General features: G+C 48.9%; 4 protein-coding genes and 2 pseudogenes across 6 annotated transcripts; 2 read left to right on the top strand and 4 right to left on the bottom strand.

The window, feature by feature from the left end:
• Window positions 1-115: 115 nt before the first annotated feature.
• On the bottom strand, window positions 116-4,289 carry LOC147598685 (uncharacterized; annotated as a pseudogene).
• Window positions 4,290-16,184: 11,895 nt separating this feature from the next.
• LOC147598684 (uncharacterized) lies at window positions 16,185-18,578 on the bottom strand. Its single transcript, XM_086760787.1, has 4 exons — window positions 18,453-18,578; window positions 17,639-17,800; window positions 17,366-17,455; window positions 16,185-17,018 (listed from the first exon to the last, which is right to left on the bottom strand). The coding sequence occupies exons 1-4, from the start codon at window positions 18,546-18,548 to the stop codon at window positions 16,227-16,229; spliced, it is 1,140 nt and encodes a 379-aa protein (XP_086616913.1). The 5' UTR covers window positions 18,549-18,578; the 3' UTR covers window positions 16,185-16,226.
• Window positions 18,579-25,278: 6,700 nt separating this feature from the next.
• LOC147598683 (endogenous retrovirus group V member 2 Env polyprotein-like) lies at window positions 25,279-26,273 on the top strand (annotated as a pseudogene).
• Window positions 26,274-27,679: 1,406 nt separating this feature from the next.
• On the top strand, window positions 27,680-77,712 carry MMP24 (matrix metallopeptidase 24). Of its 3 annotated transcripts, XM_086760508.1 has the most exons (9): window positions 27,680-27,795; window positions 29,837-29,985; window positions 37,285-37,401; window positions 41,510-41,814; window positions 60,227-60,388; window positions 71,698-71,912; window positions 73,086-73,224; window positions 74,127-74,393; window positions 75,680-77,712. In XM_086760508.1, exons 1-9 carry the CDS (start codon window positions 27,697-27,699, stop codon window positions 76,015-76,017), a joined length of 1,791 nt encoding a protein of 596 aa, XP_086616634.1. In that variant the 5' UTR covers window positions 27,680-27,696; the 3' UTR covers window positions 76,018-77,712. The 3 variants fall into 3 exon arrangements, with proteins under 3 accessions (XP_086616634.1, XP_086616635.1, XP_086616636.1); XM_086760509.1 differs by lacking the exon at window positions 29,837-29,985 and having other exon boundaries at window positions 27,681-27,795; XM_086760510.1 differs by lacking the exon at window positions 27,680-27,795 and having other exon boundaries at window positions 29,877-29,996.
• Window positions 77,713-80,278: 2,566 nt separating this feature from the next.
• On the bottom strand, window positions 80,279-87,984 carry EIF6 (eukaryotic translation initiation factor 6). The gene is made up of 6 exons (XM_086760983.1): window positions 87,798-87,984; window positions 87,632-87,717; window positions 86,494-86,669; window positions 84,372-84,548; window positions 83,579-83,760; window positions 80,279-82,400 (listed from the first exon to the last, which is right to left on the bottom strand). The coding sequence occupies exons 1-6, from the start codon at window positions 87,902-87,904 to the stop codon at window positions 82,391-82,393; spliced, it is 738 nt and encodes a 245-aa protein (XP_086617109.1). The 5' UTR covers window positions 87,905-87,984; the 3' UTR covers window positions 80,279-82,390.
• Window positions 87,985-89,566: 1,582 nt separating this feature from the next.
• SACK1C (scaffolding CK1 anchoring protein C) lies at window positions 89,567-116,220 on the bottom strand. The gene is made up of 4 exons (XM_086760785.1): window positions 115,666-116,220; window positions 108,801-108,968; window positions 104,311-104,435; window positions 89,567-90,933 (listed from the first exon to the last, which is right to left on the bottom strand). The coding sequence occupies exons 1-4, from the start codon at window positions 116,218-116,220 to the stop codon at window positions 90,000-90,002; spliced, it is 1,782 nt and encodes a 593-aa protein (XP_086616911.1). The 3' UTR covers window positions 89,567-89,999.
• Window positions 116,221-118,571: the final 2,351 nt, after the last annotated feature.

Here is a 118,571-nt window from a genome sequence, read left to right as displayed (position 1 = left end):
CTATGGCCCGGCTTGAAGGAAGGCAGGCCCAAGCAAGACTTGCGAGTAAACTCTTTATTGCGGGAACAAGGGTCTCAAGTCTGTGTTTGCTGCCCGGAGGAGCTGCCCGGGGGCTCTACACATCTCTTGCCGCACAGCTCCCCAGGACACGGTCCACAAGCCTGCCAACTAAGGCCCTCCGGCCGCGGCTGCTGGGGCTTTCCTCGGACAAGCTCTGTGCGCCATACTCCTGTCTGGATGGGGGCCTTTGTATCTGCCGGAGGGAGGGGCTGCCTGGAAATCTGTGGGCGTCCTCAGCAGGAGTCCCTGCTGCGTGGCGCTGCTGAACACCGGAGACGGCCTTTGGGATGCTCTCCCTCCGAACCGTGCGCCTCCCTCGCGAGACAGCAGCAGCGGTCGTATGTCGCAGTGGTTCTAGCACAGGCAGCTTGGCTCCCTTCCTTACTTCCAGGCCCCGCTGTTCAGATGCTCTGGGCAATCCTTGTCCGTCTTCCACTCCCTGACTCGACAAAGACGTCTGGGATGGCTGCGGCTGTCTCCTGGAGACATGTCCCCTGGGAAGCTCCAGGATTTCAGAATATTGGCAGCCAGAGTCTCGTTCAAACTCAGAAGCTACAAAGGATTCCAAGGTGCAGCAAACACTGTCCACAACTTCTCTGGCCAGCTGGTCAAGGGCAGCCTGTGAAGATGCTGTTTTCAGCTTGCCCCGATTTCTCTTCCTTGCATTTGCCCACTCAGCTGCCTCCTCTGGCACCAGGCTTCTCCTTCCGCCTGGTTGCCAGCCCTGGCTCAGGTGCTTTGGATGTGCGGGACGCCAAACGCTTCCCCAGGCTCTCCAACACGGTCGCCACGAGCTCTTTGGCCACCAGTCCAATATGCTGACGATGATCAGGAGGAGAACTCTCGAAAGGCTCTGCTCTTGCGGCGCTGCCCCACAATTTTCCTTTGATATCCAGGGCAGCCTTCCTAAGATGCAGACGCACTCATCCCCAGGGGCCTTCAGCCTCTCCAACACTGCCTGCACCACACTCTGAGCCACCTCTTCAAGCTTCTGATCTTACATTGCAGTGAGTTGTTCAAAGGCAGCTTTGAACACGCTGCCTGCACCAATGTCTTCCTTCCTCTTGGAGTCAGCATCACTCCTGGGCAGCTGGGCGCCTTCCTGTCCCAGCTGCTCAGGCTGGGAGTAGCTTTGGCCATTGCCCAAAGCTGCTTTCACTCTTCTGCACCGCCCCGATTTCAGGGCGGTATTTCTGCTCGCAGGTGCAGGTAGGCGAGGGGGATTTTCAGGATGCAGCAGCCGCTCTGCCAGGCGAGAAGTGTCAATCGGTCCCGGCAGTTTGGGGGCATCCTCTACTTTGGCCAGCCGTTGCCAAAGCCTTTCCTGAAAGGTGACACCAGGTTGTGGTCTGCAGAAGCATTCACAGCCCTGCGTTCTGAGGCTTCCCACGGGCCCGGCTCCGCACTCTGCCTCAGCCACGCGACGAGGGCAGAAGACAAGGGCTTCCCTCAGGACTCCGCGTGCTCGCACACGGCCTTCCTGCCCGTGCCCACCCCAGCACTCTGCGCCAGCTCAGCTGCAAGCCTGCCAGTCCTTTCCCCGCCACAACGCCCGGCCGCCAGCACAGCCCTCCCCTCTTCTGCACCGACCACCTCCCCGAGATGCACCAAGTAAAGCCCCAGCCCTCGGCACCCTGCCGCTCTACACGTATCTGCGAATGCTCTGCTTTGCCTACCTCTTCTCGCCTGATCGTTTTCTCTGTCTCCTGCTTGAGCCTGGTCAGATACTGCCTGTAGTCATTGAACTCCTTCACAGTGCAAACCACCTACGGAGAGGCGAGGGCAGAAATCACCCAAGCACTGTCAAAGCCAGCTACGCAGGCTGCCTTCCCCAAAACAGCCCGACCCCAGCGGGAGGGGAGCTGCTACTCTGCACACGCTCCCTCTGCGCCCAGGGAACCCCGCTCGCAGGGAATCGTTTTTATCAGCCCAACGACGTCCAAACCTACTTTGCCATCACTGGTCACCCCATACAAGAACAGAGCTTTTCAACCCCTTTCTACTTCTTTTACCTTTTCCCCCAGCTTTGCTCTGCTGAAGACAGGCTTAGAGACCAGCAGCACTGCAGTCTTGACCCTGATGTTGGACAAAGCACCTATAATTTCCTCGTGCCATCATCCATCATCTTCTTTCTTGATCTAAACTTCCATGGAATCAGTCTTGCTGCACTTTCTTACCCAGGATGCCGGGTAACGGGGCTGTTTCACAGAGGAGCTGGAGGAGATGGAATGCTGACATCATCTCAGTACTCCAGGGGAATCCTGTGGAGATGGCATTAATGCACACAGAATAAATTTTTCAGCTCAGGTTGTGGGTAAATACTCAAATACCCTTTCTCTACCTATCCAATAGAGCCCTGGTAGTTGTGTAAACAGAGCACCACAATCTTCAGCTGAAAGTGAGCCGTGCAAACCATGTCCTGCAAAATGGTTCGCATGTGCCACGTTTGGTTGTGTAATTAAGTCAGGAAGGTTTGGACCCAGATTAGATGACTCAGAGCAATCAGGATCCTATGGGCCCATAGTGGAAACCAAAATTTTACAATTCTCTTTAGTTTGATTATGGCTTTCTACAGACTATTCCGCCACAGGCCTATAAGAAAGGGTAATGGTTTAGCCCCCCTCAGCAGCTAAACCCCCACATAGTCACTCACTCCCCCCTCACCACCCCTCCAGTGGTATGGGGAGCAGACTCAGGAAAGAAAAGGAGGCAGAACTCCTGGGTTGACATAAAAACAGTTTAAGAAAACAACACAGGAAAACAAAACAGAGATGGAAGCCAAAACCAGTAACAGAATATACTCAAACACGTCATTTCCAGTACTGGAGCTCACAGGGGATCCTGGTGCCCGTCCCCCTCCTGAGCACCAGCACCCTCCCCCCAGCACCCTCCCCACTGGATACCCTGAGCAGACGGCCCATGGGATGGAGCAGCCCTTGGGCCAGTTTGGGTAACCTGGCCCAGCTGTGGGCTCATTTGTGACCTACCCCAGCTGCGTCCCCAGCCACAGGGGCCACCAGCTCCAGCTCCTCTCCCAGCTCCGGTGAAAGTTAACTCTGTCCCAGCCAGAACGGCTCTCACATCAAAACGTAGGCTTCCAAATCACTGTTAACAGGAAACACACACACACACACAAATATCAAAATGATTACACCTTGGCTGCACTCTAATTGTAAGGAAGGGTATGGTTCAGTCCATGTGCCCTTCATAAGTACCAGATCACCTTCCACTTTCCTGCTGTGGAATTCTTACACAACATCCGTGGTTTCACAGCCAATCTGCTGGCTCTGCGTAAGCTCCCAGCTGTGGCTGAACCAGTCTCTGCGGTGGGGGATGTTCCCTCAGTAGCAGGGGAGTTTCCTGGTTCCACTTCCAGACTGGTTACAGCTTTTAGGTGGGAGAGATGGATTCAAGTCGATTTTTGCTGCGCCCTCCCTGCTGAGAAAGGTTAGAGACAACAAAAATGGTCCCTCCCACCAAGGAGATAAGTCATCTTTGCTTTTGTGTACTTTTGCCCAAATATTAACTCCCTAGATGGACGGGGTGCAGAGCCCCTTCTAGAGGTACAGGTTGTGTTAGCTGCGCCTGGCCCTGATTGTACTTCAATAATTTCTGAACCTGTAAAATATACTGGGTCACATTTGCTTTTCCTGATAATAAAACTGTATGAGTGAGTGCATGGTTCTGGGGATTTGTATCAGTCTTTCAAATGGTATTTCATAGCGAGAGAGTTCTGTTGTTTGTTAAGGTCTTTGTTCAGCAGCCTCCCAGTGCCTCAAGGCAGCTACAGGAAAGACGGGGAGAGACTCTTCAGCAGGGCCTGCTGTGACAGGATGAGGTGTAATGGATTCAAAATAGAGGGAGAGTGATTTAGATTGGATATTAGGAAGAAATTTTTTACCCTCAGGGTGGTGGAGAACTGACCCGGCTTGCCCAGAGAGGCCGTGGATGCCCCATCCCTGGAAATGTTCCAGGCCAGGTTGGCCGGGGCTCTGAGCAACCTGATCTGGTTGGAGATGGCCCTGCTCCTGGCAGGGGAGTTGGACTGGATGACCCTTGAGGGTCCCTTCCAACCCAAACCATTCTATGATTCTATGATTCATTCAGGCTAAAGGTAGTGCCTGCAAGACAGTTACCCATTTGGCTGCAGCATCAATTCCTGGCCCGAACCGATTCTTAGCACTGTCTGGGCTAGCGCAGGAGTCCCACAGTGCCAAATGGTGATGCATTTGTGCTATGGAAAGCAGGTACTGCTTAGGTAAAATAGGAAGGTTTTTCCCTGCCTGCTTTCCATATTCCCTGGGTATCTTTGGCCACCTCCTCCTTTTTCCTAGAGTCAATTTCTTCAGCAGGAACGCTTAAAACATATCTTTTCAGGAGCAGAAAACACCAGATCGGCCCGCTGACTAGAGTGTAAGCCCAGGGGTCCATACAGCCGTTGTGTTGCGGCTTTACTGGTAACGTCAGTTAGAGCATTTCTTATCTCTTTGTTCCTCCTTCTGCCGGTACGGACTGGCAATTGCGCGCTGCTGCATGGCCGCATTGCCGCCGCACAGCAGCTGCCTGCCTGCCCGTGGCAGGGGCCCGTCGGGAGGCCAGTTTGGACAGGCCTGTGCACCATCCCCTCTTGCTGAGCCAGCTTTGAGCAGGGGGCCTAGCCTAGCTCACATCCACAGGCCCCCTCCCACCTCAGCTCTTCTGTGCGTTGCACTGCATTGGGTTTCTCGCCCACTGCTCTCAACATCTAATTCCCAACTGGCACCTGCAGAAACACAGAGGATAAATGAAGGACGCAGGAAACCCCTTTCCTCACGCTCCCCTTCAGCCCAGACACCTCTCTGCCCCCTTCCCCATCACCTCTGCCCCTCGTTTCTGCTGCGCGTCACCCTCGACCCTCCCAGGGCCTCCGCAGTCCCTCACAGCAGCCCTCGCCGCCGCCACGGAGCGCACCCGGCCCCGGCCCAATCCACTGGCCACGGCCCAGTCCACTGGCCACGGCCACGGCCACGGCCCCGGCTCTCGGGCGCGGCCTCTTCCAGCTGCCTCCTCCCGCCTCCGCCCCCGTGGCCCCTCCCCTGCCTGTCTTCCCGCGCGTGCGCCCCACAGCCCGCCTCCCGGCCCAGCAGCGGGCCGCCGTGCGCTCCTCTGAGTGGTCGCAGCTCCGCCGTCACGGGCTCCTCCGATTGGTCGCAGCTCTGGCGCGAAGGCGCTGCAGCGGCCGTTGCTGAGCCGGCTGCAACCGGCTGTGAGTGGCCCGGGGCGCCTCGCAGCCGACCCTGGCAGACGGCGGCCCCCCCACACCCGCAGCCGTTCCTGCTCCCTGTGCCCCGGCTGGGCCGCCGCCTGCCGCTGCGCTGCTCGCGGCTGTGCTCGCACCCCACCGCTTTCTCCGATTTTACTGCCTTGGCAGCCCCTCTTGCTTTCGGCCAACTGTTCCCCTGGCTGTTTCCTGCAGAAGGTGGGTAGGGGCCTGTCATGACACAGACCTATAAAAGTACAGATGCGTTGCAACCCAAGCAAGAGGGGGATTGCTCCTCCAAAAGCATGCACACCAACAGCACTTTTTACCAAAAATTTATACGGTGCAGGTATACATGGTCATAGGATTGCACAATACAGACAATACATATGCATAAGCGAGGTGGGGTTATTAAAAAAACTCTTGCGTTAGCATTTCAGATCTGTCTCTGGTGGTCGTTTACTTCTTCAGGGGTCTGATCTTCCTCTGGATGAACTTCAGTCATTCACTCGTGCTCTCCTTTCGCTTGGAGATTTCAGGAGTTTCCCGACTTCTGACTGAATTTGCGGTGGAACTAACATTCTATTCTTTGCTAGACGTATTAGTCCTTGACAAATACCAGTGTCTTGACAAATCCCAGTCCCTGATAAGCTTAAGTGAGTTTCAAGGCAAACAGGATTGTTAGGCATTCTCTAGCAGACAGTTGGTCTCCTAAATCAAGCAAAATCTAGCAGACCATTAATTCCCTGTATCAATTCCCCCCTTTTCTTTCCCCTAAGCAAATTCTTCTGCTGTTAAAAGTGGTTCATTATATTTCATTACCATTTTTAAGGCCCATATTTGTTCAGCAAGCTTCTTCAGTTTATACCAAAAGATAAGATTTACTGCCCTTCATGTTGCCGTGACTGTCAGTAGTGTCAATATCGGGTGGGTCAGGGTGTTTAAGATCTTGGCAGCAGCTGGGGAATAACCCATGAACACGTCCCACCAGCAGTGCTCTCCGTCTGACTTCACTCGTTCCGTTATTTGGTGTGTTCTTTCTGCATCATGTTGGACAGTAATTAAAGTCTTTTGGCCACTTTCGTGGACTTGCTTTATCAACCTCTTTAAATTCTCATGGTGCAGAAGTTCCCTCACCAGAGCCAGAGTCATTCCAATAGGGATGGGCTGCCAATCTTGAATCAATTCATGACTAGGTCATATCAACTGATAGGTGATGACAGGAGCAGTATCATTAAAGTCACATCCTGTGAGACTAACAAATTACAGATGCAAATATTTGAGTGGTTACTTGTGTCCACTATTAGGTCATCAACTTGTACAGAATCACACAGATTTCTCAAGCAAACACATCCTATACCCCTCTAAGTCACAGTGGTTTCTGGGGTCTCGTTGGGGTGTATCTCAAAGTGACAAACATTTTGTTCCATATCCAGACAAATATCCTGCGCTTTTATGGTATTACCTTCACAAATAAATCCCTGCTGGTCTCACACAGCACAGCCCTTGACACCAATAACATCAATAGTTTGCCATTTTTTCCCATTTGTCATAGCCCACGCCCTGTGTTCTATGGCATAAAGTACAGTTCCCTGGTGATTTAATCCTAAGGCAACAATCGGATATATATTGTACACCAAGGCTTTCGATACAGTTACAACAAAGGCTGTGGCTGTGTCACTAGTAGGGTCAAAGTAAAATTAACTCAGTGCCACCACGATTGGAATTTCCTTTCAAATTCAGTTGCATTATCCCAAATTACCTTAGCCTGAAAAGGTGTCCGTCAGAACTAACAGATACTGGATACCGGACCCTCCCTTTTCTTGGGAGTTCTGAGAAATCCATTGCTGCCCTGGAGAGTTTCCTTTCCCTATTTGTCCGAGTTGGGCTTTAGGGCTTGTCTTAGGATTGTTCTGCAAACAGGGTTCACACTGCTGTGTCACTTGTGTAACGGTAGTGCAGAGGTTCCGGGCAGCCGTACGCTGACTCAAGTATTTATACAATGCTTCAGCTCCCCGATGGGATTTTCTGTGCTCTGCCAGAACCACGGCCCACAATAATGCAAATGGAATTATTATTCTGCCTCGCGGAGTTTTGCCCACCCACCTTTCTCTGTTCCTCCACCTAAATCTTCAACTGACTTTTGATACTCTTTGGAATACCTGGGTTCACAATTTGTATTTTACCGTCTGGGACCAAAGACCACGCCTCTAATTCGCCCCTCTCAGCCGCTCTTTTGGCTTCCGATCCATAGCATTGTCCTGTTCCTGAGCGGTATTTCCTTTCTGATGAGCCTGGCAATGCATGATAGCCACTTTTTCGGGTAGCTGCACTGCTGCCAGGAGCCTGAGAATTTCTTCAGCATGTTTTATATGTTTCCCTTGGGTGGACAGGAGTCCCCTTTCTTTCCATATCACCCCATGGGCATGGACTACCCCAAAAGTGTATTTGGAGTCCGTCCAGATGTTAATCTTCTTGTCTTTACCTAGTTCCAATTCTTGGGTTAAAGCTATTATTTCTGCCTTTTGTGTCGAGGTATTTGGTTCTGGACTTCCTCAGGTATTCCTGAGTTAACAGGAGTATCTATATCTATGAAGGCCAGACTCAAAAGTTCAATTAGCTGGTCATCTCCCACTGGGAGTTCCACTTTTCCCTTTTCAAATTTTATTTCCGCCCCAGTGTAATGGTTTAGCCCAAATTACCACACAGTTTCTCGCTCACCCTCCCCTCCCCAGCAGCATGGGGAAGAGAATTGGGAAGGAAGGGGGTTGATATGAAGACAATTTTCTAAAATAACAAGGGAAAACTACAATAACAACAGAATATAAGGATATTAAAATACACAAAATGAGCGATGTATGTTTGCTCACCACCCGATGTCCCAATGACCAACACAGCCCGTCCCGAGCAGCGATCACAGAAACAAAACCGAGTGGCAAGCAAAGGAGCAAAAGGGAGCCAGCGAGGGAGAGGGAACGATGCCGGCAAACAAGGGAGAAAGATGGATGCCAGGAAGGCAGACACCCACCCTGGCCAGCCCCCACTTCTATACTGAGCATGACGTTCATGGCATGGAACACTCTCTTTGGCCAGTTTGGGTCAATTATTCTGTCTGTCTTTCTCCCAGCTTCCTGCATCTGCAAATTAACGAGACTTGGAAAGCAGGACGGTGTCCTTGGTCTCATCCACAACAACTGGTATCACCGGGGTGTTTTATCAACATTCTTCACACACAAAATCCAAAACAAACCAGCTACTGAGAGGGAAATTAACTCTGTCCCTGCCAAAACCAGGACACCCGGTATCAACTAGAAATTCTGTATTCTGATGTTGTTTCCCTAGCTTCAATATAACGAGGGGATCTGCTAGGGTAGATTCCCCAGGTCCCCGTCAATCTTCTTTGACGTGGGCCTGCATCCTTCCTCTCCCTTTTCTCTTTGGACATTCACTTTTCCAATGTCCCCTTTGTTTGCACCACTGGTCCTTTTCCAAAGGTCTCCCGGGTCCCACACCTCTAGATCCCTGACTCTCTTGTAGTGCCTTGACCAGCATCCGTTTATCCTTCCTCTGATCTTCCTCTTCTCTATTGCTAAACACTCCCCAAGCTTCATCTAATAGAGTCTCCCAATTTCTGCTCTCTGTCGGTCTTAAGTTATGCAACTTCCTCCGAATATCACTTGCTGACTGTCCTACAAACAGAGACACTGACTGCTGTACTCCTGTTCCCACCCTGGGTGCAGAGGAGTGTGTCGCGTAAAAGGGGACGTGTATTAAAACAGGGCCTCCCTCTGGCCCCAGCCCCTTCCTCAGGGGTGCCGGCACCACGATCTGTTCTTTCTTACTGCGGGTGCGAGAGGATACTGGACTATCTGGAGGGGCTTCCGAATCAGAACCTTATCGTCCCTGATAAGCTTAAGTGAGTTTCAAGGCAAACAGGGTTGTTAGGCATTGTCTAGCAGACAGTTGATCTCCTAAATCAAGCAAAATGCTACAAGACAACGCCCAGGCTCTTCGTTATCTCATCACGCAGGGAAACTGCGCTCCCTTGTGCAGGGAGTCCTTCTGTCTCTGGCATCCCTGCCTCCAGCCACCTGAACCCCTTCTTGCAGCGGGGCCTGCTTGCCCTCCCTGCCACATCCTTCCTCGCTCACCAGTCACCGCTGCTGGGCGGGTACAGTTTGAATTTCCCCTTCACGGTCAGCTGTCTTGACTTGTCTCCTTCGGAGCCTGAGGGCCTCCCTTGCCCAGAGGATGCTGCACGGGAGACCATCAAAGGCCCGGCCCGTGGCCCGGCCGGGGAGTGAGTTCCCGTTAGAGAGAGGGGCTTGCTCCCACCCTTTGGCCGAGCCCTGGCACGGGCCGCTTGACCCTGCTCCAGTGCACGATGCTGGGCCTCCACAATGCACCTGCCTCCCCGCTCCGGACACACAAGACCCAAACGACGCGTGACAGAGCGGTCCCCAGGTGGAGATGCCACTGTCCACGCCAGGCGCAGGGACAGCAAGTATTGGTGCAGAGCTGCTGGGGCAGCTCGGTCTGAGGAGAAAGGGCCCTGGAAAAAGGATCTCAAGGCAAAGACCAACGCTGTCCTTCACAGAAAGGGAAAAAGAGGCTTCCTGGAACCGCACGCGTCCCTCCACCAGACCGGCAGCAACGCTTGCCTAACCAGAGGAAAACACTGGCTCCCTGTCGCCTCCCCAGATTGGATTCCCTGTCAGATGGGGTCTTAGCGTGACAGAGGCCGTAGGAGGGAAGAGGAGGAGACAGATGAGTGCAGGGAAGATGCCCACACACACTATGGCCCGGCTTGAAGGAAGGCAGGCCCAAGCAAGACTTGCGAGTAAACTCTTTATTGCGGGAACAAGGGTCTCAAGTCTGTGTTTGCTGCCCGGAGGAGCTGCCCGGGGGCTCTACACATCTCTTGCCGCACAGCTCCCCAGGACACGGTCCACAAGCCTGCCAACTAAGGCCCTCCGGCCGCGGCTGCTGGGGCTTTCCTCGGACAAGCTCTGTGCGCCATACTCCTGTCTGGATGGGGGCCTTTGTATCTGCCGGAGGGAGGGGCTGCCTGGAAATCTGTGGGCGTCCTCAGCAGGAGTCCCTGCTGCGTGGCGCTGCTGAACACCGGAGACGGCCTTTGGGATGCTCTCCCTCCGAACCGTGCGCCTCCCTCGCGAGACAGCAGCAGCGGTCGTATGTCGCAGTGGTTCTAGCACAGGCAGCTTGGCTCCCTTCCTTACTTCCAGGCCCCGCTGTTCAGATGCTCTGGGCAATCCTTGTCCGTCTTTCACACCCCGCCTTGGCAAAGATGTCTGGGATGGCTGCGGCTGTCTCCTGGAGACATGTCCCCTGGGAAGCTCCAGGATTTCAGAATACTGGCAGCCAGAGTCTTCTTCAAACGCAGCTTTGAACACGCTGCCTGCACCGATGCCTGCCTTCCTCTTGGAATCAGCATCACTCCTGGGCAGCTGGGTACCTTCCTGTCCCAGCTGCTGTGGGCGAGGTGATTTTTCAGGGTGCAGCAGCCGCTCTGCCAGGCGAGAACTGTACATCGGTCCCAGCAGTTTGGGGGCATCCTCTACTTTGGCCAGCCGTTGCCGAAGCCTTTCCTGAAAGGTGACACCAGGTTGTGGTCTGCAGAAGCATTCACAGCCCTGCGACCTGAGGCTTCCCACGGGCCCGGCTCCGCACTCTGCCTCAGCCACGCGACGAGGGCAGAAGACAAGGGCTTCCCTCAGGACTCCGCGTGCTCGCACACGGCCTTCCTGCCCGTGCCCACCCCAGCACCCTGCGCCAGCTCAGCTGCGAGCCTGCCAGTCCTTTCCCTGCCACAACGCCCGGCCACCAGCACAGCCCTCCCCTCTTCTGCACCGACCGCCTCCCCGAGATGCACCAAGTAAAGCCCCAGCCCTCGGCACCCTGCCGCTCTACACGTATCTGCGAACGCTCTGCTTTGCCTACCTCTTCTCGCCTGATCGTTTTCTCTGTCTCCTGCTTGAGCCTGGTCAGATACTGCCTGTAGTCATTGAACTCCTTCACAGTGCAAACCACCTACGGAGAGGCGAGGGCAGAAATCACCCAAGCACTGTCAAAGCCAGCTACGCAGGCTGCCTTCCCCAAAACAGCCCGACCCCAGCGGGAGGGGAGCTGCTACTCTGCACACGCTCCCTCTGCGCTCAGGGAACCCCGCTCGCAGGGAATCGTTTTTATCAGCCCAACGACGTCCAAACCTACTTTGCCATCGCTGGTGACGTAATACTCTCTCTTCAGCCGCCGGATGTTGTCTTTGCGATTGTGGTACGCCCGCAGATGTGGGTCATGCAGGGAGTTGTACTCTGTGGGCATTAGGTGACAGTAGGGATCTCCCAGGTCAAAATAGCACGAGGGCCGGTAAAGCTGCAAGAAAGATGCTCCAGACGATGAACGGGCCAGGACAGAGTGCCACAGACCAATGCACCTCCGAGCTCTGAGCTTCACACGTGCACAGGGTGGCATTTCCAAACCTTTGAGGTATAGACTAATTCCTGCCTTACTTCCCAGCCAGAGGAAAGAGCTCTCCACGTCAGAGACTCTCCAGCCAGGCACAAGAAATCCTCTGCCTACTTCCTTTGTCTGCTGGCTGTCTGCTGTTGCTGCAGGCATACAGGGAGCTGTTCACTGCGGGGCTGAGAGGGTTGCACCCAGCGCTGCACGTGTGAGGAGCTAAGCTGAAATGTTGCCTGCGGCCACATCTTTTCCTCTGGCAGTTCACTCTGATTGCAAATTGGGATTGTGCTCCCCTCAGGTGCCAAGCTGTGCTTGTGGAAAGGTAGAGGCACTTTCAAGACCTGACACCAGCACTCTCCTCCATGCAGCTCTGGCCAGCCTGCGGCACTGCTATGGGCAAGGCCTCCTTTCTCTCGGTACCACGGAGCCAGGAGCTTGCCTCGACGGCCCAGCCCTCTCCGACTGAAGGGCTGCGGCTCCCGCTGTAGAGCAGGTGACCGCAATAACAGGGACCTCGTAAAAGAAGAGAGCTTTTCTACCCCTTTTCCTTTACCTTTTCCCCCAGCTTTCCCCTGCTGAAGACTGGCTTTGGGCTGCCAGGTGGCACAGGGACCTTGGCCCAGAGTGGGAGGTCCAGCAGCCGAGGATCCATCAGCCCAGTAGCTCCTTCTCCCACGTGCTGTCTTCTCTGCCCGAGCTAGGAAGACAGAGACACTCAGGCGCTAGCTCCAGAAGCCTCCTGCACGGCACTTGCAAGAACGGGCACGGCCCGAGGCACCAGCGCAACCCCCTGTCCCAGGCTCCTCGGCTGAGCCCTCTCCACGGGCCCGCTGCTCACCTCTCTCCTCTTGCCCAGTGCACTCAGCACTGCCTCTGCTTCTCGGGCGCCAGCAGCGAGACGGTGCTCCACGGCTCCTTCCAAGAGCTCTCCCAGAGCTGCCACCCCTGTGCTCACTCCTCTTGCTCCAGAGGCGCACAACTGTGGCCACTGCAGCTGCGCTCCCAGGAAGCGGCTCTGTAGAGGAATTGCGCATTGTCACATCATCGCATTGTGACATCGCTGCATTGTCACCTCACTGCGTTGCCGTAACGCCACCCAACTGCTGTCCAGCGGCTGGTGTCGGGGGGCCCGCCTGGAGGCCAGTTTGGATACGCCTGTGGGAGACCCACTCTTGCTGAGCCACCTTGGAGAGGTCATCGGCACAGGCCGGCCCCTTCCCACCTCAACTCTTCTGTGCCCCACCTTCCCTCTCCTGCACGGACTCCTCAGCCACAACAGCCGTGGCCCTTGCACCCCAGGCTACCTGCAGCTGGGGTTACTCTCTCTGCTGATGGGCAGAGCGTCAAACCAAAGACCAGAGAGGGTTTCTGGGCAGGCCAGCCTCTCTTTCCCGCTCTTGGGGAATTTTTGTGGTACCCTGTGAGGCAAATTAAACACACCTTTGTGCTGTCACCGATATAAAAACAAACTAACTAACAACGCACTGGGCGGAGTGCTACCGCAACCAGCGGTTCTACGTGGAGCGTGCAACGGCGCCGCACAAGCAGATTCCTTCTGTCCGCTTGCGCCAGCACCCATCCCGTGAGCGGCTGGCATGGGGCACCTCAGCCGGGCAGTGGGGCCGTCTCCCAGAGCAGCTCTGCTGCCCAGAGCTGACCCCCGCTGTCTCCCATTCCAGGATGGCTACAAGACAACGCCCAGGCTCTTCCTTATCTCATCACGCAGGGAAACTGCGCTCCCTTGTGCAGGGAGTCCTTCCGTCTCTGGTGTGAGAGAAGGGCAGAGAGTTTTGCTTAAGCCAATGTTTTGTGACTTTGTAGAGATAGTACATAAAGCTTTGTTTAAGTTATGAAAATGTATTTGGCAAGATTCACTCTTGTCTTAGTGATTTGACAGGACTGAGGTTTTACCCGCACGACAGGGCTGCAAGGTTAGAAGAAGGACATCTGGCAGTTGAGCCAGCAAAAGGCAGGAAACTGGGTTGGGGCAAGAATGTCAACAACCCCAAACCTGGGAGCGACCCCTTATATGCTTTTAGCCAATTAACGCCTGTACAACGACGCGTGATATGCTCCTAGCCAATCAGCACCTGTCACGAACGGCGTAGGTAACCAATAGAATGTAGATTGTGAGCTCCCAAAAAGGGAGCCAGGCAAAGTGGGGGGGGGCAGGAGAGGTTATAGATATTGTAACTGTGAACTGAGGGGCTGTGCCTCTGCCATGAGATGCACCCGGCTCAGCTGGCCCGTCAATAAAGCTTTGCTCCGGCGACTTTGTCCTCTGCAAATTTTTCATGGTGACTGGCTATTTCTCACAATCTGGGGGTCATCCGCAAGCTATATTCACTTCTGACTCCGCGGGGCGGGGCGACGGGAACGGAGAAGGTGCGCCCTGCCGATTTCGGCGCTCTCTGGTCTCTTTGCCTCGTTCCGTGGAAGTGGCAGGCGATACCCGGACGGAGGACTCCCGGAGCAAAAAAGGGCGATACAGAAACTGAACAGATTAACGCGCGGCAGGCGACAATTTCTGTGCGCGGAACCCGGGTAAGAAAATTGAGGTTAAGTAACACTGGGGCGGCTGGGATAGCGGGACTGAGAGTGTGAGTGAGACGCGGTATTGGCTGCGAAGCGAGTCCTTCTAACCACAGTTCCGTTTCTCCGCGAGGAGACCGGCCGGTGAAGGGATGAAGCGAGAGGGTTCTGGTTGAAAGGTGTCCCGCGGGAATATGGGGAATAAGTCTGGATGGGAAAGGGGGAGAGTGACCAAGGAGTCGAGTAAGGAGTCCTCCTCGAGCATACCTCCCAACAGTCCTTTGGGGAGAATGCTCAGTGAATGGGGCAGGAGGGTCTGTCCTGCACGCGGGGAAAAGAGAAAGAGAGGATGATCTAATACTGTATGTTTGAATGGACTAAAGAACCCATCAAATGTGACCCCTTCTATTGGCCTAAATATGGATCATCCGAAGACTGGATCTGCCAGGCTTAAATATTTACGTAAAATAATACATAAAACCCTGCAGCCAGGAGGAGAGTGGTTATGCCTCCTGCTGGATGGGAACTCGGTCCCTTCTTATGTCTAAAAAGACACGTAAAACTGAAAAGGAAAAGGAAAAATGGGACCCTGCGAATCATTCACGCCCTCCATATATTCTAGAACCCCAACCTAATGCCCCACCTTTAGAAGAAGAAAACAATGAGGAAGATATTAGCCAAAAAGGAGGGGGGCATACTACTAATCCTCATACCCCGTTAATTCAAGAAACATGAAGGATCCGGACCACTGAATTAGAACAGTTAAAGAAAGATGTCCAAAATTATCCTTTACCCACAGTAAAAAGGGCACAAAAACTTAACGCGGAAGAAATGGCTTCCGTTACGGGAAGTACCCATGCAAGGGGTCCCGGGAGGGGTAGGATATGTAAAGGTGCCCCTAACCAGTACGGAGGTCCGAGAGGTTAAAAAGGAGATGAAGAAAATGCTGGAGGACGCTCTGGGTTTATCAGAACAATTCGACCAGGTTTTGGATCCTAGTATTTACACTTGGGATGAAATGCAGTCCGTTATGGGAACCTTATTTACACCAGAAGAAAGACAAATGATACGGACTGCGGGAATAAGAATCTGGGAAAGGGACAATCCTGCAGATGCTCAGGGAGGGGTCCAGGTGATCAAAAGTTTCCTGTGGCAAGACCAAAAATTGGGACCAGAATAATATTGAAGGTAGAAACCATATGTCAGACTATAGAAAATTAGTAATTAAAGGAATAAAGGATATAGAGGATGCTGCACGGGAGACCATCAAAGGCCCGGCCCGTGGCCCGGCCCGGGGAGTGAGTTCCCGTTAGAGAGAGGGGCTTGCTCCCACCCTTTGGCTGAGCCCTGGCACGGGCCGCTTGACCCTGCTCCAGTGCACGATGCTGGGCCTCCACAATGCACCTGCCTCCCCGCTCCGGACACACAAGACCCAAACGACGCGTGACAGAGCGGTCCCCAGGCGGAGACGCCACTCTCCACGCCAGGTGCAGGGACAGCAAGTATTGGTGCAGAGCTGCTGGGGCAGCTCGGTCTGAGGAGAAAGGGCCCTGGAAAAAGGATCTCAAGGCAAAGACCAACGCTGTCCTTCACAGAAAGGGAAAAAGAGGCTTCCTGGAACCGCACGCATGCCTCCACCAGACCGGCAGCAACGCTTGCCTAACCAGAGGAAAACACTGGCTCCCTGTCGCCTCCCCAGATTGGATTCCCTGTCAGATGGGGTCTTAGCATGACAGAGGCCGTAGGAGGGAAGAGGAGGAGACAGATGAGTGCAGGGAAGATGCCCACACACACTATGGCCCGGCTTGAAGGAAGGCAGGCCTGAGCAAGCACTTGCGAGTAAACTCTTTATTGCGGGAACAAGGGTCTCAAGTCTGTGTTTGCTGCCCGGAGGAGCTGCCCGGGGGCTCTACACATCTCTTGCCGCACAGCTCCCCAGGACACGGTCCACAAGCCTGCCAACTAAGGCCCTCCGGCCGCGGCTGCTGGGGCTTTCCTCGGACAAGCTCTGTGCGCCATACTCCTGTCTGGATGGGGGCCTTTGTATCTGCCGGAGGGAGGGGCTGCCTGGAAATCTGTGGGCGTCCTCAGCAGGAGTCCCTGCTGCGTGGCGCTGCTGAACACCGGAGACGGCCTTTGGGATGCTCTCCCTCCGAACCGTGCGCCTCCCTCGCGAGACAGCAGCAGCGGTCGTATGTCGCAGTGGTTCTAGCACAGGCAGCTTGGCTCCCTTCCTTGCTTCCAGGCCCCGCTGTTCAGATGCTCTGGGCAATCCTTGTCCGTCTTCCACTCCCTGACTCGACAAAGACGTCTGGGATGGCTGCGGCTGTCTCCTGGAGACATGTCCCCTGGGAAGCTCCAGGATTTCAGAATACTGGCAGCCAGAGTCTTCTTCAAACGCAGCTTTGAACACGCTGCCTGCACCAATGTCTTCCTTCCTCTTGGAGTCAGCATCACTCCTGGGCAGCTGGGCGCCTTCCTGTCCCAGCTGCTCAGGCTGGGAGTAGCTTTGGCCATTGCCCAAAGCTGCTTTCACTCTTCTGCACCGCCCCGATTTCAGGGCGGTATTTCTGCTTGCAGGTGCAGGTGGGCGAGGGGGATTTTCAGGATGCAGCAGCCACTCTGCCAGGCGAGAAGTGTCGATTGGTCCCAGAAGTTTGGGGGCATCCTCTACTTTGGCCAGCCGTTGCCGAAGCCTTTCCTGAAAGGTGACACCAGGTTGTGGTCTGCAGAAGCGTTCACAGCCCTGCGTTCTGAGGCTTCCCACGGGCCCGGCTCCGCACTCTGCCTCAGCCACGCGACGAGGGCAGAAGACAAGGGCAGAAGACTCCGCGTGCTCGCACACGGCCTTCCTGCCTGTGCCCACCCCAGCACCCTGCGCCAGCTCAGCTGCGAGCTTGCCAGTCCTTTCCCCGCCAGAACGCCTGGCCACCAGCACAGCCCTCCCCTCTTCTGCACCGACCGCCTCCCCGAGATGCACCAAGTAAAGCCCCAGCCCTCGGCACCCTGCCGCTCTACACGTATCTGCGAACGCTCTGCTTTGCCTACCTCTTCTCGCCTGATCGTTTTCTCTGTCTCCTGCTTGAGCCTGGTCAGATACTGCCTGTAGTCATTGAACTCCTTCACAGTGCAAACCACCTACGGAGAGGCGAGGGCAGAAATCACCCAAGCACTGTCAAAGCCAGCTACGCAGGCTGCCTTCCCCAAAACAGCCCGACCCCAGCGGGAGGGGAGCTGCTACTCTGCACACGCTCCCTCTGCGCTCAGGGAACCCCGCTCGCAGGGAATCGTTTTTATCAGCCCAACGACGTCCAAACCTACTTTGCCATCGCTGGTGACGAAACCCTCTCTCTTCAGCTGCCGGATGTTGTCTTTGCGATTGTGGTACGCCCGCAGATGCGGGTCATGCAGGGAGTTGTACTCTGTGGGCATTTGGCGACAGTAGGGATCTCCCAGGTCAAAATAGCACGAGGACCGCTGAAGCTGTAAGAGAAATGCTCCAGAGGATGAACGGGCCAGGAGAGCAGCAGAGATGAACGCACCTCCAAGCTTCTCACGTGCACAGGGTGGCATTTCCAAACCTTTGAGGTATAGACTAATTCCTGCCTTACTTCCCAGCCAGAGGAAAGAGCTCTCCACGTCAGAGACTCTCCAGCCAGGCACAAGAAACCCTCTGCCTACTTCCTTTGTCTGCTGGCTGTCTGCTGTTGCTGCAGGCATACAGGGAGCTGTTCACTGCGGGGCTGAGAGGGTTGCACCCAGCGCTGCACGTGTGAGGAGCTAAGCTGAAATGTTGCCTGCGGCCACATCTTTTCCTCTGGCAGTTCACTCTGATTGCAAATTGGGATTGTGCTCCCCTCAGGTGCCAAGCTGTGCTTGTGGAAAGGTAGAGGCACTTTCAAGACCTGACACCAGCACTCTCCTCCATGCAGCTCTGGCCAGCCTGCGGCACTGCTATGGGCAAGGCCTCCTTTCTCTCGGTACCACGGAGCCAGGAGCTTGCCTCGACGGCCCAGCCCTCTCCGACTGAAGGGCTGCGGCTCCCGCTGTAGAGCAGGTGGCCATAGCGACTTCTCTGCCTGATGGGGACCCTGTGAAAGGAGAGAGCTTTTCTACTCCTTTCTACTTCCTTTACCTTTTCCCCCAGCTTTGCCCTGCTGAACACAGGCTTGGAGCCGGGAATCACAGGGATCTTCACCCCGAGAGGGAGGTCCAGCAGCCGAGGATCCATCAGCCCAGTAGCTCCTTCTCCCACGTGCTGTCTTCTCTGCCCGAGCTAGGAAGACAGAGACACTCAGGCGCTAGCTCCAGAAGCCTCCTGCACGGCACTTGCAAGAACGGGCACGGCCCGAGGCACCAGCGCAACCCCCTGTCCCAGGCTCCTCGGCTGAGCCCTCTCCACGGGCCCGCTGCTCACCTCTCTCCTCTTGCCCAGTGCACTCAGCACTGCCTCTGCTTCTCGGGCGCCAGCAGCGAGACGGTGCTCCACGGCTCCTTCCAAGAGCTCTCCCAGAGCTGCCACCCCTGTGCTCACTCCTCTTGCTCCAGAGGCGCACAACTGTGGCCACTGCAGCTGCGCTCCCAGGAAGCGGCTCTGTAGAGGAATTGCGCATTGTCACATCATCGCATTGTGACATCGCTGCATTGTCACCTCACTGCGTTGCCGTAACGCCACCCAACTGCTGTCCAGCGGCTGGTGTCGGGGGGCCCGCCTGGAGGCCAGTTTGGATACGCCTGTGGGAGACCCACTCTTGCTGAGCCACCTTGGAGAGGTCATCGGCACAGGCCGGCCCCTTCCCACCTCAACTCTTCTGTGCCCCACCTTCCCTCTCCTGCACGGACTCCTCAGCCACAACAGCCGTGGCCCTTGCACCCCAGGCTACCTGCAGCTGGGGTTACTCTCTCTGCTGATGGGCAGAGCGTCAAACCAAAGACCAGAGAGGGTTTCTGGGCAGGCCAGCCTCTCTTTCCCGCTCTTGGGGAATTTTTGTGGTACCCTGTGAGGCAAATTAAACACACCTTTGTGCTGTCACCGATATAAAAACAAACTAACTAACAACGCACTGGGTGGAGTGCTACCGCAACCAGCGGTTCTACGTGGAGCGTGCAACGGCGCCGCACAAGCAGATTCCTTCTGTCCGCTTGCGCCAGCACCCATCCCGTGAGCGGCTGGCATGGGGCACCTCAGCCGGGCAGTGGGGCCGTCTCCCAGAGCAGCTCTGCTGCCCAGAGCTGACCCCCGCTGTCTCCCATTCCAGGATGGCTACAAGACAACGCCCAGGCTCTTCCTTATCTCATCACGCAGGGAAACTGCACTCCCTGCACGGAAGGGAGTCCTTCCGTCTCTGGCATCCCTGCCTCCAGCCACCTGAACCCCTTCTTGCAGCGGGGCCTGCTTGCCCTCCCTGCCACATCCTTCCTCGCTCACCAGTCACCACTGCTGGGTGGGTACAGTTTGAATTTCCCCTTCACGGTCAGCTGTCTTGACTTGTCTCCTTCGGAGCCTGAGGGCCTCCCTTGCCCAGAGGATGCTGCACGGTGAGTGAAGGGGTTAAAGAAATTTTAGTGGATATGGCCTTGATTAATTATTGCTGTGAATACTATGGTGATAAATAGTGCTTGAACCACTTGCTTAATGATTTGCGAAACCTTTCGTGGGGAGTTTTGCAATTCTTCTTGAAAAGACAGTTCCTGATATGGACCGCGGGGACTCCTTCAAGAACCAGCTAAAACCCACCCTACAGCTTGAATAAAAGCCAAGGTATCACTGTGCCTCCGCGAGAACAAAAGGTTACTAGTGGTGACAAAGGAGTCACCTACCTTCATCCCCATGACCCCTGACAACCACCACCACAAGGCACTGCACAAGCACAGATGCAAGGATTTTATGAAAATGACCCCTTGGGACTAATTTTAATACAAAGCGAGGAAAGGTCATGCATGTGCATAGGTGTACAGCATAGTCCCCGTTGGGTGGGTACCCAGGTTGGTTCGGGGTGCCAAGGGAGACTCGCTGACCGATAGAGCGGCCGCTAGCAATCTTGGGAGGAGATTGAGTGGGTCCAAGGTGACCGCTGCATCCCATTGTCGGGAGCCAGGACGGACCTGCTGATGACCGGTATATGAGAAGGAGGAGAAGGGTAAGCGGGCCTCTTACAGTTTTAAAAGATACTTGCAGCTGCTGGAAGGTTGTCAACTGGAGTGATAATTGTATGATTTGAATATTTTGGTGTGTGTGTGATCTTCTGTGTTGCGCGGTGGAAATTTTAAAGTGTGAGTGAGTCCCAGGACTCCAAGCAAAACTGCTACTGTGTGTGTGACGTGAGGTCTGTCCAGCTGCCCCTAGCCACCCAGATTCTTCTGAGGTGGGCTAGAAAGCAAGGGGACTTTCCTCTGTCTTGTGTGATTGTGTGGCCACTGTGAGTGTGTGGACGTCCATGAAAGTGTGAACACTGTGAGTACCTTTGTATGTCGACACGAAGAGAAATTATAGAGAAGTGTAAGAGATGATTTGCGCGGAAGGTCATTAAGAGAGGCAGCCAAATCAAAATTAAGAATCATTGGCAGAGATTGTAAAATGGGAAACAACCATGGAGGAATATTAAAGAAGAGTCCTCTGGGGTGTGTACTTGCCCACTGGATATTGTTGGGACTGGAGATACGGAAAGCAAAAGACCATTATCAAATATTGCAATCAGTGGTGGCTGTTGTGTAAGTTAGAAGCCGAGGCTAAGTGGCCGCTCAATGAGTCGATAGATTATGAGGTGGTATATGCTGATGTGTTTTTCACTTTAAGAAATCATCCTGAGTGGCAAAAGGAATGTGGTATAAATTTGGCCCCTCAGGATCCCCTTGTTTTGGCATTAGGAAAGGATAAAAAGAAGGAACAAGGAAAGTTGAAGGTTTAGAGGACGTGGAAGGGGAATGTATGCTGGGCGGATTTGGTGTTCAAGGGGGACAAGGCAGAAGGATGCTGGGAAGGAACTAATGTGCATGTTGTTGGGAGCAAGGGCATTGGAAAAATGAGTGCCCCAAGCGCAGAAATACCCCAACAGAAATGGAGACATCAGACTGACCGGAACCTGGGGCATCTACCCGAGCGGAACCACTGGTTGTAATTAAGCTGGGGGAAAAACCACAAGAAATAGAATTCTTAGTAGATACAGGGGCAACGTACTCGGTTTTAAATCAGGCCTTGATGCCCCTGGGAAATGATTATGTCATGGTAAAAGGAGCGACTGGCCAAAGTGAAAAGGCATATTTTTGTAAGCCTCTAGAATACAAATTGGGAAAACAATGGGGTATTCATAAATTTTTATATATGCCCAACTCCCTGAAAGCACTTTTGGGAAGAGATTTGTTGGAACAACTGGGAGCAAAGATTATTATATTTGAAAAAGGAGAGATTACTCTGGAGGTAAAAGATCAGCAATATGTTCAGATATTGTCTCTAACCTTAACCAGTCTCCCCTCAGAAGGAAAAATTAATGAGGAAATCCTAAACCAAGTGTACCCGGGGGTATGGGCTACTGATGTACCTGGAGGAGCGAAAAGTGCTCCACCTGTCAAAGTTAAAGTTAAGGAAGGCCGACGACCGGCAAGAATTAAACAATATCCCCTAAAGAAGGAAGACAGAGAAGGAATCCGGCCGGTGATAGAAAAATTTCTGCAGTTAGGATTATTAAAGGAGTGTGAGTCAGAATTCAATACCCTTATATTACCTGTTTGGAAACCCGATGGGTCATATAGGGTGGTCCAAGACTTACGGGCGGTGAATAAGATAACTGAAGACCTCTACCCAGTAGTGGCAAATCCATATACCCTGCTGACTGTGTTGACACCTGAACTAAGTTGGTTTACTGTTGTAGATTTGAAGGATGCTTTCTTTTGCCTCCCTCTCCACAAAGCCAGTCAAAAATTGTTTGCGTTCGAATGGGAAAACCCTAAAAGTGGTTGGAAGACCCAGCTCACTTGAACGGTGTTGCCGCAAGGATTTAAGAATAGTCTTACCATTTTCGGCAATCAGCTTGCGAAAGACCTGGAATCCTGGGAAACCTCGTCTGAGAAAGGAAAATTGTTGCAGTATGTGGATGATATCCTGATCGCCACCAAAACAGAGGAAGACTGTATGACATGGACGGTGAGTCTGTTGAATTTCTTGGGACTCCAAGGATACCAGGTGTCCAAGAAGAAGGCCCAGGTAGTGCAGCGTAAAGTGAATTATTTGGGCTATGAAATTAGTGCAGGACAAAGAACTTTGGGACAGGCCTGCAAAGAGGCAATATGCCAAACTCAAAGACCTCAGACAGTAAAGGAGTTACAGACTTTTCTGGGAATGACGGGGTGGTGCCAATTGTGGATCTATAATTATGGAACACGTGTTAAACCACTGTATCATAGAATCATAGAATCATAGAATCATAGAATGGTTAGGGTTGGAAGGGACCTTCAAAGGTCATCCAGTCCAACCCCCCTGCAAGGAGCAGGGACATCCCCGACTAGATCAGGTTGCTCAGAGCCTCATCCAGCCTGGCCTTGAACGTTTCCAGGGACGGGGATTCCACCACCTCTCTGGGCAACCTGGGCCACTGCTCTACAACTCACGTTGTAAAAAAATTTTTTCCTAATATCATTTTCCTAAATGTACCTCCCTCTATTTTAAAACCATTACTCCTTGTCCTATCGCAACAGGCCCTGCTGAACAGCCTCTCCCCATCTTTCTTGTAGCCACCTTGAGGTACTGGAAGGCCGCTCTAAGGTCTCCCCGGAGCCTTCTCTTCTCCAGGCTGAACAGCCCCAACTCTCTCAGCCTGTCCTCATAAGAGAGGTGCTCCAGCCCTTTTATCATCTTCGTGGCCTCCTCTGCACCTGTATGCGCTGACAGCCACTGAGCAGAAGCACCTTGAGTGGAACAAGGAGACTGATCGAGCCTTTCAGCTACTGAAAAAGGCTTTGATGTCGGCCCCGACTCCCAGATCTTCTTTTCCCAGCGGCAACACAGGAGAACCAGTGCGTCATGACTGTTTGGAAACCATCGAAGCAACATACACAAGCTGCCCAGACCTGAGGGACAGCCCCATGGAGAACGGGGAAAACTGGTTCACAGACGGGAGCAGTTATGTCTTAAATGGCAATCAACATGCGGGATACGCCATCACCACCAGTCAAGAGGTAATAGAATCAGGGCCTTTGCCCATGAACACCTCCGCACAGAAGGCAGAAATAATTGCCCTAACCCGAGCCCTAGAATTGGCCCAGGGCAAAGTTGTGAACATTGACACGGACTCAAAATATGCCTTCGGAGTTGTGCACGCACATGGAGCAATCTGGAAAGAAAGAGGACTATTGAACTCCCAGGGAAAAAATATCAAATATGCAGAAGAAATTCTGAAGCTACTAGAAGCTGTCCAGCTCCCTGAGAAAGTGGCAATTATGCATATTAAGGCACACCAGAAAGTGAGCTCAGATTTGGAAAAAGGGAATGAGCTGGCGGACGGAGAGGCAAAACAAGTGGCCAAAACAAAGGTAAAAATAGAAGGGGCTCTAATTCCTGATAGGCAAATCTCCCTAGAAGGTAAGCCAGAATATACCAAGGAAGATCAGAAACTTATTACAGACTTAGAAGGGTCATATAACGAAGAGGGCTGGGCTTATACCCCACAGGGAAGACTAATTATTCCCTCTTGTTTACTGTGGCACTTGATACGGGAGGAACATGGAGAAAGGCATTGGGGAACAGAAGCTTTGTACAAACATTTAATAAGAGAAATTGTGGCCAGAAACTTATATACCACAGTGAGACAGGTGACTCAACAGTGTGTCTTTTGCCTCCAGACTAATCCTAAAAATACTCCCAAACCAGAAATGGGCCAGATTGGAAAGGGCAATGGGCCTGGACAACAATGGCAGGTTGATTTTACAGAACTTCCAAGAAAAGGGGGGTAGCGGTATTTACTGGTATTAACCGATACCTTTTCAGGTTGGCCAGAAGCATTCCCAACCAGAACAGCTAGGTAACTAAAGTATTGGTACAAGAGATAATACCACATTTTGGGGTTCCAGCAACCATATCCTCTGACAGAGGACCACACTTTGTCTCAAAAATAGTACAACAAATTAGCCACCATTTGGAAATAGATTGGCAACTTCATACCCCATATCTCCGTCAGTCGAGTAGCCAAGTGGAGAAAATGAACCATTTAATCAAAAAGCAAATTGTGAAACTGGGACAAGAAGTGAACTTGAAATGGCCTCAGTCTCTCCCTTTAGCCCTTTTGCGTATACGAACAAGACCAAGGGCGAAGGAAGGACTGAGCCCCTTTGAAATTTTGTATGGACGACCCTATGGAATACAGAGGGGGATATCTATGCAAATTGGAGATGAAATTATGACTTCCTACATGGTGGTATCGAGCAAACAGCTCATTAGAATTTGAAAGTGTGTAATTGGAACCCGGGGAAGAGGTCTAGATGAACCTGTGCATGATATACAACCTGGAGATTACGTACATGTAAAGTCTCTTGCAGAAAAACCTTGAAGCCACAGTGGTGGCACCGTTTCAGGTGCTCCTTACTTCATTCCCTGTAGTCAGAATTAAGGAACAACCTGCTTGGATCCACCACATGAGAACGAAGCCCATGGACACTTGAGGTTGAAAAGGCAACATGTATAAATTATGGGATTAACTAGAGCATGGAGAGAAAACTCATATGTTAACATAACTGAGAAGGTAGCTCAATCCTTTAATCTATCTAACTGCTGGATTTGTACCATGCTCCCAAGGGGCAACATGGAAATACCGTTATATGGGATACCCTCGAATAACTGGACAAATACATTGTATAATAACGGTACCTGGTCCAATGAACGCTGGGGAATGGAGCAAGTAAATTATACTCTACCGACAGGCCCGAGATTTACCTTACAAGCATGGGAAAACATTACTATTAGAAGTCGGTGCATGGGAGATGATAGTAGTGAACAAGCCGTTAAATGGAAATTGGGGTTCAGCTTTGGCCAACAACCAGATTGCTCAGAAACTATGGATGTGGGAGGATATGATTTAACAAGATTAGGGAAATTTTGTAATGTGATTGTCCAGCTGGCATATGACCTGGAGAGAGAATCAGGGGTAAGCGGGTCTCCAGAAAGTGGTTGCAAATTAGGGTTAGGATATTGGTGGTTATGTGGGGATGGGAGGGCAAGAAAGAACTTGCCACCGAATTGGAGGGGACATTGTGCTGGTGGGTATTTAGGTCCTCCTAACTCCTTCTATAATGGATTGGTACCGCCAGTGGGAATTCTGAGAACCCCTTGGAGGCGTACAACTCGATGAATCCCGTTGAACCCGCTAGTAGAAAGACCTACAGGATATCACAGTTTTGCTCGATGGTTAATCCCTGGCCTAGGAATAAGCAAATTGGAAAAGGCAATAGTAAGTATTTTGGCTGAATTGGAGCGGCTTGAGAACTCTACAATGGATGCAATCAAAGCATTACAAACAGAAATCTCATCCCTTAGTAAAGTGGTTTGGCAAAACCAAATGGCATTGGATTTACTAACTGCTAAAGAGGGAGGAGTTGGTATGGTGATAAACCAAAGCTGTTGCACATATATTGGTCAATACAGAGAGCAGAGACGGATTTAGAGGAAATATGGAAACATACCCGTTTGATACATGAGGTTTCGCTGGACGATACCTCTTTTGGGTTTATGGAGTTATGGGACAAATTGACTAGTTGGTTACCAAGTTTAACATGGCTGAAGCAATTATTTGTCGCAGCAATTATAATCATACTTCTGTCCATAATGCTTTGTATGACAGTTCGATGTGGCTTATGGTGTTTTCAGAGCACAGGAAATTCCTACAGTGAATGGAAGAGGAACCAATTACGACGGAAACTTGAGTCTAACAAATATTTTGAGAATATGCTAGATAGGGCAACATTGTACTAGAATTAGGTATAGTAAAGGAATTTACTAATCTTCTAGAAAAGGGGGGACTGAGAGAAGGGGTTAAAGAAATTTTAGTGGATATGGCCTTGATTAATTACTGCTGTGAATACTATGGTGATAAATAGTGCTTGAACCACGCTTAACGATTTGCTAAACCTTTCGTGGGGAGTTTTGCAATTCTTCATGAAAAGACAGTTCCTGATACGGACCACGGGGACTCCTTCAAGAACCAGCTAAAACCCACCCTACAGCTTGAATAAAAGCCAAGATATGCCTGCACGAGAACAAAAGGTTACTAGCGGTGACGAAGAGGCGTCACCTACCTTCATCCCCGCGACCCCCGACAACCACCACCACAAGGCACTGCGCAAGTGCAGATGGGGGGATTTTATGAAAATAACCCCTTGGGACTAATTTTAACACGAGCGGGAATAGCTCATGCATATGTATAGGGGCATTGTGAAGCTTCATGTGTATGTAACACCTGGATGTATAAATTCAAAGTGAGGTGCTGCGTCAGGCGCACACGGCTTTGGCGGGGCTGCCCCCCGTGCTGCCTGGCGCTGAATAAACATACCTACTTTACAATCTTACAGATTGTGGACTCTGTTTTCTGCATGTCAACGGGAGACCATCAAAGGCCCGGCCCGTGGCCCGGCCGGGGAGTGAGTTCCCGTTAGAGAGAGGGGCTTGCTCCCACCCTTTGGCCGAGCCCTGGCACGGGCCGCTTGACCCTGCTCCAGTGCACGATGCTGGGCCTCCACAATGCACCTGCCTCCCCGCTCCGGACACACAAGACCCAAACGACGCGTGACAGAGCGGTCCCCAGGCGGAGACGCCACTGTCCACGCCAGGCGCAGGGACAGCAAGTATTGGTGCAGAGCTGCTGGGGCAGCTCGGTCTGAGAAGAAAGGGCACTGGAAAAAGGATCTCAAGGCAAAGACCAACGCTTCCTGGAAGCTCCAGGATTTCAGAATCCTGTGTCCTAAGGCTTCACGTGGGTCCAGCTCAGCACTGCCTCAGCCACACAACGTGGGCAGAAGACAGGAGCTCTCGTCAGGACCCTGTGTGCTTGCACAGGGCCTTCCTGCCCGCGCCCGTCAACCAGCCTGCAGCAGCTCAGCTCCGAGCCTGCCAGTCCATAGCGACCAGCTGCCAGCTCTTTAGATAAGGAGATGGCCTGTCCAGAGACAGGGACGGAACCCGACAGGGAGCGAGGAGATCCCAGCCCGAAGTACCATCACACCAGCTGTGGCCTGGCCAGCGCCGGGGCTGTTGGTACCCGACCCCCGCGGGCCCGCTCGGCCCCGCAGCCGGAGGAAGAGGCGGAGCGGCGGCGGCCGCCTTCCGCTTCCGGCTTGGCTGCGCAGCCGCAGCTCGCGCCGCTGGGCCGCAGCCCTGGCCGGAGCCGCCCCGCGCTGCCATGGCGCTGAGGCGGCGCCGGGGCCTGGCCGCGGCGGGCTCCCTGCTGCCGCTGCTCTGCGCCCTGCTCCGCGCCGCCGCCGACACCAGCGCCGGCCGGGTAGGTGCGGGAGCGGGAGGGGGGCCGGGGCCGGGCCTGGGCGGCGAGTCCGGAGGTGCTGCTGCTGGGGTTACGGGCGGACGGGGAGCCCGGGCGGGTTGTGCGCTGCGGTGGCCCGGGGGCAGGCTGGAAAGCTGGGCGGGCAGCGGCTCCCCGGCGCCCGGCTCCAGCCCCGCCGCCGCGCCCGGCCGGTGCTGCTCGCCGGAAGCCTTCCCGGCGTCTCCCGTAGGCCCTCGCCGTGCCGCTCTCCGAACCGGCCGGTCCTGGTCGCTGCTGCCGGGCCGGGCTCAGGCGTGCGGCCGGAGCCGCCGGCAGCTCCTCTGCCTGTGCCGGGACAGGTCGGGAACCGGCGGGCGAAGGCAGCCGTGCCCGTTCTGTGTGCTCTTGAGCTTCAGGCAGCCGGGAGGAGCAGCCCCCGCCGTGGGGTGTCCCTTGCCTTCGCCCGCTGCCCAGCCCAGCCCGGCCGGGACGGGACGAGGATAGGCGAGGGCGGCCCCGCTCAGGGCTGCTGTGGTTCGTGTGCTGTGCCCTTGCTGCTCAAGGACAGCCGGTTTTGGTCGGGCTGAGGGTCTGCGTGTCCAGCACCCTGCATTTGTCGGAGGCCGGCGCTGATGCCCAGGCAGTGGTAGCGAATGTCCGGTCTCCATGCAGTTCTGCAGCTTGGCTTTGTCTGCAGCCAGTGGTGATGTTCGTGCTGAATAGCGCTGTATGTTCATTTCCTTGGTGAACTTCAACGTGCCCAGCCCAGATGTCGTCTTATGCCTTCTTTCTCCTGCTTTGGAAGCAAGGCCTTTCTGTCTTCCCAATGGGTTCTTGCACAGAAAAATGGGGATTGTTCTCCCTCTTGTGCCCCTCCTCGCTTGAGCCCCTTTCCTGCTGTGGTGTTACGTTAAGGGAAGATGTGCCTCTTCTCTCCCCCCTGCCCTGGGTGATCAGGCTGCCAGTGTGGGAGCAGCGCACGCAGATCAGCATCAGTGCTTGTGTGTCGAGAGCTGTCTCCTGCGTGGGGGTCAGCTGGATTGTCCTCGTGGCTGGAAAATACGGGATATATGTTGGTCTCATAGTAATCCTGGCCTAAGGATTGCGTCAGAGGGCTGGGGTGTTGGCCAGAAGAAGGAAACACTGGGGTGTGTGCATGAAAAGTTGTGGTGAGAAGTTTATGAAAGCAAGCCTTCCAGGTTTTATTGGTGTTTGCACTTACTGGTGAATTGATATTCCTTTTTCTCGTGGTATGAAAGTGAGGGTGGGGAGAGAGGGGAGGAACAAAGTTCCTGAATTAACGGGTGTTTCTGAAAATGCTGTCTTTAGTATTTTGACAAGTTTGGCGTGTGATTTTATTTGAGGCTGCGTTTTGAGGAGGAGGTGGGGAAAAGCGAAAAGCTCCTTGAGGAGAGTTAGCTGTTTTCCTGTTGTCATGATTTGCTAGATATCTGCTATTGGCAGAGGAAAAGTCCATCTAACCAGAATCCTTGCAAGCTCTCTGAGTGTGTTTCTTTGAAGTTGTTTTTTTTTTGAAAGAAATATTCCTGCGCTCAGTGCAAGCGTAAAGCTGAGCCTGTGTTTGCAGGCGTTGCCCAGGCCTGTGAAGCTGTTTGCTTGGCGTGGTGGTCCAGAGGCAGCAGTAGGTGGCGGGCAGGGGGGTGTTGGGAGCATGCTGCTGTGGGGACTGAGAAATCTCATGATGGCAAGGTGACAGGGTGCACAGGAGGACTCTGGAACAAGGACAGAGCTTCTTGGGCGTTTCTGGTGCTCCAAAGACGTGAGTCTGCCCTGGTTGCTCAGTAGGGATGATGGCCATTTTTAATCAGCAGGTCTCCATTGTGATGTCAGGACAGGTGATATTAAGCTGGGTCTTCAGCCCTTCCCAGGATCAGATGATATTACCAGACCTGACAAAAAAAAAAAGAGGTGGTTGGATTTTTTGGGCTAGTTTGTCACTTTTTCTTTTGAGGAAATGTTCTGTTCTGTTAAGTTGAAAATTTGCTGTGGCATCTTACCATCTGTTTCTTTTTTTTCTTTTCTTTTCTTTTTTTTTTTTCAGAGTTGGTTGAAAACTTATGGCTACTTACTTCCATCTGACAGCCAAATGTCTGCCTTGCAGTCGGGAAAAGCTGTGCAGTCCGCAGTTGCCACTATGCAACAGTTTTATGGGATCCCAGTAACAGGAGTTTTGGACCAGACAACTATTGAGTAAGATTAACGTAGGCTAATTTTGTCTTTCCCTTTCTTAACACATTGTCATATTACCTGGGCAATTATTCCAGCTACAAGAAGTCCTCAAAAGGGATGGGTTTGACTCAGCCAGAGGAGTCTTGATAATGAAAAGATGTCCCTAACGAAAACATGTGGACAACTCCACCTTTTCTTTTTTGCCAACGGTACTGTTTGCAGGTGTGAGGAGAAGCTCTTGTTAAATGTCATTCTTTGTACATTGCTGGTGCACAGGCAAAACATGAATCCTGTGAGCTTCTGAAAGCAGAGAACATACAGAATTTAATTTGTTTCCATCTGTGTCTGGATTTAGGTGAAATTTTGGCTCCAGAAATGGCTTGTGATGTATTTCTGAATTAACTGGAGTTGTGGATCACCACAGATGGTACTTGTGGAGACCTGTACTTCCCAGTTGAAGTGGATTGTTGTAGTCTGATGGTAATAGTCAAGACTACTTAGCTGTCAGTAGTTGCCATTTGTTGGACATTAGATGTTCTCTGCTCTATGTTGACCATTTGTTGTTTGTGATCAGTGTCTTGATAGCACAGCAGCATTGATCTAAATGACCTAGGCTGGGGGGACTTTGTTCTTTGAAGGCTGTTGCCTTTAGTCTGATCTTCAGTTTGTACCGCAAAGTGTGGTGTGGAAGTGGTGTCCTGGTGTGGAAGCGGTGTCCTCTGCTACCTGACTGCCTTCCTGGCACCGGATTGCCTGGATGCTGTGCATTGGCTCAGTCTGCTGCTGGTCTGGACTAGGGGAGTGTCTGTTGACTAAAGCCGAATGCAGATAAGGTCTTACTAATTCTTTCTGGGGGAAAGAAGCATCTCATGGTGAGCAAAAAAAGGAAGTGCAAATAACAGAGCTTGCTTAGCCTGCCTGGGAGCTTTCCCGTGACCTTTTCTTACTGCATTAGCAGAGTCCTTTAGAGTGGGCCCTGCCTAGTTCATCTCTCCTGTTGCGGCACTCTGCTGCCAAAAGGGACACAGTAGCACAAAAGAAGGGGACAAGTAGTAACCAAATAGCGTGAAGAACAAAGGGATTTGGTTTTATGCCTTCTGGACTATGGGAACAGGGAGAAACAGACCAGACTATGGGAAGAGGGGGAAACAGAAGAAATCAGTGAGTTAGGCAGGAGGGACTCATCCTGGACTGAGAGTGTGTCTCCACTGAATGTGCCGTTCCCTTCTTTAGCTCACAGGAAAAGCCCCTTGTTCTCCATTGAAGGGTGGAGAAAATCCTGTTTGTTTGCTTTTCAAATGAGAATCATAGAATGGTTAGGGTTGGAAGGGACCTTCAAAGGTCATCTAGTCCAACCCCCCTGCAAGGAGCAGGGACATCCCTGACTAGGTCAGGTTGCTCAGAGCCTCATCCAGCCTGGCCTTGAACGTTTCCAGAGATGGGGCCTCCACCACCTTTCTGGGCAACCTGTTCCAGTGTTCTATAACTCGCATCGTAAAAAAATTTTCCCTAATTTCTAATCTAAATCTACCTCCCTCTATTTTAAAACCATTACCTCTCGTCCTATTGCAACAGGCCCTGCTAAACAGCCTATCCCCATCTTTCTTGTAGGCCCCCTTGAGGTACTGGAAGACCGCTATCAGGTCTCCCCGGAGCCTCCTGTTCTCCAGGCTGAACAGCCCCAACTCTCTCAGCCTGTCCTCATAAGAGAGGTGCTCCAGCCCTTTTATCATCTTCGTGGCCCTCCTCTGGAACTTCTCCAACTGGTGGATGTCCTTCTTGTGTTGGGGGCTCCAGAACTGGACACAGTACTCCAGGTGGGGTCTCACCAGGGCAGAGTAGAGGGGGAGAATCACCTCCCTCGACCTGCTGGCCACGCTTCTCTTGATGCAGCCCAGGATGCAGTTGGCCTTCTGGGCCGCAAGGGCGCATTGCCTGCTCATGTTAAGCTTCTCATCCACCAGCACTCCCAAGTCCTTCTCCTCAGGGCTGCTCTCAATCCATTCTCCACCCAGCCTGTATTTGTGCCTGGGATTGCCATGACCCAGGTGCAGGACCTTGCACTTGGCCTGGTTGAACTTCATGAGGTTTGCACGGGCCCACCTCTCCAGCCTGTCCAGGTCCCTCTGGATGGCATCCCTCCCTTCCAGCGTGTCGATGGCACCACACAACTTGGTGTCGTTGGTGAACTTGCTGAGGGTGCACTCTATCCCACTGTCCATGCCGCCAACAAAGATGTGAATGAGGTGAAAATTAACTGCTTTTTAAATGTGGGGATTTTCTGAGAAAATGGTACTCATTGCCATTAGTACCACGGTTTGTAAGTGAATGCTGAGGCAGAGCCAAAGAGCGAGGTTGTGTGTGCAGTTGGTGTGTAGAAGCTTCCAGTTGGGATGCTTCTGAGTGGGAAGAGGTGGGGAAAGTAGGGGCTGTGATATTGGGTTGCTAGTTTGTAAAGGTAGGGAGCTGTTTCTGCTGCCCTGTGGGTGACGGGGAAGGGAGCAAACTGCATGTGGGAGTCCTTACTTTAGTAAGTAAAAGTATTTTTCTGGATGAAGTGAAGATGTTGCCCATATTTTACTTGGTTTTTACATGAGCAGAGATTGATTGGTGCATGAGCACCCAAAGGCTGATGGGTGAAAAACCTAGATGGTTCCCTTTTCTGAAGCTCTGGTCTCCAAAGGTTGAAACCTCTGCTGCAACCAAATGTGGGTGTGTTCTACAGGCACGTTCGGTTGCTCTACCTCCGTCTGTCCTGAGTCAGTAGGTCCATATGCTGGGTGGAGCAGGAGTGCTGGCCTAGAAACTACATGAAATGAAAAAGAGATCTCAGTTGCTGTGCAGTGAGCCTGTATTTTGAGTTGGAGGGGCATGTCTGGCTGGGCGTTGGTGGGCTGTCCCTTCCTCAGGCTTGGTTGTGGAAGCTGAGCTAAAGGAGAAGAGCTGGCAAGGCAGGCTGGCTCTGAGAGCACTGAGGCATTTGCGAAGCTGTTATTTCAGTCGGTGTTATGAGCTTTGAGATTGCAGTTGTGAATTTTTCTGTCACTTCTGTCAGTGTCATAAGCTCTGTCCCTTTAAAGTGACTTTAGAATCAGAGTGAGAAGTTATTATTTTCTATGTTTTTTTTTTTTTTTGTTGGGCAACAAATTCTGCATATTCTGTTTACACTTATTATGAAAGCCTGAAGTTTTCCATCTCCTTCCCCACACGCCCCCAAATCCTGAGCTTGTTCTCTTCTCCAAGACTGATGCCCAAGTGTGTGAAAGCTAGCATGCAGGCGCTGCCAGTGGGAGTGGGAAATGGGAAGGAGCAACACCGTTAGTGTGGCTTACTGGTACCCAACAGGAAGGTCAGGTGGGGGGATCTGTTCAGCAGAGGAGCTGTCTTGAAGTAGCAGGTTGAGGATATGGAGTTTCCTGTCAGGAGAGCAGGGAAGAACGTGTAAAACAGCCTCCTTATACCCTGCAGTTGACAGTGCCTGAGCCAACTTTGCGTCTGCCTGCAGCTCGTGGATTGAATTGTAATTTTGCTCGGCAGCTGGGCAAGGAGATAGTCCTGGGAGCCTGCCGACAGAGACAGCACGCTAGCGCCTAGCAAAAGGGATGGCTGTGTTTGTCATAATCCATCACGTGGCCCTGGAGGGAACCAAGAGACAGCATTACTTGTGTTGGAAGTGGCTTGTGTGTCTTGTGCTTTGCCTTGAGCCTGTTGTGCAGCCCCTCGCCTTGGGATGCACGACGCAGCTGTTTTAAGGTACCACTCCCACCAACTCAGTAGTAGGCAATTGAGAGTGGCAACTTCCTCTGTTTAGTCTTGTGGAGGACTTGGATCTGGGGAAAGCAGCAGTATCTGGAAAAGAGCTAGATGTCACTGCTTTGGGAAATTACCTGTTTTCTGCATGCCAAGCAGCTGGAGGAATGCAATAGTCTGTGTGTAAACAGTGCCAAGTATAAATTTTGATGATCCAGTGTTATTGCTGCCCTCATGTAAAAAAGAAAAAAAAAAGGGTGGTGAAAGGGAGGAAGCAACCATAAGTATCTGAATCCTGGTTCAAATAATTGTCTTTTGTTGTTGTTTCTGACGTGATGTGTTTTTATAAATCCCCTGGAACACAGGAAACGTTATCCAACCTGCTGAGTAGAGAATGGCTGTCAGAAAGCTCAGCTAAAGAAGATCCATGGCGGCAAGCTACAGCTCTGCGATTGTTTTGCCATAGAGCTGCCCTGCTGAGAAAAGAAGAGATGGCTGGACTTGTCCCCGGGTCCATGTGATTAGACTAGGGCCTGCGTGTCTGGGAAGTAAGGTTGATCGCAGAACTGATGCAGATGAACACTCTCAGCTTGACGTTAGCACAGGCTGTGACAGCTTGGTTAGAGCTGGGCAGCATCCAGGCAGCTGGGCTTTTCTACTAGGTCTGTTTCAGAAAGTGTGTAGTTGAGCTCTGGAACAGACTGCGGTGGAATCTGAGGGTTCAGACAGGCCTAAGTGTAATGGGGTTGAAAGAGGAGTTAGGCAGCATAAGCCTATCGGCAGCTCTGCCAGTGTTGATACCTTGGAAGCTTTGACTCAAGAAGCCCTTAAAGCCCAGGGTGCTGGTACTGCAGCTTGCTTCTGGAGCAGCCCCGTGCCCTGCCCTGTGTCGTACGTTGTGATGGAGCTGGCAGAGCTGCAGAGAATTTGACTAAGTTTGAGGGAGTTCATTTTTGTTCGTACCTCTGTGCGATTCTGGTTGGCTTTGATTTCCTGCAGCCTGCTTGGCATGAGGCAGTTATTGGGAAGGGGCAGCTGGCGTTCATACGTGAAACAGATGTTGAGGTGTGAGGGACTTGGCGATGTACTGCTAGTGTGACAGCATAGCTAGCGCTGTCCTGGAAAGTCCTGAGGTCTTGTCCTAAACATCCATGTTGGCTTGGTAGCACTCCCCTGTTACCTGGATGATACTAGGAAAGATAAAACAGAACGTCACTTTCTGACTGTAATCAGGGCCTGATGATGTTCAGAGAACTGGAGATTTCATGAAGTTCAGGAGATGAAAACCTAATTCGCTCTATGGTTTGTGTAAGGTTGTGCTAAAAGCTCTATACCATATCATATGACGGGGATTTAAATAAAAATACTCAGGAAATATCTAGGAGAACACAGGCTACAGTAAGCCTATATTCTCTCTAGCAAAGTGGTAGAAGCAATGCGAAAGAACACAAATAAAGGACACTTGGAAAAACAGTGTGTTGTAATTGTTGAATTAATATGGCTTTTCTGAAAGCAAACCTTAGATGTATCGCTTTTCTTTGAAGGTGGCAGCACAGTTGTGTGGAACAGACAGATCTGATTTCCACAGGTTGTGTAGATTTCTGGAAGACATACTGTACTGATAAATGTAAGGCAGTGTAAGCGGGGAAGATCTGTGCTAGCTTTACGCAGACCGCTTGGGTTCTTGCCAAGTACAGTACGATGTGTGTAACTCTCATTTGCTCTGGTCTTGGTGGGAAGATGGCAGATGACTGCATGGAAATTTGTAAGCACCTGCAGTTTTTACACATAGGAGGTGGAATAAGGGAAGGTCAGCTTGAACTGGGAGCAGGTACGTGTGCTGTGAAAGAGTGCTCTTGTGAGGCTGTACAAGGCAAAGTGTCTGGTTTTTATTTGAAAGGTGACCTGGAAAGAAGTCCTGTAAACCATCTACTGGTGAGGGGAAGGCACTCTCGGAAAGTGTGGGGCCAATATTTTTGGCAGATTGTTTAGGCTCAAGCATGTGGGCACGTATGGACAACTTGCTGTTGGCTGGCTGCAGTTGATGGAGGAATGTCTTCATTTGGAGGCCAACAGCTGTCCCCTGGGTGGCCAGGGATGTAGGGGAAGTGCTGCTGAGGAGAGGGGAGAGGATTTGATGTCCTCTGTGAGAAATCTGCCAGGATTTGCTACGATGCTCTTCTCATGTGTGACCAGGCAGTGGCATGTTTCTGCGCCCCGTGTCCTGCAGAGTGTCCTTAAGGCATTGTGCCCAGCAGACACCTGCCTTTGCCATCCGAGGACGTGGCTCAAATGCATAAAATGCCTGAAGAATGCCAGTGGCAGTGCCCCCAGCAGCAGCCTAAGCAGGAGGCTGAGGGCAGTGCCAGTGTGCTTGGGAAGCTGTGGCCAGAGACTGCTTGCGTTATTCCTGGGCTCTGGTCTCCTGTCCCGGGCTGCACTGCAAAATCCTAAAGAATGTGACTGGGACAGAAAGTTGCTGTGCTCGGACCTTCGGAGACCAGTACCTGTAGTTTCTCTGTTCCTGTCCTTGTCTCCTTTTTCCCCTGCTGCTGCATGTAGTGATGGGCAGATTCGTTCATCCTTAAGCCACTTCTGACTTCTCTGGAGTGTGCCCACATCAGCAAGTGAGATAGTATCCTGAGATACAGTCTGTTTCTTCTTGTTAGATAATCATTTAGGTTGGAAGAGACCTCTTGAGATCATATCTTCCAACCCCCTGCTCAAACAGGGACAGCTGGAGCAGGTTCCCCAGGACCATGTCCAGTTGGGTTTTGAATACCTCCAAGGATGGAGACTCTACCACTTCTCTGGGCAACCTGTGCCATTGTTTGCCCACCCCCAAGCTGGTGCAAGAAATCAGCAAAAGATCTGTGAGGTTGAGGTGAAGGAGATAGGGGAGGAGACCTGACTTCTCCGATAATAGTGCCTGGGTCCCTGTCCAGGGGACAGCATCCTCTGCTCCTCCAGTTCACCTGGCCATAGAGGCAGGAGTTTCCTACATCATGAGTGACATCAAAAGAGTCAAGGGTTATGGGGAGGACCTAACAGGATTTGGTGATTGTGACCCACAGATTGGGGTGCTCTGTTGTGGTCGTTACAGGTGAAAGCCTTAGTTGTTACCTGGGAGGGTGGTGTTTGCATGTGGTTAATCTTATCTAGTGAATCGTTAATTTGAGGGTTTTTTACTGGCACAGCAGCACTGTAATAAACGGAGAGTGGACAGAGTAGGTGACAGGGGAGTTTGATCCCAGTGCACACGCATGTGCAGTTTTGATCTGGGTTTCTTTTGTGACATTATTGTTACTAAGCTCTTGTCCAGCATAAGGGCTACCTGATCTGCTATCCGTGTTTCCAAAAGGAAAAATGAATTTTTTGGTGTGTGGATTGCATAGAGCTGTGCACCCCACCTCTGCTGGCAAAGAGGGTAAACTTGTAAGAGGGGAGACTGAGCCCTTCTTGGTATCTGCATTGGCCATCCCTCGGAGGTCTTCCAGTCACCCCCTGAGTTCTTTTGAATCTCTTTCCCAAACTCTTTGTTAGCTTACCTTTTCTTTCCTTCCCTTCCAGGTGGATGAAGAAGCCTCGATGTGGAGTTCCAGATCATCCCCACCTACGCCATAGCCGGAGGAAAAAGCGCTATGCACTGACTGGACAGAAGTGGAGGCAGAAGCATATAACCTACAGGTACTGCCTCCTTCCTGCCCCTCTTTGGGGAAGAAAATGTTCTGTACTTGCTGGTATGCAAATTTTGTAAGTACTTATAAAAACTAGATTTTCCCTGTAATGCCTTCTTGAGGCTTTCATTCTCAGAACGTGGTGGAGAGGAATACTTTCAGAGCACTGGGGTAACTGAAGAGTGTATTCTTAGTTAGAAAATAACTGATCAGTAAAGACACCAGAATGCCAGTAAGCCCCTTTCTCTTCCCTTAAAAATCTAGGGCTCTAGTCCTTAGGTCATGTGTCATCTTTAACAAATGATTAAAGCAGAAGGAATCATAGAACGGTTAGGGTTGGAAGAGACCTTTAAAGGTCATCCAGTCCAACCCCCCTGCAAGGAGCAGGGACATCTCCAACCAGATCAGGTTGCTCAGAGCCCCGGCCAACCTGGCCTGGAATGTTTCCAGGGATGGGGCATCCACCGCCTCTCTGGGCAACCTGGGCCAGTGCTCCACAACCCTCATTGTAATTTTTCTTTATATCCAGTCTGAACCTACCTCCCTCTATTTTAAAACCATGACCCCTTGCCCTACTGAACAGTCTCTCCCCATCTTTCCTGTAGGTCCCCTTTAGGCACTGGGAGGCTGCTTTTAAGGTCTCCCCGGAGCCTCCTCTTCTCCAGGCTGAACAGCCCCAACCCTCTCAGCCTGTCCATAAGAGAGGTGCTCCAGCCCTCTGATCATCTTTGTGGCCTCCTCTGGACCCTCTCCAACTGGTCCATGTCCTTCTGACGCTGGGGCCTCCAGAGCTGGACGCAGTGCTGCAGGTGGGGTCTCGCAAGAGCAGAATAGAGGGGCAGAATCCCCTCCCTTGACCTGATGATCACACTTCTTGTGATGCAGCCCAGGATGCGGTTGGCCTTTTGGGCTGCCAGCGCACATTGCCGGCTCCTGTTGAGCTTCTCATCCGCCAGCACCCCCAACCCCTTCTCCTCAGGGCTGGTCTCGATCCATTCCCCGCCCAGCCTGGATCTGTGCCTAGGATTGTCACGACCCAGGTGCAGGACCTTGCACTTGGCCTGGTTGAACTTCATGAGGTTTGCACGGGCCCACCTCTCCAGCCTGTCAAGGTCCCTCTGGATGGCATCCCTCTCCTCCAGCGTGTCAATGGCACCACACAACTTGGTGTTGTTGGCCAGCTTGCTGAGGGTGCGCTCTATCCCACTGTCCATGTTGCTGACAAAGAAGTTAAACAGTGCCAGTCCCAGTACGAGTCCCTAAGGAATGCTACTCATCACTGGTCTCCACTTGGACATTGACCACAACTCTCTGAGTGCGGCTGTCCAGCCAATTCCTTATCCACCGAGTGGTCCATCTGTCAAATCCAGTTTAGAGGCAATCCTCTCCAGTTTAGAGACAATGATGTCATGTGGGACAGTGTTAAATGCCTTGCGCAAGTCCAGGCAGATGACGTCAGTTGCTCATCCCTTGCCCACCAATGCTGTAACCCCGTCATAGAAGGCCACGAGGCACGATCTGCACTTAGTGAACCCATATTGACTGTCATCAATCTCCTCCTTGCTCTCCATATGCCTTAGCATGGTTTCCAGGAGGGTCTGCTACGTGATCTTGCCAGGGAGAGAGGTGAGGCTGACCGGCCTGGAGTTCCCAGAGTCGTCCTTATTTCCCTTTTTAAAAACAGGGGTTATGTTTCCCCTTTTCCAGTCATTGGGGACCTTACCACGACTTCTCAAATGCAATGGCCAGCGGCTTGGCAGCTTCATCCACCCTCAGGACCCACGGATGTGTCTCATCAGATCTCATGGACTTGTGCACCTTCTGGTTCCTCAGATGGTCTTCAGCCTACTCTTCTCCTACAGTGGGACAGTTCTTCATTCTCCCAGTCCCTGCTTTTGTCTGCTATGAGTCGGGCGATGTGGCTACAGCCCTCGCCAGTGAAGACTGAGGCAAAAAAGTCATTGAGCACCTCAGCCTTCTCTGTGTCCTGGGAGGGGACCAGGTCTCCCGTTTCCTTCCAGAGAGGGCCCACATTCTCCCTGGTCTTCCTTTTGTATCCAGCGTACCTAAAGAAGCTTTTCTTGTTGCCTTGGATGTTCCTGGCCAGATTTAATTCTATCAGGGCTTTAACCTTCCTTACCTGATTCCCGGCCACTCAGACAACCTCTCTGTATTTCTCCCAGGCTACCTATCCCTGCTTCCACCCTGTGTACACCTCCTTTTTTTTTTTTCTTTTTTTTTTTTTTTTTTTCCCTGTTTCCTTTTCTGTTTCTCCAGGCCTCCTGGAGTTTCTGCCAGACTTCCTCTTTGTTGGGATGCATCGCTCCTGAGCTTGGAGGAGGTGATCCTTGAATATTAACCAGCTTTCTTGTGCCCCTTTTCCCTCCAGGGCTGTATCCCATGGTACTTTGCCCAGCTGGTCCCTGAAGAGGCCAAAGTCTGCCCTCCTGGGGTCCAGGGCAGAGAACTTGCTGTGTGCCCTCCTCGCTGCCCAAAGGATCTTGAACTCCACCATTTCATGGCCACTGCAGCCAAGGCTGCCCTTGAGATCCACAGTCATTGTCTAAAGGCATCATGCTTTCTCCCTCTACTGATTTGTAACATTTTACTGAATATTCATTTTTGCAGAGGTTTTACTTTCCCTCATGTAGCAGAGCTCTTGCGTTTGTCCAGATTTAGACCTACTGAAGCAGGATGCTGAAGTGGGCTACAGGTGTCACATGAGTGTTATGTAGTGACAATTGTTTTCCAGAGATGTGTTTTGAGTCTTTTAGGCCCTTTGCTTTCAAAAGGCAATCGCCAAATGATTCCAGTAGAAGTTTTTGACAATAAGAACATCACTTCAAAATAAAGTTAAACCCCTCTCCAGTTGAAAAAATAGCCTTTTAATTTTTTTTTAAATGGAAAAGGAGGTTGCAGAGGAGTGAAAATTAGGAATGTAGACATTAAGGAGAAGGTACGGGTGAGCAAGGCTAAGACAGAAATAAAGTCTGTGGTGGTGAAGAGGTGGAGATCTGAGTGACCGGCATGGGGAAAGTGCCAGAGTGTACAGGAAGAGAGATGATACTGTGAACGAAAAGAGAATCGGGTGCTGGGGCACTCTGTTGCTTCTGCAGAGAGCTGTGAGAAAGGAGGAGGAGGAGGATTCTTCAAGTAACAGTGTGGGACTGCAGAAACTGGAAGGAGGGACTAGTTCAAAGCTTCCACCAGTAATCATTCCTTTAGCTCAGACTGTAAAGGGACACCTTGTGTATGTGAAGATCTGAGAGTCAGGTCCTGCTTCTAACCTTTTCTGAACCATAGGGAAAGCGGTACACAGTGGCGTAAATAAAACCTGTCCTAAGTGTATGTGTAGCCCCAGGAGGCAGACTGGCAGATTGCCTCACTTCTGCCATTGTCAAGCTAGCAGCGGTTTAACTTTCCCGTTTCAGTGTTTGTAGCGTGCCATTCACGTGATCAATGTTTGGGTTTACCAGCGGGTGTATTACAGTGTCCTTCATCTGTCGATCGTTGTATTAACTTGAGCCAGTTTCACTAAAGACTGAAAGTTGTTTCTGTGACATAGATATTTCATATTCCCCAAGCCAAGTTTAACAGGTTTCAAGTCTATTATATGTACACACAAAAACCAGCCCATGAACAGCACTTTTTAAGCTGAAGTTTACCATTATGGGAAATTTATATGCAGTTAAACCCCATAAATTCTGTATCATCAGCTTTCATGGACTGGGTTGCGCAAAACTGGCAAGTCCCTCACTCCTGTGAGCTCTTGAGTGTGTTGAGTAGTCCTAAGCATGACCCTGCTCATATAAATAGTTTATTGAAAGACTTGTTTCTCAAAATAATTCTAGTAGTCAATTTTTTACATACACTGGCTTCCATTTTAACGTGATAACTTCAGACAAAATCTGAAGTAATTTACAGTAATTAACAACTAAGTAAGTTACTTAGCTGTCTACGCCAGGCTGTGAAAGGCTGTGAGGTTTTTAGGAAGCAATGCAAGATCAACCAAAAAAGTATTGGGAAGATTCTTAGATGTGGCTGTGTGTTGGAATTATAAAAAGAAGTCTGGAATGTATTCTGCAAATTTAAACGACCCTTCTTTCTCATTCACACAGTGTACACAACTATACCCCCAAGGTTGGAGAGGTTGATACCAGGAGAGCCATTCGCCAGGCGTTTGATGTTTGGCAGAGAGTGACACCGCTTACCTTTGAAGAGGTCCCTTACCATGAAATCAAAAATGACCGGAAGGAGGCTGATATTATGATATTTTTTGCTTCTGGTTTCCATGGAGACAGTTCTCCATTTGATGGAGAAGGTGGATTCCTAGCTCACGCTTACTTTCCTGGACCAGGAATAGGAGGAGATACTCACTTTGATTCCGATGAGCCGTGGACCCTGGGAAATTCTAATCACGATGGTAAGAGTGCAGGTCATTTTTCAAAACAAGGATAAGTTGAATGTAGACACATTGATGGGCTTTCAGCTTGGAAGTATTCAATTAGTGGAGCTTTTGCCTCCCATACAATGGATCAGCTGTTTTCTAAAAGTGGGTAAATAATTTTGTGAGTGAGTTTGTGACTCTGCGCGCATCTCTGTACACGTGTGAATGCTGAGGAGTAAACAGAAATGTGTGTCTGCTGGCTTTTTACCTCTGGAGATCTGGACTGTAGTTGCTGCAGAAACCACGGCTCTGGGAGGGAAGGGGTTAACAAGAGGGTGTTGAGATGTAAACTCTGTCTCTCCTGGAGTACTAACAAGGGCAATTAGAGTTCGTTGTAATGGTGAATAGAAAGTAGAGAGAGTGAAGACATTTGAATGTCGTTTTGATCCCTGTTTGTTTGCCCACAGTCGAGTGTGGTCCTAGTTCCTCCCAGCACAGGCTGGAGCTGGCTGATTTGTTAGGGAAGACTGATGGTTAGGACAGGCAGTGAAGAGTTTCTACATCTTTCTGCTCTGTCTAACTCTCTAATGGCAATGAGCACTTTCTGCTCTATTTTCAAACCCTTGATTGAGGATAGTGATGATTTGTAAAAAGTTTAAGCTGGAAAACCAGGATTTTACAGTGCCTCATAAACTATGACACAGGTTTTCACAGTCTTAGTGATTTGGGAAGGACAATGTGTCTTTAAACCTTTAGGGACTCAAAATCACATTTTGAAACATTTTATAAGGATTAGAAGTTTGTTTGGGATGTAAATATGGCGTGATTTTTAAACCGTGTGACAACGGAGTAGCATTGTTGTGGCCATGATGTCTAAGGACACGGGCAGAGACAGCGTCTTCCATTAGACCAAGCAGTCTGGTTTGAAAAGGAGAAAAGCTTTCAGGCATGAAAGCCTGACCTAAAAGTGAGAGCTCAGAATGGAACACAAATGGAGAGAATCCCTTGGAGTTTGGATTTGGCGTCTATCAGATCATCTTTGAAAGGAAACTGAGCTGGCAAGTTCATTGTGGGAATGCTAATTTGTGGGAAAGCAGAAGTGCCATGACACTTGTCTTCTGAGAGAAGAAGTGATGTTTCCTGGCATGTTTAAATGACTCCATTAGATGTAGGCAGATAAAGAGAGGTTAGAGCCTGTGAGATGTGGAGGGGGGATGGTGCGGAGAGTGTGGGAGGCTGTGGTGTGGCAGAGAAGCAGAATCTTATTTTCTTGAAACGTTATGAATTTTTATTCCTAGCTGTGTGGCTGGAGGGCAGTTTGTAGTTTCCACTGAGGGCCAGGATTGACAATCAGACTGAGTGGTTTCCTTCCAGGAGGTGCTTTTGCCACAGTTAAGTGTGTCTGTGTGTTCCCAGTGGTCTGTGCAAGTTCGGTCTGGTCTCAGTAATTGTTTGATCTCAACCCCGGGGTGCGAGGGTGGCTTGTGCGCTGGGTGTGACTTCCCAGCTGAGAGCTGGGAGTGCCGGTGTCTGGGATAGAAGGTCCTTACGGGAAGATGGAAGGGAAGGTTTTGACAAGAGGTACTTGGGTTTTTTCTTTTATCTCTTTTCTGCACAAAAATTTTCCTTCTGATGATAAGCTTAGCAAGGTTAGGAGGCAGCTTAAAGACTGGCAGGGTTGACTCTGGGGAAAATTTTCCACTGGGTAGCATGTTCTAACACAGATTATCACTTTTTGGAGGGTTTTTTATATGGGATGATGGTTGAGAACAATATATACAATGAGTAGAGGATCTGGTTTTTTGAGAAAAACTATTTCTTAAACAGTATCCATGTGGCTCTTTCAAAAACATGAAGTATTTCTCTGGTGTGCTGAGTGACTGTCATGAGTAGTGTCCTCAAAGTGCAGGTAGTTGGTATTGGAGGGGCTGGTGTGCACTCCCAGTGTGAAAATTGATACAAGAGTTGAGATTTCCATTCCGGAGGATAAATCTAATTTGTGTATTTGTTTTCAAATAACTGTGTTGCATAGACTGAGTGGCACAGTTATTTGAAAACTCTTTTGAAAAAGCCAGCAGTGAGGATGTTGAGAACGTTGGGGTCATATTTGTTCCCTCAGCCTGGGGGAAGCACTGAGGATAGAACGGGAATTTCGTGTGTTGAGGATGACAGGGGTAAGCCTGTAGTCAGAGCATTAGAGATGTGAGTGTTAAATGCAAGAAATTTGCTTTTACCTATGTTCTTAGCCTTGGTATGCAAATGTGAAAACATCCTGTCTCTTCACTGGATGATCCAGGCCTTTTTAAAAGTTTCTCCTGCTGTTTTCGGTATTTGTGTCACTGGGCTCTCCTTAGCGCCAGGCTCTCACCTCTGGTGTGTTTTACTTGAAATGCTGTTAGCAGGCCTTAAAGAGTTTCTTCTTGGTCAGGGATTTCCTGTGCTGTGATCAGTTCACTGCCTTTTTTCATTGGAAATAAGGTGTTCATGAGGACACTGTCTTTTGAACAGGAAATATTCCTTCGAGCATGGTCTTGCTTGTCCTTATGGTATGTATTTTGGGGCAATGGGGCTGTTCAGTTTAGGACTGGAGAAGTCTCTCGGTGAAGGAATAGAAATGCCCTACCAGCAGATCAGAGGCAAAGCTCTCATTTATTCAGATGCAAAAAAGGAACTGTTCGGCCATTCAACATCCATTCAAAGATTATAGAAATCTTAAAATAGCCATGAGGAAACAGTAGTATCTTTACATCACCCTGCAAAATATCACCATGTAAAACGTTCCGTTCCTGACAATAATGTGTATTTGTTCAGATTTTCCCTTCAACTAATCTGCCTCAAAGCTGGTAGACTTGGACCAGTTGTAAAGGTAAATCTCTAGTCAACAGAGCAGGATGCTGAAACTGGCACCGAACGTCCTCAGAGTATTTGGCTGACCTATTTAGTCCATGTAGTCTTGTTACAGACTGGTAGGATCTGAAGCTTTGCTTTGTTGGTCTACATTTTTCTTAGTGTGTGGTGGCACCTGAAGAGTTTCAGTGAGTCCATGTTTGGATGCAGCTATCACCCCACAGAAGAACTGTTTTGGAGTCCTCCCTAGAGTGCAAATTATGTGGATAACAACAAAACATGCAGCCTTATCCAGTCAGAAAAAGTTAAGGATGATTTGAACAGATTTTTCTATGAAAGCAGCCACTGCTGATTTGTACATGGAGAATGTGATATATCCTGTTGATGAAAGCTTTTATCTCGTAAAGAAACCTTGTGGTAATCCGGGTTCATTACCAATTTTGTCACACCAGCTAGTGGATAGTTAGCTGGGATTTATATATTCATTAGCATTTTGCATGATCATTATTATACTGATTTTGCCCCTTGTGGACAGCATGAACATTATCACGTCCCTTAAAACCTTTAGTGTGGTCGTAACAGCTCTGATGCTGTTGGATGTCCTTCCGAGACCGTGGTAACAGTGGCATGTGCACCAACGCTGCTTTTGTCTTCTGCTGGGAAGAATGATCCTGCATAGGCTTTCAAAGTGAGTGCCAGGTTTCCTTCCCCCTGGATATTAGTTACGGTTCCACTCGTGTAGAGTTCCTTTAGCAGGGTAATACCATACTGTCAAGCCATGATTGCTGGTTTATCATCTTGTACTGCCTTCTCTGACGTTTCTGTAAGCAAGCTGCAGAAGATTAACGTGGATAATATGATGATGAGGATGTGCAAAACCAGGTAGGAAGCTGAACTCCTGGAGCAGCCCTGTTAACTGGGATCAGGGGATACAGAATTCATTTGTTAAACTTTCGGATGAGAATGTCAATGGGAGCACCTGGAAGCATGAGGCAGAATGCTGGAATTTGGAGGGATCAAGGCAAATTAGAGAAGTGATAGGGCAAACAGGGTGCAACTGCAAAAAGAGGAGGAGTGAGGTTTTATGTTTAGAGATAAATCATCTACAGAACCACACAATGAGGAGCAACTGGCGTGGTCACAGTTGTGGGGACCTATCTCATGTTCTTCCTGGAAGGTGCTCCTCAACAGAAACAGCAGCTCTTGGCCTTACCTTGTCCCAGACTTGTAGCATCCAGGGATCTGGCTTTTTAGACTTTGCTGTAAGGGCACTTGAGGCAATTGAAGCTGGTTTTGGAGTCATTGTCTTTTAGCAGTGTATTGTGTGTGGCTGCTCACAGGGCAAGTGGCCCATCTTGGCTGCTTAGACACAGCCTTTGGTCACCGAGTGACATGTGGGTGCAGGCAGTCTCAGCATCCCAGTTGTTTGCATTACAAGAAGGGACACTGAAGGTGACTTTGCTGACTTTCTCCAAGTCTTGGGCTTTTTTTTTTTTTTTTTTTTTTGGCTTGAAATGTGCTGTAGAAACAGCCACACAAACTTTAAAGTGACCATCTCAAGACTCAAAGCTGCTGCCATCAGTTGCTCGCTGTAGGCAGCAAAGCCTGTGCCTGAAAGAGGGGAAACAAACTTGGCCATGCTGGGATCTCTTCCCCTTGGCTCCTCAGTATCTTACCTAACTGGGCTCAAGAATAGAGATGCTGCATGAAATCCATTTTTAACTGGCCAAATCAAGTATTTCCTAGCCTTTGTATGAAAATAATTACTATATATATATATATATATATGCATCTCCAACAACAGGTTGAAAAGAAATTCTGAAAGAATTCACTTTAAATATCCACATAACATATGAGTGCTCTGACTTGAGCGTTTGTTTAATTGACAAGAAGTCAATTTTAATGTCCAGTTTCACATTGCAAATAGTATCAATAATAATCCCAGGCAAATCTTCATGATCTTTTAAAAGTAAACGACAGTTGCTGTTGTGCATGTTGGCAGCACCGTGGTATTGAACATGCGGTGTCTGCCACCCCGCTGCAGCTATTGGCTGTGCTCCCGTGTTGGCAGTGAGATACCTGCTCGGTCACCATCACTGCGAGTAGCAGTGCCTGTGTCTTGCTGGTGCTGGTGCGAACAGTACACCCCTCCACAATCCCTTCCCATGGCTGTGACAAGCAGCCCCGCTGCTGCTGCAGAGAGGGTACGCAGCCCCGCTGCTGCTGGGGCTGTCCCGTCTGCAGTGGTGATACCTGCTGTCCGCCTTCCTGTGCGATCCAGATTTCATTCCAAAGCTTGTGCACGAGGCACCGTGCTGGTCAGGAAATGCACTGAAGCAGTAGTAGGGCTTACAGTGGAGCAGGGTTGATTTAGGAAAGACGTTTAGAGAACCTTGTTAATGCTAAAGCAAGGCAAGTACTGAGGTATCCATGCCCTGCCAGAGATCACCAGAATTCTGTTCTTTCAGTGTGCCCAGGGTTGAGCTATGGGACCCTCCCTGGCGTCTGCTCGTTGTGTGGCAGTGTAAGTGGGAGGGTGCCCACGGGCAGCCACTTCAGCTCCTTCAAGAAACAACAAGCTGGCAAGTTGTTCCCATAGCGACTCCAGTGTGACTCAGCTTCACATCGAGTTTGATCATTTTGCAGTTCACAGGATTCATCTTTCAGTGTCCTCTCTTCCAGGTACTCTCCCACTCACTGCAGCTTCACACCTGTATCGAGTTCTCTTTGTAAACATAGGTTTACCACTGCATCTGCTCTTTAGCTATTGGCAAGAAATGCTGAGCTTTGCTAACAGCGAGTAAATAAATCTTGTAGTCATTACAACAAACATCTACCCATAGGTCCCGGTAGGTTCCTCCAGAGGCCTCTTTGGAAAGCTTCTTGTTCAGGGCTTCTGAAGAAAAGGCAACCAAGAAGAGTACCAGCGTTTACAGACACTGCCAGAGCGAGTACAGGAGAAGAGACTTCTGTCCCTTCTAGTGCCAGTGGAGGAGCTTCTGAAGTTCTGCAGGAAGAGGGCCTGAACCACCTTCTGGGAAGGCTTCTGTTAGCCACAGAGGAGAGGAAGTGGACAGATTTTTCTCTGTGATTCCACCACAAGGACTAGCATTGTTTCAGTGGGCATCTACCTGGACAACAGAGTAAGCACTCCTGAAGCCACCATCTGGACATCACATATGTTCAGGAACCTGAGCAGGTTTTTCAGGACAGCCAAATACTGTCTAAGCTGACGAATGTGAATGTTCAGCTAGGATCTCAAAGAGAAAGTCTTGATTAGAGTAGCTAATTTTGGAGGAGAGTCTTACAGCCAGTGAGCATGACAGCCTGCTGTGCGTGTTGGTGGGGGGCACGCATAGCTTTGTGCTGGCGTTCATCTGCTGGTCAGCATGTTCGAAGTGGTGTCTTCACTGGAGGTCTACTGTTTTTTATCCTGGAAATATTAATATCCCAAACCTTCTCAATTTTTTTTGACATTTGTATCCCTGTTCCTAAAATTTACAGTGGAATTCAGTTGCACAAATATAGACATTTAGCTAAGCTTTGAGAGAGCCATTCTCCTGGTACGGCCTGGGCTGTTCTTGGTAAGAAATCAGGTGTGCCAACTTAATTTGAGCTTGAACTTGAATGTCCTGGTACTCTTTGTATTCCTGCTATGAGTACAAAGTTCTTAAAATTGTCTATTTGGTCCATGTTAGGTTCTTATGGAGGATGTCTCATGCTTCTGGTACTTGTTGCCTTTACTATCACAGCTGACTACTTGAATCTGCTCACTTGTCTTGAACCCTAGAAGACATTGGAGATAGAATATGAAAGGTTTCTTCTCTAGACATGCACATACTGAGCAATGTCGTTATACTTTGTGGACTGTGTCTAGCTACAACAGGTGTGTTTTCTACAGACTGGCTCAAGGAAGAGGTATATGCCTTTCCCCGTTCAGATTCCTGGATCTTGGAGGGATGGGTGTCTTCCAAAGCCCTAAATAATTTGACCTTGAATGAGAAACAGAATTCAAGTACCATGCTTTTCGTTTGCAGCTTCTGGACCTTAGTTTGCAGACTGGTGCTCTAGGTCTCCAGTCAGATGCTTGAGGTCTCCTCTCAGTTTAAACTCCTACGCAAGGGATTATGCACGTGCTTCCCCCCATCACTGTCCCGTTTTTCACAGCACCTCTTTTCTTTCTTCCCCTTTGAACCAGCGGAAGGCTGAAGTGGCCACAGTCTGAATGAGATAAGGGAATGGATGAGCCAAATGTTGTTTGTCTTTCTCTTCCTTTCTGCTGATCTTAGGGGCGCCCCAGCTCTTGGGCCCAAGTGAAAGAGTAGGTAGAAATGGGCAGCTGGGACAGGAAAAAGGGCTACTGATCAGAAAACCACAGCAGAACTATTGTGTGTCTACATTCTGGGTGGAGTTTTAGTTCTTCAGACCTGTCCGTTAGTCTCTGCCTGCCATTCTCCTTGCCTTTTCTTCTTCTTGCTCTTTGTCCCTGTTTTCATCCAGAAAGCTTTTCTTGTTCCTCACCTGGATCTTTTTGCAAAGCCATCTTCACATTTGTTGGTAGTACGTGGTAGAAACCAGTGACGTTTCATGTTTAATAAGAATGGAGTGTGGAGTTTGGGGCCCCAGTACATCAAAGGTGTCAGCAAACTGGGAAGAGTCCAGTGTAGGCACACTGAGGTGATAAGGGACTGGAGCAAGAGGAAACGAGGGGAACTGGGCTTGTCCAGCCTAGTGAGGAGGATGGGTTGAGGAGGAATCTAATAGCAGTCTTCCACCGGAGGAGGTGTAATAGAGAGGACAGAGCCACACTTGGAGGTGAACAGAGAAAGGAACAAACGGCAACGGGCACAAACCGTAACAAGGAAAACCCCATCTGGGCACAAGGAAAAAATTCTTCACTAACAGAGTGGTACAACTCTGAGGCCACACCTGGAGAGGGTGTGGAGACTCCATCCTTTGAGACTTTCAAAACTTGGCTGGATGACGCCCTAAACAACCTGACATAGTTTTGAGGTTAGCCCTGCTTGAAACAGAAAGTTACACTTGATGACCTCCATGCCATTCAGTCTAAGTTTTTCCCTAATTCGTTGGCATTGCCAGGCAGACAGAATTCTAGTTCCTAGAACTTAAGTGCAAATTGCAGTTAATTTTCATAGCAGCTCTGAGCTGTGACAAGGTATGCAGCTCAAAATTTCCTCTTCTGTCACCAAATTCCCTTCTAAAATTGGGAATCTTCTAATATTGAGATTCCTAGTGAAGGAGGACTGGTGATGCTCATAAAAAGATAGCTGGCAATACTTTTTGACAGATGTTTGATGCTTTTTGAAGTACCACGTCTTATGTTACTTTTATTTTCAAATGCAGGAATGTACAAGGTTTCTATAAGCATTCGCCAGATTAATCATATAAACACTGAACGTATGTTAGGGTTCACTGTGGAACAGATCCCCTACTGTGAAGCATGTATGTGAGTAGTTTGGCATTTTTGTACCTGCTCAGGTAGTTCTCTGTTATCAAAGACCTCCAAGTGTTTCCAGTCTCTCTGGAAACATTGCTGACTAAACATACTTTATCCTGTTTGATTACAATTGTGATTGTCGTGGTTTTGTTTAGTGAGGGGGGGCCTAAGGTGGTAGCTTCTGTAGGAAACTGCTAGAAGTCGCTCCCCTTTGTTCAGGGGACTTGGCCAGGCCTAGGGCGGACCTACTGCTGGCCAAGGCCGAGCCGATTGGTAGCAGAATGTCTCGTGATAACGCCTCTGCGGTAACGTATTTAAGAATGGGAAAACAGAAAAAAAAGGAGAGGAGAGAAGATGTGAAGAAGCTGAGCGGGGGCAGAGGCGCAGAGGGGGAGGCGCAGGCCTCATGGGCCTTGCAGGCCTCACCCTCTGGCCTCTCGCCAGGCAGCCGACTGGGCCCGACTCAGTCTGGCCCGGCTGCAAGAAGTGGAAAGGAGATGAGAAGTGAATAAGATGTAAAAAAAGATCCTGAGAGACATCTACCAGCCTGTTGTGAGGAACGGCTGCAGACGCCAAGGTCAGTTCAGAAGGAGGGGGAGGAGTAATGTGGCTCCTGGCCAAGATTCCCCTGCAGCCTGTGGTGACGGCCATGGTGGAGCAGGTTGTCCCCCTGCAGCCCATGGAGGTCCACGGAGGAGCAGAGATCCACTTGGAGCCCGTGAAGGACCCCGTACTGGGGGAGGTGGATGCCTGAAGGCAGCTGTGGCCCATGGAGGGCCCGCTGGGACAGCTGTTCTGGAGGGACTGCACCCGTGGAAGAGATGACCCACGCCGGAGCAGTTCCACGAAGGACTGTGGCGTAGGGGTGGGACCCCACAACGCAGCAGGGGAGGAATGCGAGTTCTTCCCCCAACCATGAAGCAGTGGCGTGAAACAACATGTGATGAACTGACCACAACCCCCATTCCCTCTTCCCCCCTGTGCCGCTCGGGAGGGGAAGGTAGTAGAGATAATGTTAAGCTCGGGAAGAGGGAGGGGTGGGGGGAGGTTATCTTGTTCTCTGTCTCATTATCCTGCTGTTTGTAGTAATAAATGAAGAGTTTTCCCCAAGTTGAGTCTGTTTTGCCCGTGACGGTAACTTTAAGGATTTCTCCCTGTCCTTATCTCAAACCTCGAGCCGTTTTTCCTTATATTTTCTCTCCCTGTTCTCTCGGAAGGTGGGGGGAGTGAGAGAGAGACTGCGTAGTCTGGTCCTGATCGGGGCTGAACTACGACAGTGATATTTTGGATAGAGGGAGGGGACTGAGAGGAATGAATAGTATCCAGGTGTTGCTTTTTTTATTTTTATTTTTTTTTTTAATTAGAGATTTGTATCAGTATCCGCTTTCCTAGGTTGATTCTCTGCTATCTACTTGCAACCCGCTTACCTGACTTGTAAGTGCGTGCTTGCTGAAAAATAAAATAAATCTTCTCTTAACCCCTGTACCTTCACCCAGCATATTGCCTGAGCTTTGTAATCTTTTAACCTTGATTAATTCCTGTTTCCTCTGTGTTTTGCCTTGCTTTCTGTCTCATTTCTTTCTTACTTTACCACTCTCTTCATGTTCATTTTCTATGGAAATGCTGAAGCCAGCAAAGACAATCTACAAAGTACCAATATAATGGGCAACTTGACAGAGAGCGCATGTACTCACAACACAGTACACATAGAATCTTTGTGCTATTTGGCTGTTAAATACTCTTTAAATTTTCTTTCTCTGGTTTCTCAGGTGCAGAATATCTCCACATCTAAAGAGTTTTGCTCTAACAAATGGCATTTTGAATCCATCATTATTTTTCAGGCTTCCGACACTCTGTTGTTGAAAACGAACATCAGTATTTTTCAGAGCGAAAATCAGAGCTGCTTTGAAGTGACTCACGTGTCCTTTAACACAGAAGACGTGTTATCTGAAAGACTTCCGTATAGATGTTGGAAGTGAAATGGGGCATAAATTTATTAAAATTTCAATTTACTCTATCAGGCCTTTTAATGATACTTCACTCCACCAGATCATGCTGCTGGTCAGTACTTAGGTTCACTAAAGAAGACTAGTTCAGTATTTAATCTCTGGAACAGACCTACTTAACCTTGGTTTCATCCTGTAACTGCTTGGAGAGACTTGTTCCCATAAGTTATAGATCTAAAATCATATGCTAATGCTGAACCAAACTTGAGCAAGCGTATAGACAGCCAGCCACAGTAAAAAGTAAAATCAGGTGGCTTAAATCAGGAGCAGCTTGAGATTACATCCCTGTCATGTCAATCCAAACATAGAAGGCCGTAAATAGAAAACGTGCAAACTAATTTTTTTTACAAAGTAAAGTGAAGAGAGAGAGCCCACCAGCACACGTGGAAGACGTCTGTCTTCAGAGTCATCTTTGCTACTGGACAGCGTCTCTGTAAGTAGTGCTTTCTCTTGTTGTGTATGCTGTCGTTATACAAGCACAGAAGTGCCGTTACAGGACTGCTGTGCTACTGCAGTCTGGATGTTTCAGCTTTGCAATATTGACGGTGCTAGTTTTTGGTTAACACTGAAGTTCATTAACAAGGAGCACTGGCAGTTTCCACTTTCAGAACAGTGTACCTGTTAATATACCTGATGTTTGCAGTCTTCTAGAAAGACAATTAATATCCATTGCTTTTGTCAGTAATTGTTTAATACACAGAGTATGAATACAGTTATGTAGGTATTTGGAATCCCATTGATTTCTGTATAATCAAAATAAAATATTTTCCTTCTTTCCACAGAGAATGAGATACTCTGAGATTCGTAGGAAGGAGCCAGTAGGGATCCAAATGATGTGTCATTCCCTTAAAAAGGAAGAAAAAAAACCCCAGCAGTGTAAAAGGCAGGTCATGAGAATCAAGGTGAGCCAAAAAGTCTCTTTTTGCCACCTTCCTTTGTAAAGCAGGAGCAGATGATGTGAAGCAAGGTGAAACACAGCAGTGTCTGTAATAAACTTGCTGCGTTCTACTTGCTGAAGGGGGGATGAGTAGAATAACAGGCATTCAGGAGCAGAAAAAATGAAAAACAGATGAATTCTTGAAAAGAGTTTGCTGGTCCTTGCAGTCAGAGGTGGATTTCAGCATCAGCAGTGAAATGACACCCAGTACTCCAGATTTTGACATCACATCCAAGGGCAAACTAGAAAGTTGTTTAAACTACCTTTTTTTTTTCCTTTTTATTTTTTCATCCCCTCCCCTTCCCTGTTTCTGAAGAAAAGCACAAGATTTGAAGACAGTTTAACTAGTATTGCCTTTTCTACCCAAATCCAGCAAGAATACCGCTTTGAGTGGGGAATGTTTCTTACATCCTAGTGCTCTTACTTCTCAGTCCTGCTCAGGTTCCCCATCAGGAACCTTCTGTGTCAGCGGAGGACAAAGACAGTAGGTGTCCTGTCCTAGGTTGAAAACACCATCTTTGTGGCAAAGAGTTGCTCTCATAGTTTCCAAAACAGCACTTTCTTTGTTGCCAGCACCAGGAGTTAAATATAATTTCAACCTGGCTGGCAAAAAAAAAAAATCCCAAATAGTGCAAACTGGTTGTATCCACACTGCCTATGCCAGGACCTGTTTGCCAGCCTTCTAACTGTTTCAAAATCCATTTACTTATTTATTTTTTAGCTACCTTCCAGTTGTTCCACAACTGGGTCAAATACTAAATTCTGTCTGTAGACCCTGCTGTGTTTAAATACTTTTAAAAAATAAAAGCACCAGCGTAGCTTCTTTTCAAGACTGATGGAATGAAAGTCATATCTATATCTTCCATCTTTTTATGAGTATTTTTCTTCCCTTTACCATCTGTTGTACCAAATTGGGGAATGATATGCTACTATAGGCAAATATGAGTTTTCATTTTGGGGTTGGCAACTCTTTGGTATTGAGTTGCTTATTGAATTGCAGCCTACACTTGTGAAAGATATGGAAAATTTTCCAGCAAAACACTGTTGTTCCATTGAATGCCAGGCTGCTGAGCCAGCTGAAGCAGTCACAACTTCCCCGTTCTCTGGCTGCCCACTCATGCCTCCACATCACTTTGCCAGTTTTGGTCTCTCCATTCCAGAAAGATACCTTTATATTTTTTTTTTCTGTGAATTTCTACAAGAGATTGTCCTCACAGTGCTGTCTGAACCGCGTCAGATGACGCACCGCTCGCAACATTAATGATGTGTGTAACACAACTAATAGACCTAGTTTGCACACTGCCTTTCAGGGACAGTAAGGCAAACTGCCTGTCTTTCCTGATGTTTGGTAACACAGTGCAGTTCTTTGTCCACTGCAGTCACTTGATCTTGTGGAGACCAGTTTGTTAACGTGGCTGTGGTACAATTTCTATTAAGACTGCATGTCAGTCATTCTTCTTTATGCAGTGAAGCTGTTTAAAGAGTTTTCATGAAGTCCTTAAGACGCAGCATTGCTACGTTTATAACAATAATAGTTTATTAACAAAATGAAACTTATGTTTCTTTTTGACATTTATTTTCTTCCTTTCTAGATAGAAAAGCTGTTTTCCACATCTCATTTGATACAAACAAATGGAAGAGCAGTATCACCACTTCTTCAGGGTCTTCAGAAGATTGAAAAGGTTTTCTTGAGCAGAGCATGTTGTGGAGGTGAATGGAGGAGTACAGACAAATCACAGTTCTTCTGTTTGATGGTTCAGACCTACCAGGCTTGAAGATGCAAGAACCAAGGCACAGCTTAGAGTAGCCCTAAAGCTTCTTTAAGTTGTGCTTGGAAAACAGTTCTCTCTACATGGCTGTTGGAGTGGAAGGGATCATTTTAGTGTCTTTAAAGCATGTTTAGTTCACATCTTTTTTGTAATTATCCTAGGCATGCTGTTGTCACAACCAATGATCTGAGTTCTTCAGTATCACTCTTACTTGAATAAAATTTCAAAATTTAACTTTCATATGGCTTTTTAATTATGTCTGAGTAAACTGCAATGCGTAGATGTGTTAGCATGATGATCCATTTCATAAAGTATAAAACTAGTATGACAAAGATCACAGTTGCTTTTCTGTTATTACTCAGATACACAATATTATTTGTACTTCTGTTGTCTTAAAAGCTCTGTCCTGGATTTAGGCTCCGCTGTGCTCTACAGAGTCGACCTACACTCCTTATAGCTGTCTGTACAGCTGTCGTGCTCAGGGATAACTACTGCTAGCAATGAGTGGTTTTGCTGACCTACAGCAATTGGATTCCCTACTATGCAGTGAGTTACTTAGCCAAATAAAGGAAAGGTTTTGATACGGATTTTCATAATTAAAATAAATGAAACTGTACAAGAAAGCATGTGCTAGCAGTGTCACAAAGAAAAACCTTTCTTAAGATGTCTGTTACCTGATTTAACAGCTGTTTTCCAGCTGAAAATGAAAATCAAGCATGAGTGATGGAGTGTATGACTAGAAGGAAGATTGTACATATATCAGTTTATCTGTGACTACAGATGAAAAATAAAACCATGTGTTTCTTGTCTTTGCAGGGAAAGATAGTGTGTTATAAACATTTTGAAAGTGCTTATCTAAAGAGCTTGTTTTGATGTATGATTATGTTGCAATTTACCTTAAGTTTAACTTAGCTCAAATGGGCATACATCAGCTAACAGGAAAATTTAGATTCAAACTTGGGACCCTCTTATAGAATCTAGCAGGATGGAGAAGGCTGGAAGGGCATGCTGGAAGGAAGAGAGCTCTGGATGTGTCTGGGAGAAGGCTAGAACAAAAAGGTGAGGGGATGAAACAGAGGTGAGAAATCTCTGGCCCGGGCAGGGAGCAGAAGGAGAGGGAGCTATGTCTGCTGGTGCCATTCTACTGCCTTTCAGTAGAATGAGGTGAGAAGTAACCACAGGATTGAGAATAAGAGTATTTGTTGAGAAGAAAGAGGAGCTTCTTGTCCTGCTTTCTGTGGAAGTCACTTCATAGAATCACAGAATGGTTTGGGTTGGAAGGAACCTTCAAAGGTCATCCAGTTCAACCCCCTGCAAGGAGCAGGGACATCTCCAACCAGATCAGGTTGCTCAGAGCCCCATCCAATCTGGCCTTGAATGTTTCCAGGGATGGGGCATCCACCACCTCTCTGGGCAACCTGGGACACTGCTCCACCACCCTCAGGGCAAAACATTTTTTCCTAATGTCCAGTCTAAATCTCCCTCCCTGTATTTTAAAACCATTACCCCTACCACTTAATTTCCTAGAAATTCTCTTTAGCTCCACTTCATCTGCTCCAGCCACCACCTCCCAGCACATTGCTACTCCAGTTTGAGTAGCTGCCTAGCACTGGGAGGATAGCTTTTCCACTCAGTGTTGGCCTGTCCTCTGTGGCTGTGCTAGAACTGGGAAGGTTCATTTCTTAGTGAGTCCCTTACATCTAGATGCAAGGAGGCAGAGCTCCCCAGCCAAAATTTTCTGTGCTCTGTGGCATCCTCACACAGCACTGTCTGTCAAAATGGTGTTTTAAAACTGGACAGCAGTGTTTTCCACATGTCCTGGTTCTGGCTGGGACAGAGTTAACTTTCACCGGAGCTGGGAGAGGAGCTGGAGCTGGTGGCCCCTGTGGCTAGGTAGGTCACAAATGAGCCCACAGCTGGGCCAGGTTACCCAAACTGGCCCAAGGGCTGCTCCATCCCATGGGCCGTCTGCTCAGGGTATCCAGTGGGGAGGGTGCTGGGGGGAGGGTGCTGATGCTCAGGAGGGGGACGGGCACCAGGATCCCCTGTGAGCTACGGTACTGGAAATGACGTGTTTGAGTACATTCTGTTACTGGGGTTTTTTTTGTTTTGTTTTCCGTCTGTTTTCTTTTCTTCTGTTGTTCTTCTAAACCTTTTTTTTTGTCTCAACCCATGAGTTTTTCCTTCTTTTCTTTACCAGTTCTCCTCCCCGTCCCACTGGAGGGTGAGGGGAGTGAGTGAGTGACTGCATAGCTTGGTCCTGAGCAGGGTTAAACTGCAACACCACGGTTGTCCGTATTTCCAGGTATAAGTATTTCATAAGGATAACTAGGAAAAGGTGTATTTCTGTTCAGTAGTGGAAGAGCTGGTTGCCCTGACCACCATGGTTGTTGACATACTTCCTCAGGTATGAGGCTTCATCTTTTTGGGCTTGCTGATCATCCCAGAACTCTTCCTAGTCTCACTGGTGATCAAGGAACCAACAAAAAGAGATGATCTGCTGGACGTGGTACCTAAAAAGGAAGAACTGGTGGGAAGTGTGAAGATCTGTAGCATCCTTGGCAGTAACCATGAGATGGTGAAGTTCAGGATATGCGTCAGAGGGGTTGATACTGAGGTCAATATTGTTTTAATATCTTCATGAATGACCTCGATGATGCAGTAGAGTGCACCCTCAGCAAATTCAAAGATGATACAAAATTTGGAGAAGTGGATGATAAACTAAGTAGTGATGCTGTCATTCAGAGACACCTCAAGAGGCTGGAGAAATGGGCTGACAGGAATCTAATGAAATCGAGCAAAGAGAAATGGAAAGCTCTGCACCTCGGCTTTGTTGGTGGCTGACAGACTAGAAAGCAGCTTTGCAGAGGAGGACCCGGGGGTCCTGGTTGACACCAAGCTGAACACAAATTAGCAGTGTGCCCCTGCAGCACAGAAGACCTAAACATCCACGGCTGCATTAGGAAGAGCATTTCCAGCAGGTCAAGGGAGATGATCCTTCCTCAGCACATCTGGAATGCTATGTATGGGACTTGCCAATACAAGAAACTTGAAATTCAAAACCTGACTGAACACAGTCCTGGATAACCTGCTTTACTTGACCTTGCCTGAGCTGGGGGGTTGGACTAGACAATCTCCAGAGGTGCCTTCCAAACTCGCCCATTCTGTGAGCCTGTGTGATTCTGTTTTCCAGCTGTAAAGTGGGCTGGCATTTGTTTTGGGCAGAGCCAAGTGACTGAAGGCTATTTAAAACTGATTTAAATGAAGATAGTGTCTGATCCTGGTAAAGATTTAGCGCATAGAGGCAAGTAACTTACATCTATTTATACGTAGACTTACATAGAGATGAGTTCCAGACAAGCTGGCAGTACAAAGACTCTTTGGATGCTTCAAGAGGGAAGAAAATGTCACCAAATTGGTGAGGGAGAAAGTCTCCAAGCACTTCACACAGGCTCACTCAGTACAGAGCTGACCTTCATGGCTTTGCTTGTGAAAGCCAGCTCTGTACTGAGTGACTGTTACCACGCACTTCATGTGTGAGTTGTAGTAGCAATGATAATTATGCCTTCATTTGCATTTCAGTGACATGGGAGAGTGAGTCTATTTAATTTTCAACAGGACTTTGAGTCTTTGAATCCCTTTTGAAAACTGAGTGCATCTTCTAAGCTTGAGTGTTTTTGAAAACCCATGAAGAGTGATCAGTCCTCCAAACTTTACCGTGAAACTACTTAATGCATTTTGTACTCTGCCATTGGACATTTTATTGACTTGTTCTGCACACACAAGATTCTTCAGCAATGGATGAGAAAAAAAAATATTAAGTCAGTCTCCATTTGGACTTCCCAAATACAGAAATTCTGGAATTTTAAATAGACATATGGCTAAATTTTAGCCTACACATGTATTTTGACATTTGTGTTTGAACAAATGTATTTGAACATTTATTTGAAATGCATTTGTGTGTTTTAACATGTCTTGCATATCCAGATGCTTGTACCCTCCAACTCAAATGTTTAAACAGTTGAACCCTTTTGGCGTGGTAGGTATGACCAGTTGAGCACTGTTTGTTACTGACTTCAGGTCTCCTGAGATGCTGGCAAAGCACCCTGCTGTGAAGACTTGCAGACCCCTGAACCTATGTTGTCCTGTTTTTATGGGTAACAGTGAAGATAGTTCTACGTGAATCACTGCTGCAGCTCCTGTCCCAAGGAGAGCTCAGCTGTCTACACAGACCTCAGCTCTGTTACCTGTAAGACAGGTGCAGTCTGGGGATGCGGGGAATGGAGATGGCTGTTTGGAGATGCTGCAAAGCCGCCACTGAGCTGCCACTGCCAACTGTTTTCTCCCGTGTCTGATTGCAAGTGCTCTTGGTTTGCCAAAAAAAAAGCAGCAAAGCCCAATTCAGGCAGAATTGAGGGCTCAGGCATTTTATTGGCATGGGGAGACTGACATCAGTCCTTGGTGGCTGTGTCTTCATCCCTCACACAGCATTGCCTGTGTCACCTCCCATGCCAAGGTGCCCTCATGGAGTAGGATATCCAGGGACCACACTAGATCAAGGAGATGAGGGTCCCAGATCCATGGGACTGAAAAGGAGTGCATGCCTGTAACATTGAAGGTACCCCTACTTTGAACTCCTACCAGCTTCTGGACCAGACAGGGCTCCTCAGCCTTCTATCAGGAGCTTCCTGTCAGGAGCAGTCCCTTCTTTCCTCCTTCCTCCTCCTCCCTCTTGCCACTGGGATCCAACCCGACCTTTCTCTGTGTGGCTCTGCCTCCTTCAGGATGGTGCTACCTGTGCTCGGCTCCTCCCGCAGACATGCCAGTGCCAGCAGTCCAGCAAAGTAAAAGCCTGTTGAGGAGCCCGTGCTAGAGGAGATGGGGTTGTCCCAGGTACCACACGTGCCCTGGTCTTCTCTGTCCTTCCTCCTGCCTTGTCTTACAGATCTCCCCTAGGATTTGGTGGTCCAGGTCAGATCAGAGCACAGCACTGGAGGACCCAGAAGGGGGACAAAGCTCCCTTCCCACCATGGACCCTCATTAATTAGCAGACTGGCAGTGCTCTCACCTCTCCTGGCAGCACTCAGATAGGGAGGCAGTGGTATCAGAGCAGCCTATTTTGTTGGCCATTTTCTGTAAACTCTCTAAAAGAGTCTACAGTCAGTAGCCTTTCACTCCAGACAGCTGCCAGTTTTACCTGGTTTGAGGGTGCTCGTGGTCATGGGTGGTCGTGGGTAGGAGCCTCCTGCTCATTCTGCAGCAATGACTGCAAAAGCTGCCCAGGCTTTCAGGGTCCGTCTCCAGGAGCCTACCCTGGCTGTTACCTGCTGGGTAATAGGATAGCAAAGCATTTCCTTCTTGATTTCGGAGTAAGTGGGGCTTGGGATTGCGTCAGGCTGTGTACTAACCTGGCTGTGCCTTCCTTCCGCAGGGAACGATCTCTTTCTGGTCGCCGTCCATGAGCTGGGGCATGCACTGGGACTGGAACACTCCAACGATCCCAGTGCTATCATGGCTCCTTTCTACCAGTACATGGAAACACACAACTTCAAACTGCCCCAGGATGACCTCCAGGGAATTCAGAAAATCTATGGTGAGCAACACTACCCACTCACGTGTTTACACCCAGCTCGAGTCTAGTGAGTATTTACAGACGCAGACAGGCAGCCCCCAAAATGCTTGCAGCTGGTGGGCCGGATTTCCTGCCGCAGCTGATTGGGGAACTGTTTAAAGCCCTTGACCCACAGCCCCATACCAGATGACTGGCCCGGTGGCACTATCTTTGTGCAAGTCAGGTAACCAGATCTCTATGGTCTCACTGTGGCTCCATCCCTCACTATGTCCCCAATATCAAGGAGCACTAGGAAGGGAAAAAGAGGCAATTGCTGTGCCCAGGGTTTGTCCATTAGGAACAGCCAGTGCAAGCAGAGGGGAAGAATGTGAAGAATATGGAGCTTCAAGGAAAGGTAAAAAGTATTTATGCACCTATTTTTTTTCTCCAGGTATAGAAGGTAGGGGAATAAAAAGTTTGAATCTGCTTACAAACACTTCACTTCTTTTTATCTCCAGCTGAATGTTGCTGTACGTGTGCCACAGATACAGGCTCAAGGAAAAGAGAGAAAAGGAGGCAGAGGGATTAGGGAAGAAACCAAGGGGCTGGAGATGGCGTAGTGGCACGTGGCAGGGTCACAGGTACTGGGGCATGCAGTCAGGGACTTTCACAGCATTATTGGCTGGAGGAGACTTGAGGAGCAGGGGAAGTGCAGGTTTTGGGAGCCACAGTCAAAGGGAGGCTGAGCCAGAAGGCGCTAATGGATATGCTCTGTGGCAGCCCGTGGAAAACAGGTTTTGTCAAAGTTCCCTGATTTCATTCTTTGAGGAAAGTACAAGTTTGGCAGAGAGGTTACTTAATAAACGTAGCATAGAGCAGCTATGCTGTGTAGCTATACATTTGCAGCTGCTTGACATCTGCAGTCAAATATTAGCTCTCCGTACCAGTAGAACAGATATTACGTGAATTAAACCTGGGGAAAAAAAAAAGAAAGATGGTTGTCAGTGGGAAAGCTGGTGTTTCCAAAGGATCGCTGCTGGGTTCAGTGGCAGACCTGACACTAGTCAACGTTTGCATCAGTGACCTGCCAGTAAAGTTTAAGTTACTTCTAACAGAATTTGTGCTGAGACCTGTAAGACTCTAAAGCAGTACAGCAAGGCTTTAGAGGTCTAAACTGTGTGTAAATTGTTTGAGTCTGATTTTTTTTTTATTATTTTTTGTTGTTGTTGTGACTGGAATGAGATTCATTTCTTCAAATGCAGACGCCTAAAGAGAAGTCGTCTCTTTCTGGCTAGTTTCCCTGACCCCTGTCTGGGCAGTGGGAAGAACCAAGCGTTTGTAGGGTGCAGTTCATCCACGCTGTAGGGCAGATACCCAAGTAAGGTCCAACATTTAGAATAAGGTGGCTTGAAGTACACCGAGGGGGAACCAGCTCTTCCCGTTAATGCAGCTGAAGATTTCTCTGTATTGTTTGTTACCAGGGTGAAGTTGCATGGCAATTGTCCTATGGTACCATTTAATTATGCGTAATTTAACATAACCTGTATTCAACTGCTCAGACTGTAGCTGAGTTGGATGGTTTTGAAATAAAGTGCTGGGGCAGTAAGTATTAAACTTTCATTAAATAATATACCTAAGTTTTCAGTTTTGAAAGCTGCTAAATTGTAATTAGGCTGTTTCTATTTTGAAATGCTGATTTAGTTCCTGTGGACTGACTAATCAGAAAGAAAAAATATCTTAATTTATCGCTGACACTGAAAATGCAATCAAGAAAAAAATACTGATTTCTCTGTTTTCAGACACCTTTCTGGAAAGGGAGCAGATAAGGAGTTGACAGCTGTACCTCTTCACATTTGCGGTTCAGGCCAATATGGGCTCTGGCCGAGCCGGGGGCCAGCACTCCCCCGGCACAGCTCGGGCAGGGACCCAGTGCCTGGGACCGAGCTGCAGTGGGGCTCCTGGACCAGTGGGTGGGGAGGTACCAAGTCACGCTGGTCGGGGCCATTAAGACCTCTTAGTGTCCTCAGGGCCCTGAGAATTTGTGAGAGCACCTCAGGACACAGAGCAGAGAGCTCAGCATGCGCTGCCGAGGGCTTGGCAGCAGCACCACGACACTTCCACTTATTTTTCACTTCCGTATTAAACTTTAGCCACATACTATGTTAAGATTCTCTGTGTGCAATATAATATGGTTAAGGTCTTAACTCAGCTTGAAAAAAGCAGTGTGAATGAATTACTACCCGGTGCAGGTAGCCATTGGGGATTAGTTTGTTGACTGTCGTGGAATCACGCACGGCTCTTCTCTGGGAGTGGGCTGGGGATGGTGGTGGTGGGGGTGGTTGTAGGGATAACTGGTCCTGCAGGGAGAGGAAGGAGCAGCTTCTGCAGTAGGACTTTTGATTCCCCAGGTAGAGATTTTGACTCTTAGCACAGAGTTACGGTCCAAAAACTAAAGTTTAGTTTAAAACTAGGTTTTATGCTTACATTCACAAAGAAAAGATGGGAAATGCAGGTTATGTTTCTCCCTGGAACTGGAGATACAAGAACAGATCCTTTCGTGTGAGCTGCTTACAGCTGAGGAGGGACTGCTGAAATATCCTTCTGGTAGCTGTAGCAGGAACATCCAACTAATATGTTTTATTTCCACAGTGCCGATCTGCTTTGTTGTGCCTTGGGAATGCCAAAAGTCCATCTACCAGAGCACCTGTCCAAAAATCAGCCCCTCCTGCTTTCTGCCTGCTTTGAAATTCTCTGCAGTGCAGCAGCACATGCTCAATACCTTTTTTTTTTTTTTTAGGAACCTACTATGCAAAATAAATGATAGAGCCAGAGGCACTGCCCTGCCTGCAGCATCCTTTTGTAAAAATAGATTTGATTAAAACTTCCAATTTTTCATTCCACTGAAGTTGCTAAACAAAGAACAGAGGCTCTACTAAAGCTTAAGTCCATTTTGTCTCCTTCTTTTGAGAATGATGTGTTTCAAATGTATTTTTGTATTTTATCTATGCTTATCCATTAGAAAAGAAATATGTCTAATTCTGTCATTTAATGATTTGTTAAATTATTATTTTCTGATGAATTTATTTCAAAACTCACCTAAGAGACAGTAGATGATGTGAAGTCTTGTTTGTGCTTTGTGCTTGTTAGTGTAAGGCCAATGTTTAAAATGTTATTTCCCCTTATGAGCCAAAAAGGCAGCAGCCCACCATGTGCACTAGAGCAGACTGTAAGACAAGCCAGTGGTATTTCCATCTTCCCATAGGTGCTTCCTGTAGCATGTTCCTTGACAAAATGAGGGAAATACCAATATCCTTCTTTTTCAGAAGGATATCTCTCGCTGTACTTAGGTGCCCGTGTCAAAAGTGACGTGCCCAGGAAGGGATGAAACTGGAAATCCACTACCATTATATGGGTCCCCTGGATATCCTGTTAAGTTGACTGCCTCTCTTAATTTTGCTAGTGTTGAAGTCAGGGCAGCGTGCAGCTATATTGCAGCTGGAGAGAGGAGACCTACCAGCCATGGCTTGTCACATGGCCTGAGCTGATCGTCTTTCAGCACTGGTTCTCCTGTTCTTAGCGTCCTGCTCTAAGTACCCTCTTGTGGTAGGCTGTGAAGCAGCCTCTCCTGTTAGGAGCGACTCCTCTGACACCAAGCCTGGGGAGCAGAGGGTTTGACATGCTGTACAGGAAAAGCTCGTGTCCACGTGGATGCTTGGAGCTGGGAAACCAGGCCATTATCTTCAAGACCCTTTCAAAGCCTAAGGTCACAAAGGAAAGATCTCCTCATCACTGAAAGACAGACCAAATCATTAGGCCTGGAGACAACCTCAAGGATCTAGGTCCTCCCGCATCTCACTGAGGACATGTCTGCCTCACACATCTTTTCTGCAGCTCAAGAGAAGAGCTCCCAGTCAGTGTGCGTGCTGCATCCCGTGAGGGCTGAGGTCCAGGGTGGTCATGAAATCACAGCAGGCCAAGGAACTAGGCAGCACCTGCTCTGACATCCAGGAAGGGGGATCAGCAGGGCACAGTGACCTCCTGCTGGCCTCATTACTCCTGTAACGCAAGCACAGGTTTCATAACCTCCCTCACCTTTTCCCAATGGTGGCCCACAAGGCAATCCCAGATCCATGTACACGTGAGATGGCTTGTGATGAAACAGCAGAAAAACCTGATGCAAAATGCTCCACATGGTGACCTTGGAGTGAGGTCACTCGCTGCACTGTGAGTGGGATCATCAGAGCAAGCTTTGCTGTCGTGCAGCACCTGAAAACGTTAGGCATAGGACTGTTTTCTGATAATGTCCTCTTGAACATGGGAAATTAGTAGAGTAATATCCAAGACCTTATCTATAGAAACTACAAGATCTGGGACTTTGGGATCCATGCCCCATGGTGCTGTGCTCGTAGGAGGGCAGGGGAAGGAAAATGTGTGGCAATAAGAGAGCTGGAGAGATCTGTCCTGGTCCCACATCTCTGACGTGTTGCAGAGATACCAGACTCCTTCTCTATTTTCCATGCCTTCATTTGCACTGTTCCTCCTGGCCAGAGACTCCGTTGGATCCATCAGGAAATACCGGACTCCACCTCTGGTGCATCCACTGAGTCTCACCTGCCGTGTGCTAGGTCTCCCTTCCCATTCCTCTGAAAACCAGACAGGGAGTAACTGCCTGGTTCCCATTGCTGTCCCTGGGGTCCACCTGACTCTGCCCCAGCACAGGGAGCTGGTGTGAGAGGAGGGAGCTGATAACGCCAATCAGCTGCCTCCTGACAAAGGGAGAGCCCACCTCTCTTGGGAGGTTTCTCGGCTCATGGAAAAACACTGCTTTATGTTATAGCTGAGTGTGAAGTACTTCTGTCATCCTACAGATCTTCCTGAGTATTAAAAAAAATGTTCTGTTTTGCAGTGGAGCAGATGCCAGGCTTCTCAAAGTTTTTCCAAAGGGGAACTGGGCTGCAAGCACCACAGCTGGGAGCAACTCTCATCATTTGCCTGCCTAAGCCTGGGAACTTTGGATGCAGTTTTCTTGCACCCAAAAGATGAATTGTCTCTTTATAGAGACCAGGAGAGCATTCCCTTCGGCTTAGAGCAAGGATTTCAGCCATGGACGCTTGTCTTCTAGGTGAATGCTCTACCACCTGGGTGGCAGTTGGTCATTCACAGGAGAACGTCAGTGCGAGAAGGGCTCAAGAAATCCTTCCTGCTCCCCAGTGATGATCATGAGGGCCTTGACTGCTCACCCAGCTCTGGGTGCTGGGGCTTGTTCTGCAGACTGTAGTGCGCTGTGGCAAGGATACCCAAACTGAAGTAGCCAGTTCACTTCACTGCTGGAGTCTAACCCCAGAAGTGCAAAGTGCTCTGTGGACAGGCTTAGCAGGTGAGCGGGGGAAATGAGTCGTTCGTGAGCTCTGAGCTGTTGTGGATGGACCTTCTCATCCCTGAGATAGCTTGTTGGCAGCTAGATCATTTAATAGGAACAAGGACCCCTCGCAACTGCCCTGGAGTCTGCAGAGCAGCCTGGTGAGTTTCTGTCACTCTGATTTGGACCGTATATTTTGATTTGAAGCTGAGGAGCCTTTCCTGTGTACCCACACAGCTGGTACAGTCCTGCAGAAAGGTGCGGGCAGCTCAGCTTCTTACAACCCAAAACCTCTATGTTGTTACCACCTGCCTGTAGTCCGGATGGTAGTTTTATTCTCAGAGTAAATATTAAGAAGATAAAGACAGGCCTTTGTTTGCAGGGGGATCGTTATCTCCCCTTGGAGATAACCCGTGGAGAGCCGCCTGGCTTGAGCAGAGCTGGCTGTGACAGATGCTGAGCCATGCAGGACGCTGAGCCTCCAGGCAGGTGTTATGCGGTTGAGGGAACACTCTGTCAATAGCCAGGAGGACAGTACGATTATTTTTTGTCCTCAACTATCGACACAGTGGCTCCTAAACGCCTCCTCTCTCTGTGTTATCTTCACAGGTCACCTTGGTATTCAGATGGTCTGCGACAGAGGAAGCATGAAGGGAGGAGGCTAAGTGCCAGTGGCGGAAGTCACACTCTAAAGGTGATCTGCTGTGACCCAAAAGCTTTCTGACATTCTTTGCCTTGGTTGTGATAGAGAGGAAGAAAGTCTTCTTCTCCACACAGTGTCTATAAAGTCCCAGCAAGTTGCTTCCCTCCAGAACATAGAGTTTCCAGCTCCAGGAGGTTTCTTACCTGCTTCCCGTGCGGAAGTGGCTGCAGGTCCAGCCCCGCGGGTGGGTTCAGCTCCGGTGCCGGGATCACACACGATGACTAGGTGGCCGGGCTCAGACCCAATTGCAGACTCATGCAATAGCCTCTATCACTTAATTTTTCTCTCAATGAGATTTGCTCTGACTGATTCTCTCAAGTTGCTTGGAAACGCAGTGACAGAGGCTGTGATTTGATACTGCCGGGTTAGTTGTATCAGTGATGGGTGTCCTCAGTTCTTGTAACAAACAGCAAGGTGCCAGGGTAACTCTTTGTTCACACTCTGTTCACTCTGCTGCTTGGAACCTGTTCTGCCCTGCTTTTAGCTATCTGTTTTGGAGGCAGGTTGCTGTGATGAGATTCTGGAAATAGTAATGACTGGCAAACTGTATAGGGTCTGTTCATGCTGCGTTCCTGCCAGGTTGTGCTCTGGAGTGGCTCAGTGTTACGAGACAGCATCTTTCCTCAGCAGTGGACAGGCTGTGCTTCTGCTTTCCATCCCCCCACCAGATTCTGCCTGCCTAGCACTTGCACCCGAGGATTTTTGTGTTGTGTGTGTGCTCCTCTGCTCTTTGCGTGTGCCTAACTGTAGGATTTCCTTTCACTATTAGCTGTAAGTCCACCCTCGCTCAGTGACAAAGTGAAGGCAACAATTGAAAATGAAAATGCAATCTGTATAACCACATAAGGAGACCAGACTTCAGTCAGGATAAATTAGAAGGCCCAGAATGCATAAAAGCCAGAAGAGAAGCGAAAGATGATGGCAAGGAAAAATCCGTGGCTGGCAGGGAAGGACAGTAAGAGGAATATTTTGAGTGAAATGATGAAGTCTGCATCCAAGCAAGTTGCAGTACCACCTGCGCACTGCATGGGAAGCCTTGTCAGTGCTGGGCACCTCCTCTGGAGCACTGTGCCAGGGCTCCTCTGGCCACTGCTGGCAGTGAGTCCATACGGTGGCCCAGCCTCCGTTGGTGGTCCTGACTTGTGATCTCTTTCCACTGCTCTAGCAAGTGTTAACACAGAGCTTAGGTTCACCTGACTCACTGCTGATGTGCACCACCCTCACCACAGTGTGTGCAACTGCTTCTGCCCTGCATGTTTACTGCCACTGTTTCAGTGGCAACTTAGGGCTAATTAAAACCTTTACCTTTGTCTCCTGGGTTGCAGATGCTGTTTTAACTTTCCCCCTCTCTACAGAAGACTGTGACAGCCTTTGGGCACTTAGGTTGAACACGGCTGCTGTCCTGCAGCAGGGGCAGGGCAGGGTGTAACCTGGTATGTGAGACGTCCTCACTTGTGAAGAGAGTGTCCCATCAAACATGAGATGTTAAATGCCTAGTGTATGACCACAATACCGTAGTCCCTATTCTGCACCTTACTATCAGATTCTCTGTGTCTTTGTGACCTGTCAGACACAGTCATAACTTTCTTTAGATACTACTGTCTCTTTTTCCTTTGAAAGAGGGAGTGTGGGGGAGAAATAATGTGATGTCCTCATCTTACTGCTCATGGTCATCTCTATAAAACTCTATTCTTGCTCTCTTCTTCTCTCCAAGTGTGGAGGTTTTGGCTTGTTATTTCTGGAAATCCAGAACTGCTGCTGATTTGAGTATCTCTGTTTTCTGTGTCTGAGAAGCAGAACTGCCCCGACTTGGCACTCCCTCCCTTTCACACTCTTTCCGGGGAGCAGTTTGAATACCTAACACAGAGTGGCCTCTTGGGTCCCTCTGACAGCAGCCGTGCCCCTCTGCACTGCAGGTTCCTGCACATCGCACCCTGTTTAAAGGCAACAGTGCTCCTTGGAGTCCTTGCAGCCATGCTGTGAATTTGCTTCTACCTGCCTCTCACAACACAGGGATCTGCCCTGTGCTGGAGCTGATGACAGTCTTCTCCAAACTACCAGATAGCTGTCTGATGAAATTGCTCCACTGCATCAATTAAACTGACCACCAAAGAGGCTTTTCTCATGTGTATATGGCACCAGAAACGCATCTCTGCTTTGGTCAGTGCACGGCAGCACTAGCCTCTTGCAAAGGGGAGAGAACGAACCAGCTGCGCCTCTCTTGTGTTCCTGGAGCAACGTGCTGTAGTCTCATTTAGAAAGATGGTCCTTGTGTCAGCCTCTGGGCAGGGGAATCCTATCTTGTAGGACATGCAGCAGGGTTTTTTCAACGTTATTTCAAAACACGTCCACTCAAAGCTGTGTGAATGGCAGCACAAGAGGATCACGCTGCTGTTTAGTGAGCGCCCTGCAGCGTGCAGTGAGTCCCTGCTGGTTGTTTCCTTGCTTAGGTCCCAGTCAAGGCTTCTTACCTTTCCTTAATGCGCGCCTTTCCTGTCTTCGCCAAGCGTGTAAATTGCTGGTTTTCCAACTTCATTTATTTGGTACTATGACTGGCACCAAGTGCCATTTTTGGCAGCCAAAACAGGTGACTGGTTTCCTGCTCCTTTTAATTTGCCAAAGCAAGAGCTGAGCGCTGTACTCCCACATCCCGTCTGAACAAACCAGAACCCCAACTTGCTTTGGGTAAGCTCTGTCTGGGACTTCTTTCCCTCTTCCCGTGCCTTCCTCTGCAGCATATCCCACTGTACCAGCTCCGTCCTGCCTCTGTGAGCTTTCCAGCCTGACCCAGACGTGCCGGCTAGCGTGCCGCTTGTTGGAGGGGATGCTTTTGCACAGCCCCTGTGCTTCACACTCCAAGAAGCTGTATTGGCAAACAGTGTCTATGGCTGCCAGCAGAATGAAGTAGCGTATGTAGATACAGCAGTATTTAGGGATGGTGTTAAGCAAACAGAGTGCTGAGGACTTAGCCACTCTGGATGGATTTTGGGGAGGGGTGTGGTTATCATGGATTAGCTGTAGCTGTGCACCGTGATGCCTGTTTGCAGCTGCGTATCCCAGATGCGCTCCAGAAGTGCATCTTCAAGTTTAGCTTTGTCCAAGAAGAATGCATTTCACCAACTTCAGTGCGAATCAAAGCACAGACATTGCCAATGACAGAGCATCTCTTCAAAAGCCCGCTCCTGCGCTGAACTGGCGTAGATGCGCCCGTACTGCCCGGGGGGTCCAGCCCTGTTGCTCCTATGCCAGGCAACGTCTGGAGATGTTTGCTGCAGACCATTTGGGGAAACCCACAGATCACTGGCAGTAGCAGTATCACAGTTTGGGAATTTTATTTAAAAGAACTTCATGTTTTGCTAAGATGCTGGGCACTGAACAGCTAGGAACGGAGGGGGATGAGAAATACACAGCATCGGTATAGTATTTTCAAGCAGTTCATGTAGACAGCTTTCCAAGAATAATTATCAACAGAGAACGCTCATCTGAAGGATTTCTGTGAGCAATATTTGATGTCTTTTATTAAAGTTCTGGAATAAAAGTAAATAAAAATAGTTGCTGATAAAAATTGGATATGGCACAAAATATTCCACTGTGAGGACAAGTCACCTTGAAGGACCATAATGATCCGTTTGGAAAGCTTTAGAAAAGAGCTGTAAGAGTAAGTCTCAAGGTCTTAAAACCAAAAGACATTGCAGCAATAGACAGAAGCAACTGGTCTGTTTAGCTCATTAAGGAGAATTTAAATAGCATCCTCATCCAGAGCTGTAAGTGATTAAATGTGGAGACACTAGAGATAAGAAAAAAAATACTGGATCTAAAGCTGCACAAACTCAGATAGGACACAGACTTTAGCAGTGACAGAGCTTCATCACTGGAACAGCTTGCTGTGCATTTTGGATTTTCTGTGGCTTGAAACGTGGAAAATGTGGTGTTACCTGCACCAGAAACACCGGGCCTGTCACGGGACTCGCAGGTGGATGTTTCTGGCCTGGTACTGCAGGAAGCTGCACGATATTATATATTCTGAACATATCTATTCTGAACATACTACCCGTGACACCTACACACGATTTCTACCATTACAACTTAATTAACTATGATGGCTTTCTCTGATGGCTTCTTTGTCCCTAGCTGTGATGATTTTCACTAACCCCATCACCCTTCCAGGACGTGTCCGGCACTCATTCGTTATGGGAACCCTTTGCAAATGTGCCATTTAAGAGCTAAGCTGCCATGGGGACTTGGGCACCTAACCATCAGTTTAGGCAGCGTAGTTTAAAATGTTTGTTGGCAAAAGTCCTCTTCTAATCCCAGAGGTGTGCAGCCTCCATGGGTGTACTGCGGTCTCTACACAGCCCCTTCAAAAGCACTGTTCAGAAAGAGATTGAAACCATAACCCAAGCAGATAAACAATCAAATCCCGTGTGATTACATTAGATATAAAACTTGCCAAAATCTCTTGCTTCCAGTAGCCTTCTGCTTATTGCCACGCTAACTTCTGGCCTTCTCTGCGAACCAACAAGAAATCTGTGATGCTCTTGGCTAGATTTGGCCCAGATTTTGTCACTAGCTGTTAATGAAATGGTCCTGTGGCAGAGTCGGTTTAGAAGCAGAGCTCTGCTCGAAGTGTAAGGCAAGTGTGTTTATCGCCCTTTATGTGTCCGCGGCCTTGTCAGCTCGCAGAGCTGAGCTGGGTAAGGATGGACGGGGCAGCTGGGCTTGAGGGGTCATCGTTTGAGTGAGAGCATGGGCCCTTGTCACGGCGAGTCGCCAGAGTTCCCGTGGTGTTCTGAAAGCAACAATTGGTGATGGAACCGTAATAAAGTAATGGCTTTCTGATTTCTGAATTCCCCTGCAGTTCCCCCTAGATGGTAGCATTGGTTTTCACACTCTAACTTTTTTCTGGTTTTGCTTTGTTGTTTGGTTTGGTTCGGTTTGGTTTTTTTATGCTCTACTAAACATTTCCATTCAAGGGTTATTACCTTTCATTTCAGTTGGGAACATGATTGGTGTGGCTCCTCCTTCCTTTTAGCTCCAGCCTCCTGTGGAAGACCGACAAAAACACACCGGCTCTTCTTCAGTTCTTGTCGCTCATGTGTTTGGGGACACCTTTCATGTGCGGATGCATCTCGTTCTGCTCCCCATTTCTAGGGAATGAGCTCTGCATAGGGAGTATGTAAATTCCTCGCAATGCTGTTCATCCAGCCTCTTGCCTTTTAAAACCTGTGAGGGAAGCACAGAAAATCCAGCCTTGCCCACTTTGCTAAACATTTTTCTTTTAACTTCTAGGTCCTCCTGTTGAGCCCCTGGAGCCAACCAGGCCTTTACCGACTCTTCCTGTTCGCAGAATTCACTCCACTTCAGAAAGAAAACACGAGAGACAGCCAAGACCTCCTAGTCCTCCTCTGGGTGACAGGCCGTCTCCTCCTGGCACGAAACCCAACATCTGTGATGGCAACTTTAACACCGTGGCACTCTTTAGAGGAGAAATGTTTGTTTTCAAGGTACTCGGAATCCCTGCTTACCCATGAGTCTTTCTTTAGTTTTATTGCTGGAAAAGATTAATAGAAGTATGAGGTAGTGAGATTTGAAATACCTGTGAAAAGAGCTGTTTCTCTGAGGCTGATGAATGAGCGATTTAGAAGGAAATGTAAGCAGATTGGCTCTGTAATGTTTGCAAACAGTGCCTGATGGGATTCACAAAAAGCCCAGGCAGTCTGTGCACCAAAATATGAACTGGATGCACTCTCGGAGAATTCGGACACCATCAAGCTTAGAGAGGAGACACCAATAAATCTAGAAAGCAATACCAGTGCCTCACCAGGGGTTAAGCCTTGTTGCCTCCAGAGATGGCACACATTGAACCCTGAGCTTCAGGGAGAACTCAGCCCACATCAAATTCTTGGCGCCTTTGAGCCAGCCTTGCTTGTAGGGGGCCAGGGAGGAAGGAGAGGCTTTGCTCAGTTACCCTTCTCCGAGTGCCATGAATATGGAAATCTGTGGTCCCATTCCCAAAATAACTGTAGCTTTCACTCTGCGCCATGGGCGTGAGCGTGGAGAGGGCTATAGTGAAGGTCATTAAGTGGACAAACCACGTCAGTTATAGAAAATGCCTGAACTGAAAGTAGTTGGAGGCTGGGGCAGTATCTGGGAGGAGTCTCACAGGCTTTGTCCTCCCTGAGCATCCGGTACAGCTTTAACAAATGGTCTCCTGACTAAAGGGATATTTAATAACTCCTGTGTCCCTTTGGACGTGGGTGCTTCACACAGTCGCCAGGTAACGGTACGGCTGTACGGCTCTCCTGGGGCCTGACAGCTGAGCACCAGTTGTACCAGGACAAGGGAGGAGACACAGAGAGGTCACACACAAACGAGTTCATAATGCTTATAACTGTGGACTTGCTTCCCCCTGCTCCTTTTCCTCTCCTTTTTTCCACCCTTTTTCACAGCACCAGCAAATCCACTTCTGACCCCTTTGGCTGCCATCTTTCCCACAAAGCGCATCCCTCGCTGGAGACAGTGTTGGGCTGGGTTGGAGCTCTCATCTCAACCAGGACTTCTGGCTTTAACGGTTACGGGGCCTAGGCAGGGATTAGTAATGCTTGGTGCTGGATGCCCAGCCTGATTTGACTGCAAGATAAAAATACTCAGTCTGAAGACGCTTCTGGTTTTCTCAGGATCGCTGGTTCTGGCGTCTGCGCAACAACCGAGTGCAGGAGGGATATCCCATGCAAATTGAGCAGTTCTGGAAAGGTCTTCCTGCAAAGATTGATGCAGCCTATGAGCGATCTGATGGAAAATTTGTTTTCTTCAAAGGTACGGTACATTTCAGTACCACATCTGCCTCACATCACACTCTGCATTTATGGCATGAAGATGGTGAAAACAGGTACACTGCATCCTTTTCCAAGGGAACACTTCAAGCAGCCACTAATCCTCAAAATACAGTTTAGTGTGGGATGGCCTTGCCAGGACAATCTGTATAAAGCTGATACTGGTTAGTGGAAGTTGGCTTCCGTGTGATAACAAGAAATGGCGCCTATTTCCCAGGGAGCGTCAGTCTCCTTCCTGTCTCCTTGAACATGTTTTGGCAGGGCAGTAGGACCTCCCCAGCTATAGGGCACTCCCAAACACATTTCTGGACAATTGTCTCCTAAAGAAACAGAATGCCCCGCCTTGTGCTGGGGCCCAGATTAGCTCCTTGCACTGCGACAGTGTCTGAACAGGACCCTGTAACTTGAGAGCAAGGAAGAGTGGCTGGAGAGCATCGCATGCCCCTGTACAAAACCACAGTCCCTGGTCTTCTCAATTTATGTCTGCAGCTTCAGTCCCTCAGCTCAGTGATCTATGTTAAAACTTGAGAAGGCAGCAGAAATGATCAAAAAGTGTGGGCTGACCTCCTGCAAGGAACTCCTCAGCCTGAATGAGGGACAACAAAGACAGGGTAGGAGAGAGCTCTTTGAGATCGTGGCTGGCCTAGAGGAGGTAAAAGGGAAAGGGTTGTTTAACATCTCTCCCAAAACAAGAGCTGACAAGCAGCAATGACATCAGGAGGTTTCAGGTTCAAAGTGAAGAGAAGGAGCAGCTTTTTCACACCGTACAGTTCAGCCTGGAAGCCCTCAGCATGCTGTGGTTCGTTGTGGCTATTTTACATTTATATCGATTCACCTACTAATTAGGCAAATCTGTCTGTTGTTTGTGTCCCTGTTTGTCTGTAGAAGATAAATACTGGGTTTTTAAAGAAGTGACAGCAGAGCCAGGCTATCCCCACAGTCTGGTGGAGCTGGGGAGCTGCCTGCCCCGGGAAGGCATCGATACCGCTCTGCGCTGGGAGCCGGTCGGCAAAACCTACTTCTTCAAAGGCGACAGGTACTGGAGGTACAACGAGGACAAGAGAGCAACGGACCCAGGATACCCAAAGCCCATCACCGTGTGGCGAGGAATCCCCCAGGCTCCACAGGGAGCTTTTATCAGCAAGGAAGGCTGTATGTATCTGCCTCTTAGCTCGGCAACGGCTTGTCTGCCTTGGCTTGTTGGATGTGGGGTGTTTTGAATATTTCCTGAGATAGGAATCAAGTCTCAGAAATCCCAGGGTCACACTGGCACCTGTGAGCAGGGCCAGGCTGAAATGCGTCCTGACCCTCACCCCAGCCCAGGCACCTCCTCAGCTGCTAACCCACATTATCCTAATGCCAGCGCTGGGGGACGGGAAGGGGACTTTTCTGGTTTTGCTGCTACAACAGCGTTTTACCTGGGTTTTCCTGGGCCCAGATCGCAAGGGTGCTGTGACTTATATTTTCCTGCTGGTTGCTTACCTGTGGCTGGCCCAGTCCCTGGTGCAGGCCCCAGCCTGCCTGATGGATTTTGAAGCGAGCCATGCTCTGAGTAGGGGTTGGGCCTCCAGAGGCTCCTTCCAACATACTCATTTCTCCGATTTGAAGATTTCTTCCTCTTCTTCCACTTGGAGAAAAAACTAACAGACAGGGTTTGTGGCATTGAGGGTGCATTTAAATTTGGGCCTGTGGTGTGAGATGAGGGCTGTAGGGCTGGGTGAGGCTGGAGGTCTGCAGTGAGAGCCAGTCAGGCTGGAGGACACAGGCAGGAGACCCAATGCTTTCACCACTGTTCTGTTTTTTAATTTATTTTTTTTTCCTAATCACTTGAGAGTGATTATAAAAGGAGACATCTGGGGAGATGAGGGATAATTCAGACAACATGTAGCATAAACCATCAGCCTTTTATTAGCAGCAGGACAAGACTGCTTCTTAACACAGGCCAAATCTCCCGGGTTCAGTGGCCAAAAGGACTCATCTTAGAATCTGCTCCCTCAGGCTGGGTGAACAGAAACCTTAAGTATTCTTCCAAACACTGTCGCGCCCAGGCACACGCTGTTATTCTGCAGATTATGTTAATTGCTTGCTAATGACCAATGAGTGCATATTTACAGATGCTTTAGTAAAGAATAACTCCCTGCAGAACACTTCCTTTCCAGTTAGTGTGTGGGTTTTTTATTCATAGCTTGTCTTGGCCAAGGGGAATGGTGCTCTGTGGGCAACATTGCACCCCCAAGCCAGTGTGTGGCTTCTCTAAATCCTAGCTCCTAAACCACCTTCACTTTTCCATGGTTCTGGAATGCCCTGGATGAATGTGTTTTATTGGCTCAGGCAGGTCCTACCTGCAGCCTTTCAGGCTCCCTGCACATCCTCACACAAGCACAATTTAGCAAGTTGGAAATGGTGTGGTGAGAAATATTCTCTGTTTTGTCTCCTAGTTTACACCTACTTTTACAAAGGGAAGGACTATTGGAAGTTCGATAACCAGCGGCTGAGCGTGGAACCAGGCTACCCCAGATCAATCCTCAAAGACTGGATGGGCTGTAACCAGAAGGATGTTGAACGAAGCAAAGACAGACGTCTCCCCCATGACGATGTGGATATTATGGTGACAATAAACGATGTGCCTAGCACTGTAAATGCAATCGCAGTTGTGATCCCTTGCATTTTGTCTCTGTGTATCCTCGTCTTGGTATACACGATCTTCCAGTTTAAAAACAAAGAGGTGCAGCAAAATGTGGTGTATTACAAAAGACCTGTCCAGGAATGGGTATGACACAGCCCACTGCACATTTCAGCTCATTGATCTGATGAGGACTATGGACAAAAAAAAAGAAAAAAAAAAAAAAAGAAAAGAAAAGAAAAAAAACATGCATTCAAAAGCCTACCAAACAAAACTACTTCAGTGACCTACAAGTTTTGGACAGCCTGGGACTGAAAGAAGCCGGAAAACTGGAAAAAATACAGGCAGCCTTGCAGTGTGGAGCCTCTTTCCTTCTTACTGCCTCAGCCGCGTGTCAGTCTTGGTGTGCCATCCTCCACAGGCTCACTCTGCTAACATCAGAGTCTTAAGACAGGTTTCAACTGACCTGGGAAACTTCCTTCAGTTCCCTGCACCAGTGCTCCCTGTTAAACCCAGCATTCTCCAGTGTAGCTAAATCACCTCTGAACAGAACCATTTTTTTAATAGCTGTCTCATAAATGAATTAAGATCATGAAATCTATGAACAGAAACAATTCAGTATCGTAAGCAGAAGACATTCTGATGCTGAACCATTCTAAGAGATCTTCTTAGTTTATTACAACATCCAGGGAATTACCTGGATACAATTTTCCAATACCTGCTGGTCAGATGTTTTGTACATTCATACCGAATCAGCGCTGCCACTCAGCACAGTGCATGAGGAACCACTGAGCACTCAAAGAGGTAAACGAGTGCAGAGCAGAAGCTCACGAAGCACCAAACCAGACACCATAATGTTACCTGGCAACATCAAGCCTAGATTGGGACAATCTGAAGACAAATTGGGTGTTAAAAAAAAAAAAAAAAAAAAAAAGGGATCATGGGAATACATGTTTTAGTTTTGGGAGCCATTCACTAGAGAAATATTTAAGTAAGTGTCACATGATGTTGTTTTAAGCTCCCATCAGCAAGAAACAATGAACCAATGGTTACCGATACACTGAAAATGTGTATGGGCATAGACTGCACTCTGCCCCGATAAGATGCTGGGAAAAGATGAATTGTTGTTATGTGGCATGTGTAACTAGATTATGGAATTTGTACGTTGGGTTTCAGGAGAATGGAAATGTTTGTTTAGAGTGAGATCGTCATTCTATTTTGCTGAAATAGTCAAGATGCAGTAAGAATTAGGCCTGTTTATAAAACTAAATCCAGTCCCTGTAGATGTCACAAATATTGTATGCCTTCAAAATTTGTTTCTTTTGTTTATGCTCACTTCTTCACAGGCAAATATTTGGCAAGGCCCAAAGGAAGCATGCCACACAGTAGCGTGAGTTCATCACTAGCCATGTTTGACAGACACAAAAATCAGGTAAAGGCTAGATAAGTATCTGAACTTTCGGCTGGTAACTTTCCACAAGTCTCTTCCTACAGCAGTAGTGTCTGCGCATCCCTCTTACAGGCGTGAGTGGTTTAGGCTGTCGTGTCCTACCCACAAGCCCAGTCCATCCTGTGGTTGATGCTGATATTTCTCCCATGTTACATAAGAGTGGAAGAAGAGTTTCTCACAGTGCAATGTCATGGTGAAGTCCAGCCTTGTACAGAAGTGCCATTCCTGTAAGCGCAGGAACTGCTCTGCACGCTCCCTGTAAGGAGCAGGTGATTGGCCTGAGCCCTCTGCCTACAACTGAATGTCATTCGGTGCAACGGAAGTGCAATGCACAGAATGTCCATGTAGTGTAGAAAAGTACAGCTTTATAATGTCAGCTATGAAAAAAAAAAAAGAAATCCAAGGATGACAAACATGCTAAAAATATTCCCAGTGACAATGATGAGGAATGGAGAAGCAGGCAGATTGTTAGCATTCTGAATTTCTAACTAGTGCTCAAATATTGCTATGGCGAAGCAGGATAGACAAATAGCTACTTCTAGTGAAGCCCATTAGGACTGCGTAACACATGGTCTCAAACTGTATTTTTGTCCTTCGTAACTGATTTCCATAGCCAAGCTGTTTATTGTGTTTAAACATAAAATATTACAAACATATTACAAAGTGAGAAGCTAGTAGATACAAAACTTTGAATTTTAGTAAAAAAAAAAAAAATGTGATAACGTCTCATGATGGGTGAAGGAGTGCAAAGGACCAAATGAAATCGGAGCTACTAATTAGACACCCCCCACACGCTACTCTGTACGTCACTGTGTGTACTGTGTATGTGGTAGAACGCACTCAGAGCACCACAGCCACATGGCACATCGAACTCATCTGTACGCTGCCATCTCTTCCGGGACTGCGACAGCCCAAACCTTTGAGCAACTTCCAACAGCCATCATTAAAAAAAAAAAAAAAAATTACAAACTAGAGAAATGTCTGCTTTTGTTTGTATTTCCCCCCTGCCTGAAGGTAGGTTTTTGGTCTGTTCAAGACCCCGCACTGAGTGACAAGCTGCACAAGCAGCACGGTGCCTGGGTCTGGAGCAAGCGGAGCCATTTCCTCAGCCAGCTGCCTGTGGCCGTGGGGAGCTGCGCACCCCGCTGCCATACGGCAATGTGCCTGCCCTGAATTGCCGAAATTCAGGCCTCGCCAAAGCACTGCTTAAGTGAACTGGAGAAATGGTTCAGTGCCTTTTCTCACTGCTTCGGAACTGGCTCCCGGTGCAGTTGTTACGTATCTGAGCTTTCCAGGGGTGCGAGGTGTTTGTGTAGGGGTTTAAGGGGCTGAGAAAGAGCCCTCTACAGTTAAAAGTGCTGGCGGTGGCGGGGGCTGGGGCAGGGAGCAGCTGACCCGATTCCCCCACAGAACAATCCCATTCACGCCGCCATCGTATCGCTTTTGTTAAGGTTAGCACCTGCGCGCTCCCAGGGCGACCTGGATCCCGGCACGACCATCAGTGTTCGCGGAAGAGAGAGTTCCTTAGCGCTTCCACAGCCAAGCTCTTCGCTGGGATCCTGAATCGTGCGGCAGAAACAGCACCTGTCAGCAGGGTATCAGCTCGGTCTGTCTGCCATCAGCACAGCCGGAGCAGCTCCATGGACAGGTGGCCACGTTCCAGTTCCCGTCCAGAAACGCGTCCCCAGGACGCATTGCCACCACAGAGGAGCAGGGAGTTGTGCTTCAACTCGAAGCACAAGAGGCTCTTCTCGGTGTGCTCCTGGCATGCTGCGCACCGCCCTGCAGCATGGGCCATGGTACAGAGGGGACTCCTGGCGCACGGTTACCCTGAGCGCAGCAGTTGTGGCCGCTCCAGCAAGCGGTCCACTACACACAACACAGCATTCAACATAATTCTTTCCCCCCCCCCCCCTTCCATTTTTGACTGCTTTAAGTAATTTCAATACCAGCAAAGTAGGCTCTTTTTTTTCCAGGTAAGTGATAAATGTGCTGGGATACACAATCACTCCAGTCAGAACAGAGGTGGTGCTCCAGTGTAAGAGGGATTAGTCATTCCTAACTTACAATTAGTCACTAAAGCTCAAGGGGCTCTCCCATCTCACACCACGAGGACTTGGTTTAAAAACCTCCGTGAAGGATCTTGGCAGAAGTTTTTTGACATTCCTGCAACCCTTTGCAATACCCGACGTGACGTGTTGCCTTCCACTGCCTGACAGCAGAGGTGGTACACAGCCACGGTACGTAACCCACAGCTTCAGAGTTCAACAATTTCATTTTTCAGAATCCTGAGAAGCCGTGGTAGCAATCCCCAGCATTACCCCAAAATAAGCGTTAGCAGAAAAGCTTGCAACCACTGTGCAACACTTGCATCTAATCTACACCGTACTCAAGATAAAGATGCATCATGGATTTGTAGATAACAATGCTTTGTTTGGACTTTCTTTTCCTAATTAACTCCAACCATTCGGTTTGCTTTTTTGACTCTGAAGACTGAGCACATCTTTGTTCAAATACAAGCCAAGAGCTTGCTCTTGCGCTGCTCCGAGCTCATCACTACAGGGGTGAAATCTGGATTCTTAACCACAGCATGCTTCAAGTTCAGCTGCACTGAATTCACCTTTCTATCAACTCATCAGTCGGTCCTCATTCCCACCAGTCAGAGTAAGTCGGTACGGGGAAACTTCCTGCACCAGCTCACTGCCTTTCCTAACAGGACACTGTGACACTGAACACCGTGGCTCCCAGTGCAGCTCCCTGCGAAACTCCTGGAAAATCTAACCATTTCCTCTTTACTTTTTCCCCCATCCTCGCGCATGTAAAAGGGCTTCCCTCTCATTCCACTCCATCACTTACCAGGGTCCTTAAAACTCCACAGGTTTTGTACGACACAGAACTCCACAGGTTTTGTACGACAGGACTCACCGTTGAAACACCAAGTTTGTACTCTCATGATATCATGTATCCATGTTTCTACTAATTCCATTCTTTATTACATTTGTTTTCCTTGTACACAGGTCCATCTCAGTAGTCCAGCATTCCCACAAACCCGTTTGTAATGGGTATCACGTTTGCACATTCCGGTTCCCAAGCTTCAATGCAACTTTTGTCAGAGCCCACACCCCCCAGCTAGCAATGCCTCGTTCTGCTGTCTGTCTCTAATCCCCTTTGGCATACCACACCCCCCAACACCATACCAGTGTCGTTCCTATTTAAGGATCTGGATTACACAGACTGGATTATTTTTGTTTACCTCCAAGCAATTTTTAACACCTGACACACAAGATGACCAATATAAACCAGGATTCCTGCCTATCAACTGGAATGAAAAAAATACGAGTTACAGACGTTGCAGAGGAAAACTTCAGCCTTACTCATTTGACGCTTGATGAACACATGCTGACACCAACAGCAACAGCCAGACTCTGCCATTTATAGCTGGGAACAGAGCCCTGAGAGGTGGCCAAAGCAAAGCAGCTTCTTGCTCTAAATACAGAGACACGCTGAGAAGAGATCTGGAGTCAGTGCCAAGAACGGCAGTCCATACACCAAAGGGGCCGTAAGCACCAGAAATCATTAGCTGTGGTAACAAGGAGCCAGGAGCTGCTTACAGGCTTCTCCAAAGGCAGAAGGAAGGGGAGCTGTCTGGAAACGGCAGCCTCTGGCTCAGTTCCCACTCCAGACAGAGCAGATGGCAGGGCTGCTATGAGCAGAGATGATCTTATGGCAGTCTTTATTTAAGGAGCAACATTTAATCAACCAAAACTTACAAAGTTTTCCCTAAACATCCAGATAGCAAAACAAAAATGGAAGTTTACTTAATTTTCTAAAGCCTGAAGCACCAGGATCAAAAAAGAGCTCTGCCCACACTGCCTTCAGGACAGCACTCCTCAGCAGAACCCAGCTGAGCAAAGCGGCTGTGTGAAAGCACACGAGGGGCTCCCGCATACCATCAGGATGGGAAGTGGTGGCATTTCTACAGCTTCAGTACACCTTCAGTGGGCAAGCAGAAGAAAAGGAACTGGAATCAGAGATCTGAGCAACAGCTCTGTTTAGCAGCCAATTACTATCTTCCACCTGAAAGCAGTATCTACAGCTCCTGGTCACCATCGCTCCCTGACAAGGACAGAGCTCTGGCTTAGCAAGCTCCCAGATGTGTAACATCTGGCTGAACGGAGTAACTGCTTAGAACCGTGCTACCTCACCTTTCCCTCCAAGGTAACTCAAGATGAGCTGGTTTAAATCTTTTTCGATTTGCTGGCTTCTAACAGTTGCCCAGCGTATGTGGCTAACTCCCGCAGAACACATTTACGCAAACTGGCAAGGGCACACTCTTCTAGGCTCTCTCTTGCAGATGCTCGGAAGCATCACACACGCCACCAGGCATCTGCAGACAACAGATCAAATACCACTGCTCCAGAGGCTGTCGCACACTGTTGCTGTTAGAAGCCCCTGGACTGGCTTCAAGAAACTCATTTTAATCAGAGCTGATCACTTTGGAGTCACTGGCCCTGTGGGAATCGCTGCAACTCAGGGCAAGAGAGCAGGTGACAACTTCTGAATTATTTTGTGGCAAGTAAACTACTACATTTTTGGTACTGGACATACAAGGGGCTCTTAAGGCTACCTACAGCAGAAACACCACATTTTAGCAAGGCTGTGGAAAGAGAGGGCAGTGCTGCATATGTGCTGAAACAGGCTGCTGTGCAGGAGAATGCTGATGCATTATTTAAGGCAAAATAATCCCTAATGATCGACATCCAAGAGCCACAAGAGTAAATACTGTGGGTTAATCTGAGGGGCTCAGTCAGCATCACAAAACGAGAAAGCACAGCTGAAGAACTGGAAAATGTCAGCAAAGGGAGACAGAGCATTCCTTATTTGTAACTTACGTAGGTTATTTGTCAGTTTTTGTAATAATATTTAGTTTACAAAACACTACAAAAAGCTGGGTTTGTAGCCTCTTCCTTGGCCTAGGCCTGCAGAAACATCAGAAGGTCTAGGTGTCTGTGATCCAAAGCGCAGCTTGACACTTCACTCCTTAGGAGCTTTCTGGAAAGCAGGGATCAACACTGCTCACGTCAAACTAAAAAGACAAAACAGAAAGGAGATTTAGCGGTCGAGTGCCAGAGAGTGCAGAACATTTCAAAACACCAGTACGGTCAGTTCTCAACCTCCAATTACAAAGGCACATTTCCCTTCCGAGAACGTAAGGGTCTACGAAATAGGGAAGCAGACCTAACGGCTGCTGACAGCCAAGCACAGGAACAGACCTGTCAAGCTGGCACAGGCAAAACGTACGCTCAGCCTGGTCTAGGTCAGAGCGAGGTTAATGATGGCTCTGCCACGCTCAGAGCCTTTACACGGGAACTGCAAAGGGGCAGCAGAACTCTTACAAAGGTTCTTCATTCAAGGAATTCCTTATTCTTTCCTTATGCCATAAACCATTCCCATAGATTCTTACAGTAACTGAGAACTCAGTTATGGCCTAGGCAGCTCAAGAACTCAGCTCCAACGCCACAGCAACAACCATAAGAGCTGTAATCAGACGAAAGCCCAAATGAAGTTTGCACAGAGCGTTCATTTATACGTATGCCTAAGCCTTGTAAAAACAACTGCATTCACTAGTGAATGGAGAAGGTCCTACGTCACCACCACTCCAGGCAGAAAACAAGAAACCCTCCCTCCCAGTAAAAGATAATTTGGACAAAACCTTTGACAAAAAAGGCTTAAAAAAAAATTTAAGGCAGCAGCTTTAAATGAAAGATTTAAGGCAGTAGCAGACAAGCTCCAAAGTCTTTTTGACTCCAGAAATGTTTGTCACAGGCATTGGAAATAATAATTTTATGGGTTACAACAATCAAAAGCCAAGACGTCAAGCAAAGTCACTGGCAGTTTAACTTTTAAACTAAGATTTGTTTAAAAAAATCCATTCATGTCATAGCTAAGCACTAAACAGCTAGAAAAAAAAGTATCTGAAAGTTGAAATGGAGACTATTTATCACTAAAAGTATTATAACTGCAGCAAAACCCCTTACACTTTCCATACAGGACTAAGCAAGCTTATCAGCTACAAGGAAACAAACCCTTCTGCAATGAGGTAACTGCTGTCAGTAAGCCAATAAAAGCAAAGAGGAAGTAAAAATAAAAATAAAATAAAAATAAAAAAAACCAACCAAACCGTAAATCAATTGTGAAAACAGCTAGTTTATAGTAGAATAAACATGAATATCGTGATTTTACACAGACCTGGAGCCTCCTTACCTGTCAATCAAGGAATCTCTCATGTTGGTGGCAATGGTGCTTGGCTGAGCCTCGTTCAGCCTGAAGATGCTCTCAATGACGGAGAGCTCCGTGCTGGTCGTGTCCAGCCCGCAGAAGGCACACCAGTCATTCACAACCATTCCCGCTGCAATGACCTCGCTGCCACGATTCACCGTTCCAGCCTAGCAAAAAGAAAGCGGCAAGGGTTAACAGGGTGCGCTGACAGCAGCACATTTTGTTATGCATCCTTGTGACAGGTCTTTAGTGGAAGGCCTCCTGAAAAGATTAAAGCTTCTGCCACCAACAAAGTTCTAAGGATTTCAGATAGAAAGATTAATGGGCAGCCTTTAATCTCTGGAGAGAAAATGGCATGATATTCATCCAAACAAAATCTAACAAGTAGGAAGTATAAAGGCATAGCAATCGTGAAATTCACAAATCCAACTGAGCAAGCACAGGATTTTATTACTGAATTTTTTAAAACACTGCCTTTGGCCAAACCACCGCCAATCTAGCGTGCTGTGTGAATTAATCAGCACAACTTGCATAATCCCAGCAGAGCAATGTTTCAGAAGCAAACTAAAGGTGCTGAGCAGCTTATTCAGACTCAGAAAAGACGAGGAAAATGTCTCAGAAGACTTGCCCCACTCAAGTCTTTTCTCCTCATCTCCCATGGGGAACAGCTCCGCAGAGAAAACAGTATCTAGGAGCCCATGAGATGCAGAAACATTAAATCTGAGAACTGGGTTGGAAGGGAGTGGCAAGAGAAAACACAAACCCACAAACGCCTTACCACAAGCGGGACCTGGAGCAATGAAGACAGTTCATCCTGATCATCAATTGAGGTCTTGGGGTGCACAATTCCTCCTTGGTTACTGAAAACACAGTAACTTCCTACCAGCACCTGATCTGCTACCGTTTGTCTGAAAACCTCAACCTTCAGTACATCTGCCAAGATCTCTTCCGTCTCCTGCAAACAGAAAGAGAGTATAAAGTCCTCAGCAAAACGGTATCGTAGAATTCGAAGTCACGCTATTGCTGCACGCAGTTGTCGGCTGGGATCCTCCCCTTTGCAAGCCTGCCCACACTTTCAAAATCCATTGCAACCCAAGTGGTGTAAAACGCGCACTCAACCTCTATGCTCCAGATGCTTCCAGTTACCCGTGCAGACCGAGCTGGGCCGCTGTAACACAACAGAGCCTTTACTCGGAAACGCTCTCACCTCTCTGGAGGATGATGGCGGTACAGCAGTTGTGCCAACACCTGTCCTCTGGGCACTCCCTGTGAACCAGTCCTCTTTTGTCCCAGACCACTAGGACAAAATTGGCTTATCCTTCTGTACAACTCTAAGAACTTCCTTCCCCTCCAGGTTGTCACCGCGAATTATTCTGATTTCTCCCTCTCTGGACATCTTACCATCTTACTTTTTACACTTATTTAAAACATGATATGCTGTGAAGACCCCTACCTTCCCCCCACCTCCTTTTTATTTTCCCTTTACACTCCAAACACCAAGTCCTGCTTCTTCATCACCTTTAGCACAAACTGAAAGCAAACCCCGTAAGGACCTTTACTACCTGTAGCCATACAACACATCTCCCTCCCATGCTATTAAGATATCAGCTCTCAAACATAAAGCAGTAGCAACTTTGTCTCCTCTGCCCTGGTTTGCATACAAGAACCTTCTATTTTTCTTTCACCCCTCTGTAAACACACACACCACCACATCCATGGTTGCTTTCAACTATTACCAATTTCAGCTGCCTCAGCAGTAGCTTCTAACTACTGCTGTACTTCTGACCAAACTCTTCTTTATGCTCCCTTTACTACACACATGCACACTCTCGTTTATTCATTCAATTTTACACAGCAAAGCAAATTGCACCTGACAATGCACCTCCATATCCCACTCCTTCCCTCTGCAAAGGGTGTTCGCATGCCGAAGAAGAGGGCATATGTTACACTTGGGGCAAGGTCCACAGCCACAAATAAACACAAACACAGGAAAAAAGGGAGCTAACTGCAGTTCAAAATGCAGTATCGAGAAGGGGTTGGGGGTGCTGGTGGACGAGAAGCTGAACATGAGCCGGCAATGTGCGCTTGCAGCCCAGAAACCAACCACATCCTGGGCTGCACCCCCAGCAGCGTGGCCAGCAGGTCGAGGGAGGGGATTCTGCCCCTCTGCTCTGCTTTGGTGAGACCCCATCTGCAGCGCTGCATCCAGCTCTGGAGCCCCCAGCATCAGAAGGACATGGAGTTGTTGGAGAGGGTCCAGAGGAGGCCACGCAGATGATGAGAGGGCTGGAGCAGCTCTGCTGTGAGGCCAGGCTGGGAGAGCTGGGGCTGTTCAGCCTGGAGCAGAGGAGGCTCCGGGGAGACCTGAGAGCAGCCTCCCAGTGCCTAAAGGGGGCTGCAGGAAAGGTGGGGAGAGACTCTTCAGCAGGGCCTGGTGTGACAGGATGAGGGGTAATGGTTTAAAATAGAGGGAGGCAGATTCAGAATGGACCTAAGGGAGAAATTTTTTACCCTGAGGGTGGTGGAGCACTGGCCCAGGTTGCCCAGAGAGGCGGTGGATGCCCCATCCCTGGAAACATTCCAGGCCAGGTTGGCCGGGGCTCTGAGCAACCTGATCTGGCTGGAGATGTCCCTGCTCCTGGCAGGGGGGTTGAACTGGGAGGGCTTTGAAGGTCCCTTCCCACCCAAACCGTTCTGTGATTCTGTGACTTCTTTCTTGAGAAGAGAAAAAACATGAGGCAGCACAGCCTCCTAGGTGACATTAGCTCAGCTGCTGGCATAACTCTTCTGATCCCCATGCTACACACAGCAATCCTCAACAACTACAAACCCAGACTGCAGCTGGGCAACCTTTTCACACACATCCACCATGAATCTGAAAGCGTTACAGAGCCATATACCCTATCAAGATCCGGATGAACAAGAGCTACATAGTCATTGCAGGTAGTGACATTGCCCAGCGCTGACAGACGCTCTTCTACTCGTTGAATTCGTACGGAATCTGGAAGACTATTGCGGATATGTTGAAGCTCTTGGTCTGTCGTACTGCTTGGGACCAGCAACCCATGCCTGTTTCCTAGCATGACCAAAAAAAAAAAAAACAAAAAAAAAATCAAACAAACAAAAAAAGAATGTTTCCAGAGGGCTTCCTACTTTCCTGACGTTAAAATAACAGCTTGAATTGCCGTTGCCCTATCCACTCCTCCCAAACCCAGAATTCAGCCTAAGACAAATAATATTACCATCTAAAAACAACAGGGCACCACAGGTAAGGGAAAACCAGGATTACACAGACTTACCTCAGCGTAGAGTTGGGTGAACAGCACTGTCTTTAATCACTTCTCTTTAATCACTCTCTTTAATCACTTCTCTTTTTCAACAGAGCTAAAGGAAGCCTGAGGTTCTCAATGAAACACTTGACAAGGAATTTCCCCTACAGATGACAACAGTCCCCAAAATACGTACAGATGCAGCCTGTTTGGATTGCTTTACTGTGGCAAACCAATAGGACAGGAGGAACAAATACATTTTTTTCACAGGAACAGAACTCAAGCAAGAAGTTTGTCCAGCTGAACAGGCTCTCACTAGCCAGAGACAGCAGAGCTTGCTGTCTTTCTCTGACTTCCACATTTGCTAATGCCTCCTCTGTGTGAGGGTTCTGCCCCTCCACAGCTGGCACTGAACCAGTAATCGTAAAAAAACCAAAACTGCTCCCAGTTTACCAGAAAGTAGACTTCCATGTGTCTTTAGCCAATCTTGAAGCCCTGAGAGGCAACACTCCCCACCACCCCAGCTTTTTGCTACTGGGCGAGTTCAGTTTTTCCATTTCCACTCCCTCTCGTCCCACACCTGAAGCATTAAAACAAAAACTCTGAGGGTAAGGGGTGCTGCCCGCCGGACTCCCCGCCACAGTCAACCCCCAGCATGTCACGGCGCGCACCAACCGAACACGGGGCCGTTCTCCCGTCCCCCCCGGAGACCCTCCAGAGCCCCGCTCGCCCCGCCGGGCCCGGGCTGCGCAGGCCGCCCGCCACCTACCCACACACATCCTGCCGATGATGCGGCAGCCGGCGATGGAGGCGTGCACCACAGGGATGGCCCCGAAGAGCTCCCCTTCGAAGACGCTGCAAGGAGAAAGCGCCGTTAGGGCACAGCCGTGGGCCGGGCCGGGCCGGGCCGGGCCGCGCCCCCGGGGCTCGCTCACCTGTAGAAGTTCTCGGAGCCGCCGATGGCCACGAGGCAGTAGGCGTTGGTGAGCTTGGCGAAGCAGCCCAGCTCGTTGTTATTCTCGAAGCTGGCGCGGACAGCCATGGCGGGGCTGGGGCTGGGGCCGGGGCCGGGCCGAGCTGGGCCGGGCCGAGCCGGGGAGACAACGCGCGCCGCACCCTCTGCCCGGCGCACGCGGCGTCACCACTTCCGCTTCCGGCGGCGGGAGGAAGGCGCGGGGCAGAGCGGCCCCCACCGCGCCCGGCGGGCAGCGACGCCACCGGGCGGGAGGAGCAGCCGCTCCCCGTGGCGGGAGAGCGGGGCCCCGTGGGGCTGTCCCGGCGCCGGTGCCCGGGGTCCGTGTGACAGCAGCACCTCCCCAGGCGCCACACGGCACCCTGGCCTCCGCCGTGTCACCGTACAGCGCCACCGGCTGAGGCCGCCCGTGTGCCTTCACAGGCCACCTGTACCTGAAGGTGCCACCACGGGCCCAGGCAGGACACCGCTGTCTGTACAACCACCGAATCACGGGATGGTTTGGGTGGGAAGGGACCATTAAAGCCCACCCACTCCAACCCCCCTGCCAGGAGCAGGGACATCTCAACCAGATCAGGTTGCTCAGAGCCCCGGCCAACCTGGCCTGGAATGTTTCCAGGGATGGGGCACCCACCGCCTCTCTGGGCAACCTGGGCCAGTGTTCCACCACCTTCAGTGTAAAAAATTTCTCCCTTAGGTCCAGTCTGAATCTGCCTCCCTCTATTTTAAAACCATCACCCCTCATCCTGTCGCACCAGACCCTGCTGAAGAGTCTCTCCCCATCTTTCCTGCAGCCCCCTTTAGGCACTGGGAGCCGCTCTCAGGTCTCCTCAGAGCCTCCTCTTCTCCAGGCTGAACAGCCCCAGCTCTCTCAGCCTGGCCTCACAGCAGAGCTGCTCCAGCCCTCTCATCATCTGCGTGGCCTCCTCTGGACCCTCTCCAACAGCTCCACGTCCTTCTGATGCTGGGGGCTCCAGAGCTGGACGCAGCGCTGCAGATGGGGTCTCACCAGAGCGGAGCAGAGGGGCAGAATCCCCTCCCTCGACCTGCTGCCCACGCTGCTGGGGATGCAGCCCAGGATGCGGTTGGTTTCTGGGCTGCCAGCGCACATTGCCAGCTCGTGTTGAGCTTCTCGTCCACCAGCACCCCCAAGTCCTTCTCCTCAGGGCTGCTGTCCATCCATTCTCCGCCCAGCCTGGATTTGTGCTTTGTCCTGGACATGCCACCATAGGCCACCATGGGCCACCACCACCTGTGTGCAGACACGATCCATGTCCAGATGCTACCCACGTGCAGACACACCATTCCTGTCCAGTCACGAGCTGTGTCTGAGCATCACCTTTGTGCTGACACCATCTGTGTACAACAGCATCCGGTTGCAGATGTGTCACCTGTGTGCAGACATGCCACCCACGATCCAGGTGCCATCCGAGTGCCTCAGCATGCCACTCATGTATGGGGGCCGCTCCTGTCCAGGCACAACCTGTGTCCGCTGCCACATGTGTTCAGATACGACCTTTGTGCAGACACCATCCACGCACAGACAGTACCCGTGCGGTGATCCCACCCACACGCAGACACCACTTACGTGCCAATGTCAACCGCGTGCCAAGCACGTGTCCTGACATGCCACCTGTATCCTCCTGGCACGGCACAGTTCAGCACAGAGGGGCCCTGGCCAAGCTCGGGGTGCTCACTTCCCCGCGAGGGACCCAGCACAGCTCTTTCCAGCAGAACAGCTCCTTTATTTTTAACATTACCCTGCCTTTGCCCATTTCATTTTCAGCACACGGATACAGGGAGAAGAACTGCTTAGTACAGAGAGAACCCGAGTTCACCCTGAAGACCTCACTGGCCAAACAGTTTCCAGCTGTAGCAGTGGGTTTGGGGGTAATGGTTCTTTCCCAAACGGGTAAAAAGAACGCAGAGGTGTGGATCATGTTTATGTCATTTTCTCTCTCCTGCTGTGATCTCGTAATTGAAACTGTACTTGCTAACCTCATCTGAATCCGTCATCTGCACGTATCAGAAACAGCACAGACAGCTTTTAATAGGAACAAGACTAATTAGCCACCCATATCTTGATTTCAAGCCCCAGATACGGTGATTGGTGGGGAAAAACAATCACTTGAAAATAAGACCAAAGGACACCTCGAGGCCCAGCTCAGAGTTCGAACCGGCTGTGTATATGTTTGGATTTTAACTTGTTGTACTTGGTGATCAGATCCAGCTTACTGTGCCCGAGCGTCATTCTCTTCTCAGCCCCGTAGGCGCTGTTCCTTTCCATCAGCGTGTCCTCAGTGAGTTTATCGTAGCAAGGCACTGCAGGCTTTTTATCTCGTTTTAGCTGGCTGTAGGGGGATAGCAGGTCCAATTTTCCTTGTCCGGGACTCTGTCTTTTTTCCATCCCATAAAAAGCGTTATCATTTTCTGCTGTCTGTTCCCTGGAGGGAGGAGCAGGCCCTTTCTGCTTCATGACTGTCCCATTGCTACTGGCACCCTCCAAAAAGGGTGGCTCCTGTCTCAGTGGGGAGCCATGGCTGCTGTTGGCCTTATCGTCCCCTTGGTAACCGGGTCTATGGGAGCTCAGGGCAGGGGAAGACTCCAGCTGCAAGAATGTCCTTGCTGTCAGGAGATTTGGTTTGTGATACAAGGCTGGGGTGGGTTTATTTGGAGGACTGTTCGGTGAGTCTGGTGGTTCTCCTTGCTGCTTAGGGCAAGTGGGCTTCAGAGATGTGTCTTCCCTCCCCTTCCTATTCCCTGGATCAGAGCTTGAATCTTGCTTTTCCTGGTGCACATTGCAGCTAGAGTTCTTCAGAAAGGGAGACATTTTTATGCTTCTGATGCTTACATTGGAAAGGCTGCTGGAGGGGCTCGAGGTTTCAGCATCATTCACCAGTGGGGGTTTCAAAAGGGAGTTGGCAGCTTTTGAGGTATTCTGAGAAGAGGGGCATGTTCCAGGATCTGGCACACAGAAGCTGGTCACTGCTCTGGACTCTGCATACAAGTACTGGAATTCCTTGTCAAACTCTGCAACAATTTGACCTCGGAAATGAGTCGCCAGGCTGGTGTGGACTTGGCTGCAAAGCCAGGTGAAACTGTGAAAAAGAAAAAAAACCCACATGTAACTTTAGTTCACAGAGTGCCAAGATACCTAGCATTGATTTTAACATTCCAGTGATGCATTGCTACCCAGTTTACGTCATTAAAACTTCATCTGAAGTATGGCAGTCTGAGATTACTTATAGAGATGAACGTACTCATGACATAATTATAAAAGAACAACCCAAAATGATAATTTAATTTCAGCTCAGTGATGTAATGAACCTGTTCTGGTTTTGTTAGTGAGGGGGGCCTAAGGTGGCAGCTTCTGTAGGAAACGGCTAGAAGTCGCTCCCCTTTGTTCAGTGGACTCAGCCGGGCCTAGGGTGGACCTGCTGCTGGCCAAGGCTGAGCCAATTGGTAGCAGAATGTCCCGTGATAATGCCTCTGCGATAACGTATTTAAGTAGGGGAAAACAGGAAAAAAAAAAGGAGAAAAGATGTGAAGAAGCTGAGCAGGGGCAGAGAGGGGGAGGTGTGAGCCTTGTGGGCCTTGCAGGCCTCACCCTCTGGCCTCCCGCCGGGCAGCCGACTGGGCCCAACTCGGCCCGGCCTGGCTGCAAGGAGTGGAGAGGAGTTGAGCAGTTGAAGTGAATAAGATGTAAAAAGGATCCTGAGAGGCGTCTGCCAGCCTGTTGTGAGGAACGGCTGCAGATGCCAAGGTCAGTTCAGAAGGAGGGGGAGGAGTAACGCGGCTCCTGGCCAAGATTCCTCTGCAACTCGTGGTGAAGACCATGGTGGAGCAGGTTGTCCCCCTGCAGCCCATGGAGGTCCACGGAGGGGCAGAGATCCACCTGCAGCCTGTGGAGGACCCCACGCCGGAACAGGTAGAGGCCTGAAGGAGACTGTGGCCCGTGGAGGGCCTGCTGGGACAGCTGTTCTAGAGGGACTGCACCCCGTGGAAGAGATGACCCACGCCAGAGCAGTTTCACGGAGGACTGTGGCCCATGGGAGGGACCCCACGATGGAGCAGGGGAGGAATGTGAGGAGTTCTTCCCCCAACGATGATACAGCTGCATAAAACAACGCATGATGAACTAACCACAGCCCTCATTCCCTTTCTCCCCACCCCGTGCCGCTTGGGAGGGGAGGTAGTATAGATAATGTTAAGCTTGGGAAGAGGGAGGGGTGGGGGTAGGTTATCTTGTTCCCTGTCTCATTCTCCTGCTAGTTTTAGAAATAAATGAGTGTTTTCCCCCAAGTCGAGTCTGTTTTGCCTGTAACGTTAACTTTAAGGATTTCTCCCTGTCCTTATCTCAAACCTTGAGCCGTTTTTCTTATATCATGTCCTCCTATTCTCTTGGAGGGTGGGGGGAGCGAGAGAGAGACTGTGTAGTCTGGTCCCGATCGGGGCTGAACTACGACAGAACCATATGAAAATATAAACAGTGAACAAGAAATATCAGCCGGTTTTCCTTAGCCATATGAGGGACGTAGAGCAGCAACTACTCCCTGCAGCAACCGTCCCTCCCAGCAGCACGTTTCAGGCCTTTTCTTGTCCAGCTTCCCCTTGCCAGCAGTCTCTGCCCATAAGAAAGGAACCATTGTTTCCCATTCCCCATCCTGTCCGTGTCCTGGAGAGTACCAGCTCACCATTTGTGGACAGGCTGGTCAGTCCGTGCAGGGGGATACTAGGATCTGTGTGGTTTGTATCGAGCAGGCAGTGCCACGGAGTGCTCCCGGTGTCTGGAGATGGTGTGGCTACGGGACAACGAGACACGAAGCACGGGGCACTGAAGGGCTCTTTCTGCCCAGCAGAAAGACTTTTGCAGCAGACTTTCTAGATCAGCACGGCACTTTCTTGGCCAGCACAGTACACTGCAACCACACCTCCCACAGAGGGCCAGCAGACAGTTTGGGAGGGTACTGACACATCTTGGTCTCCCGGCCTCTTCCCCTGCCTCGGCAGGAGCTACGTTCTCATGTCCCTAACGTCTGCAACACGTCATGGACATGAAGGAGCCGCTCAGGCAGGCAAGAGGGTGAGGAACAGAGATCCTGGGCACTGCCTGGAGGAGCAGAGGTCTCCAGAGCCCCACAGGAATACCTTGGGACAGGAAGGCTGATGATGTTTTCCGCAAGTATTGCTGTGAGATTCCCCAGCCTCCTTCCATCTTTTCCTTGCCACCCAGTTAAGAGATGCACGGCGTTAGAAGTTCACAAGTCCTTTGCTCAGCGAGTCCAGTCCCTGCTCTCACAGTACGACGTCTTGGGATCTTTTCTGGGAGCTTTTTACGTTCCACCTTAAAACAAATTAGGTTTTGCCCCAACTGGGGAAAAATTTTTGCTAATTGCCACTCTGCATATTTTGCTTGTCTGTTTAACCCTACCTGTTGTTTGTGCCAAAACTGTAACTTGATTAGCTCTCCCCTCACATATCTACAGATAGTGACCACATTTCTCTTCCCAGTCTTCATTTTCCTAGATTAAACAGGGAAGATCCTCTTACAGAGCAGACTGCCCAGGCTCCTGCTCATCCCAGTCATCAGCTACTGCTTTTATTCAAACCTGATTAGCAGATCAAGTGTGTTAAATCAAACAGAACCCTCACAGATGGAAGTACCCGCTCAGGGCTGCATTATCAGCTGCTAAAGCGAGATACTGACTTTGACAAGAGCAGGATGAAATCACAGAAACAACAGGAGAGCAATTGTAATGGGAGACTCCAATTCTTCCCAAGTAAGTGTCATTTCAGGATAAGATACTGGCATTATGTTTTGAGACCTCATCAATGTTTGTTTCACAAGACAGCTATCTGGGAACTTTTAGCAGGAAAAGCAGCTTGTGGCTTGTTCCTGAGCGCTGTGCAGTTGTTATGGTTCACCAGGTTGTTCTGAAGCAGTAAACTTAAACTCAACGTACACACCCCTTAAAGAGCAACGTAAAAGGAAAAGATCCACACTCTCCTGCTTAATATCAAAACAGGTAAATTAAGTAAAAATGAGGAAATAGGACAGGAGTGAAAAACCTTTGTGGGTGGCATGAAGAGTATTCAGAAATACCATACTCAAGGCTTAAAGCAAATGCATACAACTTCAGAGAGAGACAGGAGGGGAAAAAAACCCAGAAAATAGCTGGGATGGCTGAATGAGAGAAGAGAAGCTATTAAGACCAGAAAGCCCATCTTTCAAAAAGGTTGGGTCACACATTGCAAAAGGCCCAAGAAATAATATTCAGCTCTCTGCGGGGACAGCACGGGGTCCATGTGTAAGAGGAGTGCTCAGATAATTCCTCTGCATCCGTGTTTATTGTACAGCAGCTTGGGTTGATCTCTGCCCTGAGCTCACCGTTACACAGGACATAAGGGAGGATCAGCCTCATGCTGAAATCCCTGTAGAAGATATTAGAAAACACAGCAACAAAGCAGATAGCAACAAATTGGCAGGACCAGGTAACGCTAACCCAAGAGTGCCGAGGGAACGCAAGGATGAAACAGCTCAACTGCGAACCAGGATGTGTTCTCTCTCACTTCGAAGGGCCTTGGTTATCAGAAGAGCGGGAGGTTGCTCACAACACACAGGCAGGCTGTGGACGTGGCTCCTTGCTGCAGGCCACTGTGGATGCTAAAAGTTCATGTGAGGTGCTAGAAATGGTAGGATTTTCCTGCCATTATTTTTTCCATAACAAACTGCTGCACACAGAGCTCCCATATCCAGCTCCGAATCACCCCGGGGTACAAATGACAGAAGTGTGGGAAAGGATCGCTGTAGGATAGGATCCCTTCCTTGCCTTGCTTTCATAGAATCACAGAATGGTTTGGGTGGGAAGGGACCATTAAAGCCCACCCACTCCAACCCCCCTGCCAGGAGCAGGGACATCTCCAACCAGATCAGGTTGCTCACAGGCCCGTCCAACCTGGCCTGGAATGTTTCCAGGGATGGGGCATCCACCACCTCTCTGGGCAACCTGGGCCAGTGCTCTACAACTCTCAGTGTAAAAAATTTTTTCCTAATATCCAATCTAAATCTACCTCCCTCTGTTTTAAAACCATCACCCCTCATCCTGTCACACCAGGCCCTGCTGAAGAGTCTCTCCCCACCTTTCCTGCAGCCCCCTTTAGGCACTGGGAGGCTGCTGTAAGGTCTCCTCGGAGCCTCCTCTGCTCCAGGCTGAACAGCCCCAGCTCTCTCAGCCTGGCCTCACAGCAGAGCTGCTCCAGCCCTCTCATCATCTGCGTGGCCTCCTCTGGACCCTCTCCAACAACTCCATGTCCTTCTGATGCTGGGGGCTCCAGAGCTGGAGGCAGCGCTGCAGGGAGCGTTCAGACTCTCCTGGAGCAGGAACCCTCCAGGAACCTGTGCAGCTCAGCCTTTGGCCAGGAGATGGAGTTCCAGCACCACCTGGGAGGTGGGACACACCTGCCTGGCCTGCATCCCCTGCCCGGCTGCCCTGGCGTGGGTCGAGCAGGAGTGGCAAGGGCACCCTGCAGAACCGCCGCCGGTCTCATTCTCAGCAGCATTTTCCACAGCAGGGTTGGTTCCTCTGGGCTTGCCGTGGCCATCCTACAGCAGAGCTGCGCAGGTGCTTTGCAGTTTCTCACACTCAGCTCCTCTGCCACAGCTGTTTCCAGCTGACGAGATGCCAATTTACAGCAGAAGGATTTTTGTTTCTTTCAGTAGTTTCTCTTACTCATGTTTATTGCTTTTCTGTCACTTTGGCTGTCAAAGGCATTCTTTTCTTTCTGTATGCCAATACAAGCTTTGGTGCATCATTTTTGCTCACTGCTAAGCGTAGATACTATGTAACACTCATTGCTAGACCTTTAATTTCAAGTGACATTTTCTTTGATGACAATCATCTGACATTATTGTAGTAAGCTCTTTAAGCTTGCTTCCAATGCACTTGAAATAATTTCCACCCCTCATTTTTCATCTTCATTTTGATTAAAAACAGTGCAATGTACGCACTTGGGCATCCCATCTCAGTTAACTCTTATTCATCCTTACAGCAGCATGCCTCGTGTCTTTCTTCCAGATTCACTTTGTATTTATACCCCCGGGGACTCCCTCCTCCTCGCTCTGGTGTGCTCTGCAGGGTTTACAGAACGTATCTGCTGGCAGTGCTCACTACGGCTACCAGCCTGGGCTTTCCTCGCTGGTACACTGTGCTTGCCATCCCCTCTGCACTCACTTTCTGCTTAATTATGGTTTCTTTCCTGAGGTGACTGTTCATTGAGATAGATCTGGAACTCACTCTTAAAAGCTCCTTCCTCTTGCTTGGGACATGGATACCTGAGAGTATGAGCGCCTTTCTTTTCAAGAAATTCCAAGTCTCCTCCAGCTTCAAACCCCCGTACCTTTACCTGGCCACGGCCAAACACTTATGCACTTAGTTTTTTCCTCCTCTGTACTGACAGGTGCAGAGATTTTGTAATCCTCTCAACTGTCTCCTCTCATTTCTCAGTTTCAGTTGTTGTGTTGGCTTCAACCCCAAATCTTTAGTTTCACTACAGTATAGCAAACAGTGAGCTCCTTCCTCTCTGTGCTGGTGGCAGGACATATACCTGTACTTTGACCATCTTCCATTTTGGGCTGAGAAATTTAATCTCCTCTAAGGCAACTCAAACTGCCATGTAACTCCCTTTCGGGCTGACAATACCATCTCTTTTCTCTAACCTGGCAAATGTTGGATCTGGTTTTCCTGTTCAAGATCCTGTTTAGCTCCAGCCCTATTTGCCCTTAGGCTCCCCTCATCTGCTGCATTAGTAAATGTCTTCATATCTTTCACTCTGTTGTAAGTGCTCAGAGAAACATACATTTTCTTCTAGTACCCAGTATAATACTAAATAACTAGATATGTTATTATATTTAGGATTTTAGATTATTGCTTTTCCTAGATATCTCAGTGGACCTTGTTTTCCTCCCTGTCTTCATTTAGAGGAAATATAATATTAAAGATGGAAAACACAGATAAATATTTAATCAATAAACACATAAGAGCTGAGGGGTCTAAACTACTTTGCCTACAGTTGTTTAAGATAAGAGCAGTGAGCCTGGATCCCATATTCAGAAGACTCTCCAAAAACGTGCCTGATTCATACCAGTAGGCAGCCATATCTCAGAATGAGTTCAGCTTGGAATGAGTATTTTGGAAAATAAGGAGGGCTTTTACAAAAACCATCAAAAAATGTCAGCATAGAGAACAGTAGCATGAGCATACGGGGTTCCATCTGAAAATGTCAGGATGTGTACTACTCCAGCTGCATGCATGTACTGCTGCACACAGGGCTCATAGAAGGGACAATCTGATGGCTAGAGATGTAACTAGAGACTAAAAATGGATTTCAGGCATGATGTGAGCATGCATTTGAGGAGAAAAGAGTCTCCTCTTACAGCTGAAGCATTAAAAGACATTGAATGTCAAGGATAGAGCAGGAAAATACTTCTCTGCAAGAGAGGATGCAGAGAGACGAGACATCTGGGTTCGCTGTCAGCATCGAAGGATGTGTTGAAACTCTAGAGGGACATAGCATCTTGGCTCCGGTGCTACCCAGTATCTTCTTAAGCAGCCTAAATAATGGGAGTGTACACTCATCAAACTCACAAATCATACCCAACGGAGAGGGACTGCTCAGAGCAGAGTTTGAAAAAGGTTCTGAAAAAAACTGATGCAGTTTAACAGGAAAATATTCAAAGAAAATACGTTCCAGGCAGGTGCACAAATAGAGGCTGCAGAATGAGCAGGCAGCAGCACTGAGGGCTGGCGTATGTCGTAAGCAAAAAAAGCGTCTGTAGTGTCAAAGGGTTGCGGAAAAAAAGAAAACATCCTGGGGGTGCATGAGCTACATTGTGGCCTACAAGACATGTGTAATCCTTTCATTTGACTTGAGTCCTCGGAGGAACAGGAGATGTTGAGTCTGGAAAAGAGACAACTGACGGTCAGCGTGCTGCCCGTCTCCAGGCTGCACAAACCGAGCTCTATGGGAGGTACTAAATTGTCGGTGTCCACAGGGAATGAAGAGTGAGTTGCTCGCTGGGATGAAGGACAGCAGAGATATTTGAATCTAAGTTATGGAGCACTATGAAGAAGCCACTGGTCCAATGTCTGTGCAGTCCCATTAACAGAAAAAGAGATAGGATGAGCTCGGGGGAAAAATAAAAGCACGTAAGTAGGAATCTAAAAAAAGATCAGGATTTTATTGGTAGCCTTATAAAATGCTCCCTCTTCCATGCTTAGAATGGGACAGAGAAGTAAGAGAGCATTTCAAGACATGGTTATGGAGATTACGTTGGGGAAGGATGGTAGAATCATAAGGAAATGGCAAACTGCAGGAACATAGTGATTCTATAAAGAAAGCTGGATTCCATCTTAACTTACATGAAACTTGGCAGCTGCACAGTACAATGCAGAAGATACAGGGAGGCTTTAAACTGGAATCTGGAGCAAAGCTGGGATGTGTAGGCCGTACAGTCTGATATTGCCTGATGACTAACACAAGAGGCATCTGAGAAACTTACTGGGTAGAAGAAAATCAAGGAACAGTATAACTGCAAGGGCAGAAATCATGCAGAAATGACAAACAGAGGATATGTTGCTGAGGCAGCAGCAAAACACGTCTAAAAAAAAAAAAGTCAAATAAAGTAAATGATATATCAACAAATAAAATATATTCCTGTTGGATTAAAATTCCATTCCCAAACAGGAAAAATAGTATTAGGCCTATACTGTGAACTTTCTGAGCAGAATGCGGGTGGTAAATACGCTACGCTAAGGAAGTGCTGAGCGGCTGAGGAGGCAGAAAGCAGAGCAATAAAGGGAGATTCAGTTATAGCCACGTGGAATGGGGGCCATTACTAGAAGAGCTGCATAAACTACATTTTAGGCACTATAAATAACTGCTTTTTGGAGAAACAATATTGCGAGTTCAGAAAGTTTCTTTTTGCCACTGGGCAAAAAAATAACCATGACATACCCATATCAAATATTCTTTCAGGACTGAAATAATCCATAAAGGGAATACTTCACTTAAAAAAGAAAGTGAAGAATGCTATTAAAAAGACGTTTAAAATAGTAACCAGAAAGGTTCAATGCTTGAGGCAGCATGAAGATTGTTCAAAGATCCTGTATTAGAGTCCCAGCGAAAATGTACCTATCAAAATAAAGACATTTTAAAACATCCAAAAAGTCACCATACTTAAAAGGCACATTAAAGGAAAACATTAAAGTAAACAGCCTTCAAAAACTGGAAGTCAGCAATTTTCCAATTATTAACCAGTGAATAACCTTTCATTTAATATTGAATAGAGTAGCAGAGGAATTGAAAGTAGTAAATGTGACCCTTTTAAAGAGCTCCTGGAAACTACAAACCAGCCAGTCTTATTTCCATCCTGAACAAACTGGTCAAAGCAAACAGAGAGTAAAATTATTAGATGTATAAATAACTATAATCATAATGCTGATGACTCAGCATATTTTCGTGGAAGGAAGCCATGCCTCAAAAGCCTCTTGCAGTTCTTTGAAGGAGGCAGGAGGCACACAGATGCGTATGATCTACTTGACGTTGGATACTTCAGTTTTCAAAGAGATTTTGACATGGTCATTCAGTGAGGACTCTTAGAAAAATTAAGTGATCATGGAGCACAAAGGAAGGTCTTCCCGAGGAGTAACAGCCAATTAAAGATGGGATACAAATTCTAGCAACAGTTTTAATTTACCCACTGGAATCCCACAAGTTTTGTGCTGGGATCGTTGCTGTTCAACGTGTTCAGAAAAGACCTGAAAAATGGTAGAAACAGGCCATGTCAGAGCTCCTGACACAATTATCGTGGGTGGGCAAAAGAAAACTCTTGATTAACAAGTTGCAAGAGGATCTTATGGTATGGGCTGAGTAAGTGACAAAATGATAAGACAAAAAATAAAAGTCAATAAATTCAAACTGCTGCAAAACCCCTGACAATCTCTGCACATTGATGAGTTCTCAGTTATTAACACTTAGGAAACAGGTCAGGGTTCCCATGGACAGTTCAAAACAATGACCACTTTGGTGTTTAGCACTAGTCAAAAAGGCAAACAGCAGACGAGGACCTGCCAGAATGGGAACAGAGAAAAAGACAGAAGTCACTATTACAGCACAGTGCTGAAGTGTAGTGGGTGGAGATCTCTTGACCAATTCATGCAGTTCTGGTCAATTCATCTCACGAAAGACAAGATGTTATGATTAAAGGAGTTCTCCTGCACAAGAAATGACTGAACAGTCGAGGATACTTCAGCTGGAGAACAGATTATTCACATGAGGGATTATAATGAAGGAAGACAAAATAATGGATGCAGTCAAGAAAGTAAATAGGAGACAGTGATCTACTGTGCCCAGGTGATGGCAATTCAGGGGCATCAATATAATTACTTGGCAGTGGGTCCAATGTAAATACAACGGATCACTTCTTCGCACAAAACATAAATTAAACTGCATAACCCATTGCCAGAGGGTATCACAGAGGCCAGCCATGGTGGGAAACAGTCTCCTAGGGCAAATTGAACATGAAGAAGCACATGCAACATACAGCCCTGGAGGTTCTGAAGCCTCTGTTCCTTGCAGACAAGCCTGTTGAAATGTAAAACCTGCCACTGGGTAAGAACACTTTTACCCTCTTTCCTGTATCATCCCAAGACACTCCTGGATCCCCTCTGGGTCTTTGGGATCTTTGACTTTACTCAGTAAGTATTGTCATCCTTTGAATCGGGCTTTCCCATCTGTGGAGAGAGTAATCTAAATATCTGCTATTCCAGGTAGAGTACTGGGCTGCAGTACTCCCAGTAGCAGACTTTCCGACTTTATCCTGTGGAATAAAGAGCTTCTGACCGCTCTTTAAAAAATTCCACAAAGAAAGAAAGACTGTTTGTTTTAGTCCAGAACATCACGTGCTTACTGGGACAGCAGAGAATCAGATGGAAGACCCTATTCAACACAATAATTCTCTTCCAGAACTCGAGAGGTTTCAGCTATACAGTGATCTGTAGGAAGAGACCACATCACAGGCCCGAATCTCTGCCCCAGAACAGCAGAGGGAGGAGCTGAGCCAGAGAATCAAATCTGCATTTTAAGCAATACGCTGACCCTGGGCCACAGGGAAATAAGGTGTTCCTCCAGCCACGGAGTCCAATCCAGCTGACACATGCTTTTAGCCACTCAAAAATGAGTGGTCTCAGTTATCTCATCCCCCCACTGCAGTCAATGGAGATGGACAGATGTTTCCAGGCAGCGATTCACGCCGTTGTTCTTAGATACATGTCTCAGGATGGTCAAAACGCCACCAGACACTGCTCTCCATATTGTTTATATAGACTCTACATAACCAGTTTACATTGGGTACTTCTGTTTTCGCTGCCAGAGTTTGATAAGGTGAGGCTTCACACTCCGAGATGATGAAGGCAGAAGCAGAGGAGAAGGTGCAGCTTGGAGCTACAGCACGGAGGAGGACACTGGTAGATGGAGGGTCCAGCATGTGCTGGGAGAGGGAGAGCAGTGTTCAAGGAGACCTGGGGGAAGGAGAATAAAGTATTGCCAGGACACCAAATTCACAGAAATATCAGAACAGTCTGTCCTGGGGAGCTGCACAGTTTGTGAAGGACCATATGACGTGGAACAGCGTGAAAATACTGTGGGAAAGATCTGTAGGTGGAAAACTCAGAGTCTCACAATAAAAATACAGTAGAAGAACAGTACTGCCAGCCCTCTGGTCAGAACAGTGACGGTGATCAGACACTGGTGACTGAGATTACAGAGGCTGCAATCAGAATAGGCAGTAATAGTGGGAGATTTCATCCACTCACATACATACCAGGTTAATGCTTCACGGGGATGAGCTGTTGGGAAAAACTTTTTTGAAGCAATAAATGATTACTTGCTGGAATTAACTAGCCTAAATTCTTTGACCCACAAGAAAAGATGCTATTCAGGATGTGGTCTGGAATGATGCATAAGACCTGGTTGCAGAGGTAGAAGAGCCTATTTGTAATAACGCTCACAACAGTTTTAACTCTGTAGTGGGAACAGAGCAATCTACATCAATGCAGCACGTGGATATTCCATTTCAAGAAAGGCAACTAGGTAAAAATGCAGGAATGTCAAAAAGGGCTGAAAAGGAGCAGCCCAGAAAACCCAAGATGACTACGGCTTGTAGGTTGTTTAAAATTGCTGTGCTGGCAGTTAAGAAATTGGTGGGCCCATTTGAGACCTGTGGGTCAAAAGGGGCATTCAGTGATGGCAAGACCTCAATGAATTTTTTTTGCATCCATTGCTAATGCTGGTTGCTAATGCTGGTGACACCGAGGTTTCACTCCTGTGTACCAGGGTCACTGCAAAGACTGCTTTGCTGAGGACCTGGAGGTTTCCAGTATGATCCCATCTACGGAGAAGACTCTGGATGTAATCTTGCAGCCCAGTACGACTGGAGCTGATCTCCACCCTGGGACATGGCAGAGCGCGCTGTGAAGAACAAGATTACTGATGGCATGGAGAAGCACAGCCTCTTGGAAAAAGGTCAACAGGGCCACTGTAAAGGCAAGCCCCGCCTCACAGATCTGCCAGAGTTTGGTGAGGAAGCCAGTGAGCACACGGATAAAGGAACCAGTCAGCTATGTATTTCTGAGTTTTCAAATAGCTTTTGACAAGGTTCTACACCAAAGCCTTTTAAGAAACTAAGTTACCATAAGCATGGAGGAAAGGTCTTCTTATGTACTGAGAGCTGGTGAAAGCAGGGGGTGCAAAGGGCCGGGCTTAATGGTCATTTTTCAGCATGGGCAAGAGCCAGCAGTGAGGCCACAGAGACTGGTGCTGGGACTGGTTTTCATCTTAACCATGACCTCAGGCATGGAGGGGTGCAGTGAAATCCCCAGCTTTGGAGAGGATCCTCAATACTCTCAGGTGGTTGAATACCTCACTGAAGGCAAGGAAATCCAGAAAGATCTCACAGAACTGAGCAAGTGGACACCTCTGCTGTGAGGCCAGGCTGAGAGAGCTGGGGCTGTTCAGCCTGGAGAAGAGGAGGCTCTGAGGAGACCTTACAGCAGCCTCCCACTGCCTAAAGGGGGCTGCAGGAAAGATGGGGAGAGACTCTTCAGCAGGGCCTGGTGTGACAGGATGAGGGGAAATGGTTTTAAAATAGAGGGAGGCAGATTTAGATTGGATATTAGGAAAAAAATTTTTACCCTGAGGGTGGTGGAGCAGTGGCCCAGGTTGCCCAGAGAGGTGGTGGAGGCCCCATCCCTGGAAACATTCCAGGCCAGGTTGGACGGGGCTGTGAGCAACCTGATCTGGTTGGAGATGGCCCTGCTCCTTGCAGGGGGGTTGGACTGGATGATCTTTGAAGGTCCCTTCCCACCCAAACCGTTCTGTGATTCTATGATTCTATATGTGGCAGGTGAACTTCAGTGTAGGAAAATGTGGTGTATCCGTAAGGAAAAAATTATCTATATCAGGCCTGTACGACGCTGAACCTGGAACAGCTCAGGAAGGAGCTCAGAATCATTGTCAGCAGTTCTCTGAAATCACCAGCTCAGTGTGCAATGGCAGCTAAAATTGCAATGAGTGTTGGCCACTGTCAGCAAGGGTGATAGTAGGAAAGCAGAGGGCATCATTTTGACCCTCTGTAACACCTTGGTGTAGCCATATCTTGGGGGCTGCATGCAGGTCTGATCTCTGCATCTCAAGAAGGACACAGTGAGGTTAGAAAGGGTGCAGAAAAAGATAACTAACGTGACTGAGGGACGCAGCAGCTGCCGTACAAGGAAAGACCGAAAAGGCTGCGGTCTTCACTTTAGAGAAGGGCAGGGAGCGGGGGTAGGATGGAGCCTTCAAAACTGTGAAAGCAATGACTTATCTGAATGTAGGACAGCAATTTTACCAAACTGCAGGACTAGAACTAGGGGCACGTCATGAAATTGGTAGAAGTTTTATTCAGGACAATGAGTTAGGGCAAATTCACAGACAATAGGTACAGGACAGGTACGCAGGCAGGCAGTAGGGACGCGTGTGTGCAACGACTGCTGTGGGAGGACAAGAGGGATGGACCACAGACAGCAGTTTGGGCTGCTCTTCCTAAACAGCACCAGCTGGAGGCAGAATCCAGGCTAGGTTGAGCATTTTCGACACTTTTAAGAAATGAAGCAATACCCATAGACAGATGTGTCCAGGAAGTGTCAACATTGGCAGACAAGCAGTTAACGCCAAACAGCGAGGTAAGAGCGAGAGGATGGAGCAGAAGAAGGTAAAGCACCAAAATGAAACCTGACATTTATAAGGGGAAATTAAGAGGCGAAACAGTGTATCATTATAATGGAGGAAAAAAAATGAGAGTTACATTATTCAGTATTTTGGTAGTGAATATTTTCTCGATGTCACCAGTCTTTGTCACAGTAGTTGCTACTTTTTCTTACCTGTATGTACCAGCAAGAACTTGGTCACAATCAATCAGGACAAACTTCTCCAGAACCTGGCCCACAAATTTCTTGCCTGCTTTGCTGTAGTACGTGTCTCCGCTCAGACATCTTACGCGCATGTTCTGAAAGCAAAGAAAGCAGAGCTGGTAGGGGTGCACGTACTGAACGAAACTGAGATGGTCTCTCGTGCGTCACTGATGGGCTCCCTCAACCAGAAGCTCTGCTCCCAGAGGCACAATGCAGCAAGGCATGAAGTATTTCTTGGCTTCTACATACTAAGTATTTTGTCACACTGTCTGATTCTGTAAGATAAAAATACCAACAAATATTAACAAGTTGCACTTAGGTACAAATGCTGGTTTGAAAAAAAACTTGGAGGATCGTATAAGCCGACAGATCATTTCTGAAGTATGTAAGAGTACACAATTTTTTCCAGATTATTGATAATATCCAACTAACCATACTAGCTGACAGCTCTGCATTTCAACCAAATTTTGGCTCATAGCAACTAGCCAGTTTCTAATCAATCGAATTTTATACAGCGACAGGCTTCTTAAAACCAAAATATCGCCGAATAAAAAGATTTGCAGAAAAGTAAGTCTACAGGTTCAGAATTGTCTTTTATCAGTATATTTTAAAATCATATTAAAATTTTCAGCTGCTGTACTTACGTGAAACAGATCTGATCCTGATCTGATTTAAAGACTGTAAAGAACTTCTCTGATACAACTTCAGCTGTGAAACTGTCAGTACAAAATGGGAGATAAGGCTCCCGGTATCCACTGGGGCCTTTTTTGTAACGGGAGATTTTTGGCCATAATAAAAGTAATTGGCACCTCAGTTGAGGAAGGCAGAAAAGGAGAAGAGTCACTGGGAACAGTTACTGGTCTGGTCTATACAACACAGCGCCAAATATCTCGTATGAAAATGAGCATCCCTAAGGCTGCACCTCCGCTGCCCTGCCAGATCGCCCCTTATGGCCCCCGCAAGCCAGTGTCGCTGCCACATGCCGTGGCTTTGGCACACCAGGAGCCGTCACAAACTGTCCCCACCTGCGTCTGGCCCCTTTGTGGGCAGCTCATCCCTGCTCAGCATCAGCCCCGCAAAAGACGAAGACCTGCGGCAGCTGGTAGGTGCCAGACGCCACCGGGGCCATCTTGCCTCCTGCCGAGGTGGGTGCTGCCCACAGCCGGCAGGTGCTGCTGGTGGAGGTGGCCGCCTTCACTCCGCCAGCAGCAGATTTCAGACACAGCAGCTTGTGACAGCCAGCACCGCAGAAAAAAGACGAGCACGAATAGCTGTGGTTTGCCTACAGATGTTCTCGGCAGGGCGCAGATCCACGTCCCTGCCGCCCGGGCATCGCTGCGCCCCCTTCTGCTCCTCCTCCTCCTCCTGGGCAGGTTGAGCATGCCTAACTCCCCAGGCTGCCTCCACGCAGCCAGGGACCGGCTCACCCAGTCTCTGGCCTCACGTGGGGTTCACGGCACAGAAGTTGTGCCTCGGGTGTGAGGAGCAGGAGGCAGTCACCCTGCGGCAGGCGACTCCATTCCTGACGGCTTTCCTCTTCCGTCAGAGTCCCTGTGGGCAGGAGGTGGGCTTCCCGGAAACATCTGCCGGGGAGCTCATCGCAGCCAGGTGGGAAAGGCTGGATTTTCATGTTGTGCTTGAGGAAGTCTCCCTGCCCACCCAAGGAGCACCGTTGCCCTCAGGGCTTGGTAACAGCAGCATCTCCTCCAGACCAGGGGCATCCGACCCCACAGTCTCTCTCTCGCAGTGGGCAATGGCAGCTGGGGAAGAGCAGGAAGAAGGAAATCATTTATGATGCTGCCCCCTAATATTGCTGCTGACTGTCTTCTGCTTGGGGGATTTCCTGAGCCTCTTGTGGTTTGTCTTAGTGGGAAGTCCCCCTGGACCTCTTCTCCAAGTACTTGTCCAGTCCTCTCTTGAGTTCATGGAAACTTTTAGCAGGGACAGAGCTGAAGCTTCACAATCTTTGCCCTGCAGGTCTCACTTGTTGCCTTCGTGGGTCCCAGAACACGTCCTCATCTGTCACCTGTGACTTTTCCCCATAAGGACAGTTATGCATTGGAACCAGTTACCCAGAGAGGTTGTGCAGTCTCCATGCTTGGAGATTTTCAAGACTAGACCAGGTTAAGGTCCTTAGCAATCACGTCTGACCTCACAGGTGACTCTGCTTGGAGCAGGAGGTTGGACTTGATGACTTCCTGAGGTCCCGACCAACTTGCATTAACCTGTGATGCTCTAAAACGCCACCACAAGTTGCTGATATAGAGCAAGATAAGCTGGATGCTTGGGGAGGTGTTCACTTAATCCTGTTGCCAATCAACAGAGATATTTTTTTTTCTTATTATTATTTATTAGTAATAACAGTTCTCACTGGAGGAGCTTCCTCTCTCTGCCCCCCCCGGAAATTAAAACCACTTCAAATAAGGGATATCCCATAGATTTGTTGCCACAGTATTTCTTCACTCCCTCTTATCCTTTCCAAGGCTGGGTGAGTTTCTGATATCTTGCTCATTTTTTCCATCCTCTTCTTCCCCCTGGCAATCCAGGCCCTGAATTGTCCAAACAAGATGAGAATCTGCAGCCTTGCAGGAAAGCCAGCTTGCCAGGTGCCAGTCTCACTTGATTTAGACAGTAGATTTCGGTTTAGCAGGTGGCTATTTGAAAAAAAATCCAACAGTTGAGTCTTCTGCTGTGACTGCTGCCAATGCTTGATGCATCACTGCAGGACTCGCTGATGTTCAGCACCAGGATTTGACACTAGTGTGCTCACACAATGTTCTCAGAAGTAACATGCTGGAGGGGCAGTGCACCCAAGTTCCCCATTAAACCCCAAATTGTCATCAATTATTCCAAATGGAGATTTACCATCACATCCTGTCACAACTCAGAGCCAGGAATAAAATATTTACGCTCATTCCACTTAGATGTGAGTATCAAGCATGCTCAAGAGGCATTTCACACCGAGGCCTGTCGATGAGTCACTGAACGGGGGAGGCAAGTGTTAATTAGCCATTCACGCACAAGACATGACATCAGGTCTAACAAAGAGATGTAGACATCGCCATGGATGCAAACTCATCCTCATTATAATTAAAAACAATGGGCAGGCTCTTGGATAAGAAGCAAATAAAATAAATTTTGGAGAGATGGAATTTATCTAGATCCACCAGGTGACTTCAGTGATGCAGTTGTTTGTGAAAGCAAACATGCTCCAGCACGCAGCAGCTTCTGCTAACAGCTGCCACCTCAAGAGGCAGAGTGAAATTAGTGTGGCTTGTGAGATGGAAGAAAGGACAGAAGGTCCCTTCCAACCCTAACCATTCTATGATTCTATCACCAACATGGGGGAAGAAGGAAGCCTCTAAATTAATCTTTGGGTAGGCAGGCTAAAAATGAGGGGAAATTAAGACATTTGTAACCGCATCTCTTTTGAATGCTGTAAACTATTATTTTTGCATTTTCCCTAGCCTGTATTTTAGTTAAGAATGGTTTTGAGGTAACTGGACAACTTCCAAGCATTCCCCACCAAGATGAAGGGAAAATCTATGAAACTGGTGGCGGGAAGAGAATCAGTCCTGCAGGGAATCCAGTGAAGGAGCACAGCTGGGACTGCTGCCCTTGCAGGACTAACAGATAACAACAAAAAACCAGCTTCCCTTGACAGGTAGCAGTCAGAAAGGCTGTATGGGGAGCAGCAAAATACTGGGGTGCATTTCCGAGCCTGCAAGTTCCAAGGAGAGCTTGGCGCTCTGGCACTTTAATTGTTATTGTTTGTCTGCTCTGGGCACCGCACACCACTGCTGACGGGCACCCCACTGCGCAGGGAATCAGGCTCTTCACAAAGCCCTCGGGAGCCCACAACTGAATCGCAAAGCCTAAAGGCAGATCCTGACATGAGATTTTGGACATGTGATGTTACACCAAGGCAGGGCTGGGAGGAAATGGTAGGTTTTGCACCAGGACATCTGAAGGGACTCACTGCTTCCCTCCACATCCAGCTATTGCACTGCAGCAGCTCTGGCCGGAACCTAAACTGCGCTCAGGGATCCGAACCATGAGCAATTTAACTCTTGCAATTCTGCAAGGGCTGAGAGGGGACAAGGAAAGGAGATGATACAGGTCCAGATGAACCCAAGTTTTCTGGTCTGCCTCTGTCTGCCCATCTGCACTAGCCCAGCCACTGCATCTTATTGGCCTTGACTTCAGATTTCTTGAGTGTAAAACTGAAATGAGGACAACAAAAAATCAAGGTAAGGGACTGGGAGGCTCTACCATTCCTTCCCCTGTGCTTCCAGACAGATCTCAGTTTCCTAGACCAGCCAACCGTGGTCTCTTAGCCTGGGACAGTGGGAGAAGGCATAGGTCCTAGTGACTAGGAAGAGGGAGCAGAACAAAGGGTATGTGGTTTTTATCGATTCCAAGACCTGTTTATCATATCCAGTGTGTGACTGAAAACTTACTGGGAAGCTGTCCTGCGTAAGAGCCATTTTATTGCACATTTCCACAAAATGCTTCAAGTACTCCTCATCCAGGATCAGGTAAACGGGGACGTGCCGTCTGCTTGAGGCCTCCAGCAGGTCACACAGTATTTCCATGTCTGTAAACAGATCCATCACAATTGCTATCACCTAGCCAAGAGAAGAGAGGTGGGGGGAAGAAAACCAAGAGACTGTTGAAACGTCATGCCCAAGTGAATTGTGCTTTAAACTGTGAATTAAGTACTCAGACCTCCTGAGTTACTGAGCATCTGAGGCCACGTGAGTGGAGACTGCTCCTGGACCTTTGTGTTTGACAGCTCTGACCCCACCACCACAAATAAAAACACCTTTAATGACTATGAAGACATTCCCCGTCCAGCTACCTCCTTTCTCATCTGTCCTTCACAGAAAGAAACAGCTGAAAGGGAGGTGCACAAACTCTGAATATCACTGATGCAACAAGTATGTATTGTCTTAAGCAAATACGCCAGAAATAGAGCACATAAATGGAAGAGCTGAGACTGACCCAAATAATCATTCAATTGGTATGAGAGACTCCACAGATGACTAGTGTATTAATGTAAAGAAATATCTTTTTTTTTTTGGGAAGGACACACCACCAGGTAAGGGAGAAAGTATCTCGAACAGGTATGTACATGTTCTTGTTCCAATATTACATCCTCGGGGCGACTAGACAAAATCGTAGAATAACGCGTGTGGGAAGCATCCCTTCCCTTTCCCTGCTGGCAGCACTCCTGCTAACGCAGCCCAGGACGCAAGTGACAGTTATCATAGAATCACAGAACGGTTTGGGTGGGAAGGGACCTTCAAAGCCCTCCCAGTTCAACCCCCCTGCAAGGAGCAGGGACATCTCCAACCAGATCAGGTTGCTCAGAGCCCCGGCCAACCTGGCCTGGAATGTTTCCAGGGATGGGGCATCCACCGCCTCTCTGGGCAACCTGGGCCAGTGCTTCACCACCCTCAGCATAAAAAAGTTTCTTCCTAATATCCAACCTAAATCTGCCTCCCTCTATTTTGAAACCGTTTCCCCTCATCCTGTCACACCAGGCCCTGCTGAAGAGTCTCTCCCCATCTTTCCTGCAGCCCCCTTTAGGCACTGGGAGGCTGCTGTAAGGTCTACTCAGAGCCTCCTCTTCTCCAGGCTGAACAGCCCCAACCTAACAGTAGGAAGAAGAAATAACATTAATATTATTAAAAAAAAAATCAAGAAAATCTGTCTCAATAAACTAAAGACTTGAAAGATAATGTCTCCAAAGGAGGTATTTTTAAAAGGAAAGTAATTTTAAGTAGAACTGCTAGCTCTTTAAAGAATGAGATTGAGGAAGGCCATCGCAACCCACCCCACTGTGGAGATGGGATGGGAAGCAGCAGACTATCTTAGCTAAGTGAATTCTCCAAAAACTGGAAGGAAAATACAGAAAAGGGAAGGTAGGGCATGACAAGTACCTACTACAAGTGAGTTCACCCAGAACTAGAAGATTCAAAGTACAGTATGACCTGCAACCAGAACAACGGATCAAGGAAAATGAACCATAAATAGATGAAGATGTGACTGAAGAAGCTGTTCCGCTGCTCCTCACAGAGTGAGGCTGCCAGCAGACACCACCAAGGCAGCCATGATTTGCAGCACAAAGGGACTGCTGGGACCCATGTGTTGGCCGTTACCATCAGTGACAGGAATCAGGGGACATCTTGGAGAAGTAAGGAACAAGCAGGAGAGCACTGGCCGAGCTGGATGGTTTGTCACACACTTCAGCTGAGGGGGCTTGCAGAGCAATGCAGTGACTTAGACTTTGAACCACTGACAGTTAATACTGAGAACTCATGAACAACGGCAATGCACGGGGGCACTGGAAAAGGTAAAGCAGTGAGCGCTTTACCAACAGGCCGGCTTCATTTCAAAAGCGGAAAAAATAACGGAAGTACTGGTGAAGTACTTCAGTCCCAGCCTTCACCATATCTTAGCAGTAAATCGGTAACTGTTTGGTAGTGGGCAGTTGTGTGCGTAACTGATTCTGAGTTTCTGCACCTAGCAGAGGACGCTCAAACAAGGATGACCCAAAGAGCAGAGAGTTTTGGAGCAGAGCTCCCATGGCCTACTTTACCCAACGTTTGTGCCCTGCACTACACCTTGCACACAAAACGCACGGCAAAGCGCACCCCGTGAGGAGGTGGGAATTCTGTTTTCAAACCCCTCCTCTGCATGTGCTGGAGCATGGCCATGAACGCAGCTCGCCATAGCCCAAACCACCCTGTGGAGCAGACCACGTAGGGTGAGCTTTCCTCTGCCACTTCTGCTCACTGCTCCTCTTCAAAGAGTTCACTTTTACGTGCACAGAGGTTCAGGCTTTAAATAGGATCAGGCTGAATCACATTCATGGGCCTGACCTGGAATCGCTTCAGAAAAGAGTAGAGGAGCTGCAAGTATCACTGTCCTTGGATGTCCTTCAACTTCCCAAATCAATGTTGCTGCTGGGCTGTCAACATTAGGTACTGCTGAGACCCACATAGAAAAGCAGGACTTCACCATGTCTTTCCACATTGGCCTTCAGCCAAAGACCAAAGGCAATTTAGCGAAATTACTTTGATGGGCCACTCATCCTCTGATGAAGCATCAGGAAAAAATATAGCCCCAACCTTGCGTAAAGCCTCAGGCAAGTCCCTCTCAGCCACACTTGCCTCACGATATTCCAGCTCATCCCAAGCTTAAGTCTGAGGCAGGCTTGGCCCTGGAGACAATCTAAACTTGGCTTGGGGAGTCAATATGATGGAGTCAAGAGAGACTGATGCTCTTTTGTCCCCAGACCCCACATGCTCAGACGCCTTGCTTGCGCCTAGTGTGCACAGAAGGTCCGCACCATCTTGCATTTCTCTACCTGTGCCCACAGGCTCTGGCAGAGTCTGGGGCTGTTACTTGCCCCCCAAACAGCACTGCCAGTCTGCAGTGCTCGCTGTGAGAGGGATGGGGCTGAGCAGCCCGTAGCACGGCTGCACATGGCAGAATCACCCATGGCACCCAGTGCTCTGGGCTGGATGCAGCTGGCTGCCAGGCAGATCTGCATCTCCCGGCAGCCTCTCGGCAGGGCTCTGGCATCAGCGCAGGAGCAAGCGCCCCAGGCAGCGGGACACCAGCTTGTGCAAGCTGGGTGGAGCCCTGTGTGATAGTCAGACTCATGTTTTCCAAAGCAGGCCGTTGCTTGGCATCAGGAGGTGGGACAGGCTATGGCTCTACTCATGGCCTCCTGACATGCGACCCCTTCACTGGAGGGATTTGGGCAGAGTTGCTCCTCATGGTGCTGGCAAGCACCCACAGCTGATGTCAGGGAAGAAGGCTGGCAGCCCCACGTGCACCACAGCTTGAGGGAGGAGCACTGCAGTGGGGAGAGAGAGGAGGCTGTGCCTTGCCACAGATGCAGGGCCCATGGTGGGGCAGCTCCTTCTGAGCAGGGGTGCCACAGGACAACCATAAGGGCCGCTCGGGTCACCATATCCTCTCAGTAAGCAAAGCAGGCAGCTCTCACAGTAACATCAGCTCAACCCCAAAGCCTAGAAGTTTTGGGGGAAGAAGACCCTGGAAGTCTTCTCCTTGAAGCCTGCTAAGAACGTATTGTCACAAAAGTGAGGTCTAAAGCCCCAGAGATAATTTCCAACAGCTCTGTAAAGCAGTGGAAGTCAGGTACCTAAGCTCCATCTCCAATTCAGGCTCAGGACAACTCATGTCTCACCTTTCAAAGCCTTGGCCATTTATGTCGATCTGGCCTTACAAACCTAAGGAATGTACGTCCAGTGCCTCCAGTCCCTTGGTTTCAGTGGTGGGAGCTGCAAGGCTGGGGCTGGCCCAGAGCATTCCTGTTCCTCACGATACTGATCATGGCCTCCAAGTCCACGGCACAGCCTGCCCCACAGGCTCTAGAAAATTCACACCTTGCCATTGTAGGGTTAAATCATGACATTTCTTACACCACTTCTGGAAATTCACAATTCAGCAATTACTGCAGTCATCACTTTGGGAATTACAGCACTTGCCAGCACCCCACTGGGGTTGCCATCTGTCTGGTTTCTAACCGGCACAGCTGGTTTTACTGGTATTTGCCAATAGCAGTGAGGTTTTGGTCATTACCGTAGAGTTGCCATTTGAAGCGACACATTGCTTCTCTGGAGGACCATCAGGGACCCTTTCTACCATCGCGTGTAAATGCAGATGCGCAGCCAGCGCCAGAGTTGTACAAGAGAGGCAGAAGAAGCATGGACAGTTCAAAATACATTGGAGCTCATCCAGCAAAAGTAAAATTGTAACAGCATTATCAAATGAAGGCTAAGGTGTGGCTGCGCTGCATCTTCTTATGTCTGCAAAGAGAAAAGCTCAAATCTGAAAATACATCTTCAAAGACAGCTGGCTAAATACAGCAAAGTGGCAAGACAAATTGCACCAGCAAGAGGCACCAATAACACAAATGCCCGTTTTGCTGATTTGTCAGTACAAACATACTCTTGCAAAATCTGTCAGCTGGTGCTGTTCTGTGTGACTGTCCAGGAGAAAGCAGCAAACAACATTTCAAGACACACGCCTTCCTGTCTACAGGACCCAGAAAAAGCATTCCGGGACCTCAACATCTTTCCCACATCCCACCAGCTCTGTATCCCCTTCTACGTTAGCTGTCGGCACACGGGAGGAGAAACGCTCTGAAGGAGGGGTGTTTGATGAGAGCTTAATGCCCAGTGGGGAAGATATCTGAGATGCAGAAACAGTCATTGAAAAGCAAAAAAGCAAGCGGTTCTCCACAGTTGCTACTGGCACTTCAAGCAAGAGATGCTTTTCCCTCTGGTTGCTCTTTTGTCATTAAAAGGCATGCAGGTAACATCCTTTTGGATGGTTTGATGAGCAAAGTGACTCAGTAACTACTTAAAGATGTGTAACCGAATGAGCTGGAACTGCCGTCAGCCAAGGGCCCAATCGTGGGAAGCACTGGCCAGACCTGTTAACGCAGAAGCCCGTAAAACCCCAGTAATAAACCAGTAAGATGGTTGAAAACTCATTCTCACATTTCATGCAACAGTCAGAAACACTGGGTGAAAACCTCCACCTTGAGCATAAAGGGCTGAAGATCGTCACTGCTTCGTCAAGCCAAGACAGAAAAGTAAAAAGCTCAAAATGTACTTAAAGTACAAAAAAGCACCTACTGCCTGGAGAACCTCCCTGCAGCAGCAGAGACGTTCCTGTGAACTGAGAAAGCAGCAAGATGTGTTTCATGTGGTTTGAAGGATCACGATACCGTCAGAGATCCGGGACGCATGCTAAGTGCCAAGAGGACACTTCTCGGTAGTCGTTTACCCTGGGCATTCTGCCATGCCTATGCCTTAATTCCCACTGCTGAAAAGGATGCAGTGAGTGTCATAGAACTTTTCAGATCATTTAAGATATCGTAAATCAGCTGCCTGCAAGGACAAACAAAGCTTTTTGTCCCTTACTTCCTGGACAAAGCTGCCCGTATTTGCCTGCAAAGGTGCAAGAGAAGGTCAGGCATTCAGCATTGGCTGCTTACAACTGAGCAGTAGCTTACGTGGCAAAACGGTCTTCTTCTGGACAAAAGAAAAAAGATCCCCATTTACCCCACATCACGCCCAAATTTCAGTGATACGTGGTTCTTTGCCATGCAGCATCACAACACCATCAACCCGAGCTGCCGCATGGCCCCAGGTCCATCTGCTGGGGCCATGGGAACTTGGTTTGCCCAGCTCTGCAGACGGTGACAGCAGGGAACGCTGCAGCCCACTCTGCCTGGAAACAGCTTGCGGTCTTGACACAGCTGAAGCTCAAGCCTAACAATTCTTTATCTCCCACTTTCTTCACTAGGTAGTAACGAATTTAAGGAGTGACGGTAAAGTTAAATCAGAAACTACTGGAGCGATAAGAGAAATTGCCTATAAGCTGACTGGTTAAACGTGAACTTTGCACTGAAAGTGTACTCACTATTGCCACGCTATTGAAATGAAACCCTTCAAAAGGAAACTAACATGGAACAGATGAGAAGAACCATAAAGAGACAAAGTAAATAAACGCTGAAAATGTGTCCGAGGCAGCTGTCCGAGCTGTTGCTTTAGAACACGGCACAGTGGCAAAGTAAAAAGAACCAAGCAGGAGCACAATTTAGTGCGGAAATTCACGCCAGGATTGTGTGTGGTGCATTGCTATCATAGTCCTGCAGTGTGTATGACACCCGAAGGCTGGCAGAAACTGTGCCATAGGGCAAAACGGGCCGATCTTACCCATCCTCAGAAAGGCACAGACACCAAGTCTGGAAGCACGATGATGTATTCTAACCTCCTTCAAACCACAGGCAAGGGTTTTCAGTCCCACAAGTTTACTCAGGCCCCGTGTTCTCCCACAGCAACTCACCAGTGGTGTCCTCTTGTCCTGCTTAACCTGGTGCCCAAGATTCAAGAAGAGCCCTGGCCGTGCGAGCTCCCTGGCAGAGGGCAGGAGGGCTGACTGCCGCACACCGAGGACAGCTGAGCCTTACGGCTGCGTGCCCGGCCGCTCACTCGCTCCAGGCTTTGGCGCCGTGCTCTGCATACCCGCAAACAGACGCAGAGCGCCTGAAAGGGCACTGCCTGCGTGACATGAAATCCCAGGCGGAAAGAAATTACAGGAAAGGAAAGGAGCAGGAACAGTTACAGATCTGCTAGAGAAAAAGCAATCACATCACGCCAGACAGCTAGAGAGCAGCAACAGCCCGCAGCGTGTGGGGCACAGCTGTGGGACCAGCCGCTGGGACTCGGGCGCTGTGGCACAAGACCCACTCGAGGGCTGCAGCTCTATACGTACCGTCCGTGCTCGGCTGATCAGAGACCGGAGCAAGTCCTTAATGCTGTTAGCCTTGTTTCTTTGGAAAATCACAGTGGCTTGAGTCTGGCCAGACACCGTGAGGAGCGGCATCCCCGGCCACCCCAGCTCCAGCTCTGGAGGGTGTACATCAGACATGAGCGGAAAGTAGGTGCCAGAGGTTAGCTCAGAGTTGAGGGAAGACCTGTCTCCAGTGTCCGCATCGCCAGGGTCAGCCTCTTTGTCTTTCATTGCACTGGGATCTGGAAAGCTTTGGTTTCTCTGATGGCTCATATACTCCATGTCCAGGGTGGAAAGAAAAGGCAGCTCCCGTTCCTCAGCAATGGCACTCAGGTAGCCACGTTCCCCCTGCTCAAGAAAGGCGTCTATGGCAAGCCTGGCTGTTTCACTGTGCTGGAGCACCAGCGGGGTGGGCTCCCTCCACCACGGCTTCTTCAGCTGCTCTAGGCGGCTCTTCAGTGGCCCAGACACCCCTTGCTGGCCCCCATAGCTGCGGTGGAACTGGGGTCTCACCTCTACTGCTAGGTAGTTGAACATGACCGGAGCTGTTGATGCTAAGAAGTGCCTCTCCAGCTGGATTAGCCGTCTGTCCGACTCCAGGTCTTTTCTGGCCCTCTTCCACTCCTGAGCTCCTCCCAACAGGTTCCTTCAGGACTCAGCATGAGCTCCACTCCTCCTCTTGGGAGTTAATCACCAGGTACAGCCTCCCACACTGGGGGAGGAGCTGGCCTTCCTCAGCTCCCTCACTTGGCTTCCTCATACACGCCTGATGCTTGGTGCTTGGAGTTTCCCTTTTGCAAGGGGAGGAAGATCAGCTCTTCAAGCTGCTCCTTCCCTTTCCTTGTAACTGATTAATGTACTGCCCTCCCTTTCCTTGCTGAAAGGTCCCCACCCTTGGCCAAGCAGGCTCTAACCTGTTTTGTCCCTCACTGTGCGCACAGTGGAAATGCAGATGCTGAAACTTGTTCCTGCTTGAAATTTGTTCCAAATCAAACATGCTTCTCAGTGTCAGTTATAATGAAATACAAATATCTCAAGTGGGTAATCAGACTTGGCCAAAAAGCTTATTCCTCCCTGAACCATGGCTAACGCACCTCCTTAGCATTACTTGGGAGCCCAGCCTTGATACCTGGCAAAGAAGCCAAAACATCGTCTTTTTTGGTATCACAGGGTCACAGTGTTTGTTCGAAGCACAGCAGGAATCGTAGCACGGCTCATGTCATTGGAGACCACAGGCCAGAGCAATAGCTCCTGTGCTCTTTTAGCATCTCCCTGGAAATCCTGCCAGGAAGGGACACTCAAAGTTCAGAGTGCGGCGCTATGTGAATGACGATACTGTCCACGTGCTGTGTATTTTGGGATTAGCTAACTCCAGCTTCCCAAAAGCATCATGGAGCTATTTTTGGAGAACATCGATATGTGATGTAAAAGTGTGTTAGGAACGCACCACACTGCCCCCGCCCCATTCAGCTCACTTACCCTGGAGCTACCCAGCTCCACAGAGGCTAACCAGCGAAGGGAGAACTGGCTGGACAGCTGATCTAATCGGGTGGCCTTTTATCTGTGAGGTACAAAACCCCCGCAGATTAAATCCGTCCAGGTTAAATTAAGTTGTCTAAAAGCTAAATGTCTGCTCTCTCCATATCAGGCTACAGTCAATGGAGAGAGCCAGCCCTGCCCCAGTGTGAACCAGTGCAGTCACACGCTATGTTTTAAGTCAGCTGGGATGAATCATCTCCCCAAGGGACTGTCACTCCCCGTGGACTGCAGCTGGAGCAGGGTGATTAGTTTAGATTAGCTGTCTAGTCTTCAGAACCCTAAAGTCAGAGCGAACTCTTCCCAGGACTGCGCAAGCTGCAGGAACAGAAGCAAAGGTACGTTTAACCAGAAAGCCAAAGTTGCCCGCCAGAGCTGTGCTGCAGTGCAGCAAGCAGCTGTGGACAACAGGTATCAACAAAATGATAGTAAAGCTGCTGGCACTGAAGTGTTACAAGTGTAAATAAGTGTTAGAGCAGCTTAAAGAGTAACATTAACTTAAAATGTGAGGTGAACAGCCAAACAGAATGTACGGAAGCTTGGGGAAAAAAAAAAACAAAGGGAAGGGGCTGCAACAGGGGCCTTTTCTGGAGCTGCTCTGGCAGGGTGATAATGTCACCTTGGTGATACCAAAAAAGAAGGGTGACATCACCTATTTTTTGCCTTCCTAAAGAGCTAAGAAGGGTGTGAATTTTTAAAACGTCATCCAATATGTGTTTTCTGCCAGATAAACAATTCCTGCTGATTCTGTAAAGGGATTTCCCCTGCCTCCAGCTGGTGTTTGGTAGTGCTCTGCTCTCCCTCCAGTGATTTCTCACGGACTTCAGCGCAGGAAAGCACATATGATGTAAACATCTCCAGCCAAGCTTGTCGGGCTGGGCTCCTTCAGTGTTGGTGAGGAGAGGCAGAGATTCCTAGGGAGTCAGTTACCTCACGCTGCAGCAGACATCTCAGCCAGGTCAAGTGAAATGTGCCCTGAAACTGCTTCTCTCTCTCTCCATCGAGCAGGAGGAGAGCTCAGGCTGCCAAAGCCAGAGACAGAGGTTGACCACATCTAAAATCACGTGAGAGCTCTCCTGTCCCTGCTGTCTTGCCAAGAGATAAACGTCTGTAATTGGCACTCCACAGACTGGTTGGCCAACAGAGGATGTGGGAATCACATCAGCCAATTTTTGCAGCTAAAAGCAAGGATCTTATCTGGAAGCATTGTCTGCACACTTTCTGCAACCAGCAGAGAAAGACAAGGGGGAAATTCCCTCTGGGTGGACACACACACCAAGTCCCACTTCCGAGTCAATGTCCCTAGGCAGCTATCCCCTGGCTGATACCTGATCCAAGCAATAGGCAATATT

The sequence above is a fragment of the Chlamydotis macqueenii genome, chromosome 16 (genome assembly GCF_036417535.1).
Source record: "Chlamydotis macqueenii isolate bChlMac1 chromosome 16, bChlMac1.mat, whole genome shotgun sequence".
Classification (NCBI taxonomy): domain Eukaryota; kingdom Metazoa; phylum Chordata; class Aves; order Otidiformes; family Otididae; genus Chlamydotis; species Chlamydotis macqueenii.
This window is presented reverse-complemented; position numbering and strand designations above follow the sequence as displayed.

What these genes read in the sequence shown, in the direction of transcription:
- LOC147598684 (XM_086760787.1), bottom strand. Translation starts at nt 18,548, where the DNA reads ATGGATCCTCGGCTGCTGGACCTCCCTCTCGGGGTGAAGATCCCTGTG. An exon ending in GGGCAAAGCTGGGGGAAAAG is followed by an intron (nt 17,801 to 18,452) that starts GTAAAGGAAGTA and finishes TTTCTCTTACAG; the next exon opens with CTTCAGCGGTCCTCGTGCTA. An exon ending in TCGTCACCAGCGATGGCAAA is followed by an intron (nt 17,456 to 17,638) that starts GTAGGTTTGGAC and finishes GCCTCTCCGTAG; the next exon opens with GTGGTTTGCACTGTGAAGGA.
- MMP24 (XM_086760508.1), top strand. Translation starts at nt 27,697, where the DNA reads ATGGCGCTGAGGCGGCGCCGGGGCCTGGCCGCGGCGGGCTCCCTGCTG. An exon ending in GAGAAATGTTTGTTTTCAAG is followed by an intron (nt 71,913 to 73,085) that starts GTACTCGGAATC and finishes TGGTTTTCTCAG; the next exon opens with GATCGCTGGTTCTGGCGTCT. An exon ending in AAAATTTGTTTTCTTCAAAG is followed by an intron (nt 73,225 to 74,126) that starts GTACGGTACATT and finishes GTTTGTCTGTAG; the next exon opens with AAGATAAATACTGGGTTTTT.
- EIF6 (XM_086760983.1), bottom strand. Translation starts at nt 87,904, where the DNA reads ATGGCTGTCCGCGCCAGCTTCGAGAATAACAACGAGCTGGGCTGCTTC. An exon ending in GGCTCCGAGAACTTCTACAG is followed by an intron (nt 87,718 to 87,797) that starts GTGAGCGAGCCC and finishes TTCTCCTTGCAG; the next exon opens with CGTCTTCGAAGGGGAGCTCT. An exon ending in TGCTCCAGGTCCCGCTTGTG is followed by an intron (nt 83,761 to 84,371) that starts GTAAGGCGTTTG and finishes TCTTTTTGCTAG; the next exon opens with GCTGGAACGGTGAATCGTGG.
- SACK1C (XM_086760785.1), bottom strand. Translation starts at nt 116,220, where the DNA reads ATGTTCAACTACCTAGCAGTAGAGGTGAGACCCCAGTTCCACCGCAGC. An exon ending in TGATCAGCCGAGCACGGACG is followed by an intron (nt 108,969 to 115,665) that starts GTACGTATAGAG and finishes TCTCTTGGCTAG; the next exon opens with GTGATAGCAATTGTGATGGA. An exon ending in TTACGCAGGACAGCTTCCCA is followed by an intron (nt 104,436 to 108,800) that starts GTAAGTTTTCAG and finishes CTTTGCTTTCAG; the next exon opens with AACATGCGCGTAAGATGTCT.